Source organism: Mustela erminea, chromosome 2 (assembly GCF_009829155.1).
Source record: "Mustela erminea isolate mMusErm1 chromosome 2, mMusErm1.Pri, whole genome shotgun sequence".
Lineage (NCBI taxonomy): Eukaryota > Metazoa > Chordata > Mammalia > Carnivora > Mustelidae > Mustela > Mustela erminea.
Window position 1 is genome coordinate 12,565,951 of NC_045615.1, and position 125,258 is coordinate 12,691,208.

The window sequence follows — 125,258 nt, forward strand, 5'->3', positions numbered from 1 at the left end:
GAGGATGATCAGGGCAACAGTCCCCCAAACTCTCTTTTGCTATTCCTTTCTCTCTCAGGAGATGGGGCAAAGCAGGAGTGACACTGAGGCTTCGTAACAGTCTGGAGAGCTGGCCGGAATCCAGCCAAGGACTCCAAGTGTCCTAAAAATACCAGTCCCCAGCCCCATGTCCTCTCCCAGCCCCCACGTCCAGAAATGCTGACAGTAACCATATGCCACCACCGAGTCAGTCAAAGCAACCTTGGCAAATGTCAGCCACAGTTGTCTGTAATCTTCAGGGAGGTAAGGCGGTGCCAGAAGTGATCGGTTTCTTTATCCACGTCACCCAGATATAAACAATATCGGGGAATCATGACAGGGAGATCCTTCTAGGCCAGTCTCCCTACACCATTTCTCCCTGAGTGAAGTTACCCTCTAGCTCCGGGCCCTAATGGCCCCTGGGGATTGCAGCTTATTACTCTTATCTGCTGGAGGCAAAAGCACCTCAGTGAAAGACATTTTCGGTGCCCTGTTCTGGATGTCTCGGTAATCCTCTCATTTATGTATGTAGACAAGGAGATCAAAGCCCCCTGGGGATGCATAAAACATGTCAGGGCTGGGAGCCGTACATCCATTAAAGCTGACAAATGCCTTGTCCAGTTGATGGGGAGCCAGATGGTTGCTCTGCGGGACAGGAGTGCCACAAGGAGCGAGGCAGGTGACTGCAGCATGCAGGGGTGGGACAGGGACCCGGAGACACAGGGGCTAAGAAGAGGACTGGAGCCAGGCCACGCCAGGGTGTGCGTGTGGGGGGGGCAGCCTCCCCCAACCTCCACGGGAGTCCCTGGTCTTCGAGGCAACCTTATGAAAAGTGCTGTGCAAAAGAGCCCAGAGACCCTTCTACGTGGACCTTCCAGAATCAACAGGCATGGAATAGGAATGGGGAATCCTGAAACAAGAGAGGGTAGAGAAAATAAATAAGGAAGAAAGACAAGAAGAAAAAAAAAAACAAACCCCAATCTTAATGTCATTGCTATTCTCTTTCACAAATCACAAGAGCGTGGGGTTCGTTCGTGGTCCTGTGTGTCCCTGTGGTAGCTGCTGTCATGTACCCTGGCTTTTCTGCTCCAGGGCAAGAGTGTGGTCTCTGCAGCCCCACTGAGGAGAAGAGCCTTCCAGGAGTTTCCGCACAAGTGAAATTTGTCAGTTTGTTTTGGCTCTCTGGGAGGTCACTCTGCAAAGGCAAGAGCAGAGTGTCCCTGCGGGGGCTGGTGGCTCTTCTGTCCTTTGAAAGAACACAGGCTACTGTTCAGCCCCAAATAAGGAGAGGTCTTAGGTAAGAACGTGCTCAAAGGCATATATGTGTGTGCACGTGCATACACGGATACATACATGTATGTGTGTGTGTGCGTGTGCATGTGAGAGAGAGGCAGACAAGGCAGGGACAGACAGGCAGACACTGGCATCCAGGAGCCATAGCTGCTCCCACTCTCCCAGGACCAGGAGCACAGAAGACATCATTCATAGGTTTAGGAACCAGCAGTTGGAACTGTGGAGCTCTTCTGGTGCCTGCAAATATCATTCTGGCTTCACAACTCGTGTGCATTCTAGGGGAGCCTCCTAGTAACAGTTCAGTCTCTTTTGGCTAGCCAGACCTGGCTTCATGCTGCAAGTCTCACATGGAAGTCCTACCTGTGGACCTGTCAGGGACGCCTTGCCTTTAGTTTGGCAGGTGCTCTGCCCATGATGTGAAGAGCACAGTCACTAGGAGTCATGGGTTTTCAAAATGCTCTGGCTTTGTCCTTGGTGCCTGGCTCCCTCTGTTTCATATAGGTATCCTTAGTATTTCTAGAAAGACAAATGCCATCAGTGAGTTCTCTGTTTTCTTCATGCAAAGCAGGCAGGATCTGCTGTCCCCAGTGTACTTATATCTGTGCCCATAGACCTTGTCTCAATCTTGAAGCTAAGGAACTAATGGCACAGGTAGCTGCTGCTTATGGATGGCTTCATCTGGAAATTGTAACACATTTCCCTGGAAAAACCCAGTAATACTTCCAATCCTCCCAAACCCCTGGATCTGTTAAACCCAGTGCCTCAAATGCCATGGTTTTGTAATGAAAAGTAAATGCTATTGCAAACCCATAATTTAAAGGAACAAAATGAAAAATTTGATAAAGAAGTCTGTTTCCTGCTGGGGCCTAAGGAGACATAGATTTAATCAGAAGTGGAGAGGTAGGTGGAGACCAATTAGTGCTCGCCTGTGAAGATGGATGATATCGTTCTGTCTTATAAAATTATCCTTAATTCAAACCTCATACATTTTCCTTCCACTAATACAGACCCTTTGCTATCTTTTCCCAACTATGATTGGGATCATTTAAGAAAATGTCCTTCTGTCCCAAAGCAAAACGCAGAAAAAGAACAAGAGAAAATAAGATCAGAAACGGGGGAGGGAGATTTCCTCTGAGATAGCTTGGCAAGGGCTCAGGCTGAGATGCAGGGTTAAGAGAGGACAGAGGACGTAAACATGAGCAAGTGTCTGATCTGGAGTGAGCTAAGCTTTGGGTGGAGACTCAAAGAATGTTGCAAAGGGATGAGGGCACAGTGTTCATACTTCCTTCAAAAGAGAAATAGGATAGGTGCCTGGGTGGCTTAGTCAGTTAAGCGTCTACCTTTGGCTTAGGTCCTGATCCCAGGGTTCTGGGATCAAGTCCCAGATCAGGCTCCTTCTCCCTCTGCCCGCTGCTCCCCCTGTTTGTGTTCTCTTTCTTTGACAAATCAGTAAATAATTAAGAGAGAGCGAGAGCGAGAGAGAGAGAGAGAGAGAGAAAGAAAGAGCCGGTCTCCCAGTTTTTACTGTCAGCCACCAGATGGCAGCATAGACCAGAACAGCTTTGTTGCTTTCTTACCAACCTGTGGAGGCCAAGGTGCCGCTCAGATCAGCACCTGCCTGGTCTCCAGCATTGGTGAAGTTCCTCCACCTCTCAGCGAAGTCCGCTTAATCACCCCCTGAACCCCAAGCTTCAAAGTCCATCTTGATCTTAGTTACCAAAGTTTTAAGGAGCTCCGGTTTTCATGTTTACCCACTGATCTTATTACAGTATCACCAAAGCTTTTAATTTTTATCCTTGACACCAAGTTCTCACTTGTTCCCCAGTTTCCACTACCCTCTTTTACCTCCTCACCACTACTTCCTCTTTTTAAAAAAGCTTCCCTAGATTACTGTTGTATCTCCATGTCATCTCTCCTTCCTAGGAGAGGAACTTTCTGACGGTCACTGCCTATGTAGGGAATGGTATCCATCGTGGGACTGTTGACTTCTCTGATAAAAATTGCTTGCCTGGATGCTGCCTTTGCCTGAAATGGTAGGTCTTGTCTCAAGTCCCTCCCATCCCCTATGCAGGATCGTCTCTTCAGCATCTGCTCTTCCCGATCTGCCTCCGTGCAGACAAACATCTTGTGCTGGCAAGATCATGAGGCATGACAATTGCACGCTTAGAACCTCACTGCTGCTACATTACCTTTGGGGTGGAGCCCATGTTTCTTAAGATGGTGGATGCTATGATCTTTCCCCATCTTCTCCTCCAGCCATCCCTCTCCCCATTCCTTTGTGCACACCCTTTTCTCTTGTCATACAGAAACTCTTTTCTGTCTCCTGGGTAGGTTCTTTTTGCTTGTGTTTCCAAGTCCCTCAAAAGCATTTCCTTCTTTCTAGAACATTCTTCTCCCCGTATAAGCCTGGCTGGTTCCCTACAGGAAGCCTTCCCTAATTGCCTACCTGGGGTAGGTGTGTCTCCTGCACCTTATGCTTTCTCTATTCCAACTCCTATTGAGTTGTTTTGTGAAATTACACAGCCCTTGCTAAGCCAGTAGCCCATAGCATGCAGCATGAGTTTCTGGTGGATGGGGACTGCTCTCCTGTGTTTCTGCATTCCTGGTGTCAGGACAGCAGAGTCCATCTTTGTGAATGGACATCAGCTGTTTAAGGAATCATGGGGGAGGTCAAGGGCATTTGAATGACATACTTAAGCATTTTCCTAAATATATTCCAAGAAATTCTATTTCCATAGAATGATAGATAATGATGGACAGAGGCTTTTGTAGAAAATTAGTTTGGAGAAATGTTATATGGCAAAGTGAAACAGACTTCTTTATTAAAGTATTTTTTACATTTTTTAATATGCTAATATGTATTACTCTCTCAAGAAGTCTCTGATTCTATAGGGCTGTAGAGCACATCATTTGGGAATATCTGATATAATTCCTGTATCAATTCTCATACGAAATATACTAACTGTAAGATAAGAGTATGATTACTTTTGTGGGAATAAATTACCTGCTCATAGTGATATACATTCTGCTTATACGTTTAATTAACCATGTACCTACTACACATACTGTCTTCTTATAATGCCAGTTACTCATAATCTTTAAGATCTATGGAAAACTGATTAAATAAGGCAACAGAATACTAGGAGATCAGGCCATTTCAGCATTTGCTTATAGTTTTGACCAAACTATTCCCTCACTCAGGAACCCTCTTCCTTCTGGTTGCCAGAAAGAATTCATTTACTTAATTTGTGAGTTTTGACTATTTGTTCATATTTTCCCATGGTGTCCTTTTGCTGCACAATTATTTCTCTGGGTCTCCAATGAGACTTAGTAGTCACGAATTGTCCTCCCTTTGACTCCTGGAAACACACGCTCATCAGAGAGAGGTTCCAAAATGGCAGCTCACACCGCCCGGAGCCATGTTCATTTGGCCTCACAGACACTGAGAATTCCACGACTTGGAAAGGGGACTTCCTGAGGCCACACAATCCATCTCCAGCCAGGGAAGACCTCATCAATCCTCAGAATATTTTGTCTGGACTGACAGGACTTAAAAGGTGGCCGAGTCCTATTCTTACCCACTCTCTATCCTGAGCCGAGCGTGGCACCCCCCACCTGCTTCTCCCAGCTGCCTCTCACATCTCTCAGGGGAAAAGAATGGGCTGGGTGGGTGTGGGAGGTTTAAATCAGAGCAGACTAAAGTGTGGAAGACTACCCCATCAATCAAAGAGCATTTAAAACGTAACCCTGGGGATTAGCGAGACCTCTTCCTTGGAGGCCTCTAAGAACACAGACACTGATTGTCTGAAACATGTCTTACTACAGGAAGGAGCATGAACAAATGGCTTCTGATGGTCCCTTCCACATGGGTCATCAAGACCAAGGCAGCTGATCTCTGTTCTCTGATGAGGATGGGGAAGAGAAGTTGGTGGGAGGAGTGGGAGGTAGGAAAGAGGGCACATGGGGTTTCCACTGTGTCATTCATTCATTCATTTATACATTCATTCACTCATTCACTATTTGCTGAGGACCTGCCATGTGCCCAGCACTGCTTAAGGCCCAGTGAGCAAAGTGGCTGACTCACTCCAGACCTCTGGAAAGCTGTTCCAAATTCTGAAACAGAGATTAACAGGTCCAACAAAAATTTTTAGGGCTACTACTTACCAACTTAGGTGCCAACTTTAAATTTTCTTTAGTTTTTTTATTGTGGCAAAATATATATAACATAAAACTTGCCCTTTTAACCATTGTTAAGTGCACAGTTCGGTGACATTGACATTGCTATGTAACCTTCACCACCAGCCATGTCCAGAGCTCTTCACCATCCCAAAGTGAAACTCTGTCCCCATTAAATAATAACTCCCCATCCACCCCCCTCCGCAGCCCCTAGAAACCACAGTGTACTTTCTGTCTCTATGAATTGACTACTACAGCTGGAATGATACATTATTTGTCCTTTTGTGATTTGCTTCTTTCACTTAGCATAATGTTAGGATTCATACATCAAAGGTTCAGCCCTATTCCAGCAGAACTGAGAGGCAGGAAATAGGAGGCAAGAGACCCCAAGGCAGATTCTGAACTCCTCTGAAGTGGGTCTTGCAAGTTCTGGGGAAGAGGTAGTCTAATGAAGGAAACAGGAAGTAGGACATGAAATTACCTTGACGCTCACTGTCTCCCCTCAAGGTGGGTGAGGCCAAATGAGCACAATATAGAACAGGAGCCCACGGGCAGGTGCAAGTCCACCCCTAGAGACCACCGAATGTCAGGTCTCACCTGGCTCTAACATTCTCACACAATGCAGTCCGCAAACCTGCTAGGCTAGCTGTCGTGAGCCTGGGAAACTCAGTCCTGATTATCAGATGGGGATTTTCCAGACCTCTCATTTTCCCATCCTAGAGTCTCTTTGCCTCTTCTTTGTTGCTTACTTTAAGACACATAGAGACGAAAAGAAATGAGAGGAAATGCAAACCGTTTCACGGAGATTCTTACGAACGGTTCTGACCAAGGTGAAGAGATTGAAATCAAGGAGATTGAATTAAGTATCTGAAGTTGTTGATTTCTTAATCCATCACGAGGCAATTATTTCCTGACTCCCCACGCTCTCAAAAGGAGGACTCTGGGTCAAAGAGCCTGGGATCCTGGGTCTGGTACAGGGGAAGTTCTGAGGCAGGGAGCAAGGCCAAGGCAGTATGAAGAAGTCCAGGAAAGCAGGCTAGGTGATGGGGAGAGAGGAGAAGACAAAGTTGGAGAAAGTCCTTCAGCCACCGGGCCCCAGAAAAAACATGGTAGAGGGAAACAGGCATAAAGAGCTTCAGATGTATTCATTTAACAAGTATTTGCTGAGAACTTACAATATGCCAAGCCCTGTTCTAGGCCAGGGAGCAAAACCAGCTGCTCTCATGGAGCTTCCATCCACGTAGTTTGCAAATGTGTAGAAAATGTATGGTGATTTCTAGAAGCCAAGATGGGTTCCCTCCGACCTGATGGGTCAGAATCTTTCCTTTCCCCCCTCCTTCTCTTTCTTCTCTTTCATGTATGAATTAAATGTAAACTAATTAATGGTGGGGTTGTTAAGTAGGTAGAGAAGACATTGATTTCTTCCTTGACATCATTGATTTCATGTGGGAATGGGAGGGAGAGGCCAGGAATCGAGAAGACACTGGCCTTGGGGTAGGATGCTCAGTGGGAAGTTGGGGTTGAACCTCTTTGTCACCACCATGACATTGATCTGGGTCGCCTAGGGCCTGGCTGACACCAGAGCTCAGAAGTCAACAGGATCGTTCAGAGGAAAACTGAAGCAGCCTTACCTTGAAAGACTGCTCCATGTTGGTGGTTTACAATAAACAAGGCAGGGTTACACAGGGGGACAAAAAAACAAAAAGAATGGCTCAAAATTTTTAGAATTACAAGAAGCTGGAAGATGTGCATGGAGTGGAGGCTTAATTCACAGGATGAAGGAGATGGGAAGAGTATCTAGAAGAATGGTAAACAGAGGGCAAGAATTCTGATGTCAGAAAGACCCACATTATGGTCCAATCTCAGCTGGTTGATTATTGGTCTAATGAGTCCTCCGTTGTCTCGTCTATGAAATGGGGATAGGAACATTCCCCACTGCAGAAGGGCAGCATTAGGTAAGAGGACCAAGCTTCAAGGGTGTAGTAACCACTCAGGAAGTAGCAGGCACCATCATTTTCATGGTCACGATTATAATTAAGTCATCTCCCCTGGTAGGCCGGGTCGTGTGTGACTGTTTGTCATATGACGTCATATAACACCTAGCATGCGCTGCACACAGGGAGCCTGGAAAAGGAAGTCAGGGCATCTGCCTCGTGTGGATGGTGGAAAGAGGGTTACGAAGCCAAGCACGTGCGGGGTTGAGCATGCAGGATATGGGCCCCGCACGTCAGCTACTAGCACTGAAGGAGGAGCCGGAGGGATGGAGCCTGCCTTCAGCCCCAGGGCTGCACGGGCCCCCATCTGTGGACTTCCCACCTCACCCCTTCTGTGGACCAGGAAAGGGAGGCGGCCCGAAGGTCAGGCTGGGGTGAGTCCCAGCCCAAGCTACTTTGGGGAGACGCTTAGCTGCTTGAACTTCTAAATGCAAATAACTAGTAGGAACCTTAAATTTGTGAAGCTTTTTCTCGTCCCTCACCTCATTTTTATGAGATTGGCGGTGCGGACATTGTCACTGTGCTCCACATGGAGACCAGGACATTGAGGCGTAGAGGCTGAGGGCCTGCTTCAAAGTGCACACGACTCAGAATTACAGATGTGACTAGCCTTTATAAAGTAGGAAAGTATGACTGGGCCACTCGGCCACTCCAGCTCTGCAGGGACCTCTCAGCTCCAAAGTTTTGTAATTCCATCATTTTCTCTTCACTGAGAGATGTCACAGACCAGGCTGCCTCCGTGGCCCAATGCAGGCACCCTAACATCTTGGGAAAGGATGTTTAGGGAGGGCAGAATCCCTCGCAGGATGATATTGACTGGTACTGACTGCTTCTCTGTGCTGGGCACCACACAATCCAGTGCTCACAGTCCTTCCAGGCTAGGTACAGAAGGTGTATTATTCCCTATGTGCAGAGGAGGACCCTGACGGTCACAGTGGTCCTGAAGAACTCAAAGGAATATATCAGAGGCGCAGTATTTTGGGGAAGGAGTCCTCGGAGAACATCCCTTAGCCCACCTTGGACACACCCGGGGGACACTGGGTCCTTGGCACAGGCTCTTCTATGACGGGATGTTACCATTCTCCGCCCGGCTCTCCTCCCCCAGGGACCGAGGCTTCCAGCAGAGGGCGAGGTGCTTCCTGGCTCATCCAGATTTGCTGCGGTTGCTGCCAGTCCATCTCAGTGTTTACACCGCTGTCTCTGAGATGAGAGCCTCAAGCCTCCCGCACAGTCCCTCAGCAGCAGGGAGCGGGGAGAGATGGAAGATGCCTGACCAGCTGCTGGCCCCAGGCTGACCCCCATGACCCCAGAGTTATCAACAGGGAGAAACTCCTGCGGTGGGCCCAGGACCACCAACGATGAGGCCAAGACAAGGCGGTGATGGAGCAAAGGGGGAAGTTAGGGGAGGATCACTCAAACCCATGGACCCAGGCCTGGCTTCACAATGAGCTACTTTCTAAAATGCCCACTGCCTTAAGGCACGCTACCCCAGACACTGGCTACCAACTACTGAGTGCTTGGCAAACATTTCTCCACTTACCCTCTCAACAGCCCTCAACAGTTGGTTGCCTTTATTAGCCAGATTCTGCAGCTGAGGGAACAGGCATGCGCATGCAGCCGAGCGATGGGGAACGCTTGCGTGGGGTCACGCCTGGGAAGTGACAGTGCTAGGATTTTAATCCCAGTGTGTTGGCCTTTACAGTGTTCACCTCACTCTCCTGCCCTGGACTGAAGCCCACACCAATTCCCAACAAGACTTGATTTGTATCAATGTCTGGGGTCAGGAATCCTTGTGGGACACAAGGAACTCAGAGCGAGAGGGGAGGTAAAGATGGAGGGTTTTCAGTGTTGGTGAGTAGACTGCCCACCAGGGGTCCCACTCCAGCCCCACTCCCCAGAGAATCTCACCATCAACACACACCATGTTAGCATTATGGTTCTTCCAGCCACAGAGACTTGCCTGTGGTTCCCTAAGACTGTGCTTTTCCTCCTCTGGGTGATGGCAGGAATTGGGGTTGTAATATCTCTTGAGTCTCAACCTTCATCTTAATAAGACTGATCATAGTTGCGATTAAACTCAAGGGACAAGTCATAGAATCCTTGAGCTGGACAGAGGTCTTTCTTTCTCACCCTTGTTTCCACCCTTTTTTTTTTTTTTTTGGTTGTTGTTGTTGTTGTTTGTTTGTTTGTTTGATTATATTTTAAGATTTTTCCAAATACTATTAGGTTGAGACCCATGAAATTGCTAATATTCAATTACTTTGAATATTAAATGGCAATTTCAAATAGTCCAACCTAAAATTTGAGGAGGTCACGCTGACCCAAAAGAATTTGCTGGGAGGTCCTTGACTGGAGTTCTGAAATCATATTTTCCTCCAAGTCCTTGCTCACCCACTGACTCTGTGTTCGAGCCACAGTGTTCTCTGGAGCCAATTGTGTTGTGAGTACCTGGGGGGGCGGTCCCACAAAGGGGACTGGACAGGAAGTCTAAAACCATGCTGGACAAGTCACCCAACATTCCTGAACCTCAGTTTCTTCATCTGTGCCTTCTCACAGGGTTTCTAAAGCAGGAAACACAATGATACATGGGAAGTTTCTGGCTCCATGCCAGGCACCCAGTTGTTAAGCGTGTGTTGGGTGAATCTGAGTCACCAAGAACAATGTTCAGCTCAGAAGACGCATACCCCAGAATGGACACTTTGGCGTCAATCTCCCCCACTCCCATTCCACTGCCGGAGGCCCCCTGTAGGTGCCTGAAGCCATTGCTGGCTGCTGCCTCTGTCCACTCTAGCCTCTCTCCAACCATCTCCTTTCCTTGCTTCATCTATTGCAGCAGCCCCCCTGGATGTTGTCTTACCAGAGACCTCACGAACATATCTGACCTGCTGGTGGGGACTCCTGGGTGAGGAGGCTGATGCCCTCTAAGACACACCTCCAGGATCCACCCGTCCTTCCTTAGCCACCCCCAAAACATCCTCACACATGACACCCCCCACCTCCAACACACCGATTCTTCCATGAAACTCCAGTCCCCAAATCCCACGATGCCCAAGACATACCCGCCACTCTTTGACCTTCTTTCTGCACCCTGGGACAGGGTCCCCCAGCACTTTCAGCCTCCCTGGGAAATGATCCTGGAAGAATGGCACACAGTCACCAAAGGCCTCTGGGAGAATGAAGGAGTTGGTGATATTTCCCCAATCAGTTCCTTTAAGACTTGATCATCATCCTCAAGAGCTAGGGGATGCTGGATGAGGGCTTTCTCCAGGCCAGCCCTGTGCTCAGCATTCCCAGTAACCTCAGGAGGTGGGGCTGCTACAAATTGCCCAAGAGAAAACTGAGGCACAGAGACTCTAGGTCACTTGCCAGCAATTGCTTGGGGGTTGGGGCCAGGCAGAAGAGATTAGGGGAACTCCATGCCTTTCCTGCTCTGATGGCATAAGGATCCCTTCTGTGCTGAGGCCTCTAACAACTTTCTGCATGCCCAAATGGCGTCTCAACTTGGGAGAAAGCTGTGGTTTCACAAGTAGGGATGGGCCTAGAACAGGTGACCAGTTTCTGAAAATCCAGCTATCTTCTCCAAAGACCAGAAATTGCTGCTCCCTAAATTTATGAAGGGATTCTGTCCGGAATTTTCTAGAACTTTCCCAAAGCTCCCCAGATCCTAGACTCCCGCACACTTCCCTGAGATCCCACACAACGGGGTCCTTTTCCCATCCCATTGTACTAACCCTTTCCAATGAAGGGAAGGTGAGCCTGACTCACAGAAGCACTGTGGTGGAAAGGTGAAGAGTTTGAAAGTAAGATTGTCCTGATACATTCAGGGATATAAAGTTACTTGAGGTGGGCAGGCTGATGGAGTTGCCAGGGAATTGCTTTCAGGGTAGAAGATCTGTGGTGAGTGTGTTTGGTAGGTTTCCAGAGGTTCTTGGAAGCCTTATGCAAGTTGTTTCCTCAACTCAGAAGTATTTCCTCCGTAGTCTCACTTACTCTGGTTTGGCCAATCCTATTTTCTCATAGACGGTACCAAGAAAACTTCACCTTGGTCAGTCATGATTATAAATAGAGTTGGGAGAAACCTCAAAGATCATCTAACCTTTCCTCTTGACACCTATTTACTTGACACCCAAGGGCGTGATGTACATTAATGCCTCCTTTACCACCCCCGAGGTACTTTTATTATACCCATTTTACAGATGGGAAAACTGAAGCTGGCAAATGGCATGGCTGAGGTTCTGGGAGGCCTGCCAGGTGTCTGATCTTGTGAAGTGCTCTTTTACTCCGCTCCTTCAAAATGCCAGAAGACAAATTCTTAATTAGCTGGGCTAAGTTTAATGACATTTGTGTGTGCTACCCCTAGTGGAGAGGGTCCCTTACCAACTACGAAAGATAAGAAGGCAGGATGAGTCCCTGCTGGGATGAGGGGCACCTGGTGGTGACCAAGATCTAGAATAGATAAGGTCCACTGGAACCTCCTGCTTTCTGGGCAGAAGTCCATACAGTGGCCTGGGTCGAAATTCTGGTTCTGTCCTATGTTCGGTGGTGGCTTTGGTCGCTTAGTATGTCTGAGAGTTTCCCCATCTGTGATGTGGACACCCTAGTACCTATCTGTTAGTATGATGTCTATATTAAGAAGAAAAAAGCACGCTCACAGCCCTAACACAGGGCTGGTACCTAGTAGACATACAATCCACGTTAACTGCTGTAATAGGAAGAGACGCTGTCTGAGACTATCACAGGGATGCCCCAGTGGTAGAGAGAGGAGATGCTGCTGGTAGGGAGTTAATCCCTACCCCCCCACGGCATTAGCTGCTGACCTGGGCCAAGAGGTGGGGGATTCCCACCATCTAGCAGCGCCAGTCTACTTCGGGTGAGGCACAGTCTTGGACCTCCCACCCGCCCTGCTTTGGGCCAGGGACGATAAGCCGATAAGCCACGTGATGGCACATTAAAGGCGTGGTGCAGGGCTCAGAGCCGGATGATAACCTGGTGGAGGGCGCTATCTGGAGAGGAAATAGGCTGGAACTGGGTGTGGGGGAGTGGGTAGGTAAGGGAGGCCCAACCCCAGGAGGCTGCTTACAGCCCCAGGGCTGGACCCAGCCCCAGGGGTCATGTCATCCATTCTCTGCCACCAGGCACAATTGCACTGACCAATCCATCACTGACCTCTGCCTGTCTTTTTTGTTTGTCCCAATGCATTAATGCATTCTCATACTAAAAGTCTGGAGCAATTCGGAAGAACAGCATAAAACGTGAGTGCCCTCCCTTATCCGCTTTTGTCCCATTAGTCGCGCCCCACCCCCCGGAGGTCACTCAGGGCTCTCCTGGGTGGGTATCACTTGGATCCCTTTGGGGCATATTTATAGACACATAAATGTGCACGTGTGATAAATATAAAATTGTGTGTATGTAGAGTCATGCCATATGTGAAGTTTTCCTCCACCTTGCTCCTCTCCTTGACATGTCTTGGCCATGTTTCTGTATCAGTAACTAGAGAAGTGCCCCATTCATTTTAATGCCAAAACAGTAGTTCATGAAATGAGTGTGTCCTCCTTGACTTATACCTTCCCCACTGCTGTGCCTTTAAGTTGTTCTCAGTGTTTGCTGTTTGGTATGGCAAACATGTTGCTGTGAAGGGTATGGTACATGCATCTTTGGGGCACGTTTTAGGGTAGGATAAACTTCTAAAAGGACAACTGCTTTATCACTGAGTATATACATCTCCAATTTGGGGTGGTGCTGTCAAAAACGCCCTCCCAAAAGACTTTATCCAATTGCGCTTCCAACAACACTTGATGAGGAGGGGAACCATTCTCCCACATCATCCCCAATATGATTGAATATTAGCAGTATTGCCATTTTGCCATTTGGATGGCAAAAAAATATTGCATTGCTGTTTAATTTGCATTTTTCCATTTATTGCTGTGGTTGGGCACATTTTCCTATGTTTATTAGGTGTTTGAAGTTCTCTTTCCTGTGTCTTATCATTTGTCTATTTGTTTTAGGTTGTTGAGACCAGGAAGAGCTCCTTGTGTTTTCTTTGCAGAAATGCTTTTGATATAAGCATCACAAATATTTTCTCCTGTCTAATGCTTATTTTTCACTTGTTCCTATGTCCTTCATGAGGGTCTCCTCTGCATCCTATGTTTCTGGATGTTTAACCCACATTTCTCTGGGGGAAATCTGGTAAAAATATTAATGGTTACCCTTATGTTGACTGTCCATCATGTAGAGGGCTAGAGAGGCACCGTCTCATCCACTTTGGGCAGGGGCCCTGACTGGTGGATGCACCTGATGGGTGAGGAACCAGTCACTCAGCTGAGCAGAATTTGAGCCTCTGGAGCCTTGACCACTGTGCTCTTTTCTTCCCAGTCTCAGCCTCCTTGGCTAATGTGGCTCAAACCATCCTTGCCTGACTCTCATGGAGCATGTTTTGGCTTGTATGTTACTATCTAGGGGCATGTGGGCAAAGAGCAAAATTTCAACTTGTTCCCAATCATTCATATGTTTGACAAATATCCACTGTGCCCTTCCCATGTTCCCTATGCGTTTTCTTGTGCCAGGAGCTGGGGACATGGTGGGAAATGACACAGCTCAGCCTAACAGAGGGGACTGTCTAGCCAAACCATTCTTTGTTTTTCTTTGTCATTTGCTCCCTCACTTAATAAGTATCTGTGAATCTCCTGGGGTTCAGGTGTGGTGCATGTAGGTGGACTGGGCCTATTGTTGAAAGCTAGAACTATGCAGGAGTGAGATGATGTCACCAGATGTCACATGGGAGTCTTGGAAGTAAGAAATAAACAGCACAATCAAAGAATGATGCCAGTGGTGCCTGGGGGGCTCAGGTGGTTAAGCAGCTGACTCTTGATTTCAGCTCAGGTCATGATCTCAGGGTCCTGGGATGGAGCCCCATGTTGTGTTCTGCACTCAGTGGGGAATCTGCTTGAGGATTCTCTCTCTCCCTCTCCTTCTACTCCCCATCCTCCACTCACTTTATCTCAGAAAAAAAAAAAAAAAAAGAATGATGCCAACGATGAGAAGCTTGCATGACTCTAGGGTTCAGACTTCTTCCTGGGTCCCCTGGTTTGGTTGGTTATATACGCCTGCAAACATGTGTAAACACTCTCATGCACACACCCCACCTCCTGTCCAGTCTCCTGAATGGAAACAGGTGCCCTGTTTGCTCTCTGGAAAATAGAGGGCACGGCCCAGCCCCTATCTGTACAAGGCCAAGTCCTGGTGGTTCATGGGAAAAGGCCATTCAGTCCAGAGTAATGAGCAGGAAGCTAATTTTAACCAAGAGATGCAGTGATCTTGGCACAGAAGGAAAGGTTCCAGCGGCGATGTCCCCAGATGGTACCCTTGTCCTTCCAGAAGACATCAGGTGAGATTAGGGAACCCCCTTACCCTCTTGCCTTCCCATCTTCCCAGGCAACTCTGTCAGCTCATGGCAGTGATCCCTCTTCACCTCATCAGTCCTCAGTAATCTGCCTTCAGACCCCTTGGGACTGGCTCCCATCAGGCCCTGTCAGTCTCTGCTAGCCACAGAGATGTGGTAGCCTTGGGGCCCAACTGCTGATTGGAGATGGAGGCAGAGGGGTGGGGGTGGGGAGGCAGGGCTCCCACACTGGCTCCCAGGTGACCCAGGGAAGACGCTGTCTGGCCTGAGCTCTAACAGGGGGATGGGAGCATGCATGTGCTGCTATCCTACTGTGGGCACAACCCTGTACCCACAGGTTCATGTACATTACTCAGTTCATCCCGGCTTCCCTTTGAGGTATGTTTGTGTCCACTTTAAAGATGATGAAACTGAGTTTCAGAGAGTTTAAATAATTTGTCAGGGAATTCCATAGCCAGTAAGAGGCAGAGCCAAGAGTTAAAGTGAACACACTGCCCAATTCTTCCAAAACCTCTCCGTCCACATGATTGGTGACTGGCATGAGAGAGAGGCCAAAGGGGTGTGGGCAAAGCCCCACCAGTGGATTCTGGGGCCAGCTCCAGCTCTGCCTCCAGCTTGCTGTGCAGTGGGCAGCCTCAAAGCCTCAGCTCGCGCCCTCTCCTAGGGAATTCTAGCTGGGAGAGGCTCTGCTCAGAGGCTTGAGTCTTACTTAGTTGGGTGTTCTTGGGCTCAAGTCTTAGTTGCTTGTTCTTGACAGATGACCTCGCCCCCGAGAGCCTGAGAGCCTTGGTTTTCTCATTTATAAAAGGGGACTAGTATCAGAACCTGCTCTGATGGTTGTCTTGTGGCTAAATGAGTTTGTGCGTATAAAGCTTAAGGAGAGCTTAAGCCTGACATGTAACGTTGGTAAATGGCATTGCTACCAGCATCCTCAATCATGAGCACGAGTGGGTATGAGACTTAAACTCCCATGGATGAGGGCAGACTTAAAGGTTCTTTGGGTGTAGCTTCTCATCTTCCCCATTGCTGTATCCCTTCAGGGTCAAGAAAGGACCTGAAAGGTCGCTAGTTCTCTGCAGGTGCCAGTGAGACATTTTCCATGTGCAGCCACTGTTCTGCCCACAAATTTTGACTTTCTCCCATTATCTTCTGGACATTCTCTGGTGGCTATTTTTAGGTCTCTGGCTGATGTCAGGCAGAGTTGTTACTCTATGAATCACCAGCACAGTTCCTGACCTCATGCCTGGGGGCTGTAGCCACCTCACCTCTCCAGGGGCCACGTTGCTGTCTCAAGGATGAGAATCCATTAAGCCTGGTGGCCTCATCGGTGCCAGATGTTTCTTTCCCCTGCTTCTTTTCCACCAGGCATTCACAAAACTTCCCTGTCATCCTCTTGGAACGGTTTGCTTAACCTTATTAAAAGGATTGCCCCTCAAGGGCCACTCAGCGGGCCCTGCGCAGGCTGTGTCTGCCCTGTTCCTCACTTCTCAAGTGCACGTTTAATCTCAGTGCACTTGCTGGGTCCCTCAAGTGCTGGGCATGGAGCCAGGAGCCCGGGATTTGCGTTCCAGCCCCTCCACTCTCTCTGATGTGATGGCGGGGAATGTGCCAGCATCACTGCCTTCCTCCTGGCCTGAAGGAAGAGGAACCGGGGAAAACATGCCAGGCAACAAACACAAAGCGAGTACACCCTTTTGTAAATGGCAAGTGCTGCATCCATTCTGAGGGTCACTGTGTTTAAGGCTCTATGATCTGTTCCAAGAAATAAAGAGCTCTTCTGGCATGGCTATGGAATGGGGATTTCTAGGGAATCAACTAACCTGATTTGGAGAGTGCTCAGATATGAGGATTTCTATTTTCAGAAAAACCCGGCGTCAACGAACATCTGTCCACCAGGAATCCGAGTGTGTTGGGTGGACAGGGAAATAACCCTTGTAGGGCAGCTGAACATGTGAAATAGATAGGAAGAGGGACCTTGGTGCCTGAAGTGGGTGAGTGGGGCCTTCTCAACTCCTACTTCCATCCTACTGGGAGCTTCCTACTCCCAAGACCCACCATAGATCCCCAAGGCTCCCAGGAACCCAGCTTGGAACATCTTGACAAGAGTCTTTCTGGAAGAATGGTTAAGTAGTGAGTCCTCATGCCACCACTTACCGGCTGTGTATTCTTGGGCCAGTTATGAGGATCATAGGATCTACTTTTCCAGGTTGTGATGGTACTTCAGACTCAATAAATGTTGACCGATCAGGAAAGTTTTGTTCAGCTCTCTAAGATTCTGAACATGGTATCAAGGTTGGATGTCCATTCCAGAAAACTTGAAGAGCCCAGTTTGGCTACAGGATTCACCACAAGCCCGTTGGAGGTCCAGGTGTCTCTTGTCTTCCCTGATCTGCCTGGTGGCCGATGCCTTCTGCTCTCTCTCCTACGGCCGAGTGTCCCAAGCTGGACATGGTTCATTCCAGTGAGGATGGAGATGCTGCGTGTCCTGCAAACCCTTGTGAACACCTGCACATGTGTCCACCATGGTGAAGGCCCACCTGGGGATGGCTGGTGAGAGCCTTGGGCAAGTCCAGGTCACCCTGAGGTGGTACTGGGGTGGACTCCCCTGGAAAAAAAGCTGAGAGGTTTTTTCCTCAAAATAGAGTGTTATTCCCTACCTCAGGACATCCACTCACCTGGGACCATCTCAGCCAAGCCTACAAAGGCCCCTGAGCCACTATGTCCTGTGGGAGACAGCAGAGGCACCATCCCGGAGTGGTTGTCAAGCACACGCAGGGAATAACGCACCCCTAGAAACCCAGAGTCACCTGAGGGCCTGTCAGAAGGACCTGAGGTTCTGTGGGGCCCAGAGTCGAACGATATTGGGTGATTGCTGTTAAATGACAGCGTCCACCTCACACCCAGTAAGAGGGCTGGGTCAAAACAAGCAGAAGACATCAGTGGGGAGGAGTTGGAAGCCTTGTGCAGGCTGCTGGGAACGCAGAACGGATCAGCTGCTGTGATAACATTACAGCAGTTCTGTAAAAAATTAAAAATAGGGCGCCTGGGTGGCTCAGTCCGTTAAGCATCTGACTCTAGGTTTTGGCTCAGGTTATGATGTCAGGGTCCTTGGCGGAGCTCCACCCTTGGCAGAGAGTCTGCTTAAGACCCTCTTTCTCCCTCTGCCCCACCCCCTACTCATGCACATGGGCTCTCTCTCTCCAAAAAAAAAAAAAAGAAAGAAAGAAAGGAAGGAAGGAAGAAAGAAAAATAGAACTACTCTATGGTCCTGACTTAGATCTGTTTTTTTTCTTTTTAATATTTTATTCATTTACTTGAGAAAGAGTAAGAGAGAGAGAGCACACAAGATGGGGGAGGGTCAGCGGGAGAAGCAGACTCCACACTGAGCGAGGAGCCCGATGTGGGACTCAAACCCAAGACTCCGGTATCATGATCTGAGCCGAAGGCCGACACTGACTGAGCCACCCAGGCACCCCCAGGCTTGAATCTTGAAGAGATATTTGTACCCCATGTTCGTAACAGCATTATTCACAACAGCCAAGAGGTAGAAACAACCCAAGTACCCCTCAACAGATGAATGGATAAACAAAATGCAAGACAGACAACACACAGTGGAATCTCATTCAGTCTCAGAGGAGGGAATTCTGACACAGGCCACGGTACAGATGAACCTGAAGGCCACCACGCCGAATGAAATAAGTGGACACCAAAGGACACATGCTATAGGATTCAAATTTCTATTTACATGAGAACTTAGAACAGCCAAATCCCCAGAGACAGGAAGTAGAGTAGAATGCGAGCTTGGGGGGCGGGAGGGACTGGGGAAGGGAAGGGGGGAGCTGGCATTCAGTGGAGACAGAGTTTCAGTTTGGGAAGATGAAGTTCTGGAGGTGGAGGGTGCTGGTGGCTGCAAGGCAATGTGAGGGAACGGGATACCGCGGACCAGCACACTTGGAAAGTGCCTGGGCTGGTAGGGACATTTTATGTGAGGGGTGTTTGACCACAGCCAAAACCAAAACTGAGGACGACAGGAGGCTTGAGGAACCTCAAAGACTGCTTTTTAAAGTACCTGAAGGAATATGTGGTGGACCCTTCTATAAAATAAATCATTTCATTTTAAAGACAAATTTGTCTTCTGTGTAAATCTAGACCGTCCTACAGGAAGCCGGTGCTCTGCGGGGGCTCCTGGCTGGCTCAGTCGGTAGAGCAAGAAACTCTCGAACTCGGCTTGGAGTTCAAGTTGAGTGGAGAGATTACTTAAAAGCAAAACCTTAAAAAAAAAAAAAAAAAAAAAAAAAGGAGCTGGTCCGTTGGTGTTCCAGCTTCTCTGTGGATGTTACTTATTTGTAGATGAGAATTTTACCCACACCAAATAGGCTTGTTTCTGAAACAAGCATCCAAAGCTATGAGAAAAGACATTTCTGTGGCTGACGTGCCCCACTCTGTGGTACTTGTTCCGGCAGCCCAATCTACCATTCCATTTTTAAACTACTCTTTAAATCCTTAAAACAACCTTGCAAGGGAGTCATTGTTCTCACCTGTTCACAGACAAGGAAGTGGAGGCTCCGAGAACTTGAGTTATTTACCCAAGGTTGCACAGCCGGAAAGTGCTGCTAAACCTAGGTCCTTGACTTCAAATCCCACGTGTTCTTTTTGAAGTCCTTCTTCGAAGGTGGGAGGGGTGTGAGAGACGACAAAGAAAAATCACGGCAATGAGTGGAGAACAGAATACTGGTGGTGTTAGAAGCCCAAGTCTGGAGACAGATCACAGAGGACAGGGAAACCCAGGTAAGGTGTTGGAGGTTGTGACTCAGTGTCTTTAAAGGCCTTTCTCTGGGGGCTATCCTAAGAATAATAATAAGAGCTAACATTTCTGGGGCGTCTGGGTGGCTCAGTGGGTAAAAGCCTCTGCCTTCTGCTCGGGTCATGATCTCAGGGTCCTGGGATGGAGCCCCACATCAGGCTCTCTGCTCTGCAGGGGGGCCTGCTTCCTTCCTCTCTCTGCCTGCCTCTCTGCCTACTTGTGATCTCTGTCTGTCAAATAAATAAATAAAAAATCTTTAAAAAAAAAAAAAAGAGCTAACATTTCTGAGCATTTGCAGAAGACAGGCACAATGATAAATGCCTCGTATGTACTATTTTGTCTAAACCTCGAAACAAGCCTATATTTTAGGTGTTTTTAAAAAAGATTATTCATCCATCCATCCATCCACTCATTTATTTAGAGTGTGACTGGATGCCGGGAGAAGGAAAGGGAAGGAGAATCTCAAGCAGATTCTGTGTTAAACTTGTGAAGCCCAATGCCAGGCTGCTCAATGCCATGACACCAAGGTCATGACCTGAGCCAAAATCAAGAGTTGGAAGCTCAACCCACGGAGCCACCTAGGTGCCCCTCTTTGGGGTATTTTTATTTTATGTCCATTTTATAGATGAAGAAACTGAGGCTCAGAGAAATCAAGCCCAGAGTCCAAGGTCACACATCCTGGGAAAGGAAGTGCTTGTATTTGAACCCAGGTCTATGTAACCCCAAGGATCTTGCCGTTCTTCATTTTCAAATGCTGCAGCAATTCCATTGCTGCACATGTGTCCTGCCTCGGTGGAGGAAGAGGGAAAGGAAGGCAGGGTTTCCATCACAGGCCAGGAGACGTCTGGGTCCAAGGCCGGGTGTGCTCCTCGCCAGAGCTCTGGGAGACGGGCAGCGATCAAATATCTCAGGCCCGGGTTCTCCCTGCGATTTCCTTCCACTCGCAGATCCTGGCGGGAGAATATGACCTCCACAGCCCTGAGTGAGCAGCCCTCCCACTCGGAAGACGAATTCCCAGAGCAGGAAATGTCGCCTCTGCCCATTCAGGCTCTCTATGTGTCTCTGTTTCTCTCCGTATTGTCTCTCTCTGTATCTATCTCTGTCATGCTGCATCTCTCTCCACATCCTCTCACACTTCACTTTCTGGCTGGGAATTGAAAAGCTTCTGGGTCTTTATAAATTGGACGATTGTCCTAACAAAACCTCCTGGGGCACTCAGGCTCAGTTCTGGGCACCGCTAAGGCAAGGGTGCCTCCTGGTGGTGAAAAGTCTCTCTGGTCCCTCAAGGTTGGGCTCCAGCCTCACCTCCAGAAAACCTCTGTGAGCCTGACAAGGTGTGTCTGAGAAAACATTGGGCTCATGGGTTTCTTTTCTAGTTTCTGCAGGTTAGGACTTGCATAGAGAACTAGGAAAAGCAACAGACATGAACTGGTCTTGCAATTCCACGGCCTGAGCATCAAACTAGGAACCCCTGGTGCCTTGCAGCTTGCCCTCCTGGGAAGGGTCCTTCCCAACCCCATGCAGCCTAGCCCCATGGTTCCCAATCCTGGCTGAACTCTAGTATCAGCTGCAGACATCTAAAATGTGCCAATGGTCAGGCCCCTCCTGGAATCCTGGCACTGGTATTTTTAGATGTTCCTTCCCCTGTGTCATGGTCTAACCTTCACCGCACCATCATCTGAACTGCAGCCAGGGTTGAGGGCTCTAGGAAAGATGAGGTTTCCAGATCCCACCTTAGACCCACTGGATCAGAATCTCAGAGAGCGACTAGAAGCCTGTCTTTTATTTATTATGTTCTCCCGAAGCTTTATTTATTTGAGAGAGGGAGAGAGAGAGAGAGCACCTTGGGAAGGGTGCAGAGGGAGAAAATCTCAGACACCCTGCTGAGCACAGAGCCTAGTGCTGGGCTCGATCCCACAACCCACGAGATCATGACCTGAGCTGAGACCAAGAGTCACTGAACTCACTGAGCTACTCAGGCACCCCAAGAAACCTGTTTTTCAAAACAAGGAGCTGAAGTGATTTTTAGAAGCAGTGCAGTTACAAAGCACCGAGAGAACCCACTTCATCTTTATGGGGAAGGTGGTGGGGTCCAGCGAGGTGACGAGCCAGCCCCAGGCCTTGCAGCTCTGGACAGCTGGAGCCCAAGTTGCTGGAAACTACTTCAGAGGGGCCATGAGAGGCAGGGTGGTGGTGCCCAGGCTGTAGGTCTAAGCAGGAAGGAGGGATTCATTTTCTATCTGACTGATAAGACTCCTTCCAGTACTCCCTCCAGAGTCACTCTTAGGTCCTCTCAGACCCTGCTCATTTGTAAGCCTTACGGGCTCAGATCTGTCTGTCTGGTGCCCTCCCCAACCCTCTACAGGTTACCCTGAATTCCAGCTTAGTTCCCTCCAGCCATGTTCCCTCATCTTGGGGTCTGGCCCTGACAGCCCCAATTCCCAGATATTCTGAGGAGATGGGGCGTGGGCACTAGGCCTCCTCCAGAGTGGGGGAGGCTGAGCTGTGAATTTTTTTTCTGAAAGACTCCGCAGTACTCTTGCCCAAAGTGCCCATGGTTCCTGGGGGAGCTCAGAGGCAATTCTCTGCCCCTCCCTCTCCCCACTGCCCTGAGGACAAGGTTTCTTGTCCCTAGAGCCCTCTACCTCCCAAATCCTGGATGGCCTAGAGGAGATCTGTCCAAGCCCCAATCTGACCATGTTGCCTGCTTCACACACACTCACTAGGCTCCATGTAAGCCTGCCTCACCTCCGCGTACCAGCATCGCCTGCTCCTGGGACTGTCGTGTTCACCTACGTAGTAGTTTGTGGAGAGGGGCTGGGGGCAAAGAATGGGTTCAAATCTGGGGTCCAGCACTGGCCAGCTAAGAGCCTCTGAATAAGCTTCGTGGTGTGGAGCCTCTGTCATTTATTTCTTGTATGGAAAGGAGTATAGGCTTGATAACAATGGTGATGCCTCCCCAGAGCTGTTTGAGAATCCATAGACAGTATGGGAACACATACTAGAAATCCCAAGGACCTTACAGGAATGCATACTGGAAATCCCAAGGATGCAAACATACAGATGTTTGTTCTTCTTTGCCCAGTCATCTCTGTTCCCCTACAGGGGCAGCTCCTGCGGTGAGGTTCTTCCAGCCCAGCAGCTCCCGCCAAGACTCTGCTGCCATAGTCCAGCAGCTGTGCTCGCCTCAACCCCCTCCCACCACTAATAAGCAGTGTGACCTGGGAATACCACCCAATCTCTTTGTGCCTGCCTTTCTTCCTCTGTACACAACATCGTAATATTCCTTGGGTTACCAGGATCAGAGGGGTCAAAACATGGCAAGTTGCTGGCCAGGGGTTTAAAGGGAGGGAGGGATGAATAGAAGCATAAGGGATTTTTAGGGCATTGAAACTATTTTATATGATAGTGTAATGCTGGAGGCAAGTCATTATACATTTGTCCAAAACGCATACAATATAACACAAAGAGCGAATCCTAATGTAAACTAGGGGCTTTAGCTAGTAATGATGTGTTAATTTGGCCTGTTAGTTGTAACAAATGAACCACACTATGGCAAGATGTTAATAATAGAGGAAATAGAGGGGCGGGGGTGAGGGGTAAATGGACATTCTTTGTTCTTTCCACTTATTTTTCATAAACCTAAATTCTCAAAAAAATCTATCATAATAAATCTATTTAATAATAATCTATTATAATAAATCTATTATAAATAAAAACAACAACAACAAAAAACCATGACAAATAGCGAGCCTCCTGAACAGTGTGAAGCCTTGAATGTTTCCTGGTGTTACCATCCCATCACCGTCCGCACCTCGTTGCTGCACCTGGTCGCAGGACTCAGAGCCCAGGGCGCTCGCTCCCCGTGCACGCACCCCCAACAAGTGCAGCTGGCACTCTCCCACTGCCAGGCCTCAGCAACGGGTCCTGGACTCAGACCAGAAGCCCAGGGATTTCTGAGGTGAGGGCGCCACCTGCCGGCCCCGCTCAAGCCTCCCCTAAAAGGCCATGACCCCTGGGTCTGCGGTGTTGTCCTTGAGGCCGGGCTCGGTTTCCACGAATCCGCGAGTCCCTTGCCGCGTCACTCATGCAAACCACCTGTGTCACGTAGCGAGGTCCAGGCTTGTCCCCAGTAACGACACGGCGAAAGTCAAATCTCGTGACTTTATTACGGAAAAGTCCCCAAAGCGCTGGACGCTTCTCTGAATGGACATCTCAGAGGACCCAGTCCTGCTTCTGGGGTAGCAGAGAGCGAGCAGGACAGGGGCGCGGACCGCGCAGGTGGGAGCAGCCGGACTCCCCAGTCACCTGTAGTCGACTTCTTGCTTTTGGCGCCAGCTCAGGGTTGTCACACGAATTCAAACGTTTAACGGTGTGCCAGGCGTTTGCCTGACACTATTCTGAACATCTTACTGGGGTTAACGAATGTAATCCTCCCGAGGAACATACGAGGTAGGTACTATCATGGTTCTTCCCTCATTGTACAAGTAAGACAGCGGAGGAACAGAGAGGCTGAATGGCTCACCAAGGTCACACAGCCAGAGAAGGGGGGGGGAGCTGCCATTGAATGTCCAGAGTCTGTGCTGTGTGATCCACCCGTCAGGCTGCCTCTACCTCTACTTTCCTCATCTGAGAAATGGGCATACCAATTCATCCCTGCCTTTCCTGGCTGGCTGTGGCTAGAATATAAGCTGCGAGGTGAACATGCCTGGTCAGTTCTACAGGATGGGTCGCAGGTGTGAGCCAACCCCGGGCCTCGCGCGCCCCGGACGCGTGTCCCTGCGTCAGGGCCTAGGGCTGCAGCTCGTACTGCTGCTCGGTGGCTGTGTGGAAGTCCTCGAGCACTGACTGCAGGAACTCAAAGGTGGGCCGCTCCTCTGGCCGGCTCCTCCAGCACTCAGCAATGACACCGCGGTACAGCTCCGGCGGGCACGAGTCCGGCCGCGGCATGCGGTAGCCGCGCTCCAGGCTGCGGATGACCTCGGGGTTGCTCATTCCTGCAGGCGGAGGGGACGCAGAGCGCGGCTGAGGGGCGGCGGGAGCCCGTGAGGCCCAGACCACCGCATCCTCCCTCGCAGGTCACTGGGCTGCCCAGCTGGTGCCCCTGAGAAACAACCCTTTATTTACATGTCATTCCTCCGAGAACAGCTGGAGGGGAGGCTTGGGTTGTCTCCTTAGTGCAGGCAGTTCCTCTGTGTGTGGGACCCTGGCTTGCTTACCTGCCATGGGCACACAGCCCAAGCCCGTCCCTTGCTGGCCAGGTGCTCCGTGAAGATGCACCAGCCCGCGGAGGGAGACCGCTTGGCTGAGTTGGCCAAGCCCTTTAGCGGCCCAGTGGGGTGGGGGGAGGGCTGGGAAGTTGTACAGTCAGAACACGGCTTCCGGAACTACACCCAAGGTGCAAGGCCAGAGGAGAGACAAGCTGTCCTCAAGTGAGAACCAGTTTGGAGTGAACTTGAGTTCAGACACTGACCTTCACTTAATTCCTGGTTTGGGGGTTTACTGACCTCTCCTGAATGAAGGGGCACAGCCCTGTTGCCAAAGCAATGTTGAGGAAGGGGCACAGAGCCTCTGTCTCCAGAGTGACATGCATGAGTCTCTGTTCCAACTGCGGGACCCCATTCTGACATAGATGTGGGCAGCTCCAGGCACCAAGGATGGGATATCTGTCATTGCAGTCATTTCTGAAAGGTAGGGAACCCATCTAATCACTGCGGGACCAAGCCGCCTACCTGGATAGGGTACACGCCCATAAGTGACGATTTCCATCAGGAGGATTCCAAACGACCACACATCTGCTTTGATGGTGAACACCCCAAAATGGATGGCCTCTGGGGCAGTCCACTTGATGGGGAACTTGGCGCCTATGAGAAAAGCCACAGGCAGCTTTGTGAGGCCATGACAGACTGTCCCTATGCACCTTCCCTCCCCCTTTTTAGCAGGCCTTGGACCACCATCTCTGGTTGTGCTTCCAGAGAACCACTAAGACCCACTAGAACACATGAGTAGGCATGTTGAAGACTCTAGGGGTGCACAGCCCTAGAGTGCTTCCAGAGATGCTTCCAGAGAACCACTAAGACCCACTAGAACACATGAGTAGGCATGTTGAAGACTCTAGGGGTGCACAGCCCAAGAGACAACCTCTGTCACCCTGTTTGGGTCTTGGTTCCATGGGCTTCACAAGGCAACCCATATGTGTTTCCACCTGGGACAGAAGAGTTATTTCCACCTCACGTGTTTAATAACAGAAATCCATAGTTTGGGCAAGTCATCTTAACTGGTCCCTGCCTTTTAATCCCTACCTGCAAAATGGAACTGATGACAAGGGACTTGTGTGCTACCTAGGGTCACGGTGAGGAGGGCATTCCAATCACGCTGTCCCGTGAAGCCCCCTGGGAAGCTGCAGCCTGGTCAGCATGTAGAGTAGACAGCATACAGCTCAGCATGGGATTACCTCCTTCCTTGCCCTGCTTTCTCGGTTTCCCCAGCCAGCCTGAAGCTTCCTCAGGGAACAAGCCCTATTGATCCTTCTCCTGTGCCAACTGATTAATATGCTCAGCTAATATTGCTTGTTAGCTTACTTGATACATGTATTTGACCATTTTAAATCTTCTCATGAAGATTTTTTCTTTTTCTTTTTTTTTTGTCTTATGAAGAAAAGCAGAATGCTCTGTGGAAACCCTAATTCAGGTATAAGCATTTACTGCCTGCTCATGCTTCAAAAAAATGTTTTCCATAGTGTGTTCTGAGAAACCCTACATCTGTGGGAGGCTTATAGAAGCCAAGTGAAAAAAGTACCTTGGGCTCAAATTAGTTTTGGAGAGACAGGTGAAGCAAATATATGCTGTTTCTTTGCTGCAGGACTTGTCAGTGCCTTTCATATGTTGGTGTGCACCAGGAATCTCCAAAGAGGGTCAGAACAACCTATGCAGCATCTCCAAACCTACTTCATCACAAAACCATTCCTCATCAGACACTAGTGAAGCCCCTTTACAGAAACGCTGATCTACCTGGGAGTGAGGCCAGAATTGGGAAAAAACAGAAAGCTCTTCTCTGAAGTGTCAAGGAGAAGCACAAGGGGGTTTAGGGAGTTGGGGAAGGTAAGGCCCAAGGTCTCCCTTGTAGATGGGGGCTCCGCCCACCTTCTTGAGCGGTGTATTCACTGTCAATGATGCGGGCCAAGCCGAAGTCCGCGATCTTGCAGCACAGGGTCTCAGACACCAGGATGTTGGCTGCTCTCAGGTCACGGTGGATCGAATTCATTTGCTCGATGTACGCCATTCCTTCGGCAATCTGAGGGAACAAGCCACACAGTGAAGGACAGCGCAGGGACCTCCAGGCAAGGATGGAGCCAACCAGCATGCCCTGCAGAGCCGCTATCAGGAGAGGAAGGACCTGCCCACCTATCTGGAGGGCCGGTCCTCACCCCCTCTTAGCCTGGAAGGGGCAGGAACACTTGGAGGTCTGTGTTTGTGTTTGTTAGCAGATGCATAGGGGACGAGGAGTGCTGCTGGAGAAGGAGAAGGAGCAGATTCCTGAGTGGAGGAAACTGGCTTCCACCACTCTTCAGCTGAATAAGCCATAGACCGCAGCCCTCGAAAAGCCCAGAAAAGCAGAGACATGGATATCAGAGCCAGAGCTGCCTGAACCCCTCACCCACTTCTCTGTCCTTCCAAGTGTTTGCAGGGAAGGAAGACAGCAGAATGAAAGCAGAAGAAGGTCTTTGAAGGGGTCGGGGAAGAAAAGGTCAGGGAAGGAGGGAAGTCAGCAGCACTGTTCAAGAGCAGGGAGCCTTGGACTGGGGCTGCGTAAGCTCTCTGAGGGGTCTCGGTCCTGACCTGCAACATGAGGAAAGGGGTCTCCAGGGTGCGGAGTTGAGGTGGGCATTACACAAGACATGTGGCCAGGTGGCTAACGAGGCCCTCAGAGGGCATGCGCAGAATTCCAGTGGACCAGAGGCCGTTTCTGTCCCCCATCACCACCACTGGGCCAGGAATAGCTGCTCATGTGGCACTTGTGTCTTGTAGTCGAGGAAACCCATGGAGGCTTTATTCTTCTCAGTCCCGCTTGATGGATGAAGGAACCGGGGCAGAGCATAAAATGCCAGTGTACCCCCAGACCAGCGATGGCAAGAAGGCAGCACTGGACTTCATCCTACTTCTCCGTAAGCGTCCATCTGCCCTGGTTTATTCATGAATCCATTCACTTCGTCATTCATTTATTCCTTTGCTAAATCATACATTTATTGGGATGTTACTGTGGGGGCTAGAAAGCTGAATACCAAATATCTTGGATCTGGATAACATTTACCAGCACTCCTCCCATTAACAAATGCGTGCTGAGAAGTACTAGAAATCATACCAAAGGTGGGGGGGTTTGCGGGGGAACCAGATGGGCTTTCAAGACGACTACACCACACGCGGTGCTAACTGAAACTCATGCAGAAAGTGTTCTCTGCCCCTTTCCCATCCAGGGAAATCTGAATTGAATTTAACTTGGGTCTTGAATGTCGGTTAGGATTTTGCCCAGGCATTCTGGGTGAAAGGGGCAGCCTGAGTGAGGGCTCAGGGGTGTGACAGGACATGGGGGGGTGCTGTGGGGCTGCAAAGTAGGGCACATAGATGACGGTTATAGGCGGGATTTGCATTTCATCCTGCAAAGCAGGAAAAGGAGTGCCCAGAAGGGTCGTGTGTGTGTGTGTGTGTGTGTGTGTGTCCACACACGTGTTTGCTGAGACGCAAGCATGACTAGAATGGGGTGTAGAAGCTGTTCACTTGGAAGGTTCTGATTTTCTGGTTTCCTAACCCTTAGATTCTTGGCCACCCCTAGGTATAAATGCAGGTGGCTTTTCATATCCTTTGCCCCTGGGAAGACCCAAGATTTCCCCAGGAACTGAGAAAGAGACAGGGGAGAGTGAGAAAGGCGAAGAAAGAAAGAAAAAAGGGGTGGCCACTCTTATCACTGTTTTGTGGTTTGAGGCTGGTTACCAGTGTTAATTTTCCGAGACCACTCAGCACCCTACCCAAACCCAGGTGCGCTAACCTTAGTGGAAAAAGGGCATGGTGGCATCAGTTCCTGCACTGATACTAATAACAGATAATACCAGACAAGGTGGGGATGGGGTGGTGGTGTGGGGTGAGGGGGAGGTTTCCTCTCTGGAGGCGGATGTGTGTGTGTTTCTGGGTCTCACCGGCTGACCACAGACCAGAGCTCTTCTGCTGAGAGTTCCAGTTTTAGCAGACACACACACTCACGGCCATCAGGTGTGTTTCCCTGCCAGTTAGAACCCTCAGCTAACATCCCCGGGGAGGAACGACCCCTTCTCTCCCTTTTGCTCTTCACCTCATGAAGCCTGGACTGTGATTCACCTGCTGGAGGAGGCATTTGTGGGCATAATCTGAGGAAGAAAGGAGGTCATGACACGCCTGCCTACACTGTCACATGGAATTCAGGTGAACTCTCCGGGTTCCCCACACCATCCGTTCTCCTTCTCTTCAGGAATAATTGGACTCACCTCACTTCATCCCAACGGCCCAGAATAAAGACTGCATTTCCCAACCTCCTTCGCAGCCTGGGTGTGGCCAGGTGACATGATTGGGGGCAAGGAAAGAAATGTCAAAGTAAGGATAGTAGGTGACTTCAGGGACATGTCTCTAGAAGGAGGAAGGTGGGAAGCCTGAGTGGCTCAGCTGTTAGAAGGGAGAAGGTGGGCTTAAATGACATGCTAAGTGCCGAGCAGATGGAAGAAATGTGGGTCCCTGTGTCTTTGGGGGAAAGACCCACTTACTTGCCCCCACACAGAACACTTCTGGATATTTACAAATTTAAACCGTTATTACTCTGTGTTTTCTGCCCTTCCCAGCCCAGCCTAAATTGAGTGGCTACAACCTCTGAATAGTCAGTTTCATGAAGCCACAAGGCACAGAGGAGAGGGTGGGGTTCTGAGTCCACTTGGTCATAACTACTCTTGGGCTTTGCTATAGTTGATAGCTCACAAACCTGGGCTGACATGTCGATCAGTCTGGGGAGGGACAATCTGCTACCTTCATCTGTCTTCAGGAAATCCAGCAAGCATCCTAAGGAAAGAGAAGTTGCAACCGCTCTTGTGCAAAATGAGCCAACCCCGGCTGTGCCGGTCCCTCCCATGTGAGCACTGCCCCCAACCTGGTGTCAGGAAACATGGGGCACCCTGTCAGATCTCCGGTACACAGAGAACAAAACCACCCACAGCTGCAGAGTAGAGTGCTTTCTGCTTTACAGAAATTCTAGTCTCGGTCATCAGAGCATCCCAGGAGGCAGCCAGTGTGCTCCCAGCTGCTCAGAGGAAGTTCAGTTTCTGCAAGGGTCAGAGCCACCCAGCTGGAGATCCAGGAGCAGAACCTGATCTCCCGACTCTGTATCAGTGCCTGTTCCTGGCATGATGTCCCACAGTGTCTTCCTGTCCCCTTCACCCTTTGTTGGCAGAGATTCTGTCTCTGAGGACCAAGGGTGCAAAAAATGCCAGCACGGAGACCCCTGCCTCCTAGGGTTTGGTGCGGGGGACAAATGCATCTCCACTGTGACATCTAAGAACTGGGAGGGATGGTCACCTGAGGGGGCATTGAGTTCCCAGCTCAATGTGGGGCCCCCTTGAGGATGATTTCTAAGGAGTTAGGTTAACATGGCAGGTTAGGATCCTACAGAAGTGTTGGGCAATCAGGGTCACAGGAAGAGTGGGAAGGAGCTCACAGGCTGACCCCCACCCACTGCCCCATGAGATCTTGGCTTCACTGTGGACTTCCATGGCCAGCTGGCCTGATCTCTCTTTTCACCCATGATGTCATTTATGGTTTTCAGAAGTCCATGGCTAGTGAGTGGCAGAACTGGGACCAGAACCATCTCTGGATGCCCAGTCGAGCACTCTTGGCAGTGCTCTGCCCTCCCTGGTGAGCATCAGACAGTGCTGGGCATAGAAGGTGCCCTCCAAAAATGTTGCCTGAAGTGTGTCTGAATGGGGACACAGCTCTGAAAGAACCACTGACCCATATTTTCCCCACCATCCTTCCTTCCTGCCCCTCAGTCCCATGGAAAACCTTAGATCTGTAGGATATTGGCTAATTGGTGGGGCCCATGACCCAGGGATACCCCACGGAGGTCCGCTCACTGGCAGACCCACTGCAGCAGATCAGCCTCAGCCTTCTGGGCTCCTCATGCCTTGACCCTGCCCCTCCCCACCCCTGACTGACGATGCAGCCCCATGCAGGGCACCACCTCTGGCCATGTACTCGGTCACGATGTAAATGGGCTCCTTGGTGACCACGGCATAGAGACGAACTAGCCTCTCATGCTGGAGAGTTTTCATCATGTTGGCCTCTGCCAGGAAGGCCTCCGGAGACATGGTTCCCTCCTTTAAGGTCTTGATGGCCACTTTCACATTGTTCTTGTAATAACCTGAGCCGGGTCAGGGAGAGAATAAAGAAACCATTTAGAAGACCTGGACACTGTGGGAGGTGATCACTTCACTAAAATATCTATAAGCTCCCAGGAGCCACCCTTATTCTATAGGTGGAGGACTGAGGTCAGAACTGCCCGCCTAGGATGGAGCCCTGGGCTCGGATGTTCAGGTCCTATAGGTGACAGATGAGCTGGCTTTTCCTGTAGGACGCCAGCCTATCTCAGCCTCTTGTGCCCGACTGGAGCCTCAGGGAGTTGAGAAACTTCCCTGCCTGGAGGGAGGCTGTTTTACCTCCTCGCCCCTGCGCCAGGTCTGTCCTGGTGTGTCGCGTCCCTTCTGCCCTTCCTATAGCCTGCTCCTCTCCCGACGTGAGTCTCTTCTACCACACGATACCTTCGGCCTGGAAATGGGCATCACAGCCCATGGCAGCACTGCCGAGGAGGCAGAGGTGGCTTGTAGACCTCTTTCCCTCCTTTCTGTGCCCTGCAAGTTTCCTTCCCCTGTACCTCCATCCCCCACCCACATTTTCCTCCAACCACGTTCTCCTCCATCAAGCTCCCCCATCCACCCTGAAAGGTAAAAGATAAAAAATAATTGACACACCCTTCTCAGGAGATCTTTGCAAGGACCTATGTAGGGCTCCGCACATAGGTGTTTCAGGCATCAGTCCCGGTTGCTGGAGGAGGGTTTGGGGACACAGGTGGATCTCATCTGGGGATCATGCCCCAGAGCTATGGACTGGTCCAGGAATAAAATAAAGCACTGCCTTTCATAGTCTGCTAGTGCTCTTGGTGAGTACAAGAGTGGTCGTCCGCTACACGTACAGGGACTGGGGCGCTCAGTGACCTCGCTTGTCACCCAGCTACAAGCAGTGGCTTGGTCTATTATTAGACTTCTGGAGCTCCTGGGTCACCATTGACCATGTTGAACAGGTCATTTCCATCTGGCAAACCAAAGCTAAGAGGATTTAGCCAGATGTTCAAGTTCACAGACCAGTCCATCCATGGCAGACTAGCCCCGGGCAGTGAAGAGTGAGGGAAGGAACCAACCAAGGTGTTGGGAGAGCTGGAGTCTGTTCCTACTGCACCACCATGGTGTCCTGACAGTGGAGGCCAAGTCACTGCAGTGTCTTAGGCTTGCCTTCATTACCTCATCTGTGAAATGGGTACCATCGCCTCTGGCCCTTCTCCCAAACAAGCTTTCTGGGGAAGCACAATACAGTGTGCATATCCCGAGCCTTCTGTGCTTCAGGACACAGGGCAGGGAGAGAGAGGCTTCTGGCCACATACTCACCCATCCAGACATCGCCAAACTGCCCAGACCCGAGTTTCCTGACCAGCTTGAGAGACTGCCGGGGGATTTCCCATTCATCCTGGGCCCAGGGGTTTTGGGGAGCCAGACTCACACAGGGTTGGGTCAGCCTCTGGCATAAACCATCCCCTTTCTCTGCATTAGGGAAGAAGAGATGGAGCTGGAGATTACCAGAGTAGCCTAATCACAGGTCTCCCTCGGGAACCATATCCTTCCCAGCTGTGTCCCTTTCTTGTTTTTGCCAACCACACTCCCATGTCCAAGTACACATATGCCTGTGTTCACATTTGCTGTACACACTCTCTGCTATTTGCATTCATTTTGCGTAAAGCAAGGCATGCTGTCATTGACCTCCTCTAAGACTGAAAATCCTCGTTATGCTCCAAGTGGTCACACGCTGAGTGAGCCAGTAGAAGGGATTAGGGAAATCGACTTTGAATCACTGTGCCGATACTTGCCCAGCTTTGGGATAGCCCCCTCCCCTAAGATGGCACCAGTGATTCACATGATCTTGAGATCTAGTGATAGATCGAAGGGCTCCTCTGCACCCCGGTCACATCCTCCCCTCTTACGAGAATAATGCTGCACCAAAGCCTGGAGTGTAGGGAAGGTGATGCGGGGGGAGATGTAATAGCCCCCTTCATCCAGGGAGCGGATCTTGTAGTGTTTGATCATCTCCCCCTGGGTGGTCACATCCTTCACAGTCAAGGAAAAGGCACCTAGAGGAGTAATAAAGATACAAGGCATACAGAGGGGAAAATCAGGGTTGATATTTGGGCTTCATTTCAAAACCACCCAAATTCTGCCCTCCACTTTAACTCTTCCCACCATAAGTTACCTTTCTGTCATCTCAACCTCAGCCCTCCAGAAAGCCTTCCCTATCCTCGCCACCCAACTCAGACCTTGATGTTTCCCTCCAAGCCAGGGAATCCCAGAACTCTGAAGCAAACATGCTGCCCCCTACTTGGACATCTGGTCATCCAGGGACCCCCCTTTGCCATGGACTATTTATTGAGAAATGTAGAGTTATTGAAGGAACTAGAGGATTGATTGATTCCTGGATTCATTCAACTCACTCATTCTAGCTGAAAAGGCTGGCGCTGCCCCCACAAGGAATAGCAAACACCAAACTTAAGCACTCATGTCCGTGGAAGAGAATATAATAACCTATTTCCCAGGAATTCTGTTCAAATTCATAAACATCTCTGTACCTTGTCATGTATATTACTGTCTGCCTGCAGACAAGGATAGCAGAAGCTAAAGGTTAAGAGCAATTTAGGAGGCAAGAGTTTCCACTGGAGAAACGTCTTTCCACGACTTGATGTTCTCATAAAATGTCTCTGTCCAGCTCTCTGGGTAACACGCCCGCTACTCTTAATGGGAAGATGAGGAAACTGAGGTCAGGAAGGGGAATGCTAGTGGCCGGCTGAGGGTTCCCCGCTCCTAGAGGAAGCTTTTACAAAGCTCCACCGCTAGGTGTCAGGCTCGGACGCCTCTTCTTCTGGGTGTGCTCGCCTGGTTTTTCCGCGGTGCTGTTTGTCTCCCTCGCAAACCACCTTTCCCTCTCCCCTCCCTTAGCTATTGCGCCTCTCATCACCTACTTACAGACCATGCAAGATGTGTGTGTGCATTTTGCTGTCTCCAGGCCCATCCCACGTCCGCGACCGCAGCTCCACCCTGCTCGCTGCAAACTGTCTCCCCTGCCTTGCCCAGGTAAGTGCAACCGGAGAGTGGCTCTAATGAGTTCATCGAACCTTGCACCACCCCGGTAGTGAGGAAGAGGGCCTTTCTTCCCCCCTCCTCTTTTTTTTTTTTTTTTTCTTTTCAGCTGGACATCGTGTAGGCTGCATCATAAGAAGCCTAGGAGACCCTGCTCTCTTCCCCACGATGTTGCTACCGTTGCTCATGATTTAGGGCTTCCAGCTTGCTTGGGGTTCATCCAAGGGCCTGTCCCCCATTTCTTTTCACAGTTTAATATTCTTCTTATTGTTATTCCTCCAAATACTTTCAACTGCTGGTTCAGGGCTCCCAGAGATTGAGATTTAATGCCCGCAGAACTGTCTGCCTTCAGACTGGAAACTAGCTGATCCTCACCCAGGTACCCATAAACAGAGGTTTGAGAGGCTAAGAGACAACAGAGGCAATACGGAGTGAGAATTCATTTCCCCAGCTTCTGTGGGCAGCGTTCCTTCCCTGTCTTCCATCCGCTGGCTGCAGTTTTCAGATGCAGAGGGAGGGCACTTGCTTCGGAGTTCTGAGGAGCATGTGTGCAAATGTGTCTGTGTCAGTCTGTGTGTGTGGGCTTGATGATGCTGGGGCAGTCCTGCAGCCCTGCCTCCAACTGGCCAATTTCCAGCTTGGACTAGCTTCCCCATGGTGGGCAAGGACAAGAGGGGTACCCCCACCTTTAGAGAACCCCTTCCTCCATCCTGAGGTTGGGGGGGGTCCCTCTTCCAGAGGGCACCTTAGCAATAGACAATGACTAAGACATCATGTCCAGGGCGAAATCACATGATTCTGGGACTTGTGTCAACATAGGAGGGGTGGATGGGAATATACAGAAAATAGGATTGACTGAGAGATCACTGTCCAAGCAGAATGTGGGCACAAGGGGTTCCATTATACTATTCTCTCTACTTCTGTACATGTTTGAAATATTTTCTAAAAACAAAACAGGTATGTCATCTCCAGTGATTCCCATATCGCTTCTTGGCCAAAGGTGCTTTGCCATTAAAATGGAATAGTGGCAATATGGCAATATCCATATATAGATATATATGGATTTAATTCATCCACTGGTACAGTTCCGGATATTTTATATAGAACACCCAACTGACCAATGCACCCCCCACCTCCTCAACCTGGCCCTGACCCTTTGAAGGGCGGGGAGGCTTCGGGATCTCCCCTGAGCTTCCCAGGGTATAATGAGCAGCTCTCTTTGTCCCTTGTTTGCTGCTCTGGGGCTTCCGCTCGCTGTGGTTCTCAAGCTGTGTTGGAGCTGGAGGACGAGGCTGGCGGGGTGCTCCCACTAAGCAGAACCTCTCTCTCCTCTCATTGCCCCAGCCACAGGGAACCAGCTTGCAGCCCAGCCATCATCTCTTCCCTTCCTCCTCTGATGTCACTGTCACCACCTCTCCTCCAGTTAAAAATTGGCCACAAGGACGTAAGAGGTCCTTATGTGCCATGTCATGATGAACAAAGGCTTCCTTCATCTTACTCAGGGATATTCGCCTCCATCAGCTCACGACAGGCCAGCCGGACACACTGTAGACCTTGTAAAGTCTCTTAGATGACTTGGGCTCTGATCCTCTGATCTCTGTTCACTGTTGGCCTCATGGGAGTCATTTCTTCCCTTAGGGACTCAGTTTCCTCATCTTTCAAATGGGGCTATTGGCTCAGCATCCCAAAGATGGCAAATATGTACCAGGAAGCATATATAATAAGGTCCAGAGCAGTCCGTTCATAATAGCTGCAAGCTGGAAACAGCGTATGTCTCCCAACATCAGAAAGGAGGAACAGCTTACAGAATATTCATATGCTGGGTTCTGTAGAGCAGTGAATGTGAACGGACCACTGTCCTCAACAACATGAGGGTACCTGTTACGAGCTGAATTGTGTCCCTCCCAAATTCCTATATTGAAGTCCACCAGTAGCTCAGAATGTGACTCTATTTGGAGATGGGAGCTTTAAAGAGGTAACTACTGAAGTCATTGGTGGGGAGACAGGTTGACTAATCCAACATGACTGGTGCCCTTATTAGAAAAGGAGATTAGGACACAGACTGAGGACAGACCAGGTCAGGAGGTCTGTCAGGTAGAAGGTGGCTATCTACAAGCCAAGGAGAGAAGCCTCAGAAGAAACCAATCCTGCCGCCAACTCTATCTAGAACTGCCAGCCTCCAGCACCATGACACAGTTTCTTTCTGTGAAGCCGTCCACCCCGGTTTCTGGTACTTTATGACAGCAGGCCTAGTAAATTAATATAACAAACAATGTCAAGTGGAAGGGACAAGACATATAAAAATAAAAATAGTATGGTTCCACTTGCATCAAGTTGAAGAATACAGGAACCATGGGTGGTGAAGCCATAAGGAAAAGCAAGAAAGGATTTCCCTAAGAGTTGGGGCACCTGGGTGGCTCAGTTGGTTAAACATCTGCCTTCAGCTCAGGTCACAATCCCAAGGTCCTGGGATAGAACTGGCATTGGGCTCCCTGCTCAGTGGGGAGTCTGCTTCTCCTTCTGTCCTTCCCTTTGTTTGTGAGGGCTCTCGCTCTCGAATAAATAAATAAAATCTTTAAAAAAATAAGAAAAAGAAAAGAGAATTTCTTTAAGAGTTGAGATAGCCATGATTTCTCTTGGGGGAGGGGTGGGTAGGTTGAGTCACACAAGTGGAGTGGTGAGAAGGGCTGTGGATGTCTGGAGTGTTCGCTCTCCTGTGGCTGCACAGGTGTTTCCTGTAATTATACCCTCACTTATAATTTATGCAAGTTTTGTATGCTTTATATGTTGTAACAAAGGGAACTTTAAGAAGGAAAGAAGAAGAGAAAAACAAATGAAAGAGAAAGAGAAAGCCCGGTGGCCTGCGGGCGGTGGCAGAAATGTTTTGGTCAGTCGGGGGGTTTGAATCCATGCGTGCTCCCCATTCTCCACAATGGCCACCCCAGTCTTTCATACCCAGCCACGGGCCTTTCTCCAAACTCTGTCACCTTCCAGGTGCCTGTAAGTGCCTTGGCTGAGATGATTTCTAAGGGGTCTATGGGCTCCCAAATCCTTTGGTTCCAAAACGTGGCTCTGGGTCTCTCCCTCTCTTCAGACCTCATCAGCCTCAGTGTCCCCACTGAGCCAGAGACGATGCACAGTGGCCTGGGCGGGAGCAGCTCTCTAGCTGCCTCTCCTACCTGCACCCTGTTCATGTCCAGCCCAGCACATAGAGACCTGTTGGCACCAGGTTGGCACTCAGCTTCTGGACACTAGATGGGCTGGCTAGGCAGGGCCTGAACTGAAAGGGAGACAGGAGGCCCGGAAGCCTCTAGGTTCCCCCTGGCTGGCATTCCCAGAAGCATCCTCAGGGGTGGGGGGGCTTCCTGGGGACTGCACAGGAAGGGTACACTGGGCACCATGCTTACCTTTGTTGGTTTCACTCTCTCTGATAAGAAAGGAGCCCGCCTTATTGATTGGAGCCAGAAGCTGCCTCTCAGCATCTTTCCGGCTAATTGATCTAAAGAACCATCTGGGAAAGAGAAAAGGCAGGCAGACCTCAGAGGCCGAACATACTCCTTGGAATACTCTTATCCATGCCCCCCTTCTAAGCTGTACACTCCCCTGCCCCCCAAAATAGCGTTTTCCTGTTTTCAGGTTAACCCTGAAATCACAACACTCCTCACATCTTGATTCATGAAATGCCCTTTGGCCCCTGGGCCCCCTCTTCTTTTTACTTCCCATCAGCGGATGGACTTACTGCTTTCTTGAACTGAGAACATTTCTGGGTGCTCTTTGTTAATTCTACTCTGGGAAAATGTACCCAACCACCTTCCCTCAAAGCAGCCCCTCCTTGAGGTCAAGTCTGAATTCCTGAATTCCACAAAGTGCTGAGACCCTCAGAGCACAGATTCCCGCCATGTTCCTCTCAAGCAGGGACCAATCAGTGTGGAAGTTAGTGTCCATGACCCCACACACTCTTCCAGGGAGAGGTGCAGGCCTGGCAGTGCCAGACAGAGAATCCTCCCAAGGGCGACCATCGCTGGATGAGGGATACCAGGTAAGGCCACTAACCCAGTTCCAGCACTTTGCTCACGAGTTTAACAGACTCTCAGCTCTTTCAGGGAAAAAGCCCCATCCTACTCATTTCTACAGCTTTCTCCACATGTGGACAGAGTCAGAGTCTGGGTTCTGTTTGTTCAGTGCATGTTGTAGGAGGGAATGAGTGACTGGTTCTGTGCAGAAGTGGGTTATGAGGGTTCTGAGGAGTACTGCTTTCTGGAGGCCAATTCTGAGCGAGGCCACCACGCTGTGAGTACCCGAGTCCTGCCCGTCGGAGGCCCTGGAGGAGATGGAGCTAATCATCGTGCCTCAAGGTTAGCTTGCAAGGTCATGGGCCTGTAGGGACATTTACATCCAAATAAATCAGGGGAGGAGCAGTTCCATTTCACAGATGGGAAGAGTGAGGTGAGCACAGAGAAGTAGTTCCCTGAGCACCAGGCTGTCTGGGTCTGTGGATAATACTTCCCCAGCAGCCCCAGTTATGCCCCTTTCTAGCTCCCTCCATGCTATGCTCCCAGAGGCTCAGCTTTCAGTCCCTTTCCGACCCCTCCCTGCCCAGCAGCCCCCAGGGCAGAAGCAAAAAGTGGGCCTCGGCTTTGAAGGGCCCTCCGTGTGTCCACCTACTTTTCCACTTCCAAGGTCTCCACTCGGGCCACAAAGTTGCTGGGCACATAGCCTTCTCTTCCAGTGATGAGAGACCTGGCCAACCACCAGTCTCCAACTCTACAGAGAAGGGAAAACCAAAATGGCATAGTGACTCCTGTGGGTATCTCTGGGGGGAGCTCACAGCCCTTCCCTAACTCCGATCTCATCCCTGAGGCAGAGGATGCAGAGGGCAGATGAGAAGGAACTGGTATGAGTTGCTCAGTGGGGAGGTGCTAACTTGTTAAGCATCTCACAGACTGGTCCAGGGAGGAAGGGGTTGGTGAAGACTCCAGAGGAAGAGTTTGTCCAGACAGCCTGACCACGCCAGAGGGCCCCTGTCTTCCGTGAGTAGCCTTCCTCTTGGTTACTGGGACAGATTGAGAGTTTAGTGAGTGCGTCGGAACCAGACAGGAAAGACAATAGCAGGAGGAGAGATGCTGCCCAAAGGAGGAGCCGGGCTGCCCACGTGTGCCCAGAAGGTTCAGGCTTTTGTGCTTTGGGCTCAAGGCCATCGCGGAACTTCAAGAACAAAAGCAGAACCTCCAGGCTCCACAGAACAAGCCCGACGTTAGAGAGAGAGCAGACTTTGGAGGAGTTTCTGAGAGGGAGCCCTAGAAATTAAGTAAAGATGATTTCATGAGCAGAATCCTGTGCGAGGTTCTGGCTGGCAAGGGAGACACACAAACCTGTGGCAGAGCAGCCAGGCAAGCGCTGTGCCCATCAGGAGGGCTTCATGGAGGAGGTGATGTTGGAGGTAGTTTTGAAGGAGAAGTATGATTTTGACAGTGAAGTGGGAGATAGTGAGTGGAAGCCACCTTGTGAGAAAGACTGTGGAATGGTAGATAGAAGGAGAAAACTGGGTCAAGGTAAAAAGAAATGGTGGGTGACTGGACTGGACGGCTGGGTGGCTGTCCCACTGTGATAGGGAGCCTTAGAGTTCCCTGACCACAGGACCGCATTCCAGGAACTTACTCCTTCAGAATCTGCAGCTTCTCCCCCTTCAGCATCTGCAGGTCCCTGTCATTCACCGAGCTGTAGTCATACAGGGCCACCACGAAGCGCTCCTCTAGAGGGAACAAGGAAGAGATGTGCACCGCTTGGGCCCAGCAGAGTGAGGGCAGGGGCTGGGTGAGTCTGTGCTGTGGGCCATCTCTGGCTGTCATGAGGTCAGGAGGACACAGGGACAGAGGGGAAGCTGTGGTGTGCTTTCTCCCTCACCGAGGCAGCAGGGGAATCTCCTGTCTACCAGACTGACCTTCTAACTTTTCTGCCGGGAATAAGGACAGGCTGTCCCTAGAGTCCATCCTGTCATCCCTTCTGGTCTCCACATGAAAGCCCTAAGGCCCAGAGCTACCCTCTCAGGGACTGGCTAGCCCAAAGATTTAGGGAGATTGGCTGCACTGGGCTGAAGGCTGCCATCCCAAGTTTGGGAATGAGCGTTGGCTGATTCCTTATTGCTTCAAAGTCACATCAGCTTCCCTTCTCTTCCTCTTTGCCAGCTGCCCCTCCCCACCTCTATTCCAAAGAGGGTAGTGGTCTTGGGAATGTGGCTGCTATAACCTTGACCTGTAACTGTGGCCTTGTGCTCCTGGCAGGTGGTACCCTGACTTGCTGCTAGTCCCAGGAATGGACATCCGAATGGCCACTGCGAGTAAGGAGGTCTTTCCTGCTAGCTCTGGGGAGCCAAGAGCCACTGGAAAAGGTCACTTGGAGACCACCTCGCTCACCTGGGAGCGGATGACTCAACTTTGTCACCGATGTGTGGTGTGATGGCTAGTCACTTCCCCATGGGGGGAAGAGGGGATTGGAATAGATGACGATGCCCCCCACCTCCAGTTCTAAGATTCAAGTCTTTGCATCAAAGGTTGTTAGTTTATTGCTTTGTCCAGGGCTTCCTTGCTGGGGCCGTGAACCGCCAACCACCCCCCCGCCCCAAGTAGGAAATGAAGGATGAGCCTTGTGGTAATCAGTCGTGAGTCCCAGCAGGATGAGAAACACCAAGATGAGAAACATCTGGTTTCAGAATTTTGTTTGGGAGCTTGACAGACTCTGAGCTCTCTCAGGTTGAGGAGCCACGTCTTACTCAATTTTATAGCCTCCCCAGTATTTGGACAGAGTGGGTACTGTTTGCTCAGTGCATGCCGGGTGAGACAATGAGGGACCCAGGCTGTCAGAGCTCCTCATGCTCCTGCAAGCCAGTTCTGAAGGAAGCGACCATCCTGTGAGTCACACCCGCCCCCCCAGGCTCCAAACCCCTGACCCAGGAGGGCCATGGTCACTCATTACACAATCCCCACTGTCCTACCCACCAGAGTGGCAGTAGAGACAGGGTGAGGGAGGGTGGCGTCAGTGGTCAGAAGGCCAGCAGCAGCTTTGGAAAGTGGGGAAGTTGCGGAGAAAGATAATGCTTTCTATCTTTCTCGGAACAAACTCAGGGCAGGAGGGAATACGCAGACCCATCGGCCCTCACCCTTTGAGGGTGGGGCTTTAGAATCTTTGAAAACTTGGTTTTGGGGGCACCTGGGTGGCTCAGTGGGTTAAAGCCTCTGCCTTTGGCTCAGGTCATGATCCCAGGGCCCTGGGATCGAGTCCCGCATCAGGCTTTCTGCTCAGCAGGGAGCCTGCTTCCCCCTCTTTTTCTCTGCCTGCCTCTCTGCCCACTTGTGATCTCTGTCTGCCAAATAAATAAATAAAATCTTCAAAAAAAAAAAAAAGAAAGCTTAGTTTTGTTTTTTATGCTGTTTGTATTTATTGTAACATTTTTCTTTTTGTCTCATTTATAGTTTGTAGTTCTTTTTTGAAAAACAAAACACAAAAAAACACCCAGGCTCAGATACAGGAACTGGGTCTTGGTTCCTGGAGCCCCCCCCCCCCCCCCCCCCCCCCCGTGGGTAGCTGAAGCCTGGGGCAGAGTTGGGCCACACCCCTCGCTACGCCTGGTTTAGTTGCCTCTCCCCATAGCCTCTGCCTCTCTGACCCTGGAAGGCCTCCCATGTCCTCTCCAGGAAGCTGCTCCCAGCTGAGCCCCTGTTCTGCCTGCACAGAGCCTGGGCCCAGAGCAGATGGCCTGGAGAGCCTCGGCTTTAAAAGCAGCCCCTTCTTACCTTGGTCTGGACACGTGTCCGGAGGTGCAGGAGTCAGGTGGTTAAACAGCACCTGCAGCAGAAACACACACACACACACACACACACACACACACACACACACGCTGCAGTAGTTCCACACCCCCCAAACCCAAGGCCTGGGCTGGGAGGCTGTTGCACCTGTCACCCAGGGGCTCTGTAGGGCGTATTTCCCTAAAACTCAACAAATACATCCCTAGGTATATACCCTGTAGAGAAACTTCTGTAGTGTATCAGGAACCATGCACAAGAATGTTCCCAGCAAAACTACAATAATACATAAGAATTGTAAAAGGTGGAAATTGTCCTTAGGACTAATGACAGAAAAATAGGCAAACTGGGGCACAGTCATGCAAGGAAATGCTACGCCGCTGTGGCAACTTCTGAGCCCAGATATGCGCATCAACGTGGATGAAGGTCACAGATGTAATGGGAGATCTGACAACCACGTCTCAGAAGAATACAGGCTGTTTGATTCGATCAAAAGTTCACAACCGGCAGAAGAAACTAAACAGTCTTTGGGAGTATATGCACATGTGATGATACAAAACGGTAAGCTAAGGAATGATGGACACATTCAGGGTAGGGGCCTGGGGTGAGGGATGGACTTGGGTGGGGACAATGGTCACTGCTCCTGAAGACCATAGGGGCTGTGCTGGGTATTCATTTCATTATCCTTTTAATCTGATGGACATGTTATGAGTATTTTTTGTTTGTCTTCCATATTTATTGAACACAATTTTGAAGCAGCATTTTGCCACATGGTACATACAGTATGGCTCCATTGAAAATATAAACATGTAATATAAATAACATCAACAATAGGGTCTGGGAACAGGGGTTCTGTAGTGCTAACTCTGGGTATCGCTGGCTAGTGGGATAATGAGTGTTTATAATTTTTCTCCACAGTTAGAATATATCATATGATTTTTTTTTTTTAGAGTTAAAAACTCTGGGGCACCTGGGTGGCTCAGTCAGTTGAACATCTGCCATCGACTGGGGTCGTGATCCTGGGGTCCTGGGATCGAGTCCCATGTCAGGCTCCCTGCTCAACGGGGAGTCTGCTTCTTCCTCTCCCTCTGACCCTTGCCCCTGCTCATGCTTGCTCTCTCTCTCTCTCAAATAAATAAATAGTCTTTTAAAAAACAAAGTTTAAAACATTCCAGCCTCTATAACTTATTAGCATGTAACTTTGGCGATATTACTCAGTCTAAGTCATCGAGCCATCATTCACTCATTCAACAAGCATCTCAGTGTTCTGTGTTAAGTTGAGACACAGATAAAATGCCTTGTTTGTCTAAGAAGTGGGATTAGCAATCCTACGTCCCATCAGGTTACCGTTGGACTAAATTGATGGGCAGTTGAATGTGCCCCCCGAGGCAGAGAGCAAGAGAGCAGGTTCCAGGCATGACTCCCAACTGCCCCCAACCAAAAAGGGATAGGTGGCCAGGTGGGGGAGGGGAGTGTCACAAATAGACATCTAAAAATGCCTCTTTGGAATGTAGTAGCCTCTGTGGAAGGGTTCTAAGTGTTCTGCAAACAAGCCAGAACAGCATCTCAGGCTCCACGGGAAGCTGAGGGTTTGCTGGAGAGATGTAGCTAGTCTTAGGGTTCCTCATTCCTGGAGAGTAACTCCTTGGAAGGTGGGTAGCAGTGCTAGGAAGGGGACTGTTGTCCAGGAGCTTCTGGGTAGGGGTGGGGGAGCAGACGTTGCTAAGAGCCTCAGACCCATTCCCACCACACCCTCTTCTCGATCTTTTTGATTTCTTTTTCTCTTCAAGGCTGCCCTTGTGAAATAAGAACCGGCTAAGAATTACTGGGGACTACACATGCCCGGTTCTGTTCGAAGGGTAGTATGTTACGGAATTGCATGGTTGTATATACATCACATATTGTTACCTCCCTATCAGAAAGGCACTTCCACTATACCCATTTTACAGATGCGGAAACTGAGGCATAGGGGGGTTAAGTAACCTGCTTCAAAGCACACAGCTATTCAGGGTAAACATGGCACTCTGGCTGTTAAACATCTTCTACTATATTGCCACACCAGCATGAGGTGGCTGCCACTTTTGGTGGCAGGGGCAAGGGGCAGATTTGTCAGAGCCCTGAATTATTTAGAGATGGCCCTGGTGCTGGCTGGAGACAAGCATGTGCTCTCTGCTCTTCTTCCTCCCCCTCCCTTTCCGGCTGGGAACAGCCATCACTCACCAAGGGCGGCAGTGGTGGGGGATCTTTGCTCTGGGTGTTGACCTTCACAGGACTCCATCGGGCCTTACTCTTCTCCTTCACCTGCTTTTTGCTGCTCACCACTCCCATCCTGTCGGAGAACACACAGCAGACTGGCGACGTGAGTAGGCCTTCAGAGCCTCGGTACAGAAGAGCTCCCCCAGCCCCTTCGGGATGGCCAATTAGAGAGAAGAGGAGGAGGGATGGAAGTGGGAGGGCAATGAAAGTCAAAATCAGAACATGGAATCCGTTTAGGGGATCTGGCAGGCTAAGCTTGCATTGTCTTTTTCCCCCCAGAGCAGGAAGAAGTGGTCCAGAGAGAAGGAATGACTGGATTTAGGACACAGAGATCATCTGCCTGAGCAAACTGCCAGAAACTGCTGGGGTGGACCCCAGTGCCCTCGGGACAGGAGCCCTGGCATCCGGAAAGTGTCCGATGATGATTCTGGTGGTCTGGGTTCTAGTCTTCATTTTGCCACAGTCTGCATTACATGGGAAGGTCACGTCCCTCTCCCAGCCCGTGTAAGAACATGGCTGAGGTTCTTTCCATCTCAGATTTTCAGGTGAAAGGCTATAAATTCAGGCCCCAGGGATGGTTCAGGCATCTGAGGCCAACTGCCTCTTCTCAGGAATCTCAGAGAAACTTCCTTAGAGGTGAGAGAAATACAGCCAAGATTCTTCTTGAGTAAAGGATCATAGAGCGACAGAAGTGGGAAAGATGCTAGAGACCACAGGCAGCGTCACCAGGACATCAGCACTGCCTCCGTTCCAGGGCTGGTTCTTTAAGAGGAGCTTACACTTGACCGGGAACGTCACAAACCCTGTCTCCGTCATCCTTTCCACTTTAAAGTAAGCGTAAATAGGCGTTATCACCGTCCCAGACTGAGGTTTGACATGTTTTGTAGCTGGTTCATGGTCACTTAACCTTTGAAGAGCCAACTCTGGAGTCCTGGCTGACCACTGGCTACTCCACTCCACCTCACACCTGGCCCATCCCCAACAGGCAGACATTTAGAGGAAAGGACCTTGCCTTCCTGCTCTTGTCTGAAGGGCCGTGCAGTTGGTGGAGCATTCCTGACTGCTTTCGGAGGTGTTCACAGCATTTCTTTGATTCCAAGATGCACCCCAACCTTTTTTTTTTTCACATTTCAGTATCTCTGAAACCATGATGTGTTTTATAACTAGTGATGGTTCATAAAGTAGTTAGCAGCATCTTTTTTCCCTATGTCAGTCATACATAAAATAAATGCTAGCCTTCCAAACAGTGGTGTCTTAGATTTAATGAAATGCAGTGGTGCTTTTCTTCCAGAAAGGTGAAAGCACATGTCTCATATTACTTTTCCTCAAACTCTCCTTGAAGATAAGGAAGACTATAATAATCTTAAATACAGGACAGAGAGCCACAATAAATTATCCATGAATACTTAGTTGAGGTATGCCTTGGGTACAGGGCTTGCAATACTTCATATTTCTAAAGAATGGGACTTTTTAAATGAAATTTGTACCAAAGTTATGGGCCAACATTTCAGTTTTCAGAGATTTTTTTTTTTGGTATCAGAATTTTGCACAAGGGATTATGGGTTTTTATTAAGAATTGATACTGAGCCTCATGTCACATCAGGCTCTCTGCTCAGCAGATGGTCTGCTTCTCCCTCTCACTCTTCTTCTGTACTCTCCCTATCTCTCTCTCAAATAAGTAAATAAAATCTTTAAAGAGAAAAAAAAGAGTTGATATTAAATTTTATCAGGTACTTATTGAGTATCTTTTAATATGATAATTTAATATGTTGATGTGATGAATTCTGTTGATAAATTTTCTGCTACTGAAACTTCTCTTCATTCTGAAATAAAAGCTGTTTGGTTACAGTTCACTAGTCTTTTTGATACATGCATGGATCTTATTTGCCAATATTTTATTTCAAATGAGAATCAATATTCCTGAACGGGTTCTGTGTATGAGGAGTTAACACCAAGATAATGCTGGCTTTATAACATACAAGGGAGCTGTCCACCTTTTTCCTATGGTCTTGAACTGTTTAATAACCTTGGGACTCTCTTTTTTAAAGGCTATTTAGAACTCCAAGGGGTCCTTTTATTTTATTTATTTATTTATTTATTTATTTAAAGATTTTATTTATTTATTTGACATAGAGAAATCACAAGTAGATGGAGAGGCAGGCAGAGAGAGAGAGAGGGAAGCAGGCTCCCTGCTGAGCAGAGAGCCGGATGCCGGGCTGGATCCTAGGACCCTGAGATCATGACCTGAGCGGAAGGCAGCGGCTTAACCCACTGAGCCACCCAAGCGCCCCCAAGGGGTCCTTTTATAAAAAGTAGGTCCTTAAGTAGATTTCCAATTTCTTCTACAAGAATTTGTCAGTTCCCATTTTTCCTCTCCCTTGCACCATTTTTATGATTTATATGATTTACAGATTTTTGATTTCCTCCACATTTTCCAGTTTGTTGCCATAAAGTTTTATGTAGTATTGTCCTGTAATTATTTCAACATCTTCTCTTTCTTATGTCCTCTTTCTTTTTCCTAATATAATTAAATTAACTTTTAAAAAAAGATTTATTTATTTATTTATTTGACAGATAGAGATCACAAGTGGGCAGAGAGGCAGGCAGAGAGTGAGGAGGAAGCAGGCTCCCTGCTGAGCAGAGAGCCAGCCGAGGGGCTCTATCCCAGGACCCTGGGATCATGACCTGAGCCGAAAGCAGAGGCTTTAACCCACTAAGCCACCCAGGTGCCCCAACAATTACAATTTTTAATTGGATAAAGTTATGTGAAATTTTCTTTGACCAAATAAAGTTTTAATCTAGCTTTAAAATAATGATAAAGTAGACTGTAATCAAAACAGCATAAAATTGGAATAAGAACAGACATATTATCAATGGAGCAGAATAATAAGCATGCAAACAGATTATAGAGCATTTGGAATTGCATATATGAAAAAGATACATTTTACTTCAAAGGAGCACTGATGGTTGATTTTAATAAGTGACATTTAACAAGTGGCTGTCTACCTAGAAGAAAAAGCAATCGAACCCCTACCTCACACCATATTAAAAAATAAATTCCACATGTACTGAAAAAATATTAAAAAGTTAAAAAAAATTTAATTGAAAGAAAATTTAGGAGACTATATATATGACCCAGAGTTTGGAAATAACAATGAACAATGAAGGGTAGTCAGAAGCTGAAAGGACAAAAAGACATACTGATAGCAAAAATACAAATTTATAAAAGAGAAAGGTATTCTATAGCTAAAGAAATTATTATGAAGTCAGTACCTGAGCAATAGATTGGGAAAATGACTTGCAAGGCATACTGCAGATAAATGTGTATTTATAATATACACAGAGCTCATGTAATTAAACAAGAATATGGTCTAGCATACGACACACTCAATAAAAAAAAGGAATAAAGATTGTGAATGTCAGTTCATCCAACACAAATCCCACTAGATAAACAAACATGAAAAATGTTAAATTAAATGCAAATTAAGAAATGCAAATTAAGATAAAACATTCACATTACATCAATAAGATTGGGGAAAAAATAAAAGGAATGATAATACCAATTGTTGATGGGAAAGCAAGGGAGAATTACGTTTTCATACATTCCTGGTACAAAAGTATTTAATATAATTACTGTTCTTTCATTCATCTCTTCTTACCCATTGCATTTCTAGGATCAACCTTCAGTGAAGGCTGGGATCTTTATCTTAACTCATTTTTTAATCCAAATTGCCTGGCAAGGAGTAAGGACTTAATAGATATTTATCAGACTAATAAAATATGAAATATTACTGACTGTGTAGAAATTTTTCCAGTTTTATTAAAATTAAAGAATACATATATCTTTAAATTTACAATCCCACTTCTGGGAATCTCAGAGACTAATCAAACATCACTATGTAGGAATATATGCAATATAAAAATGTTTATTGCAGCAATACTGGTAGCTACAAAAAGCAAAACAAAAAAACTCTGCAACTGCTCACCATTTGGGGAATTGTTGAATAAATATGCACTCTAAAATCTCTAATATATTATACAACTCTTAAAAAGAATGTAATACATCTTTACAAGTGAAGCTAAGAGGACTTTTCTAGAACATGCTGTTACATGAGAAAAGCAAGATGCACAGAGGTGCATAAAATTATTCAATATTTGGAAATACCAAAGAATGAAAAAAGAAACCTCTATGCAGACACGCACACATTTTTATGTTACATGAAGAGAGGTTTAGGAGGATGAACGCAAAGTTGTTTACTTTCATTATTGGTGAGGGAGGTAGAGACAGACAAGGGAGGTGGAAAATGAAAAAAACAAAACAAAAGCAAATTACAAAAATTCTGTGTGTGTGTGTGTGTGTGTGCGCGCGCACACACGCGCGCACATATTGTGGCCCCAAAAGATATTTCTTAAAATGTTAATGTTGTTTATTTCAAGTGATAGGACTTCATGTAACTTATTACCTTCTTTCATATAATTTTACATGTTCCTTGAATTCTTTAATAGGAAGCATATATTATTCGTACCAGCAGAAAAAGAGAATACCAGTGCCTGGTCCAGCAACAGAGAGGCATAAGGCCTGGAGCCAGGGTCATCCCCAGTTCTTAAGAACAGCCACTGAGTAGCCATGAGGGCTGCCTGAGCCTCACGCCTTTCCTGACTTCTCCCGACCTCCTGGCTCAATGAAGGGTCAGCAGGCAGCAGCTTCTAGAATTTTTCCAACTTGGACTTCTGCTTCTGCCACGGCCCAAATGATCAGCCATATCTGGTCAGCCATATTGCCACCAATTTTAAACTTCCTGACAAACATTTTCGTCCACTTAAACAACATAATTGAATGTTTAAACAACTTGACAGAAAGTAAAATTCCTGAAATCAAATTACCCACTACTCGTACTTCTTTGTCCTTCACCTCCTTAGCGGTGTATATACAGATGACTTTCCACGGTTTCTGTGCATACATAGGTTCTCTATGGGTCCCTCTACCCCAGTGACTCTGACTGGGGACTAGAGCTACTCAGGAGGCCTTGTGACGACTAGAGCTGTGTCTGGGGGCTGGGGCTGCCCCCCTGCTGTGATATTTTAACAGTTTCAGGCTGGGCGGAGCCAGGAAATGCAGAAGTCCATGCAAAACCAAAGTGTAACACATGCGTGTCCTGGGTAGCTCCAGGTGGTTTTCTTGCACTGAGAAGACTGGGTGGAAGAAATGTGTGAGTCTGTGTGTCTGTGTGGGTGTGAGAGAGAGACACAGAGAGGGAGAGAAGGTGAGAGGGTGTACACATGTGCACCGGTGCATGTATCAATGTCGCGAGTGTGCCCATATGTGTGTGTTGTGTATGTGTGTGTAGTGGGGGACGGCTAGCAAGAGGAGGGGAAGGTGAGGCAAGGAACTTCTGTTTGTTTATTTGGAATGGATTCAAGCCCCCCGTGCAGAATTTGACCAGAGCAGGGAGGTCAGTGTTTGCCCCAGGGGAGATGCTCAAAGCCTGACAGGCCTACAGCCTCACCCTGACAGGGGCTGTGGTGGAGGGAGCAACTAAAAATAGAGAAATTAGAAACCCTGTATTTACAGTTGCCCAGCAGTCCACAGGTGGAAAAACACTTGGTGTATATGATTTATTTGATATTCATGAAAACATCGATAGGTTGGTTACAAATATCCTTATTTTATGGCTGAAGAGAAGAGTGGTGAGGTGGCTTGCTAAGGTCACACTGAGGAGGAAGGGCCAGGAGCTGGAGGCTGTTCTCTGCCTGGTACTGTCTGGAACTCACTGCTCAAAGCAGGTGCACAAGTGGCCCTGCCTGAAGCTCCCTCACCCTTAACCCACAGTTCAGGTTCAGGTTCAGATACCCTGCCGTTTTCTCCAGGGGGGCTGCCAGGTGCCTCAGAAGCCCTTCATCCAGAGGAGAAACCTCTGCGGTTGCTACTGGAGTGGAGAGGTCTGGGGGCTGTGTGCCCCTCTGGAGTTTGGGCACACTCAGGCAGATTTCTCCCAACTCCCTGGTGCAGTGCAGGTAGCTGGGGGTTCGAGGAACCTGGGCTCAAAACTACCTATATATGGCCGTGTGAACTCGGGGAAACCCCTTTATCTCTCTGAGTCTCAGTCTCCTTATCTATAAGGGGAGGTATGAAACTTTTCCTTGTTTCATAAATAAAGGTTTCCTGAAAAAGCATACTCAATGGTGAATGCTGAAAAAAGAAATCAAACAATTGACTTTGTTGTTTTGTGGGTAAAGAGCAGTTGTCTGCAGAATTAAGCCATGTTATGAAATTCTCAATTATGTCTTGTCTATTTGGCATATCTTCACCATCTATTTTCAGCCTCTCACAGATGTTTTTAAATTAGGAGCTCACCCATCATTATGGATGCAATTTCTATGACTATTTGTGTTAAATTAGAGAAAAATGCACCGAAGTATTAAACCAATTGTGCAAACACTACTATCCAGGCAAAAATGGTTGCTCTGCCAAGACTGAGCTTTTAGTAGGCGGTCACCAGCCCCTGTGATGCTGAGAACGTTCTTTCAACCAGCTGACGTGCTCAAGCTTCAATGCAACATATGGAAAATGTTTTGGGATAGCGAAACACAAATATGTAGGTTTTCTAAAGGTCAAGACTAACAGCTTGCACATAACTTTCATGGTTGTCATGCAAACCAACAAGATGAGAGCAGGAAAAGAACAGAGGATAGAGAGTGCTAAATAAATATTAACTAGAAGACGCCTAGAGCAACTTGGGTGACACTTTCACTCTCCAGAGCCTTATGATGCCCAAAGATGGCCCTGGGATGCACTGGGATTACCACCTCTTTTTAGGAGGGGTTTCTGAGGCCCTGGTGTTGGAAGCCAAGGTGTTTGTTGGTGGTGGTGGGCAGGGGCACAAAGCCAATGTAGATGGTGGCTGTTGTGTGGTCCAGAAGAGTGTTGATGGCTCTGAGTCCCTCCACCTACACTTGTTGCTCCAGAAGCCCAGACATGTTATTTTAGATGCAGGGGGATGATTTGGTTGAAAAAAAAAAAAAAAGTCTCATGCATGAAGTTGTCAGGTTGACTCTGGTTTACATTTTTAAATAGCAAATACTATAACGTCTTAAGTATTTCCCGGGTGCCAGACACTAAGCCAGACATGCTACATTTGCTGTCAAGTTTGAGGGAGACCACATAGCACAGGGGACAAGAATACTGAGCTCTGAATCCTGATTTTTCTATCTCCTACTTGTGTATCCTTGGGCAAGTTGCTCAACTTTTCTGTCTCTTAGTTTTGTGAGAATAACTACTTACAACAGAGTGTTGCAAGGATTAAATTAGTTATTACAGGCTCTTAGGCCATCTCAGAAAGTGTCTGGTCTGAAGTCAGTGTCTGATAAATGATTTACTATTTTTCCACATATACAATTTATCAATAATAATCTCTTCAGTAACAGTGTGGGATAGGCACTGCTACTTTCCTTCTACAGAGAGATGAACTTGGGACATGAAAGTGTCTGTCCAGGTCAAGCAGTGCGGTGGGCCTTACATGCAGTTCTGACTGGCTCCTAAGTCTGCAGTCTGGAAACCTTGCCTTGTTATTTGCTAAAAACTTTACCTTTCTGACTTGACCTGTCAGGCATGGGTGGGCAGCATCAAGGGGGAACAGGTGAGCCTATCTGCAAAGCCAGGGCTCAGCCCAGGTGTTCGCCGCCATGACGAGATATTGGCTTCCCTTCAGTGAGTTCTCTCTTCCTTTACGTCTTTTCCAACATGTAGGAATTCCAAGTCCTGCCCCCATGAAGTCATTAGTGCTTCATCCCTTTCCTAGTTGAGAAAAGTATAGTAATGGCCCTGTGACTCTGAATCAGTAAAGGAGCCAAAGAACTTGAATTGAAACCCATTTTCCGAGTCTCAACTTCAAGATAACTCAGCTTGAATGAGGCTGCCTCATATTTCCCTCCACATGTGAACGTGAAATAGCAGTAGTGCTGGCTCTTAGAGCTCTATATTCTTGTGTTCATTCAGTTGCTGTCAACCATGTACTGTGTCAGGCAAAGACGGAGAGAAGAAATAATGACAGAGTCCGTCCTTGTGGCAGGATAGAGGTGAGACATATACCCAAGTTACAACAATTCAATGTAGACAGACAGAATTACATACTGAAAAGATGTTTTTTGAGCTCAGCAAGAAGAAATCACTTCCACGTGGAAGGAAACACAAGCTAGATCTTTTTTTTTTTTTTTTAAGATTTTATTTATTTATTTGACAGATAGAGACCACAAGCAGGCAGAGAGGCAGGCAGAGAGAGAGGAGGAAGCAGGCTCCCTGCCGAGCAGAGAGCCCAATGCGGGGCTTGATCCCAAGACCCTGGGATCATGACCTGAGCTGAAAGCAGAGGCTTTAACCCACTGAGCCACCCAGGTGCCCCCACAAGCTAGATCTTAAAGGACAATTCAAATGTAATTTTTTAAGATCAAAATGATTTTTTAAAGATTTTATTTTATTTATTATTTTGACAAATAGAGATCAGAAGCAGACAGAGAGGCAGGCAGAGAGAGAGAGAGGAAGCAGGCTCCCTGCTGAGCAGAGAGCCCGACGCAGGACTCCATCCCAGGTCCCTGAGATCATGACCTGAGCCAAAGGCAGAAGCTTAACCCACTGAGCCACCCAGGTGCCCCAAGATTAAAATGATTTTTAATGAAAATTCTCAAAGTATAAAAAAATATGGAGAATAATGAACACCCACATACTCATCACCCAATTCCATAATTGTACATTACTTTCTTGACATTAAGACAAATCATTTTATAAATAAAGGATTGAAACTTTCTGAAATGAAATGAAACGAATGGCTTGAAACATGCCATGTCACTTTCACATACTTTGCATGCATCACTAAAATGTGGAGACATCTCTCACATAATCACATGTCATTATCAACCTAACGAAGCTGGCAATAATTCCATGGTATTATCTAACAGCCTATCTGTATTCATATTTCCCCAATTGTCTCAAAAATGGCTTCTTGCTGTTGGTTTGTCCTATTTGGGATTCAAACAAACTTCATACATAACATATGATTGTTCTGTCTCTCTCTCTACTAGAGTAGCCCACACCCCCCATTTTAGTTAGTTTCATGCCATCATTTGTAAAAACCAGGTTGGTGGTCCTATAGAATATTCTGGATTTTGGATTTTGCTCCCTTATAATGACTTGTTTCTCTATCTCCCTATTCCTTGTACATAGAGTTAACTCAGTGGGTTCCATTAGATCCAGGTTCATCTTTTTCTCGTAGGGATGCCTTATGGAAGGACTATGTGCTCCACATCACATACTGTGATAGCTAGCCTCATATGTGATTTCACATACTCCTCCTGATAGGAGGCTTACACTGTCTGGCTATGCCACTTTAATGATGCTAGCGTAGATCTGGGTTCAAGTGATGTTGGTCTGATCTCTCCATTGCCAAGTTCCTCATCGACACTTCAACTAATGTTTCCATTAAGGGCTACTAAATATTACTAAATACTGATGCTCTAATTCCAAATTCCTTCCACATTTGTTAGTAGGGAGTCGAGAAATTAAAGGATCAGAAAGAAAAAAATGCCATGTAGAGTTCTACCAGGGTTGGGTTGTATTTGGATATAAAGAAATAGTGCTTTTCCAGAGACATAGAGATAGAAACCTTGCTCAGGAAAGAGTATTTTCCACTGGCTGGATTGTAGAGGGTATGATGGAATTATTCAAGAAACCGCAGTTACCACCTTGGGTGATACCTTTAAATACTAGTAGCATATTTATCCAGTACTGGTATAGGACCAGATACAGAGCTGTGACACCTGGCTGAGCACGTAGAGCCCCTGCAGCGCTTACGAACCCCTGCCAGGGGGCAAGCTAGAAGTGATTAAACTTGCAACATAGTTGTGCTCTTGGTCAAACTGACTGCCAATTCAGGCACATTGAGGAGACACACATGTGGCTATTTCAACTTTGTAGAGTAAAAATGTTTCCACAGTGGAAATTTACTCCCCACTGTGGTAGGGTTAATAGAAAAGATTTTTGAGTGGTAAAATGTTTGAGGGTGCTGAGCAAGCTTCAGGAAGGAAGACGGCATTCTTGTGAATCTGTGTTAAGTAAAATATAGACACATGTTGACTGAGTCACCCACATCTGATTCTGCTGACATGGAGAAGCTTGAAATTTGGTAGACATTTATGAGGAAAAATGGCATCGTGTTGATATCTAAGTTCTTGTTATAATTCCTAGCCTGTGAATAAAATTCCCTTATTTGGAGACAGCATGCAAATTTATATTTTTAAAAAACCCACAGTAATGATAATTAAAACATGTCTCTGTTATCCCAAAACATAAATACAACTACTGTTGCACTTTGTATTGATGGGACTATGGGTCTTAATCTACTTTTTAATTTCTAAAATTTTTGGCATTGTTTTCTTTAAAAAAATTGAACAAGAGATCAAATCATGAGTTCACTACTGCCTGATGGAGTCAATCATGCTTCCTTAGCACAACTGTACTCAACCTTGGTTTGCAGTATAACCAACTGGGAGTTTGCAAATTCCCGAGGCCTAGCCCTAGCTAGCAGTTCTGATATTTGGGCCAGGGTGGGGTGCCAGGGTCTCCATTTTTTTTTTTTAAGATTTTATTTATTTATTTGAAAGAGATCACAAGTAGGCAGAGAAGCAGGCAGAGAGAGAGGAGGAAACAGGTTCCCCACTGAGCAGAGAGCCTGATGTGGGGCTCGATCCCAGGACCAAGGGATCATGACCTGAGCCGAAGGCAGAGGCTTTAACCCACTGAGCCACCCAGACGCCCCGGGGGTCTCCATTTTTAACAAGTATCCCCAGTGATACTGATGCAGACAGGTTCACCAACCCCACTTCACAAAGACCCTTTCTTTATTTGGCTGCACTTTTGTAGTATTACTTGTAAAAAAGATTAAAAAGATGGCCTGCTTGGGTATTTCTTCATATGAACCCTTCATAAATAATGCTTGTAGTTTTCCTGCTGGTGATCTTGTTTTTAAATGAAATGAATTTTTTTCTATCTTCCCTACAGATATTGTTTATGTATTATCATATTTTTGCAAGTTTTTGACATGGGGAAATAATTCCTTTTCTGTAATAACAGCTAGCCTCCCTATGGTACTTGCCAGTTTGTAAAAGCATTTTCACACTCTGTACCTTAGAAACTTGAAAATGATCCTGTGAGCTAAACAGAATCACCATCATCCTCCTCGTCCTCAGACAGGACACTGAAGGCAGAGGGGTAAAGAAACTGAGGTGCAGAACAAGGATTTGAGTCTCATCTCTGTCTTCAAAGATTTGTTCTCTCTTACTGAGTTCACAGGTATTTTCCCAGGTCTGTCTATTCATGACTTGGACTGCTTCTTTTTTTTTTTTTTTTTTTTTAGATTTTATTTATTTATTTGACAGACAGAGATCACAAGTAGGCAGAGAAGCAGGCAGAGAGAGAGGAGGAAGCAGGCTTCTCGCTGAGCAGAGAGCCTGATGCGGGGCTCAATCCCATGACCCAGGGATCATGACCTGAGCCGAAGGCAGAGGCTTTAACCCCCTGAGCCACGAAGGCACCCCTTTGACTTGGACTTCTTTAAAAAGACACTATCTGGGGCCTCCTGGGTGGCTCAGTTGGTTAAGCGTTCGACTCCTTGATTTGGGCTCAGGTCATGATCTGAGGGTTGTATGATCTAGCCCTGCATTGGGCTCTGTGCTCAGTGTGGAGTCTGCATAAGATTCTCTCCCTCTCCCTCTGCCCTTCCGAACCTCCCCATCCCATTCCCACTTGTGCATGCACATACACACACACTCTCTCTCTAAAAAAAAAAAAAAAAAAAAAAAGACACTATCCATCATTCAGTCTTTTTGAGCCATCTTTCCAACATTTATTAAACACAACCCAGAGATGGAATGTGTAAACAGAAGGGAAGGTTGTGCAGAGAAGCACCTTTATCTACCAGGTTTTAGGGGGCAAGGAGCACATACTTGAACTGGAAAAAATTGGCTTTATTTTATGCTTTCAAAGATGAAGCTGGAAAAGATTAAAGACAGAAAAAGAAACGAAGAAAAAAGTCTCAGATCCCTGATGTTTTGGGGTCAATTGTGATTATTGAATGGGTTTAGAGACACAGATGTCCAGAGACACAGAGATTTAAAATTAATATATAAAACTCTTTGTTGTAGGATTTGCCTATTACATGAACATATGTACTAGCATAGTGCCTAGTACTCCTTCTTCCTCAAGGTTGGAGGCTATGCCATGTGCTTTATATGTAGTATGTCTATGCCTGACAGCAGACATATTTCCTCCCATTTTACATACAGAGCAACTGAGGTTCAGTGAGGTTTAAGGACTTGCCCAAGACCATACAGGGAACCACATATTTAAAGATTTTATTTACTTATTTGTCAGAAATCACAAGTAGGCAGAGAAGCAGGCAGAGAGCGAGAGGAAGAAGCAGGCTCCCTGCTGAGCAGAGAGCCTGATGCAGGGCTCAATCCCAGGACCCTAAGATCATGACCTGAGCCGAAGGTAGAGGCTTGACCCTCTGAGCCACCCAGGTGCCCCATTGGAGCCACATATTTAAAAACCAATTCTACCTGGCTTTGAAGTCTGACTGATCCCATTCTGTTCCAAAGCATGGGAAGTAATAAAAATAAGACACTTGTGATGAGATTTTTCAAGTTATTCATTTATTTATAATTCCTGTTGTAAGTCTCATTCTGGGCAAGGTTTGTTATTCCAGGGCCAGGCAAATTTGTCTAAGTAAGTTACCTTACTGAGTAGTGCTAAATAATAGATAAATCTCACATCGAGGAAGGACTATAGTGGCATGCTTCAGGGTTCTAACTTCAGCATTTCTTAGTCAATATTTTCTCAGCAATATGCAGACTCAAAAATTTTGTTCATTAGATAATCAGAACATATAAAATGAGGGGGAAAACTAACAGAGTCATATTAAAAAAAAAAATCCCTCAGGAATGAAAGCCTGAAACAAGTTGAATTAAAATAAGAGGAAAAAAGCATGCAATTAAGGCTCAAAAAATCAACCAGTGAGGCATCATAGCAGAAAGGCCAGACTCAGTAATAGTGTGTGAGGGACAACACAGTGGTGTGGTGGAGAGAGCACTTTCTGACTTTGGGGACTCACAGAAATGTGTGGAATTCTGGCTTTGCTGCTTAATAGCTGTTTGAAAGGCAATGTGATTTATTTACTCCAAACCTGTTTTCCCATCTGCATAGTGGAAATAGTATGCTTACCTTGAATAATTACTGTAAAGAATAAAGATAGTATATATACGAGGTTGGCATGTAGATTGGGCTACATAAAAATAGTAATTTTTGCCTGGAAAAGATTTAGATGTTCTAGCAGGTATGAAGTTCACAAATCTAGATACAACCACCATCACTTCCACCATGGCCAATAATAGCAACTAATATGATTATTGGTCCCAGGCAGTACAATTAGCTTTACAAACCTTGTATCACTTTTTAAGGAAGCCAGTCTTATTACCTTCTTACTTATTTCTTGCACCTTCAGAAGACCCCACACAACTTAATCAAAATGCACAGTCTGTCATTCTATTCAGGGAACCGGTCAATGGAGAAACAGTCTCACATAGCTACAGAGGAAAGCTATATCAACTATCAATACAGAACAATGTCCTTTATGCATAAATATAAACAGTCAACCAAGTATCAAAAGAATCAGAAGACATTGAGCAATATTGAAGAGAGGGTTAATAATAAACAAATGGAATAATTCAGGAGAAAGCAGAGATAGAGTGCAGAAAATATCTTTTAAGAAAACCTATAATTAGTGTCCTCAGAGAGATTATACATGATATTGTATAAATTTAAAAGGAATATGTTGATGTGAAAAATGAAAAATCAGAAAAAAGGAGTTCTTATGAATTAAAAATGTGATTGAAAAATATTAAGATGGATACAGTGGGAGTTCCAAGTTAATGATCTAGATTATAACGTCAAGCAGCATCCTAGAAAACAGCAAACAGTCAAGAATGTTCACTGCCACCATTCCCATTCAACACCATAGTGTAAGTCTATGCTAATGCAGTAAGACAAGAAAAGAAAATAAAAGGCTAACAGGTTGAGAAGGAAGAAAGACAACTGTTCACAGATGACATGACTGTCTATGTAGAAAATCCAAAAGAATCAACAACAAAAAACACCCCCTTGGAACTAATAAGTGATTATAGCAAGATTGCAGAATAAAGATTAATAAAGAAAAGACATTTGCTCTTTTTTTTTTTTAAAGATTTATTTATTTATTTGACAGACAGAGATTACAAGTAGGCAGAGAGGCAGGCAGAAAGGGGAAGCAGCTCCTCCCTGAGCAGACAGCCTGATGTGGGGCTTGATCCCAGGACCCTGGGATCATGACTTGAGCCAAAGGCAGAGGCTTTAACCCACTGAGCCACCCAGGCAACCTGTCATTTCCTTTCTTATATAACAGCAATAAAGCATTGAAATTTGAAATTAAAAACACAATACCATTTACCTCAAACAAATGAAAGAATAAAGTATAAATTGAGCAAAATATGAACAAGATGTATATGAAGAAAGCTAAAAAATTCTGATGAAAGAAATAAAAAAAGATCTAAATAATAAATAAATAAATATATGTTTCATTTACAATGACAGGAAGACTAATATTATTATCATCTCAGTTCTTTCCAACATGATTTACAGATTTAAAGCAATCCCAATTAACAGAACAGGGTACCAAGAAACAGTGAAATAGACGACCACAAATATAGCTAACTAGTCATTGACAAAGGTGCCCAGGCAATTCAGTGAAGAAACTATATTCTCTTCAATAAACAATGCTGGAACAAATGGCCATCCACACGACAAAAAATAAATAAATAAATAAATTATACATAGACCTATACCTTTCACTATAATTAGCTAAAAATGGATCATGACCTAAGCATAAAACATGAAATTATAAACTCCTAGAAGATAATGTAGAAGAAAATCCAGTTGACCTCGGTTTGGTGATGACTCTTTTTTTTTTGGTTCAAAATGATGATTTTATTTCTATCTTTAATGCTAGCAGAGGAGTCCAAAACAGACTGATGTACATTGATATGATTTCTAAGAATCAAAAAAGCAAGCCTTGAAATGATCAGTTTGATCCGTAAGAGACTTAATAGTGTGCCATAATGAGGAATAACACTCTCTAAAGGAACAACAATATTCAACTTCATTATAAAAATCAGTATCTGGGGCGCCTGGGTGGCTCAGTGGGTTAAGCCGCTGCCTTCGGCTCAGGTCATGATCTCAGGGTCCTGGGATCGAGTCCCGCATCGGGCTCTCTGCTCAGCAGGGAGCCTGCTTCCCTCTCTCTCTCTCTGCCTGCCTCTCTGTCTACTTGTGATCTCTCTCTGTCAAGTAAATAAATAAAATCTTTAAAAAAAAATCAGTATCTGGCACCCAATAAAAATTAGTAGGCACACCATCTGCAACAACATAGAGGGATCTAGCGGGTATAATGCTTTGTGAAATAAGTCAGTTAGGAAAAGATAAATACCATTTGATTTCACTCATATGTGGAATTTAAGAAACAAAACAAATGAACCAAGGGAAAAAACAGACTCTCAAATACAAAGAACAAACTGGTGGTTACCAGAGGGGAGGTCGGTGGGGGATGGGTGAAATAGGTGATGGGGATTAAGAGCACACTTATTTTGATGAGCACTGGGTAATGTATAGAATTGTTGAATCATTAGTTGTACACTTGAAACTAATATAACCCTGTATTTTAATTATACAATTTCAAAAAAGAAAAAATTACTAAGCCTGCAAGGAAATAGAAAAACATAACTTGTAACCAGGAGAAACACAAATCAACAGGAATAGAACCAGAAAGCAAGTCTATATAATTAGTTGACAAGAACCTTAATACAGCCATTACAAATTATATAGATAGACTGGGATGTATAATTGAAAATCATGATATATGGGGCTCCTGGGTGGCTCACTTGGTTAAGTCTCTGACTTCAACTCAGGTCATGATCTCAGGGTTCTGGAATTGAGCCCCACATCGGGCTCCCTGCTCAGTGCGAAGCCTGCTACCCCCTCTCTCTCTGCCTGCCTTTCTGCCTACTTGTGATCTCTCTCTCTGTCAAATAAATAAATAAAATCTTTTAAAAAATAAAATCATGAAATAGAATAGGAAGAGAAAAAAAAAGATAAAAAGGACACAAATCAACCGTCTAGAGATGAAAAATGTGATCTGTAAAACAGACCAAAAAACACCTCTAGTAGGTAACAATAGCACATTATATCCTGTAGAAGAAAGACCAGTGAGCTTGTGGGCACAACAATAGAAACTATCCGCAGTGAAGCACAGAGAGATACAAAACTGGGAAAAGAGAATTGGGCTCTAGTGAGAAATGAGACAGTATTAAGTGGCCAAAAAATGTAATTGGATTATCAGAAAGGGGCTGGAAGAGAAAAAGAAGTCTTTGAGGATATGAAAGATGGAAATTCCAAGTGTGTGAAAAACATAAACCCAAAGATTCAAGAAAGTCAATCAGCCTCATGTATGGAGAAAACGACATCAAGTTATATCATCATCAAATCGCTAAAACCCAGTCAAAAAGAAAAAAAAATCATAAAAGTTGCTAAAAATGGATATGTTATATTTCTAGAAAAATATCATAGCAGAAAATCTTTGTGATTTTGGCTTAGTTAAAAAAAATATTTTGGAATATAAAACCATACATTATAGGGATGCCTGGGTGGCTCAGTCAGTTAAGCATCTGCCTTCAGCTCAGGTCATGATCTCAGGGTCTGAGTCTTGCATTGGGCTTCTTGCTCAGCAGGGGGTCTACTTCTCTCTCTCTGCCTGCTGCTACCCCTGCTTGTGCTCTCTATCTCACTCCCTGACAAATAAATAAATAATTTTTTTTGGGTAAAGATTTTATTTATTTATTTGACACAGACAGAGAGATCACAAGTAGCCAAAGAGGCAGGGAGAGAGAAAGGGGGAAGCAGGCTCCCCGCCGAGCAGAGAGCCCATGTGGGTCTTTATCCCAGGACCCTGAGTTCATGACCTGAGCCGAAAGCAGAGGCTTTAACCCACTGAGCCACCCAGGCACCAATAAATAAAAATTTCTTAAAAATACACAAAAAACCCCATAAACGGTAAAAGAAAAATTGATGGACTTTTCAAAGTTAAAAGTTTGTACATTTTAAAAGATACTATTATTGGGGCACCTGGGTGACTCAGTCAGTTTAGCATCCAACTCCTGATTTCAGCTCAGGTCATGATCTCATGGTCATGAGATGGAGCCCCATGTTGGGCTCTGTGCTGAGTATGGAACCTGCTTAAGATTCTCTCTCTCCTTCTCCCTGTGGCCCCCCAGCCCCACTTGTGCACACACTCTCTAAAAAAAAAGAAACATACATATGTATACATATATATATGTGTATATATATGTATGTGCATATATATATATATATATATAGAGAGAGAGAGAGAGAGAGAGAGAGGGAGAGAGGACTATTATGGAAATGAATATGTAAACCGCAGACTGGGAAAATATATATCTGATATAAGAATACGTAAATAAATTTTATAACTTCATAAAAGAAGACAAAAATTCAATTGAACAAATACTAGAACAGAGAAGATAGATGAATGGCAAGCAAGCACGTGAAAAGATGCTTAATAGTATTGACTTTTATGAGAATGACATTTAAAAATCACAGTGGGATATCCCTACACACCTGCGAGAATGGCTAATATCAAAAGACTGATCACATCAAGTGTCAGCAAGGCTGTGGAAAAACTGCTACTTTCTTACAATGTTGATGGTAAGGTGAAATGGAATGGACTTTGGAAAACAGTCTGGGAAATTCTTATCTTCTGGCCCAGAGATTTCATTTCTAGTTATTATTCAAAGAGAAATGCAACCCTATGACCGCAGAGACTTGTATGCATCGGTTCTTAGGAGCTTTACTCTTATTAGCTCCCAACTGAAAACAACTGAAACATGCATTAGCTGATGAATGGATTTAAAACATTTAAGGTTGTAACTGACAACTGATACCTATAAGAACCTGTTTGAATCTCAAGAGCATTGTGCTACGACAAAGAAGCCAAACACACATGCAAAAACATGCTGTATGTTTCCATGTATATGAAGCTCTGTATGAGGCAAAACTACAGTAACTGAAAGCTGATCGGTGGTTCTCAGGGACAAGGGGATGGTGTCAAGGGATTGAACAAAATGGGCCTTGGGAAAACTTTTGGGGGTGATGGAAATAGCCCACATTTTGACTGTGGTCTTTACCCAAAGGCATATATTTGTAAACCTCATAATTCTACACTTCAAATAGGCAAATGTCATTTATACCTCATTAAAGCCGATTTTTAAAAAAGAGCATTTGGAGGGCATTGAAGGGTTTTGAGTTGCATATTCCATGGTGTGTTGAGTTCTTAGCATGGTGGAAAAGATTTATTCCTGTTCTGGCATCTTAAGTTAAGCCTTAAGAGCATGAAATCTCCCCTCGTATACATGCACAAGGCACACACACCCACAGGGGAAAATTAATGATGCTATTAGGCATGAAACAAATGACTCTAGAAAAAATGGAGGGAAATATCCAAGAAAGAGGATGGCATGTGAGATAAAAGAAATAGTGACAGACGGGCACCTGGCTGGCTCAGTCCATAGAGCATGTGACTCTTTTTTTTTTTTTAAAGATTATTTATTTATTTATTTGACAGACAGAGATCACAAGTAGGCAGAGAGGCAGGCAGAGAGAGAGAGAGAGAAGAGAAAGTAGGCTCCTGCTGAGTAGAGAGCCTGATGCAGGGCTCGATCCCAAGACCCTGGGATCATGACCTGAGCCGAAGGCAGAGGCTTTAACCCACTGAGCCATCCAGGCGCCCCAAGCATGTGACTCTTGATCCCAGGGTCATGAGTTTGAGTCCTACATTCGGTGTAAAGATTATTAAAAAAATTAATAAATAAACTTAAAAAAAAAAAAAGAGAGAGAGAAATAGTAGCAACTGAGTGTGACTCCAAATACATAAGGGAAAATAAAAAAGGCTTCTGGCTGGGGCACCTGAGTGGCTCAGTGGGTTAAGGCCTCTGCCTTTGGCTCAGGTCATGGTCTCAGGGTCCTGGGATCAAGCCCCGCATCGGGCTCTCTGCTCAGCAGGGAACCTGCTTCCCTTCCTCTCTCTCTGCCTGCCTCTCTGCCTACTTGTGACTTCTGTCAAATAAATAAATAAAATCTTAAACAAACAACAAGAAAAAGGTTTCTGACAAAGGAAAAGGCCCAGAATACATGCTTGTGAAGTGGAAGAGCAAATTGCAGGAGCTTTGTATAATATGATCTCTGTTGGGTTGATCTTTGTTGGCGGGGGAGGGGTGCAGAGGCAGGCAGTGTATAAATATATCTGCAAATGAAAAGAAAATGTCTGGAAGCCCTTCATATAAACGAAACTGCTAACAGAGCCACTTCTTGGGAATGAAATTCACAAGCCAAAGGATTGGAGGACTTTACTTTTTTTCTTTTTCTTTTTTTAAGGTTTATTTATCTATTCTAGAGAGAGGGAAAGAGAGAGAGAACAAGTGGGAAGAGCAGAGGGAGAGAGAATCTCATGCAGACTCCTCAAGCATGGAGCCCAATGCAGTGCTCAGAGGAGGCTCGATCTCAGGACCCAAAACCAAGAGTCCCGGGCTTAACAGACTGCACCACCCAGGTGCCCCAGACTTTACATTTTTGTTTTACATACCTCAGTGCGATTTGGATTAAACACAAAGCAACATGCTCAAATACATAATACCATTAAATATTATTTTAAAATGTGAAGTTAAAAAAAAAAGAAACTAGGCAATTATCTACAAAAAAATAAAATACATGGGAACATGCGCCCTTGAGCAGTGTCAGAAAGCATGAATGACGTGATAGAATTCTGTCCTTACTGCGCTCCATCCAAGCTTGGAGGACTCGCCCTCCTCTTATGAATCACATTAAATATGCTTTTCTCTTTACACAAGGAATCTGCTTCTGTTAGAGGAAATCCAGAAAGTAGAGAGGAAGACAGAAATTACTTATAACACCGTCATCCAGAGAGAGAACCACTGTGAACATTCTGGTACATAATTTTCCATTGCCATTTGAAAAAAAAAAAAAAGCAGAGCTGGGATCATTATCTACATCCTGTTTTGTGGTGACCTGCTTTTAAAAGAGTGTATCATGTCCATCTGTTCCTGGCATTACCCATTCTGCCCATAGTATACATTACAAGGCTGCAAGGCATCTGATCAGTAAGTTGTACCGTACTTATTTTACCCATTGCTTTTGTACACACCCAAGCTGTTTCCATCTTTTAGTATCAGAAGGAATGCGGCAAGGGTGCCCTTTGCTCGTGTACTTATCCTTGTTCATGTCCCCCGTTAATCTTGGTTGAGGTTAAAAGTTCTGGAAATGAGATTGCTAGGTGCAAAATCGTAACATTTTGAAGTCTTCTGATCTATTTTGCCAAATCGGCCTTCAGGCATTTCATACCACAGTATATGAGTATGTATTTCCCTGTACTTTCTCTGAAAAGTGTTATTATGCTCTTCATACTAAGTTAATTTATTTTTTAAAAATAGTCCTTTACTTTTTAACCTAATTTTTCATAAGCAGGTAATACATACCTGTTGAAAGTCAGAAAAATTCAGATCCATGCAAAGAACAAAATAAAAATCACCTGTAATCCTACCACATATGGAGAATCACTATGAACACTTTCGTGAGGAATTTCTGGAGTTTTTATAGAGTTTTTTATAGATGTATCTACACTTTTTAAAAACCGGGGCCCAAGGCACCTGAGTGGCTCGGTTGGTTAAGCATCTGACTCTTGGTTTCTCCTCAGGTTATGATTTTGCTGGGTCGTGAGATTGAGCCCCTCATGGGGCTCCGTGCTCAGTGGGGAGTCTGTTAAAGATTCTCTCCCTCTTGCTCTTCAAAACAAATATTTAAATCTTAAAAAAATAGGGCCAAACTGTGTATACAGTATTATAATACAGTTATTTCAGTAAAGAGTACGGTAAACTATATATAAATAAATGCAATTTTGGAGCCAATGTTAGTAACTACATGCCATTGTGCAGACTCAACATTAATTTATTTAACCACTATTGGTCAAATAAGTTATTTGCAACCTTTTATCATTACAAATAAACCCATAACAAACATCTTTGTAAAATATGTATTTAGTCGTTGGTCCAATATTTTTAAAGCTGTTTTTCTGTAAGTGGAACTACTAAATCAAGGAAGATACATAGATGTCAGGATATTTGTCTCTGATGCTGGATTGATCTCTACAAAGGTAATGCTCATTTACATTCTCACAGCGATGAAGGAAGCCCATTTGTCTGGCCTTTCGTCAGTGGTTTTTATCAAATTTTAAAGAAATCTTTGTCAAACTGCTCAACTCACAGTTAAAATTTAAAATTTAAATTGAGGGTTTTGGAAGGGAGGGGGGTAGGGGGGATGGGTGAGTCTGGTGGTGGGTATCAAGCAGGGCACATATTGTGTGGAGCACTGGGTGTGATGCACAAATAATGAATCTTGGAACGCTGGAAGAATAAAATAAAATTTAAAAAAAGAGAGAGAAAAGAGGAAAAGCTTTTCATAATTTTTTGACTAAAAACTAAAAAAAACAAACCATAATTTTAATTTCATTTTCTAATAATATTTATCCTGTATTTATCAACCTCACTTTTACACTGAGGTGTTTATCATTTTCTTAATGATATACAGAATCCCTTTCCATGATAAATATATTTAATTCATATATTACTTTGTCATGTATATTGTAAATATTTTTCTCTACTTATCTTCTGCTTTCTTATTTATGGTATTTATTGTACATAGAAGGATAATATCATTATCCAACCCATCTATTCATCTTACCAATTTTTACCTTTGGTGTTCACACTTAGAAATATCTTCCCCACCCCAAGATGAAAGAAATATACAACTAGTTTATATTTTTTCACTATTATTTATGAATATTTCATGTATTTGCAAAGCACACTAATGTAATAGGACTAATATCAAACAGATACTTATATGATGTACATCTACATCAGTTCCCTTTCCTTCCTCCCTTCTCTTTTTATGTCACAGATAAAACTAAAGCTTGATCATTATTTTCCTCTTCCTTTGTCTCCAAAAAAAATAATTATCTCGAAGTCAGTGAATGCTATTGCCATGTGCGAGTTTATATGTTTGTGACATATGGATAAACAGCCACAAACATTCTATACTTTTGTTTGGTATGTTTTGCAAAAGTGACTTTATAATGCGTGTCACCATTTTGCATTTTTTTTACCCCAAACTGTGTTTTTAAGGTTTGTTCATTTTGCTACATAGATCTCTAGGTCTTCTATTTTTTTTTAAATCTTATTCCATTAGTGAATAAACCTCATTTTATATAACCACTTATTCATTTTTTAAAAGATTTTATTTATTTATTTGACAGACAGAGATCACAAGTAGGCAGAGAGTCAGGCAGAGAGAGGGGGGGAAGCAGACTCCCTGCCAAGCATAGAGCCCGATGCGGGGCTTAATCCCAGGACCCTGAGATCATGACCTGAGCCGAAGGCAGAGGCTTAACCCACTGAGCCACCCAGGTGCCTCCCATTTATTCATTTTTTACTGAAGAGAGGTTGTCTCCACTTTTTCATGATGACAAATTGCACGATGATGATCGTGATCCCTTGTGCCCATCTGTGAGAATTTCTCTCAACAACAAAGCTTTGATTGATTTTGTGGACTTAGAGGGCAGTAAGGCGAGCTCCTTCCTCTCTACTGTGGATTCCCAAAATGGGCTTCGATCGGGTCCTGATCCCAGTGTCCTAAGATGAATCCCCTCACTGGGCTCCCTGCTCAGCGGAGAGCCTGCTTCTCCTTCTTCCTCTGCTGCTCCCCCTGCTTGTGCTCTCTCTCTCAAATAAATAAATAAATAAATAAATAAATAAATAAATAAATAAAAATGAAATAAAATTTTACCCATGAGCAAAGACCCAAAACAGGAAATATATCCCTGAAGAAAAAGAATAAGGTAAAAGATCCCTATGAGATACAAATGCTTATTAAAAACTGTGGCAATTAAGAGTGGAGGCGTATGAATAGAACAGGGAAGTAGAATAGAGAGACCCAAGCTGACCTTTACCCATTTGGAAAATAGTACATTCCAGAAGAGATATAGATGATTAGCAAGAAAATGATGAGCCATTCAATGCATGATGCCAGGACAAGTGGTTTTCCATACAGAAAAAAACATGAAATTCTATCCTTACTTTACAATTGCTCTCAACTGTTCAGTTCAAATGGACGGAAGAACTAAATGTCAAGGGCAAAAATTAAATTTTTTGAAAAATATATAGAATATTTCAGGAATGAAGAGAAACATTTTTGTTGACAAATCAAATACTATATGATGAATTAAAAGAAAATACATCTTTCTCGGGGCACCTGTGGGTGGCTCAGTCCGTTAAATGCCTGATTCTTGATTTCGGCTCATGTCATGATCTCAGGGTCGTGGGATCAAGGCCGGCATCAGACTCAGTTCGGAGTCTGCTGGGGACTCTTTCCCGACCTCTCCCTCTGCACCCACCCCTGCTTCTGCATTCTCATTCTCTCTCTCTCCAAACAAATTAGTATTTTTAAAAACCCATCTTTCTCAATAATTTGAAATGCTTGCTTGTCCAATATTCAATTTCCACGTATTCGTGGGCTTGTTTCTGGACTCTATTTGTTCCTGTGTAGAACCACACATATTAATTACTTCAGTTTAATAATGCAGTTCAATTTCTTCTTTTAAGACTTTCTTTCTCACTTTTCTGATATAATTTAAGAATAATTTTGACAAGTTAAAAATGGCCATGCTAATTTTTGTTGGTGTTACATTTAAATCCATGCATTAATTTTGGAACATGGGTTTGTTAATGTTATTATTGAAAAAAGAAATCTATTGGTGTTTTTGTATTTGAGTTATTTTATTAATTCTGATAGTTTTTCCATTACTTGTCTTAGATTTCTCAGGAAGACAAATATGTCATCTGTTACATCTTTTCCTTAAATATGTAATTTTACTGCTTTGTCTTGTTACATTATGCAGGGTAAAATTTCCAAAACAAAGCTAACTGATATCAATATTAGGCCCGTCTCATTTATCTTGAATTTGGCTGTTGGCTTTCAATAGATATCTGGAACTTTTCCTTTTCTCTAGGTTACGAGAAGCTTTCACAGGAATGTCACTGAATTCTGTATAATGTCTTTCAAAATATCTATCTGGACAATTATCAACAATTACGTTTCTATTTTGACTTGATGTGACAGATTAATATTTTTCTTAATGTTGAATTCTCTCATGATGGAATGAGCTTCACTTAGTGACAATATATGAAATATCATATTTGACTCGAATCTTTTTTAAAAATATTTTTGCTTCTATATTGATAAGCCAAATTTATGTATAGCTTTATGTGTGACAACTTATTTTTTAATAAAATGATAAACTTTGTATGAAAATAATATGTACTCATTATAGCAACAAATTTAAATATAAGACTTTAAAAAGTAGAAAGTTTCCTATAACCTGTACCCCTGGGGATAAAAATATATGTTTATAAAAAATAAAAAAAATTTAAAAAAAGAAAGTTTCCTATAATCCCAACATGCAGAGACAACCTCTATTAATAATTTGGGGTATTTCATCTTACATCTTTTTTGGGCATGGGGGAGGGCGCTTTTCCAAAGCTGAAACCAGTATGGAGCATGGTTGAAAATGGAATCTTTGAAATGGACTTAAATCCTGACTTCATGATTTATAAACTACACCACATTCATCAGTATCTTTGATTTTTTGAAATCTCATTTTCCCAGGCTGTAAAATAATAACAGCCTCACGGGGAGAGAGGAGAAAGGCAGGAGGTAGAAGCAAAGTGCGCAGTGCCTGGAGCAAATAGTCTCTAAATACATTTTAGCTATGATCCGGCTGTACATACAGTTTTGTATTCCTCTTGTCACTCAACACTACACCAGAGGCTTTTTTCATCATTCAGACTTAAAATAAACACAATTTTATAATTTTGCCCTACCGTCTGTATGTGTGTGCACACATACATACATGGACAGCTTTATCTAATATTTGTGTAAAAATTGCTGCCTACATTTCGGGTTTCTTCCACCTCAGTTTGGTCTCTCAGAAGGAACACTAATTAGGACCAATACTGTGTGCGGCTGTTTCAGGATCCTGATCCAAACTGTCAGATTGCTTTCCAGAAAGAGTGTGACAATGTGGGTTCCCAGCAGCTGTGTGGGACAAGGAGCTCCACCTGACTGCACGCAGGGCAGCCCAGAGCCATCTCTCCTCCACGTGAGGACCTATTCTGTCCCCAGCAAAGACCTTTCTGCACAGACCCTGGGCTGTGCTGCGGGGTGAGTGCCAGACACTCACATGACAGCCCAGGTTCCCCCTCTAGAGCTCACTTTCTAGTTGACCAGTGGCCGGTGAAGGAGAGCAAGTAAGGAAATGACCAACCATTTCCAAAAGAGGTAAGTGCTGCGCAGAAAGTAGAGGACAATGTGATAGAATTATCCCAGATGCACTGGGTTACTCAGACGGTGAGGAAAGACCTTTCCCAGAGGGTGACATTTTTAAACTGAGGCAACAGCTCTGCAGAGGTTGGGAAGGGCAGTGGGAACAGCGGTGGGGAAGGCTCAGAGAACAGCACGCACTTGGCACATTCTAGGAGCAGGAGGGGGTCTGTGTGCTTGGAACAGGGTGAGCAGGAAGGCCGGGTAGGCAAAGGCAAAGAAGGGGGGCAGGCCAAGAAGGAGTTGGGTTTTCTTCCAAAATACCACATTAAAGTATTTTAAACAAGGCTGACTTACCTTTTAGAAAGATCGCTGCAGCCGCTGTGTGGAGGAGACAGTGGGGTGGGAGCCCAGAAGAAGGGTCGCTCAGGAGGAGACAACCCAGGAGGCACAGCGACGAGTGGGGGGACCGGGGTGTTGTCAGGGGAACTGGGGGAAGTGCATAGAAACGGTGAGGTGCCAGTGAAAAGGCGAGGACCTTCAGATGTGGTGGGGAGGGGAGAGGAAAGAGATACCCCTCCAACCTCCTGAAGAGTCAGAACCTTCTGCTGCACCCCCTGCCCCCTGCTGTGGGGCGTCTGCAGAAGTAGAACCCAGTGTCCAGCAGGGATTTGGCAGGTCCATTTTTGAACACTGAGCGCCCTGACTAAACACACGGGAAGATGGGTACTTGATCGGGGAAGACGATCGAGAGCCTTAGCTAGAGCCTGAATTTGGATGGAAGTTGGTATGTGCCTTGTGGACACAGGGCCCCCAGGGACTGTGTGAGGCCACAGGGCTGCTCAGTGGGGGATTGCCATGTCTTCAGCAACTAGGAGAACCAGGTTCTAGACCTGATGACCTTCGAAGGGCTGTGGGCCCTGCGCATTCCCTTGCCCTCTGTTTCCCCTTCTATAATGTGAGCTTTGAGAGCCTGACTGAAGGTCAGTCATCTGAGGATGGTCAGCCATCTGAGGATGCCTGGTTCCCATATACTTCTGATAACTTTTCCTGGGGCTCCCTTACCCCGCCAGCCCCCACTGTGGTCATGGGGCTGAGCTGCTCTTGATGCTTCCTCTATGGAGAAATTCAGGGAAAAGGTACTTCTCTGGCTTTCCAGGAGTCACTCTCAGCTCTGAGAGGGGGCCCCTAACTCAGAGGGGTCCAGTTCTTGGGGCCTTGGGGAATAAGACCCCACCAGGTCAAGGGGCCAAGAGCTATGACTGCAAAACAGGGCTGCACTGGAAAGGGGGTGGGGGTGAGGGGGTTCTTCTGGGCTACTGGCTCGGCCGGGTAAGGAGCATGGTCTCCAGGAGCTGGGTGGTGAGCTTCTATCCCTACAAGGTGCCACTCACTCCCACAGGCCCAAGAGAAACTCTCAAATACACTCTGAAAGCAGGTGAAGCACTGAGGAGCAAGGCATAAGCGGCGACGGCAGGAGGTGCTCCAGATTCTAGAGGTGTCTGGAAGGTCTGGGTGTGCTTGGAGGCTGGGAGGTTCATGACAGTCATGGGTCGCACAACAATGGGAATGTACTTAGTGTCACTGAACTGTGCATTTAACATGGTCAGTGTTGTGTGGTGTATATTTTACTGTGTGCATCACGCGTGCGCACACACACACGCACATGCACGTGCACACTTCCCACCCCCCAAAGTCCCCAGATATCAGACAAAGCCCACGAGCCACACCCTTCTCTTCTCCCTCCTGGTCTCCTTCCGCTCTCCCTGCACACACTCTGCTTCCAGCACACTGACTTCCCTCTTGGGAGTTCAAAAAACCCACACACTCCCACCTTCAAGCACTCATACTCATTCTTCCTCTGCCTGCAGTATCCTTCCCCAGACATTGCTGGCTCCTTTGAGCCTCTTCTGGCTCTGCTCAAATGTCCCCTGAGTAGCAGTGGGACCTTCCCTGCTCTCTGAAGATAACACAGCCTCGTCTATGCCCAACCCAGGCACTTCAGTAGGATTTATTTTGCTCCGTAGCCCTGATTGTCCCTTGATGATGTATATGTGCAGATTTGTTCAGTATCCTCTTCCCCCACCGGAAGGTAAGCTGCATGAGGCTAGGTCTTTTTTTTTCCCATGGACGTAACCCCACTCCCTGCATGTAGCCACCGTGCATGATGTTTCTGAGTGAATGAATGGATGGCCTCTCTCCTAACACGGCACCCATCCTAATATCTACAACGGCAATGGAAGTTGTCATGGGATATGGTCTTTGCAGCAGCCTTGTGAGGCTTTGGAGATGAGGGTGCTGAGGTTGGTGTGATGTGGTGATGTGTCAGGAATCCCACCCCCCGACTCTAAACCTTGGCTTTTCTCTTCACCTCATGGGCCAGACCAGTGTTGTCACTTTCCCTGTCGTAGCAGGAAGAGTGAGACTTGTGAATCACAGTGAATCCATTTCAGCCCCAGCTCTGTGTCTTCTTGGCAGGACTGTTGCTCTTCTCATCTGGGAGCTAGTCAGAGAGCTTCTGGCACCTTCTGTATGCAGCACTCTACAGAAGCTATAGACCACGTTCTGATGGTAGCTCCTTTATTAAACACACACTCCACACTTTCACTTTCAATAGGCGCCCCTCCATAGGTGCTGGAGACAAAAGAATGTCTCCTTTTGGGCATACTGGTAGGGCAGCTGAGCCACTCTTGTTCCCCAAGAAGAGACCTCCTGTGTATGCCTTGAAGGCCGAGCAGCATGGAGTGCTTCTCCCTGTCGCTTCCACAAACCAGACCTGAGATTTCAGGACCCCTGTTCCGCCTTCCTTCTGGGAAGGCTTTCAATGAGCCTCTGAGCTTCCTGAGGGTAGAGAGGGTTTACATAAAACCTGCAAGCCTGGGAAATCTAGGCCAATCCGTCTTTATTGCCCCCCATTTCCTTCCTTCTGTAGTTCCTTCCTCCCATCGCCCCCCCTTCCCTTCACAGTTACTGAGTGTGCTAACTACTCGTCATTTCTTTACCCTTCCACACCCATCGAGCGTTCGGATTTTAGTTCTTGGGGAAAATGGAAGAAGATGAAGAATGTATAAGGCCCACTAGATGATCTTTTTCTCCATAGATATCAATAAGTGTTTCTAGTGCAATCGGGAAGACCTTGGAAAGCAACAGAAGATTAGGAGCAGCTCTTCTTCTGATGGCTCTGAGCTCCGCCACACAGGGAGGGAAGATCTCTCCAAACAGACTGCTGGTGTCCTTCCCACGCTCTGTGGTCTGAGGTTGTCCACAGCAGTGTTTGTCAAAATTCTTTTCCTTGTTCACCGTGACCCTCAGTAAGAAATACTGTACATCTGTAAGCCAGGACATACCCCGCCACGCATGTGCACACACACCCCTGCCACCATGAAGCAAAGGTTCAGGAAACACTTTTTACCCTTACTGCAAGCAATGAGAGTGGATCTTTTCTAGTCTGTTCTACTACATTTCTTTTTAAAGATTTAACTGTGGTAAAATAGGCATAACATAAAATTTACCATCTTAAGTTTTAAGTGTGACGTTCAGTGATGTTAAATAGATTCACATTGTTGTGGAACCAGTTCCAGAACTTTTTCTTCTTGCAGTATTGAAACTCTGTATCTGTTAAAGAGCAACTCCCCATTCCCCTCTACCAGCCCCAACCACCACTCTGCTTTCTGTCTTGATGAATTTCACTACTGTAGGTACTTCACGTAAGTAGAACCATTCAGAATTTGTCCTTTTCTGATGGGCTCATTTCATTTAGCAAAGGTTCTCCAGGTTAATCCAGGTTGTGGCATGTGTTTGAATTTCCTTCCTTTGAAGGTTAAATAATATTCCATTGCACGAATATGCAACAATTTGCTTGCCCATTGTTTATCCCTTCAAATATGGCAACTAGGAACAAGCCACTCTGAAAATGAAGATGCAGACATTTCTTTGAGACACTTTCAATGGGGGGCATATACCTAGATGTGCAATTGCAGCATCATGGGGTCATTCTATTTTTAATTTTTGAGGAAGTGCCACACCATTCTCCAGAGTGGCTGCACCACTTTACATTCCCACCAACAGTGCACATGTGTCACCCTTCTCCGCATCCTCGCCAACACGTGTTTTCTATTTTTTTGTTAGTGGCCATCCTAAGTAGTGGGAGGTGATAACTCATTGGCCATTGACTTGTACTTCTCCCAGTAATTAGTAATGCTGAGCATCTTTTATATGCTGGCTGATTTGTCTATCTCCTTTGGGAAAATGTCCATTTAAGTTCTTTGCCCATTTTTAAATTAGGTTGTTTTTTTTAGTTCTTTAGTTGTAGGAGTTCTTTATATACTCTGGATATTAATCCTTTATCAGATAGATGATTTGTAAATATTTTCTCCTATTCTCTGGTTTTTTTTTCATTTTTTAAAGGCTGTGACAATCCACTGAATAGATTTTATGAACAACTAAAGGGCCATGATTTCTCATTTGAAACCACTGCTCTAAAGAAAAGAGGTGAACGAAGCAGCTCAGGAAGTTGATGTCCCACCAGCTCCCTGCCTCTTACAACATGACTGTGTAGAGTACAAGGTAGAAAGGATTGTCCTTCTAAGGAAAAATTATATTTTAAATGCATATACTATTATTTGGAAAGACAAGAACCTGCGAACAAAAGAGGTAAGAAGGAAAAGAATGAAGTTAAAGAAAATGGAAGGGTAGAAGAAACAAAATACACAGATTAGGGCAATAGGAAACAAAGAAGCAACAGAGAGGAAAGTTATGTTGTGAGAAATATGTCAAGTTAGAAGGACCAAGGGGAGAACCTATGGGTCCCAGGACCTACTTGCTCTGGGCACTCTGCCAGGCCCTGGGGACGTGGTGTTAAGCCACTGACAAGCTCCCTGGGTTCACACTATGTTCCAGCTTCTATTTAATCCTCACCCACAACCCCCTTTGCCTCCGCATAGGGAGGCACTGATGACCCCACTTTACAAAGTTAAAAAAAAAATGGGGATGACAGAGGCAAGATTTGCCTGTGATCCCTCAGCCAGGTGTGGAGTTCAGTAGGGCTACAAACCGGGCTTATCCGCTTTCATTCCTCTGCTATGGCCGCTTCCTAAATATTTCCCTCAGAAAACACCAATGAGTTAAATACTCTGGGAGGCATAGGCTTTTCCATTTTGGTAAACTCTGAGACCCAGCCTGGCTGGCTGGTGGACTGTGCTGGTTACCCCAAGTTTTGCTATCACACAGCCTCCACATACAATATAAGATACATGGTCTGCCAACTGACCAAGTTTAAATAACGTGGAATTTAACAAGTGTTCCCAACCTGTTGCAAGCATGTCCTACCTCTTTCTGAGTATTCAGAAGGCACTTTAACATCCCATCATGCCTTCAGGGAGTCCCTGGGTCATTCCATATCCCATATAGTAACCCATGGCGCAGTCTCCAGCCAGTCAGTCACCTCACCTCTTTGCTTCCACCTCCTCATCAGTGAGATGAGGGCTTTAGAAGGATGATCACCAAAACAAACAAACAAACAAATAAATAAACAAATATGATTACCACATGGCCCTCAACCTTCACATCAGTGGGCCGTAATTCCACTGAAGATTTCTGGAGGTGCAGAGGAACAGAGGGATCTGGGGGGAACCCAGGCTTTGCTGACGGCTCCCAAAATGAGGATGGAATACAGAGATGGTCCAGCCCCCGCATTCTCACTGCCCAGTGGAGCCCAAGGTGGTGACTCAGAGATCTCACAGGAAATGTTTCTCTGGTTTCTCTCCCACTCTCAACTCCCACAGCCCTCATCATGATCCAGGAATCACAGGGTCTTTTTTCAGCTGCCCTCTGGCTCTCTCCCCTGCCTTGGGCAGCTTCACCTCCCAACTTCTTAATACTCACTCTAAGATTCGGAGTCCTGGTTCCTGAAACAACCACTCAATGATCAGCAGCCTCAGCCAGGCCCAGGGTGTGGACATCAGGGCTTAATCCAGGCAGTGGGTATGGAGGGAAAGGATGAGGTAGATTGTGATAAAACGTAAAAAGAAATACTCTTATCGAGGGCCAAAAAATTTTGAAAGAACCTTACTTGTCTTCCTTGAATAAGTAAGTTTTGAGAAAGGCAATCATGTTATGTTGCCCAGAAAACTTTGTTAAGTGAATCATCTAGATTCATCTGTAAGATGAGGCAAAGGCCAAAAATGCTTTTATGCAGGGAAGTTCCTGAATGACTTTATACTAAGATGAAATATGTAAAGTACTTAGAATAATACCTTACCACACAGTAAGTGTTAAATAAATGTCAGTTGTCGTTATTGTTATTATTATTATTACACGGCACAAGAGTAGTAGTGACTCCAAACCATCAAGAAACCATAATATTTATTTATTTAGAAGTCTGTGTGATTTGGGGCAAGAATTTTTTTTTTTTTTTAATTTTAGAGAGAGAGCATGTGTGGGGGAGAGGGAAGGACAGAGAGAGAGAGAGAATCTTAAGCAGGCTCCATACCCAACACAGCCCCATGTGAGGCTCAATCTCACAACCCCGAGATCATGACATCAAGAGTAGGGCACTTAACCAAGCCAACCAGGCACCCCTGGGAAGAGATTTTTAAATCTCTCCTGGCCTCAGAGATCACTTTATCTGTACAATGGGGCTAGGACTAGGGTTCCCCACTTGCCTTAAAGGAACAAATGAAATCATTAAGTAATTTGTAAACTATAAAGTACCATGGAAAAATGTCTGTTGAGACCACAGTTACAAAGCCTAAAAGTTCAGAACCATCAGTCTTCAGACTATCTGAAGATAGTCTGATAACGGAGTGTCGGCAGGTTGATTTCAGCGCAGTGTTGAGAATGAGGATTTCAGGCTAATGATCTTGACTAGAACATGTCAAGAAATGATAGCAGGTTCTGGGAAAGAGCTGAAGAACACCCAAGCATGACTTTCATGCATGTCATTCCCTGGGTCTGATTGAAGGACGAGTCTTCATTTAAGACTTAGTCGAGGCATCACCAGGCTTTCCTGGCACTCTGTCCCATCACCTGTCTCCTGTGCCCACAGTGCTCCCTACAGCACCAAGCACAGTATATCTGGCCCCAAGTTTAATGCCCGTTTTCTAAACCAGACCCCTTGTGAGTGCCTCAAGGGAAGGGAGGGTTTTTGTTTGTTTGTTTGTTTGGTTGTTTGTTTTTAATCTTTGTATCTTCAGGACCATTCTCAGCATTTGGAACATATGAGATATGCAATAAATCTTTCTTATTTTGAATGGGAGTGAATTAATTAGAGAAACCCAAACATCAGAAAATGCCTTTTTATCCATCCTGCACCCGTGAAGAATAAACAGTTCAATTCACCAGGACAACGGTAGGAAAGTGTCATTTATACCAAAGCCATTGTTATTCTAAATGCTGATTACTGATCATTAACCAACACTTTGGGACCAAGAAAGCGTGCTGATCTAATGTTTAATGTTGTATTACATCTAAGATGCCCAAATTAAATTATAATTTCCTTTCTTTGACTGCATAATTATTTCCCATATTTCAGGAAGTCTCTCCCTCACCTTTTTTTTTTTTTTTTTTAAATAGAAGTATAGTTGACATACAACGTTACATTAGTTTCAGGTGTACAACACAGTGATCTGACAAGTCTATGCGTTCTGGGCTCATGACAAGTCTAGCTTCTATCTATCACCATGCAATGCTATTACAGTATCATTGAAGAAGTCTTTCCCCTTTAAGGGCTGCCAATTTTCAGTAATAAGAAGTGGCTAACTTAGCAGAGATTTCCAGAGGAAGCCAGGAGAGTGAAATTAAATCACGCCCCACCTTCTTTGCCTCCAGCTAGCCCTGGAGCTTGAGGAGATTTGGCACAGGAATACTAAGAGAAAGAAAACCAAAGTCACTTACTGTGTCCAATAGTTTGTTGTTAATAAAAACATCTCTTTGAAAGGGCCTATGATATTCAGGGAATCACAAGCCGAAATCTCCCACCCTGTTTGTTGGATTAAACAGACAGATCTGGTCTCTTGAATTTCAGTTTCTTCGGCTCCTTAAGCCTTGAGTGAGAACATTTCAGTTTGATCAACACAGTTCACCTCCTGTGGTTAATGCTTGTAGCAGGAAAGAACAATTAACCAACTACAAATATTTCTGTATCAGCCCGACTTCCTGGAGAAAAATGCAAGGTTTTTTTTTGTTTTGTTTTGTTTTTTTTAAAGCCAAAATATTTCTTTTAGCTAAGCACCATGGTTGGCCACAATCACAGCAGAATCTCTCACTAACACATTAGCAATTAGCTTTGGTTAAAGTAATAAAAATAGAAACAATTCTCCTAACCATAAGGCACTTTAGCATAATGGGTATGCATATACAGACTTGCTGGTGAAACAGACATGGGTTCAAATCCAAGGCTCCCCACATGCTAGGTGTATGCTCTTAGAAGAATTTCTGAGCCTCAGTTTTCTCATCCTTAAAATGGGAATAATGTGTTCTCTGTCCCATGACTAGACCTCTGTTTAAAGACACAGATCTTTAGGATCCTTTCATTTTAATCCCACTCTTCCAAAAGGAGCTGTGGGGAGTATGTGGCGGGGTGGGGTGGGGAGAAAGAGAGAGAGAGAGATCATTTGTCTTTTGAAACAGTTTTGGAGTCACAGCCTTCTTTGAGAACCTGGTGAAAGTATAGCTTTTCCCCAGAAAATACACTTTCATACAAACATGTGCCCTTTCCCCTAAAAAACCCCACAGCAATTAACGGACCTCTGATTAAGACCTTTGGGACAGATGAGACCAAACTCTTGGGTTTTGCTTCTTCATTTTTTTTTTTTTTAAGATTTATTTATTTGAGAGGGAGAGAGAGAGTGAGGAGATATGGGGGGGAGGGCCAGAGGGAGAAGCAGACTCCCCACTGAGCACAGAGCCCTGTAGGAGGATCGCTTCACAACACTGGGATCATGACCTGAGTCGAAATCAAGAGTCCAACATTTAAGCAACTGAGCCATCCAGGCGCTCTGGTTTTGTTTCTTCATGAGTCATTTCATTTCACAGAGAGGGAAGCCTGTTCTCTAGCCAAAGACCACATGGGTCGCCCTCCCTGGCAAACACGATTGCCGACCACAAGAAGCTGGATGGGAGAGGATGAAGTGCTCGGCCACTATCGCCACGACGGAAAACGCAGTTCAAAGTCCACCTGACTCCACCCTCAAAATGAGCAATTTGGCTCCCTGGATAATTGGCATTTCTTGGAGAGATTAGGAAAGAATAGCCTTCAGGGGCATCATGGGGCTCAGCATAGCTTTGCAAACTACATGTTATTTTGTTTTTAATCATAACCCTCTGTAATGTAAAAAAAGAAGGAGCCGCAGCAGCAGCAGCAGCCAACCAAATGTCCAGGAGAAATGGTGAAGCAGAGTTAACACAATGAAACGTTATACAGCCACAAAAATGACCATCGTGAAAGCTTATGTTGTGATGAAAAAAAGGAAGGAAGGAAGAAAAGTGGAACCCCTTATAATTCTAGCCATTAAAAGCTGTACCATATGAACAAGATAAGTAGTTCTTGGGAAAAAATGTGAGGTTAGTAGAATTATTGATGGTTTGTATCTGCTTTTAAATTTGGGGGGTATTATGTAATGTTTACAGTTGTCAAGTAAGGAGATAAATGATAAATCTGTACAAAATCAGCCTGTTCTTCCACTTGGCTGCAGCCCTGTCCTGCCTCCAAGTAGTGGCTCCTTCCGGGGCTTCCCGCCTGAGTAGGCGGAGAAGGCAGACAGGGTGGGCAGACCCGATCAGAGTTTCCCCAGACTTCCCCTGACCCCCAAAACCAAGCCTGCCATTGAGAGCAGTGGGAACACATTCATTGTCCCTACCCTCCATCACCCTGGCGGACCCTTTACTGTTTAGGTCAGCATCCGAGTCTAGCCAACGAGGAGACAGGTTCATGCAAGCAGCCTGAGGCCATTCGTGTCTAAATCCAGGTGAGCCTGTGGTGTTCCCATGTGCCATGCACAGGTGGGCTGACCCAGAGAGTCAGAGGTAAATGACTTGTCTGACGCTTGCTGGTGCTGGAAACAGACATGGGGGTTACCATGGGTTTCCCATGGGTGCTGGGAGGTTGGCTGCTCTCACAACAGTCATGAAGAGACAATTACAGTAAAGCTTTCTGGGGATGCCTGGGTGGCTCAGTTGGTTAAGTGTCTGCCTTTGGTTCTGGTCATAATCCTAGCGTCCTGGGATCCAGCCCTGCATCGGGCTCCCTGCTCAGTGGGGAGTCTGTTTCTCCCTCTCCCTCTGTCCTTTTACTCCCTTCCTGCTTGTGCTCTTGCTTTCTCAAATAAATAAATAAATAAAATCGTTAAAAAAAGAGAGAGAGAGAAGAAGGAGGAGGAGGAGGAGGAGAAAGGAAGGAAGAAAGGAAGAAAGACAGACAGAAAGAAAAAGCTTCCCGCAGTGCAGCTTGCCGGAGGGAAGGCAGCAGCTCCAGCCATCAGGAGGCCAGTGGATCTTAAAGGTCATGGTCAGCACACTGCTCATTAGGACCGAGCCTCCCAAGGAAAAGCAGCTCGTGCTCTGGCTCCCTTCTCCCAGGCTAAGCGTCTAGCTGCCTCCCTGTCCCAGAGATGCCTGCGGCTGGGGGGACGGCTGCGGTAAGCGAGCAGTCAGCGCAGCAACCCTCCCACAACAACCCTCCCACAGCAACCTGCCTCCCTCCCCAGCCCTCCGCCCTCCACCCTCCACCCTTTGCCCGCTAGCTGCAGCACTGCACATCCAGCGTTTCCTTCTCAAACCCTCTGCGGGGGCCTGATCTCTTGGGCCTGGTGAGACCAGCTTCTTCCTGAAGCTCCTCCATTGAGGCTCTTCCGGCCCCTGGATCAATGAGTGGCTCCCTCATCGGATGGCCCCAAAGCTCATGGCAGGACCTCAGGAACAGATGAGTGTGGGGAGGATGGTGGCACATGCTTGACTTCAGCAACTCTCACGTTGTGTCCTCTGTGCCTAGCATGGGTCTGGCTGAGTAGTGCATGTCACAATAAGTAACAATGAGCAACTGACAGTTCCAGGGCGGGGAGACCATGGGGTGGGGGAAATTTCAGGAGACGATGGATCCCCAAGGGTGGATGGATGTCAGAGCAACAGAGAAATGAACGGCAATGTCAAGGAGGTTTGAGCTACTGAGTAGACAAGGGGTGATGCTACCCAGGTGAGAAAAGCCAAGCTGGCAGGTGCTGACCTGGCCTGCAGGACAAGATAGGCATTGTCCGGAGGGCCATTTCTTCAGGCGAGCTGGTGCTGGATGCCGCCTCTGGCGGGGGTTTCTCGGAGGCTGAGTGAGCGCCACCCTGCACTCCTCCACCCTCCGCTGTCCATTTCTGCTCAGCTGCCGTGTGTGGTTCTGCAAGCTGCAATTTCACAGCATGTGTTTAGCCTTTGCCTTGACCTGGGTGCCAAGCTCTCCAATCCATACTGTAGGCCTGGCTCAGGGCTCTGCTCACAGCGGGCAGCTGACAGACCAAATAATGAGGAGCTAAGAGCCCTGGTTTTGGAGTCCCACAGACCTGAGTCTGCATCTGGGCTCTGGCCTTCTAGCCCCCCGGTGCCGTTGTGAGTTCCTGATGATGTCACAGGGCTTTTTGTGGGAATTGAGATCGTGGCAGAAGGCACCTGACACGCTTCTTAGCACCCCATGAGTGATATGTACCACATCTAACTGATATGCATAATGTGCCAAGTAGACAAGCAAAGGGTTGACTGGAAGGAAGGCTCAGAGCCCACTTAGCCTAACCCCTCAATTGGCAGAGTCAGAACCTGAAGCCCAGAGAGAGAAGTCCCCCAGCCAAGATGGCGAGACAAGCACCCAGTTATAGAAACGCAGTCTCGGGGACAGAACTAGCTTGGTACAGCCTGGCCCTCTTGGCCAGCCATTCTCTTCTCATCTCTCCTGATTTCTTCCCCCTCTTGATCTCAGGCTCCTCCTCCAGTGCTAATTTGAGGTCACCATCCTGTCTTACTAAAGTCCTCTGTACCCCTAATGCCTGGTTGAGCTTTGGCACCCTTTCAGCTTTGTCTTCACATGAACCCTTGTATCCCTTCCCCAAACTCTCAAGTCTGCCTCCTGGAATTCCCTGATTGGATCTTTCTGGATTCCAAGTACTGGCTGGCCCCCTGACCTGGATCTTTTATTTCTACTGGAGTCACCAACCAGGCTTCTGTCCTTTTAAAGTATCTTTAGAACGTTGATTTCCCTTCCTCTGAGACATAGGTGCTGTCTTCCCCTCCAACCAGGGAAATCTGCCCTCCTCAGAGGCAGTGACAGGCCCCACATCTGCAGGATCCATCAGCACCCACTCTCATCTCAACATCCTCCTGGTGATCTAGGCCACACTCAAAGGATCTAGAATCATTCCCGGGGGTGGGGTGGTCTGCCACAGGTAGGAAGCAGGGCTCTCTGCTTCCTTCTTTCTAAGTTCCTGTGTCCATTCTTCCCACAGCTAGAACTGGTTGGCAAGCTGTCCTCCCTTCTTTGGCCTGCCTCAATTCCTTTCCCCTTTGTTTTTCCCTGATCAACGGGAGCTCTCACAGCTCCCCAAGTCTGTAGACACCATTTAGAAATATATTCTATGTTGGTCAAAAAAAAAAAAAAAATCAAAACAAGTCCAGTGTTGCTTAGCCATGGTTTCTGTCAGCAGGTAGAGCATACACGTGTTTTTTGAGATAAGAATGGATTTTTTTTCTTCTTTTATTCACTTAATATTTTTTTCCTCACCCATGTTGAAGCCATCGCCACAGGGAGATAAAGTAGAAATAAGAGAATTCTCTTGGCTCAGATTGAGGGAAATGCGGTGAGCCAATCTGGGCAGACAGGAGCTCAGGGCGTCTCAACGAGAGTCCCTCAGTCCAGAGTGGCACAGAAGTGGTGTCATGATTCCCCCGACCCATCATGTGGCACAGAAATCCTGGAAGAAGGCTAGACCTGGGTCAGAGGCTGGCATGAGACATCCTGGCAGTGGCTGGTGTGAATTTCTGATGAAGACCAGATGGGCTCCCCCAAAGAATTAAGCCCCATGAGCTCCACCCCAGAACTGTGGCCCAACCCTGGAGAAAGGAAGGAGACTGCTGAGCTCACTGGGGTTATTTCCCAACACCCAGCAGAAATCAAGATGCTCAGATTAGATATTCTATTTTTGTACACCAAGTGTGGACTAAAATGCATATTCACACCACACAGATCTACTCTGTTATGACTTCCTTGAGCCCTCCGGATGTTCTTCCACAGGAATAGGACCACCTTCGTAATAAACTCACTCAACCCACTCTTCTACCTTCTGTGAAGCTGATGTCCCTGTCAACAATTTCAAAGATTTCTCCTTAGCCTCTTTGTTTTCCAAACAGCAATTCTCTCTCTTTTTTTAAATGAATGATAAATGAGCCAAATACATATTTCTGTGTGTGACCCTGGGAAGGTACAAGAGAATAAAGTCAAGGGACAAATTCAGCTGTGTGTTGTCTACCCCTTAGGTTTGCAAAAAGGTCATGGGAGAGCGTCAAGGTCATTTCACAGATGCCTTAGAGAGACACCCCATAGTGTGGCCAGGCAGAGTGAGGAGATAGGAGGTCTGACCTGAGGGTCAGGTGGGTCGCTGCTTATCTGTGTGAACACAGAAAAGGGATTCTGCCCTCTGGGTGTGTTACTGGGAATTGGGGATACAACCTGATGGTGCACCTGGAGAACAAAGGCAAGAGCCTAGCATGAAGCTTGAGGCTGTTGCTATGCTAACCCCCTGCTGCGCCCAGTGGCAGAAGTGGTGAGCCATGCCTGTTGGTGCCTGGGTCAGGGTGGGTGGGACATAGGAAGGCTCGCAAAGGCTGAGACCTTGAGATTGGAACTTTAAGGATGCCCGGGAGCTCTCCTCAGGCAGATGGGCATTTGAAACAGAGAAGAGGGCTCAGCACAAGCTCTGAGGTGTGATGGGCAACAGGGAGTTGTTGGAGACAGGACTACTGGGCCCCATGCATCTGAAGAAGGATGACAAGACGGAAACTGGGATGGTAGACCAGATGTCTGGTCCCTCGAGGCCTAGGCTTTGTTCAATGAAGAGTCAATGAAGATTTTTACCCTGGGGGTGATAGGGCCACATTTGAGCTTCAGACACATCTTTCCAGCAACAGAGAGGAAAGACTTCAATGTGGGTCACTGTAGGCAGAGGCAGGAGCTCTAATGATACGGCAGTCATCCAGTCTAAAGGCAAGAGGGTCTGAACTAAAGCAGTGGAGATCTGGGGACAAATCTGAGAAAGGAGGGGACAAATGTTACCACAGCATTGCCCTCACTCAGGGAAACTGGTGTGTGTGCTCGCTCACCCTCTGGCCTTTGCTAAGACTCCCACTTTGGCCATGTTTTAGTTTTTTTCTGCGGGGAACAGAGCCTCCTCCTAGAGATGCCAGGGGACTTAGTCACCCTTAGCAGGGCAGTGAAAGACCAGGCAGGGATCCTGAGGATTTTAGGCAGACCTGGAGTCTCCTTCATCTCTTTCCTCTACTGCTCCATGGCCCCTCTTGTGACACCCGGACGTCCCCCAACCCTGTGGTCCTGTCAACCTGCTGGCCACCAACACACCAGTCTGAGCCCTGAGGTGAGGGGAGTAGGAAGGGGATGTTCCCTCCCTTCTCAGCACCTGCTTGGACTAGAAGACAGACATTGCCATCTGACAGCAGAAAACTCTGTTCAATGACAAGAACGGATGAGAAGAACTTTAGGGAAGATGGTGCTTTAGCAACTGGATTTCTACCACATGGATAAAACCTGGGAACCTCTTTATGGGGCAGATTTATTCCTTCACTTTGTTGCAACAGCATTTGTGATGGTGGGTTTTGTGATGTTTTGTTGTTGATGATAGGTATGCGGGTGTGTTGTCTCTGTGTGTGTGCCTGCATACATCCGTGCTTGTGTGTGTGAGTCTGTGTGTGTCTGTGTTCATGTGTGTGCATGGACCTGTGAGTCTGTGTGTCTGTGTGTGTCTGTGTATATGAGAGACAGACAGAGAAAATAACCTATATCTCCTTTCCTTAAGAGATTTTCTTTTTGCCTCTCTAGTTATAAAATCCTTAAAATAAAATCCAAAATGGATGGCTTCCCCCGAACTCCACATGCCAGAAAGCTCTAGGATATCCAAGGCTAAAACCACAAACACTCCCTTCTCAGGCTGAATCTCACAGAGTTGGGAGATGCAGGACACCCTCAGTCACTCGGGCTGACCTCCAACAGCAAACCACCACACTGGAGAGTTTTGGGCACGTGTTTGGTGGAGACCAGCTAGCAGCCACTCCCACCTGCAAGGAGTTAAAAGCATATAACTCAAAGACAATCTTAACTATCAAAAGCTTATGATAATAGCATATATGGGCAAAATCAGCTCCCAAGGGCCCGTGGTTCTTCCCCACTCTGCTCATGCCTTTACTTCATTCAGTTGTCAAGGGGCTTTCCAATCAATAGGAAAAGAAGGACCAAACACGGAGGCATGGGTTTGCTTACATGTAGTCTGTCTCTCCATGGCAGGTTTGACAACACACAAATGAATTGGAGGAGGGAAAGGAACCAGGAGGAGGGTGGAGGTCACATCCTAATAGTGGCTTTATGTGCAAGCAGCCATTAGAGGAAGGTGATTTGAAAGCAGAAGGTTCCAAACCCACCTACATGAATGTTACACTGTCATTTGGCAGCAGTGAAGTGAAGGTGGCATTGCCCTCACTGTGTGCCTCGCTCTCCCTCACTGAGGGGCCTCCTGCAGGAAGCTTTTAAACCCTTCTCCTATGCCACACAAAGTGTTTCCTCCTTTCTGCGAGGAAACTATCATACAAGTCAATGAGATCTTTCTAGAGGCCAGGGTTCTAGCTTGGAGGAAGACATCACTCACAGGGCCTGTCCCCTGTGATGTCTGAGCTAGGAGTCCCTCTGGGGTATTATTTTCACTTCCCATTTGCTGGTTCTCAGAGGCCACTTGACTTGTTTGACAGGGTGGAGCAAAGGAGCCTGGGAAGATTTATTTGACCAGGAAGACAGAGTAAGAACTGGCTCTTTTCTCTGACAGCCCAGGAGGCAAGCAGCTTCAGCTAAGATAAGGCTCTGGCAGAAATCAAGGTACAAGGGACACCCCACTTTACCTCACCCACACCTGTGATAGAGCCACCAGGCCTGGTTGTCAAGACAGTTGGAAGGAGGTGTTGTCCCACCAATCTCAGCCTCTGACAATTGCCAACAACGAGCCCTCTGTACTTCACTGAGCCCTGATCCACTTGAAGAAATACCTCTGCTTTGTACATCTAGCTGGCACTGGTGGTGAAGTCTTCCCAGGAGTCATTCTTGGAGCGGAAAGATCATCCCATGTTGACCCATGTTCTCATGACATGGGAAAGCTGCATTCACCCCTTGGCAGCTCACGAGAAGTCAATCTTTTTGGTGCCAGAAGTCCCAACCCCTCTTGAGTTGATGAAATCTGATGAAAGATCTTTGCAGAAATGATCTTTGCAGAGGGTTGCTCATGTCCTCCACAACAGCTTGCATGCAAGTTTTTTGTTCTTTGTTTTAAGATTTTATTTGCTGGAGAGCACACGTGAGCACAGGCAGAGAGAGCAGCAGAGGGAGAAGCAGATTCCCTGCTGAGCAGGGAGCCTATGTGAAGCTCAATCCCAGGACCCTGGCATCCTGATCTGAGCTGAAGGCAGAGGCTTAAACAACAGAGCCACCCAGATGTCCTGCTTGCATGCAAGTTTAAGAAGCTCATAAGCTCCAGGAAACTCATCAAGGGTCTATGGTCTCCAAAAGTTAGGTCACCAGCAGCCGGAACTGGTGCAGGGACATGACCCTTGTAGGGAAAACCTCTCTATCCAGCACCATGCACACCCCTCCTGCCACCAAGCACACAGCAGGATTCCCTGGGTATCTAGACCTACTTTGAAAGGCTCAAGACTCAGGAAATCCCAGGAGGCAGGCTCTTCTCCATTTGTCCCTGCTTTGCAAAGCCAGATGCAGACAGGATGCTGATCTGTGGTTTGAAACTGATATAGTCAGCTTCTTATCAGCAGTGTGCTGGGGCCAACTTGTGTAGGTTTGTGGGAGTTAACTGCTGAATTTGGGGGAATTTTGTGAGCCATTTGCTAAGCGCATCACTATTCAAAATTAAACCATACAAAATTAAAATTATATAAAATGGCAAATTATATAAAATATAATTAAGTGAATTATTCTAGAAATGAAGGTAATAAACACTCAAATGTCACCATTCCCTGGTTATTTCACTACATTTCACTATTATCTCTGCTCTTGAGGTTGTTTACATCAGTCACATCTGTGGGATGGAAATGCTGTCTGACTGTGTGACTATTGGGTGTCTCTTCCCAGCCCCTTGTGCGGCCAGGTCATGTGAGCAGCTTGAAGTTGGCTCTCTAGGAGTGTTTACACCACAGGAATAGGCAGGAGCTTTAAACCTGCGGCTGATATGTTTTTGTTGTTGCTGTTGTTGATTTTCTGGACTTAATACGGTGACAGAAAAAATGCCCATAATGTAGGTTCAACTTTAAAATGTGTCCTGTTCATAGCTGTTAACAGCACAAAAAATTGAGAAAATTCTTTTGAGTAATTAAAAACTATTATCCAGTTTAGCAAAGAAGCCAGTGACGTTGCTACCTATGCCCAGCATGCGTGGCTGATATGTCTCTGTCACTTTGGTCTTCTTAACATAAATGAAACTATCAAGGACATCCATGCCACCCCTCTACTGTGTGTCAACTGGAACTACAGCTTGACCATGGACACAAGAATTTGGCGAAAGTCAGCAAAAGCACTCTATGGTGAATCGATGTCTCTATGGTATCCATAATAAAGAATACTGCATATTTTGTTATTATTTGTGAATTATGTGTTACATATTCTTTATACCAGTACAGTTTATAATTAACTTACATGTGTATATGTGTGTATATTTGTTTCCCAGAAAGCTGGTTGTTGAACGTTTACCAGCATTACCAGAATACCACTGCTCTCAGTCTATAAGATACCTATCTTAACCTAATCTCTCTCATCTCCCCTACCCAACACTGCACTGACAGATGCCAGGGAACCCATCAGACAGACAGATACCACAACATGGAAATGATTCCTTTCCACGTGAATGCATAGGGAAAAGAGATTTGAGTCTTTCCCATAGAGCCGCCCAAACAGAATCATGAAATGGATTATCACTTCTAATCCCATCTCCAAATGCAGTCTTTAAAAAAAAAAACAAAAAAACAATTTTCTTTGGGGGCACCTGGGTGGCTCAGTGGCTTTAATGCCTGACTCTTGATTTCAACTCAGGTCGTGATCTCTGGGTCTTGAGGTCAAGCCCCGCGTCAGCCCCATGCTGCGCATGGAGGTTCCTTAAGAATCTCTCTCCCTCCCCCTTTGCCCCTTCCCCACTCCAACCCTTCCAACTCATGTTCCTCCTCAACCTGAGCACATGTTCTATAAGTAAGTAAGTAAGTAAATAAATAAATAAATAAATTTCTTTGAAAAAACTGATTGTACTATAGAAATGGCAGGAATAAAAGGAATTGTTTTTTTAATTACATAACTTTTATTACTTTTACTAACTTATTGATTATAAATTATTAACAGAAACAGTATTTTTGTAGATGTTTATTTACACCTTCTAGGTTCCCTCTGAAAGAGTTACAATAGTACAAAGGTACAAACAAATTTGTACAAAGTATTTTACAGACCTTAGAAAACTTTGCTTAGGAATAATGGGAATATATATATTTTTTAACATATAATGTATTATTTGCCCAGGGGTACAGGTCTGTGAATCATCAGGTTTACACAATTCACAGCACTCGCCATAGCACATACCCTCCCCAATGTTCATAATCCAGCCACCCTCTCCCTCCCCACCCACCCCCTCAGTTTGTTTCCAGAGATTAATAGTCTCTTATGGTTTGTCTCCCTCCTGATCCCATCTTGTTCCATTTTTTTCCCACCCTGCCTCTCAAATTCCTCATATCAGAGAGATCATGTGATAATTGTCTTTCTCTGATTGGCTTATTCTGCTCAGCATAATACACTTCAGTTCCATCCATATCATTGCAAATGGTAAGATTTCGTTTTTGTTTTTGTTTTTGTTTTTGTTTTGATGGCTGTATAGTAAGGAATAAAAGGAAAACTTAACATGAAATAACTATGCATAATATTTGCTACAGTTCAAGGTGGAACATGTAAAAATAGGTAGTGTAACAAGCTGTTTATGCACATATAATAGATTCACAGCTGAGCATTTCACCATAGGTTGACCCCTTTGGCAAAACAAACAAAGAATTGGTTTCTGTTTTGTACACAGAAAGGGAACTAATTCTTACTGAGCACCCACACTAGGCACCAAGCGCTTTCAAAAATGCTATTCTGATTTTGTTTATTTATTCATTTTCTGGGGCTTCCAAAAAGATTTGAAGCCACTTATGAAAGCAAACATGAAACAATAGGAGAGAAAAAGAGATGAATAAATCAAGACCAAAGGGTAAATTAGGGTAGAGAAACAAATTTGAGGGTAAAGTTGGTTACAAAGAACCAACATGAGATGGGGCTACCCAATCGCTAGTGGTTAGATGCAAATTAGGCTCTAAGTGTGCTGTAGTCCAAAGCACAGAATGGGTAATCATTTGTTGGAGGAAAAAGTGTCTTTAGGATTTCCATTGCTCCAGAGAAGCATGGATTTCCCAAGTCTGGAGCCTGACAGAAATTCTCCTGCAACTCTTAGGGTGGTCCTGAGAGGAATGGTGAACAGCGGTCTTAGTGGCATCACAGTTACAATGACACAGTTCCCTACCTTACTTCTTACAGCAACCTTCGGCTCAAGCCTAGGACGACATGCCCTCACCAGGAAAGTGTGCCCGAGCCTGATTCTGGAATGCAATCCCTTGAACACCCCATGCATCTTGGGCTGACTAGCTTGATGGTGGGGAAGGTAGGGGAGGGGGCACACCCAAAATATCTGGATTCATTTCTCAGTCATATTAAATGCATTTCCTCTTTGAGAAACATAACAAAACTAGGTTATCTCTTCTGAAATTTCAAAATAAATATTGTACATAAAAACTAATTTAAAAAGTTACAATGTGCAAAGTGCTCTTTGCAAGCTATAGGGACTCTTCTGGTGATCCTCACATGGAGAACTGGATAGAATCTAGATGGAAATATTGTATACTTTTCAGTTTCAACTGTTACTAACTAATGAAGAAGTAAGACTCCAGGGTAAAATTAACCTACCTGAGTTATGTCAGTATGGACTGAGGATGAACTACTGTTTTTCACAAGGACACTTGGTGACTTGTCCAAGTCACGGTCAGAAAGCTGCAGGGCAACACCTTGAACTGAAGCGCTCTGGTCCACAGGCTGGCCATCCAACCTCTATCCTAGAGAACCTTTCAGCCGTAGCTGCCTTGTTGTACCCCTATGCCCACGTTTTTTCTAATTCCTGGGATCCACAACACACTGAGAGGTAAAATTAAATTATTATTACTAAATATTGGACATGGTGATTCCAAATATTTGGAGCTGGTGGATCCTTTTGGGAATGTGATAGAAGCCGGGCGGGCATGGTGTGGGAGTGCACATGTGCGTAAAACCTTGCAGACAAGTTCAGAGAGCTCTTAGACCCCATGAAACTCATCAAGGGTCTGTGGTCTTGGAGGTCTGAACTCCTGACTTCATCCATTAAGCGCAGACCACCTTGCATCATTTTAGACACTACAGAAACCTGCACAAACATTTCCTGAGCCCGAGCAACCCTGAAACTGAGGACTTTCTTAAACTCTCTACCCCAGGTGACTCGCTCGCCTCACCCTGGTCCTGACCTAGCAGTTCAGATACCAAGGTATGTGAAGAAGCCTGCAGAAAGAGGTAAGGACAAGGCACCCAAGAGAACCTCTTTATATGACATAGTTTTGAGCATCAGCCCTCTGGTGAGAAAGCACACAGTGGCCTGAGGTGAGCCGAGGTCCTGCAGGGTCAGCAGAGACCAATGCAGAGCCTCTTCTTTGCTCTAATCATCCTGCTCTATCTAGTTCTCATATCTGGGCTTAAAGCAGAGTGCACCTGCTCCCAACTTACAGAGACTTGGGTCCTTTGCTCATGCTCATCTAGCTGGAAGTGGCAGAACCAGGTTCTAGAGAAAAACTGGCTGGCCCCAAGGCCTATCGTCTTCCTCTGGATGGTACTGCACCTTGCAGCTAGTGGAACACACCAGAGACCTAGTGACAACCACCTTCTTCCACAAGGGCCCCCATTAAAACCCTGGGTGTGGTGATGGCACCGAAGCTCACTGTGCCTAAGGGTGGTCACTGCACCTAAGGGTGGTCACTGCGCCTAAGGGTGGTCGTTAAGTCTTATGTGCATTTCTGCCTTCAAGCTTTCTTCCTCCTGTCTTAATCTTGGCTGGCACTCCAGAACTTGCCCTTGTTGTTTCCCTCAAGAACCATTTCACAGGGCATCCACCCTGCTCCAGATACTTTCCTGTGTTCTGGGACCCAGGGGAGGATGTAAGAGGCCCACCTCCCTATTCTGAGGGAGCACAGATCCAGAATTCCTGCAAACAAGGAACCCTCAGCATCTGTTGGAAGTTCACGGGGACACAGGGATGGATTTGGGCACTGGGAACGAAGAGAAGGCAGTGGCTTTGGTCCCAGGAGTTAGAACAGGAGAGGCTTGCCCTGATGAGAAGGTAGGGAGGGGGCCCCAGGCTGAGGGAACAGTAGGAGCATGGTCTGGACCTTTCCAGAGCAGCACAGGGCTGACTTAAACAAAGCAGATGGGCTGGTAGTAGAGGAACAGGAACTGTGACAGGAAAAGGACCCGAGACCCAGTGGTAATCACTGCTCTCCCTTCTGATCTTCATCTAACTGTTGTGATTTTCATCTAAGTGCTGTCTTCCTACAGCTTCATGATTCTTTCTTCTTTCTCTAATCTGGCTGGGACATCACCCGTGAACCAGAGCACACCTGCTCTGCTGGGCCTGTCGGGTGGGTGGGGGTGGGTAAGGGATGGGTTGCGGGGGGTGGAGTTGCTCTGGCTCCCCTGCTACCCCCCACACACGTGACCCTTACAAGCAAGGATGCTGGCCTCTGGCGGCTCTGTTGGGCTGCTGCAGACTTGAGGAATTAGTTCCCAGCTGGGCTCACAGCTTCTTGGCTGGTCACAGGTTCTGTGGGGATGACTGGGCCCAGAGGATGGCAGATTCCATCCTGGTATTCCACACAGGGTCAGAGCCCTCACTTGCTTCCGTTCTGGCCTTCTGCTTCATCACCAAGTAGGAGGTCAGGTTTGGGTATACTTAAGGACTGTGAGCCTGAACCAGCACAGTGAGCACTGCTGGACGGACAGAGCAGGGAGCACTTGGCCCTAAAGCCCCTGACATGCAGTAAGGGCTCAAAAACTGTTCTGAATAAAAGAATACATGAATGATGAGAAATGCCACAAAGAGAGAGAAATATAAGGGCACCTGAGTGGCTCAGCTGGCTAGGCCTCTGCTTTCGGCTCACGTCATGATCTTAGGGTCCCAGGATTGAACCATGCATTGAACTCTCTGCTCAATGGGGAGTCTGCTTCTTCCTCTCCCTCTGTGTGCTCTCTCTCTCTTAAATAAATAAATAAAATCTTTTAAAAAGAGAGAGAGAGAGAAATATAGAACTTTCTAGGACTAAGGTGGGGGTTGGGGGAGACAATGGTAAAAAATGCAAAAGTCCTGTTGTGTTCCAGAAAGTTCAAAGAGAGGGCAGGAACCACCATGTCATGGATTCCAGTTTTCCCAAAGCAGGCTCACCTTTTGACCACATCTGCTCTGAGGCAGGATGAGTATAATCTTTTTTAGCTTTTTATTTTGGAATAATTTTAGGTTTACAGAAAAGTTACAAAGATAGCCTGGAGACTTCATATATACCCTGCACTCAGTTCCCCCTAATATTACCATCTTACTTAACCATGGTACATTTGCCAGAACGAGGAAACCCACTTTGACACAATGGTATTAAACTCCAGACTTTATTTAGATTTTACCTATTTTTTCTTTAATAACTTTTTCCCCCTAGGACCCACTCCAATCCCAGATGTGAGTTTTGAATTTAGTTGTCATGTCTCCTTACTCTCCTCTGACGTGTAACAGTCTCTCCATATTTCCTCCTTCTCCATAACCTTGACAATGGCAAAGGTCAAGTATTCTGTAGATTTTCCCTCACTTTGGGTTTGTTTGGTGTTTTTTCGTTATGAGATCAGGGCTAAGGGTTTTGGGGAAGAACAGCACAGAGGGGAAGTACTTTCTCTTTGCACCATAACCAAAGTTATATAATACAACACGATTTATCCCTCGAGACGTTAACCTTGATTCACCTGATTCAGGTGGTGTCTGCCAGCATTCTCCAATATGGAGTTCCTATTCTTCCATTTCCATATTTTATTCTAACTCTCTTCGGCACCAAAGGTGAGGGGAATCAAACTCCATCCAGGAAGGAGAAGTATCTACATATATCATGCACAATTTTCCTCTCTAACTGTGGCAGCACGATGATAACCATTCTATAGTCCTTTGATTGTGTGGACAGTTGATGGTGAAAGCAGTGGCCAATTAGCAAATGACTGGAACAGTTGTTAAAACCCTAGAATTTGAAAAGCCCTCCCAAAATGTGTTGTCAACTGTTCATTCCTTCTCAAAAACTGATCGCTTAGCCCAAAAAGTAATCATTAAACCTATTCTATCACGCTACCCCTGACGTCTGAAAAATGGAAAACCATGGAAATCATTTGCCTTGAGGCAGACACTCCCCATACATCCCTGCTAGCCTCTGCCACGTCTGCCTCTTAGGTACCATTACCCTTGTTTATAGAGATGCTGAATAACTTGTCAGGAGCCCCACAGCCTGTATGCATGTGCCCACCCCCTTTCCTACCCCACAGTCTTCTCCTGTCTTTCCTCTGTGGCACATTCACTGGCTTTTCCAGCTTAGAAAGCCCAAGAAACAAGATCTCCCTGGATGGATGAGCTTTTATAAATCAAAAACAAAACAAAACAAAGATGCAGTCTTACCTTGGTAAGGCTCAGTAGCTTGTCACCATAGCTTTTTCAATCCCAGCACCCTCATGATGCCGCAGCCTGCTAGTGATAACCAGCAACTCCTGATACAATCCCAAAGAAAAAGCCCATCGTGGTTATCTCAATCAGCTCCCATAGCTTGTGGCTTCCTGCTGGTGGCAAGCACCAGCAGAGGTGGCGGGCTCCCCGGTCTGTGGTCAGAGCTTCACCAGCTTCCTCCAAGGAGCCCCGCCCCTCCCATGGAACACTCTGAAGGCGTCTGTGGCCTCACTGGGTCCAGTGGGCACCGCTGACCCAGAAAAGCTTGGGAGGAAGGACCACAAGCAGCTGGTCTTTCTCAGGCCCTGGGCCACACTGGTTCCAATGACCCTCTGCTACTAGAAAGTTTTCTCATGGGGGTTTGGTTTAATGACATGGATGGTGCTTTCCCGCACCAGACTTGGCAAAGTTAGTAAACCTCCAAGCTAACTCTACAAGGTATTTCTCTCTGCCTTGCAGCATTTATCTGCAAGACAAGAAAGAGGTTGGTCTCTGCTGTCTTGTGCCATCTGTGTGAGCCTGGGCAGCTGTTCTCTCAGCCTTGTTGGTTTTTGTCTTGTTTTCCAAATAGTGCTGATAATACCTAGCCCAGAGATACCATGGGTACAAATGACAGAATGGGTGTGACGGGCACAGAATTGCCTCTCAACAAATGCTAATTCTCATTTTTTTAAAAAAAATAGCAGTCTAACCAGTCATTGATTCTGATCACAGAGCCTCTTCCATTGTCCCACTGCACTTGGCTCTGAAAACTCAAAGGTGCAGAGAATGATAGAAGTGATTGGGAAAGGACCCTATCATCTGGAGTGGTGAGGTGCTGTCCCGTACTACACCAGCTGAGGAAACAACAGGACCAAGAAGATTGCTGAGACAACCTTAGGAGAACTGCTGGTCCAGCCAGACATGGTAAGCCACTGGTCACTTGCTTTCTGATCGAGGGACCAAAGGGAGCCCATGGACTTGATCCTTTCCTGTCTTTATGTCTGGGAACATTGGCAGGGATGGAGTGCAGACAGGCTTGCTTCTACTCCTGGCCTGGAACCAAAGTCCAGAATCTCAGTTTCCTCATGGATTTTAGGACTAAGACAGTAATTTGCTGAGAGTTTTGGGTAAGAAAGAGCTTTTTGCAGATGTTCATAGCAACAGCAGCAGCAACACGGAGTTTTTGGGTTCCACAGCTCCTTGAAAACAACCTACCTGATTTCCCCAAAAGTTTTTTGCACAGTAAATGGATTAATGCATAAAAATTTGTATTACAGTGTTTAGTACATAATAAATTCTACATAACTTGTAGCTGATGTGAATATGTCTAATCTAAGTCCCAAACTTAATTCTTAACACTGCTTTGTCTTCTTCTGTCCTTGGTAGTGAAGAGCCTGGAACAGTGTCCCGAACGAGTTGTGCTCAGTGAATCATAGCTCTTATTAATTTATTATTATATTCATCTCCTGACACCTGAGAGTCGGATCTAAGCATTAAATACAACTTGAAAGAATCCCAAACTCCTTAAACTCTTGATCTAAAGACTTGCTGACTTGAGATGAGATTATTTAGCTTTGTTATTTCAATTCAATTAACACAACAAACTTTTGTGAACGTTTGCTCTGTGTTAAGCACATGCCAGAGGTTTGGGGTTGAGGTATAAATAAGCATGATCTTCCCTTGAGGGAGTCATCCTAGGGAGACTGGAAAGGATGTCTGGTAGATAGACATAATAATGCGGGGTGGGAAACGGGGCCACAGAATCCCAACAAGGCACAGTTTTAGAACAGGGGCAGAAGCAATAGGAACATCAGGGATTATTAGAAGAAGTTACCAAGCAGATGGCTTTGAACATGGTTTGTGACTAAGAATCTTTCAAACTCTCAGAGGCAGGTACTTAGGTTGAATCTTTTACTGAACAAGCATCCAAATGATGCTGCCTGAGTTATGTACCATTATGTCTAATTAAATAAATGACTAAATAAGTGACTTTTGGACAAATTATATACTTGCACCTGAGCATATTAAAAGTGTAGGGGGGAGCAGGAAATCTACCTTCCTAAGGAGAAAATCTATTTTCCTCTGACTCTGGCTCATCTGCTCAAAATTGGAGCTCAAGGGGAGGTGAATGTCTGCAGGAAAGGGAGGGTAAGCTAGCCTTTGTGTGGTCTGGAAAAAAAGTGTCACCTTTCTATCTATGTCCAATAGACAGAGGTCGGAAAAAAACAAAAATGGATTCTAGCAGCCACTCAGAAAAGAACGAGGAAATGACCTTGCTCTTGGGTTTCACTTGTCTGAGCAGAAGTGAAAGTTAATTTCAGCCATTTTCACCCTCCCAGAGTCATAAAATCCATGAGAAAGGCAGAGAGGAGGCGGGGGCAGGACCCAAGGGAGAAGATAGGAAGCTGTGAAATGTGTAAGGTGAGGCTAGGAGTATCCTTTTTAGACACGTTTGTTAAAGAACCTTAGAGAGGGCTCTTATGGCTACACCGAGATCGGACTCTGAAACCCCAGTTTAATGTTCAGCCTCATTGGCTCTCCCATTTATTTTTGCACTTTTGAGGTGACTTATGCAAAATTTGGAGCTCTCCTTCCATGTTGGTTGAGCCAACCTCTTGACACCAGTACATTTCTGATCAAAATCAAAACCAAGGGTAGTAAAATATTTGAGTAGAAGAAACATTAAAGTAATCTAGTTGAAAATTCACTGGAGGAGTGATGGTGTGAGAAGCAATCACCCTTTGAAGAAAACAAGCAAAAAACTAGACAAAGATGTCAAAACCAACCATTTCAAGGCACTAGAAAATGACCAAAGCCAAACAACAAATGAAGAAATGTTTAGTATTGAAAAACTGCTACTGCATTAGAATGGCCATGAGTTTGTGGCCTTCTTGCTTACAGGTTCAAACCCCTCCTCCCATCCCTTAGCCTGAGTGGTGAGAATCACAGCTTTTCCAATGGGAATGAACAGTGGGCTTGGTTTGAGAGCTGTTAGTTAGTGAAAACCAGTTGGCTTACCAGCTAGTGGTGACAGCTATGTCTGTGATGGGAAGATGAAAATCTGCAGTTTTATGGGTTAAAGGTCATGGAATCAGTTCTAGATAGGAAGTGAAAATCTGCTTTACTTGCTTGAGGTTATAGCCTCTGTTCAGAGTAGGCAGAAAATCACCCAGAAAGATAACGGGGGAGATCCTGAAAGTAAGAGAGTCATGAAAGGGCTGAGCTAATAAACACTCTGTACCTCTTTTACTGACTGATATAATATGCATGAGTTGGGAAGAACCAAGAGAGAGAAGCAGAAAGTGAAAACTAAGGGAAACCTAAGGGCTAACTGTAGATTTGAATTTGTTCCTCCAACCACATAAAGTTGAGGCAGCAGAAGATGGAAGGTTTGCTTTTTCAAAGTGTCTGAGCATAACTTACATTCAAATAACTGCCTGACTATTAAACAATGCAGAACCAGGGGATACCCTTAGAAAGCCAGAGTAAAAAACAAAGTAGAAGACTAAGAGATAAAAACTGCACAGTGATATTAGGTGCTGCACACCATAGAGGAAAACAATTGAGGTATAGATAAATTAGTAAAACAAAACAAAACAAAAATCAACAACTTTCAGGAAAATAACAGAATTCAGAGTCACTACAATATCTAATTTTCAACTAAAAATTATCATACATGCCAAGAAACAGGAAACTGTGACCAGATAAAAAAAAAAGTCACTAGTTCTTATTCCAAATGGGCCCAGATGTTCAATTTAGCCGACGGACCTCAAAGCAAATGTTACAGTTATGTTCAAGGAATTAAAGGACAATATGCTCAAAAAATGAAAGGAAATTACATTAAAGAGCCAACAAAAATAGAATCTCAACGGAGAAGTGGAAATTCTAAAAAAAAAAGAATCGATTGATTTTCTAGAGCTGAAAACTACAAAACTAACATTGAAAATTCACTAGATAGGTTCAACAGCAGATCTGAGATGACAGAAGAAAGAGTTTGAATTTGAAGATAGAGCAATCAATAGTAATCCAATCTAAAAGATACCAAAAAAAATTAAGAAAAATGAACAGAGTTTTAGAAACCTGCCAGATAATATAAAGTGTTCTAGTATAAATAAAATAGGAGCCCCAAAGGAGAGGGGAAAAAAAAGGCAAAGAAAAATAATGTGAAGAAAACATAGTTGAAATTTCTCCACCCATAGTAAATAACCTTTGCTTAAAGATTCAATGTTACCATCTGAGTGGTAACACTCAGGTAAAACTCACGTCTCAAAGTGTTTGTGTCTCCCCAATTTTCATTCGGTGAAACCTAATGCCCAGAATGATGGTATAAAGAGGTGGGGCTTTTGGGGGGCGATTAGGTCAAGAGAGTGGAGCCTCATGTAAATTGGATAGAATAAAATTGTCTCAGTAGTATTTATCTGGAAAAGAATGAAAATTAGTGCCCAAGAATAAAACAGGCCCCAAAGAGCCCCTCTCCTCCCCTCTACCATGTGAGGTTACAGCGAAAACATAACCATCTATGAAGAGGGTTCTCACTAGACACCAAACCTGCTGGCACCTTAATCTTGGACTTTATAGCCCCTAGAAGAATGGGAAATAAATTTATGTTGTTATAAGCCACCGAGTCTATGGTAACATAAATACAAACAAAGAGAACCACACCTTGATATCATGGTCAAAATACAGAAAACCAAAGAAAAGAGATAATTTTGCAAGCAGCAAGAGGAAAAATAATGCATCATATGTATGGCAACAACAAAACAACTCAAGATTGACTTCTAATTGGGAAAACTAGATGCTGGAGGGCAGTGGAATGCATATTTGAAGTCTTAAAAGAAAAAAAAAAACTGAAGAATTGTCACCTAAGAATTTACTATCTAATAAAACTATCTTTAAAAATGGAGGTAAAAAAAAATGGAGGTAAAATGAATCCTTTTCCATGTTAAAAAACCTGAAAGAATTTGTTTTTATCTGACTTAAGCTACGGAAGAAATAAGGAAAAGGAAAGGAAGAAAGAAAGAAAGAAAGAAAGAAAGAAAGACAGACAAAAGAAATTCTTTTAGCTGAAAGGAAATAGCATCAGATGGTAACCAGTTTACAAAAGGGAATGAAAATCTCTGGGAATGGCAAGCATGAAAATAAAAAATACATATATAAAAATATAAACATATAGTACCCTTTCTCCTCATGATTTGAATAAAACATATAGGATTGTTTAAAGCAAGAATGATAACATCACACTGGGGGTTTATAACATATATAAATGTATATGAAAATAATAATGTGGGAGGAGAGAGGAAATGGAACTATACCAGTGCAAAGTTTCCTTTTCACCAAAAAAAAATCATTTTTAATTTGAAGTAAATTGTGATAAATTGAAGGTGCATATTGTAATGCCCAAGACAGTAACTAAAGAAAACAAATTCAAAGGAACTTAGTTTTAATTTAATTTATTTAAGAGACACACAGAGAGAAAGGATGAGTGGGGGGACGGGCAGGCAGAGGAAGAGGGGGAAGCAGTTTCCTCACTGAGCAAGGAGCTGGTTGCGGGGCTTCATCTCAGGACCCTGGAACCATGACCTGAGTTGAGGTCAGATGCTTAACCAATTGAGCCACCCAGGCATCCCTCAAAGGAACTTAGTTAAAAGGTAAAGATGAAAAGTGATCTTCACAAGTTAGCAGATTAGGCAATCCTAGTACTTCTCCCTCCCATTAAAAAAAAGTAATGAATAAAAGACTATGAACAGATGAAAAAAGCACTGAGACCTTTAAATATAATTAAGAACTTGCAGCAACTCAGTAGAACACAAAACCAAGAATGGCTGCATAGAAAAGCATATAAAGTATCTTATCTAGACCATCATATGCCCCACTCTGATATAACTTGGTACCAAGAGAGTCCCTCAGCATGACCTCCTCACCTGGGGAAAAAGGAGATCCAGAGGACTGCAGTAGCCCTTACCACTCAGACACCCAAAAGTTTTCATCACCAAAGTCTCCCACAGTATTTTATTGGTGCTAACTTCAGATGATGAAGCTCCCTGGAGTTGATACTGCTGTGCCCTCCACCCAAAAAAGAAGCCGCTGTTATGCCTTTCTCCTGCCCCCAAAACCCTACTGTATTGCCCTGGGGGATACACCCCCTGGAGCATCCCTGCCCCCCCATCTCCCCCTCCCCAACAACTGCACATATGCCTCATACCCTAGCTCAGCAGCTCCTCCACGTAAATCATGCCCCAGACAATGGCAGGACCACAACAAGTCCACCTGTGTTGTTGATTCCAGAGCCATGGTCACTTGACATTTGCCTACATCTTAGACACCAGTGCTCCTGCTGCACCAAGCCTGTCTGTACCCCAGACTCTGGAGCTACATTTGCTCTACACATGCTTGTGCACCAGACCTGGCACTATGACCACTCGTTGTGCTCAGACACCAGTGCTACCTCTACAGTGAGCACAACTGCATGCCAAATCCAGTACCAAGAAAGATCTTGGCCACAACATTCCCCTGTGGGGAATGAAGGGAACAGGAGGATCCCAACAGCCTTTGCCAACAGAGAACACCAACGCATAAGGATCCATCACCATCACTAGGGACACCTGCAAGCTTGGCTGCTAAGGACTTTGCTAATGCTGACCTCAGCTGCTGGAGCTGTACAGAGACTATATCATTGTGTCTTGTCCAGATCTAGAGCTAAAGCTACACCCCCCCACCAAGATCTGGATCCACAGCCCCTCACCCAGTCAATGCCCTAGAACGCCCCCAACAGGTGAAGCTCTTTCTTCACCAAAGCCAGTTTGTAAAGTCTGGAAGAGGTTGTGGATTTCTTAAATGTGCAGACATCAACACAAGGCTATAAGGAAAATGAAATATCAAGAAAACATGACATTATGAAAGGAACACAAAAATTTCTCAATAACCAACCACAAAAAAATGGAAATCTATGAATCTATGATAATGCAATGATTGTTTTGAGGAAGCTTAGCAAGTCATAGAAAATAGAGATAGATAACTCAGTAAAATCGGGAAAGCAGCACATGAATAAAATGAGAAGTTTAACAAAGAGAAAGAAATCATTAAAAAGAACTGAACAGCTGAAGAATATAATTAATAAAATGAAAAATGCAATAGGCAGCTTCAGCAGCAGACTTGACCAAGAAGAAAAATTTTCAAACTCAAAGACTCAACTATTTGTAATTATCTAGTTAGAGAAGAAAAAGGAAAGAGAAAGAGTGAAGAAAGCTTACATGATTTATGGGAAATTAACAAATTAATCAATTTATGCATTATGGGATTTCTGGAAAGAGAAGTGAGAGAACTTATTTTAAAACGCAATGGCTAGAAAATTCCCAAATCTTGGGAGGAAAAAGGACATCCAGATTTATGAAGTTCAAAAGTCCCTAAATAGGATTAGCCTAAAAATGACTACATCAAGACATAATATACTCAAACTATCAAAAGTCAAGGTCAAAGAGAACTCTGAAAGCAGCAAGAGAAAAAAAAACTCATTACATACAAGGAAATCCCCATAAGACTATCAGTGGATTTCTCACCAGAAATCTTGCACTCCTGTAAATCTGGAATAGTGCTCTCTGCTCCAGAGAGACTGGAATAATATATTTAAAGTATTGAAAGAAAAATCTACCAACCAAGGATACTATAACCAACAAAATTATCCATTAATATTGAAGGAAAGGTAGTTTTCCCCAGACAAACAAGAACTAAGAGAGTTTATCACCACTACACATGATTTACAGTAATGCTCCAACTCTTCAGAATGAAAGAAAAGATGCTAAATAGGATGGCATCAAATGAAAAAAGCATCTGTGCAGAAAAGGATAAAATCAGTGAAATGAAAAGGTAACCTATGGAATGGATAAAAATATTCACAGACTGTGTCTGATAAGTAGATAGTATCCAAAATATATAAGGAACTCATACAACTCATCAACAAAACAAAACAAGAAAGCAAAAAACAAAACCACCATGAAGTATTATTTCACATCTGTTAAAATGATTATCAGAGAGACTAAAAATAACAAGTTGGCAAGGATGTGGAGGAAAAGGAATCTTTTTTAAAGATTTATTTATTTAGAGGCACCTGGGTGGCTCAGTCATTAAGCATCTGTCTTCAGCTCAGGTCATGATTCATGATCCCAGGGTCCTGGGATTGAGCCCCACATGAGGCTCCCTGCTCAGCGGGAAGCCTGCTTCTCCCTCTCCCACTCTCTCTGCTTGTGTTCTCTCTCTCATTGTGTCTCACTCTGTCAAATAAAATATTTAAAAAGGAGATGTATTTATTTATTTTTAGAGAGAGAGTGAGTGGGAGAGGAAAGGGAGAGGGAAAAAGTCCTCAAGCAAGCTACTCACTGAGCACAGAGTCCAACTCAGAACTGGATCCCAGGACCCTTAGATCATGTCTGAGCCAAAATCAAGAGTTGGCTACTCAACTGACTATGAAGCACCCAGGCACCCAGAAAAGGAATCTTTCTACACTGTTGGTGAGACAGTAAATTAGTACAGGCATTATGTAAAAAAGTGTGGAGGTTTCTTAAAGAATAAAAAAATCAAATTGCATTATGATCCCACTTCTGGGCATATATCTCCAGGAAATGAAATTGGTTTCTCAAAGAGGTCTTCGCTCCCATGTTGAGTTCAGCATTATTCACTATAGCTAGGATATGGAAACAATATGTCTGTAGAATTGAATGGATAAATATAAACTTATATATATATATATATATATATATATACCTTTATATATATTTATAAAGTATATATATGAAAACTTATATATATATATATATATATATAATATTCAGTCTTTAAAAAGAAGGAAATCCTGCCATTTGTGACAACATGGTAATAAATAAATAAATAGCTAAATAAAGCTGATGGAAAAAGTAAAGAGGAATTAAAATGGTATACCAAAAAATATTTTTTAATAAAAAGGTAATAAAGGATGAACAGAAGAACAAAATAGAGATGAGACATGTAAAAAACAAATGGTAACGTCATAGATCTAAATATAAACATAAATAATTACATCAAATATAAATGGATTAAACACTTCAATCAAAAGGCAAAGATGGTCTCAGACTGAAAAAAAAAAAAGCAAGATCCAGCCTCATTCTGGGTACAAAGCGTACACTCTAAATTCAGAGCAACATTAAGCGTTCTTAGGTTGCTCAGTGGCTTGAGCATCTGACTTCTTATTTTAGCTCAAGTCATGATCTCAGGGTCATGACATTGAGCCCTGCATTGGGCTCCAGGCTCCATGCTCAGTGTAGAGTCTGCTTGAGATTCTTTCCTTCTCCCTTTGCCCCTCCCAACTCCCCCCTAAAATAAATACACAAAATCTTTAAAAATAAATAAATACATGTGTTGAAGGGGATGTGGAGAAAGGGGAACCCTCTTCCACTGTTGGTGGGAATGCAAGTTGGTGCAGCCTCTTTGGAGAACAGTGTGGAGATTCCTCAAGAAATTAAAAATAGAACTTCCCTATGACCCTGCAATTGCACTACTGGGTATTTACCCCAAAGATACAGATGTAGTGAAAAGATGTAGTGAAAAGAAGATGTAGTGAAAAACATCTGTACCCCAATGTTTATAGCAGCAATGGCCATGGTCGCCAAACTGTGGAAAGAACCAAGATGCCCTTCAACAGACGAATGGATAAGGAAGATGTGGTCCATATACACTATGGAGTATTATGCCTCCATCAGAAAGGATGAATACCCAACTTTTGTAGCAACATGGACGGGACTGGAAGAGATTATGCTGAGTGAAGTAGGTCAAGCACAGAGAGTCAATTATCATATGGTTTCACTTATTTGTGGAGCATAAAAAATAGCATGGAGGACAAGGGGAGATAGAGAGGAGAAGGGAGTTGGGGGAAATTGGAAGGGGAGGTGAACCATGAGAGACTATGGACTCTGAAAAACAATCTGAGGGTTTTGAAGGGGTGGGGGGTGGGAGGTTGAGGTACCAGGTGGTGGGTAATATAGAAGGCATGGATTACATGGAGCACTGGGTGTGGTACAAAAACAATGAATACTGTTATGCTGAAAATAAATTTTAAAAATTAACAAACAAACAAATAAATAAATAAATTCAAACCAACTTTGAAGCTAGATCAACAAATAAAGTAAAAGATAGAAAATCTATATGATGCTAACAATAAATATAAATGGATGGAGTGTCTATATGAATATCAGACAAAATAGACTTTAAGATGAGCTATCACTGAGAAAAGGGAATTATTTCATAATAACAAAAGATCAATAAAACTATATATATATATATATATATATATATATTTACTATATATCATAAAAAACTATAAATGTTCATGGCCTTAAACAACAACAAAATCCCTAAAGTAAAAACTGACAGAATTAAAAAGTGTAGTTTAGGGGCACCTGGCTAACTCAATTAGTTCGTGATTTCTGCTTGGGTCATGATCTCAGGGTCCTGGGATCTAGCTCTGCATCAGACTGCGTGCTCAGTGGAGAGTCTGTTTGAGGATTCTCTCTCTCCCTCTCTTCCCACCCCTCCCCTCACTCACATGTTCTCTCTCTCTGTCTCTCAAATAAATAAATAAATTTTAAAGAAGATGTAGTTTATAATCCAAAAATTATTGTTAGGATTTTGATAGTCTCCTATCAGAAACTGATAGTATAAGTAAAAAGAAAATCAGTAAGTTTGAAGATCTGAGAAATGTTAACAACAAACTCAATTTATCTGACATATAAACACTCCACCCAGCAACATCAGAATACCCATTCTTTTCAAGTCTATATGGGGCATTTACCAGGATAGACCCTATGCTAGGCCTTAAAAGAAGCCCCCAAAACTGTGAAAAGAATGAAATTATTCAAGTACATTCTCCAACTGCAAAGGATATTACACTAGAAATCAATAATAGAAATAAATCTGATAAATCTCTAAATATGTGGAAATAGAACAGCACATTTCTAAATAACCTCAAAAAAGAGAAATTAAAGATATGTTTTCTTGAAGTTTATTAATTTTTTTTTTTAATTTGTCAGAGAGAGAGAGCGCGTGAACACAGGCAGACAGAATGGCAGGCAGAGGCAGAGGGAGAAGCAGACTCCCTGCCGAGCAAGGAGCCGGATGTGGGACTCGATCCCAGGACGCTGGGATCATGACCTGAGCCGAAGGCAGCTGCTTAGATGGGATTGGGAGGGAGACAAACTATAAGTGACTCTTAATCTCACAAAACAAACTGAGGGTTGCTGGGGGGAGGGGGTTTGGGAGAAGGGGGTGGGATTATGGACATTGGGGAGGGTATGTGCTTTGGTGAGTGCTGTGAAGTGTGTAAACCTGGTGATTCACAGACCTGTACCCCTGGGGATAAAAATATATGTTTATAAAAAATAAAAAATTTAAAAAAAAAAGAGAAATTAGAAGGGAAATTAGGAAATATCTTAACCTGAATCAAAATTTTTTAGAAAGCACATCAAAATTTATGGCAGCAAAAAAAATAGTACTTCGAGAGTAATTTATAGCTTTAAATGTCAGCATAAGAAAATAACAAAAGAAATGCCTAAAATCAATGAGTAAGAAGAGCAAATCAAATGTGATGTAAGTGGAAGAAAGGAAATAATAGAGTAGGGATCAAAGAAATAGAAGGCAAACAAACCAGCAAAAAGAGAAAATCAATGAGACCAAAAAACAGTTTTGATAAACCTTTAGCTAAACCAACCCATAAAGAAAAAAGAAGACCCCATTTTCAACATAGAATCTCCAGAAGATTCAGGAATTTAAAAGGAGGATAAAAGGAAGCTAAAAACAGACTAATTGATGAAAGTTTATTTAAAAAGCAGTTAGAGTCCACCCCATTGCTTTTTGACTCCTACTCAGCACACACTGGCATTTGCCCCCTCCTCATCCCAGCAGAAGCCTGGAGGTTTATTCCTGGTCAAAGTTACAACAGAGGAACTCTGTACTGGGAGACTCCAGGCACAACTGAAGACATAGCTATATACTAATCTCAGAGGGAGTAAGTGAAATTTGTTTACTAAAGATTGAGAACTGCCAACCTCAGTTTTCTTTCCAACTCTGTATCCAAAGCACAGGCATCCAGTCCTGTGCTTCCAAGTTGGAGAGTAGAAAGGTCTTCTTTGAGCACTCTGACTAGCCCAGAGTCTAAAGATGCTAGCATGGGAGTTTCTATGGGAGCAGCTCACATGGTATCACTCTCTAAGAAGAACAGTTGACAGTCCCAACCCGTGGGCTCAAAGTTTCCAAAAAGAATTTTGAGTACACCAGTCTGTAATATGAGCAACCAGTCAAGAATAAGTATTTTTTTTAAAAAGCCTTTACTACTTCGGGCAGAGGCAAAGCAAACAGGAGGGGGAAAAAACAACTCGGAGAAAACAGAACCTATACAGGAAAGGACAACTTCAAAAAGACTATTACTGATATTCTTAGAGAGTCAGCAAATTATATTGAACCACAAAACAAGAAAAACAGGATGTTTAAGAAAGAAGAAACAGAGACTTTAAAAATAAAAAGAGTCTTAGGGATCAACAAGAAATGGAAGGACTAAAAAATAAAGCTGAAGAAATCTCAAAGAAATAGAGAAAAAGAGAGATAAAGAAAAGAAATGCAAATTAACTGACAAGAAGGTCCAAACTTTAAATAAAATGAGAACAAAAACCTTACAGAGATAGAAAAATAAAAGAGAAAGGAGGAAATTAACCAAGAACTAGTTAAAGGAAAATGTCTGAGTTGAAAGATGTTAAATTTCCAGATTGAAAAGCCCCACTGCATGGTCAGCACAATGGATAAAGATTAACCTACACTAATGCACTACAGCATAAAATCTCAGATCAATGAAGTAAAAGGAATATCTATGCATTTCCAGAGTGAACAGAGGATCAATGGCCAAAACAGCTTCAGACTCTTTAAAGAAACTAGAAAGTGCTGTAATGTGTCTTCAAAGTTCCAAAGGAAACTTATTTCCAACTTAGAATTCTGTCTTAAGCCAAACTATTAATTATGGTGAGAGTAGAATAAAGACATTTAAGGGTCATGCAACATTTTAAAATATTGATTTTTAAGAGAGGTACAGTTTCCTATTCAACCCATACACACTTTGGAGCAGGTCCGAGTCTCTGGGGGATGTCTTCAGTAAGGCAGTATTACCACATTGCTTGTTGTATCTGAATGCTTTGAGAAGAGATTTACACAACCAGAAACAACTGGTTTGGGGCAAAGGGTTGAATTAGCGATAAACACATAGATAATTAAGCAAATGAAAAATCAAGTCAATTATATCAAGGGAAAACTTAATTTGTAAATAAACATAGTATATGGTATCTTTCAGCTGTATTAGATTGTATAATCATAATACAAACAATGAACATTTATCTAATAAAAATTATTATATACCTATATAGGAAAGATAAGTAGGGTGTCTCAAAGAGACTGAAAAAGAGCTAAATTTATTTTACAGTAAGAAATAAAAAGATCTTGTCTAAAGCTGAAAAATCAAGAAGTAGCAATCTAAGTGTGTTATTTGGCAAAATGGAGGTAAATGTCACAAGTATCAGTTGGAAAAGCTAAGGCTCTGGGAAGCAGAAAAGGGCAGGCAGTTGGCAAAGGCAAAAAAAGCCCTTTGTTTTCATAGCAAGCCTCTTTGAGTCTTTAAATCACATGCATGTATGACCTTGGTAGACCCTAACATTAGATCTTTTAAAAAGAATAAGAATCAAAAGAGAGAACCTCTTCTCTCTAGGATATGGGAAGGAAACGTTCTCTACCCACAGGTGGAATAGTACCCAGATACAAAGGAGATTCTGGGACTGTGGCTCTGAGAAAAACCTCAGAGTGCTGGATGGAAGAGACACAAAGGAAATGTGGTTTGTTTGTTTGTTTGTTTGCTGGTTTGTTGGTTTAAAGATTTATTTATTTGAGATAGAGAGTATGGGCACATGTGCTTGCACGAGTTGGGGGAGGCGCAGAGGGAGAAGGAGAGAAATCCTCAAGCAGACTCCTCCCCTCACTTAGTGGGGACCCCAAAGCAGGGACTGGTCCATGACCCTGAGATCATGACCTGAACCTAAATCAAGAGTCCAAAGCTCAATGAACGGAGCCACCCAGGTGTCCTGTAAATGTGTTTTTTTAGCAGCCATCCCAAAGTTGACCAAAATTGTCCCTAATCCTTGGGAACTCCAACAGGAAATGGACTTGTTTTTTCAGAAATAGCTCAGTTCAAAACTGGAGCAGGTACAGGGCCTATCATAAATATCATCACCCCCTGGGCCCTAGAGGAGATGCCTGTGAACAAAGGGTCAGGAGAGCACAGACCAATATGTTTTTTATTCTGACCCAGAGTTTACGTTACAGCTCAGTATACACGTGAATTACTAAATGCCGAGTTTCAGCAAAAAATACTTGTTATTTTTGATATTTTCTATTCTATTTTATCTTACTGTATGCTATTTTTATCTCTTCTCCTTTCTTCTGCGTGCTTTATTCTTTTTCTGTTCTATTTCCGTTCTTTATTTTTATTTTTTTTAAAGAGTTAAAAAATTTATTTGACAGAGAAAAAGTGAGAGAGAGTACAAGCAAGGAGAGCGGCAGGCAGAGGGAACGGCAGGCTCCCCGCTGAGCAGGGAGCCTGATGCAGGGCTTGATCCCAGGACCCCAGAAACATGACCTGAAGGCAGATGCTTAACCAGCTGAGCCACCCAGGGGTCCCTATTTCACTTTTTTAAATGCTGGTTTTGATGTACTAAATTGATTTTGACCACCATTCAGGCAACAAGCCCCCAGAGTCAAAAACTTGACATAAAGCCCCTCAAAGGGACTTTTGGGAGCCTAGGAAGCAACTGGATCAAGAGTGCAAGCACAGGCTTGACCAATGCACAGCTTGAAGGTGAAATCTCCAGTTTTATAGACTCACCATCTGGGAGAATCTAGCGTGTCACCTAATTGCCCCCAGCATCAACTTTGCCATCTCTAAAACTAAAAGAACAAAACCCAACCCTGAGGGTTCTTGAGTACCAGATATGCAAAATGCCTAGCCCTGACAAGGCACTCAGAAAATGTTCATTATCTTTTCTTTTAATCAAAGGCACAATGCCTCAAGAATGTGGGTCCTTACAGGTGAGTCTCATGGATCTCTAAAATAGCTTAGTGGCTAAGATCTTGGAGTCTGGAACCAGGCTATCCGGGTCTAATCTTGCCATAGATACTTAAGAGCCCGGAGAACTTGGGCAAATGTCTAACCTAGCGGAGGAGGGGAATTGGTTTCTTTGCCTTAAAATGCCTTAGGGTCTCTTAGGGTTTTGTGAGGATTCAGTGAGCTGACAGTACAAAGCATTTAGAAAGATTCATGACATGCAGATCCCGTACAGACATTGACCATCATCACTGTAATGAGACATGAATCCCGTGTAGACATTTATCATCTCCATGGTAGCAATACTTGAAGGCTGTGTAGAATCTTACCATCATCGCAGTAATTGTGCCGGTGGATTCATGAAACAAGTGACATTGAGGGAGGATCCAAGTTTCCCCAGGGAGGGCAGGGAGCACTCAACGTCTGGCACGTCCATGTTGGCATAGCTGCACTGACGGTTTGCAGCCAAACTCTATATTGACTTGTCGGTGTTAAATCTTTTAAAAGCAGTGTACTTGTACTATTTGCTCAGAATGGCCTCTTAACACCCTCAGCCTGCCTCTCCCTGCTACAGAGGAGAGAGCTGCACATGAGGCAATACCTAATTTGGAGTAAATACAAAAACAAGGCTGGGCAGAGCCTGGATGTGGTTGTTTAGGATTTTCAGGGTGCTCAGAATGTCCTAGGATCTGAACTATAGTTTGAATTTGTGCAGTTGGCCCACTCATGCATCAGAACCAGGCAAGAAATGAGTGGCAGGTGTAGAGTACATACAAGACATTCATCAAAGCTTTCTGCTAGGGAGAACTGAGAAGGGTTTGGAGAAAAATTTGCACTTATATGTTTCTCACACCCGAAAGAGAGGGGTGAGGACTCCCATCGTTGCCGGACTGCCAGGATTGGGCAGCTGAGAGAGTTGGAAAATGTTGTAAGATTTGCTTCCCCCTTTTCATAAAACTCAGATTTTCAGGGATCCTCTCCTCTCCCTTTCAAGTCCAATTGATCTGAGGAAATCTGGCCTCAAACTTCCCAGGTACAGATCAATACATCCCATCCCTGAGGCCGTAGCTGCAAATCATTCTAAGTGGTTCCAACCAGGGTGAGTAACAGAGCTCATGTCTGGAATTATAAGACAGGACAGCATGATTTGAACTTCCTACTTTCTCTAGTTACAACTCTCTATGCAGTGTGGTCTGGGAGCTCCTGGTAGCTACTCTAGGATCATAGAGAAGCAGGAGTAAGGCAAAGGCAACACTGCAAGTGGAAGAACAGAAAAGTGTGAAGGAGCCAGTCCTTTGCAATGTTGTTGGCTTGTTGGGTTAAATGAAGCCTGGAGTCTGTCCTACTTGTAGACTTTCCAGTTTTGTGAGATTGTAAATTTCCGCCAGTTGAGTTTTCAGTTATTTTCTGCAGGAAGTCTTGACTAAAAAACAAAACTAACTGAACAAGGATTTCTGGGGGGACCGGGGTGGATGCAGGATAAAGATGACTGGCAAATGTTCAAGTCTTCATGTGATATTGTGAAATATATATTTATTTGGTCTTCATCCCAGTTTTTGTCACAAGGCTCCTAAAATCCTTAAACTTTCTTAAGCTGGGCCGTGACAAAGTTGTCTTTTGTTATGTTAATAAGGTGGCTTTTAGAAAGCCCCTAGATAACCTAAGGGTGGGGTCCGGTTGCAGAGGAAACCAACCACCTGATTACAGGGTTGGAACTTCCAGCCACACCACCCAAACTATGGGACATGGAGAGGGAATGAAGATGGAATTCAGTCACCAATGGCCAGCAATGTAATCAATCATGCCTGTGTAAAGATGCCTCCTTTAAAAAACAAAAGGACGTGCTTCTGAATTCTTCTCCCATAAATGAACACATGGAGATTTGAGTAGAGTATGGCATTAGGGACGGTATGGAAGCTCCAACCCCTTTCTCCATACTTGACCCTGTGCATCTCTTCCATCTGGCTATTCCTGAGTTCCTGCTGGTGATTTCTGAAAACTTCCTCAAGTATGTGTATTCTATATATCTCAGAAGTCTGTGGATGGAGTTAGTTCTAGGCTGAATTATGCCCACCTCTAAGTTCATATGTTGAAACCCAAATATCTAGCACCTCAGAATGTGAGTGTGTTTGGGGATAGGGCCTTTAAAGAAGTGATTAAGATGAGGCCATTGAGGTGGGCCCTAATCCAATCTGACTGGCATCCTTACAAGAAATGGAAATTGGAACACACAGGTGTACCTGGGTGGCTCAGCTGGATGCCTGTCTGACTGTTGATTTTGGCTCAGGTCGTGATCTCAGGGTTCTGGGATTGAGCCCCCACTGGGCTCCATGTCCAACTGGGAATCTATTGGAGATTCTCTCTCTCCCTCTCTGTCTGCTCCTCTCCCCACTTGCACATGCTCGTGCTCTCTCTCTCTCTCTCAAATAAATAAATAAACTTAAAAAAAAAAAGAAATTTGAACACACAAAAGAGACACAGGACATGCAAATGAACAAAGGAAAGATCATGTGAAGACACAGGATAAAGGTGGCCATCTGCAAGCGAAGGAGAGAGGCCTTGAAACCAAAACCTGCTAACACCTTAGGCTTGGACTTCCACCCTCCAGAACTATGAGATAAATGTCTTTTGTATAAACCATCCATCTTGTGGTGTTTTGTTATGGCAGCCCTAGCTAACCAATACAAAGTTCCATAACACTCAACTCTGGATGGACCCCCACAGGCTAAATGCTGCTGAAGTGTTCATTTCAGTTGATTACTACTACTTCCTAAGACAGTAGAAAAAAAATTTTGGGCAATCTATGGAAGATTGTAGAAGTTGTTATTTTTGTTTTGCTTTGGTTTTTGTTTTGTTCTGTTGGATTTTTCTATCTCCCTTTCAAAATTTCCCATCCCTCTATTTCTGGTAGGAGACATGCTCCTTGGTCTCAGAGAAGGGCAACGACCCAGGGCCTGACTAGCAATAATACCCTATTTCTCTGACAACAAGGATTGGTCTTAGACCCCAGCCTGGCCAACAAGAGCCCCTTGATTGCTGTAGAGATGACAGTAATGACAGCTAAGTTTGATTGCTCCTTACTATGTCCACCCCCTGTTTTAAGCTCTTTATGGGTATTATCTCCTTTAGTTCTCAAATAACTCTTAGAATGGTTTCTTTCACTATTCCCTGAAAAGTTAATTGACTTACCCAAAGATACAAGATCAGCAAAAGGATGAACTGAATAGATACCCAGAGTCTGGCTCTAGCACCCATGCTGTCTGCAGGGGTCAGTAAGCTAGAGACACTGGGTGCGTGTTTTCTTCACCGGGCAGGGGACGAAGAAGCTTGGTCATTCAATGTCATCGTGCCCAAAGGATGAGGTGACAGAGACACTGTACTTGAAAATCACCCTGTATGGGGTAACACTGGTGTCCTCTACTCTCCACTGGCCTCCTTTGGCAGCACAGAGATGGCGCTAGCCCCTGAGTCCCATCTCAGTCCTGAGCATGAACTGTTCTCTGCTAGACCCCTGGGCAGATCAGAGCTTACCTTCCCTCTTGCAAAGATCCCAGGCCTTGTCCTGTGGGTGAGGTAAAGATTCCAACTTGGCCAAGAGCCCCAGGTCTCTTCCTAATGAATAGAGACTTGTAGACTCATGTTGTAAGCAGTTGTAAATAGAGATGCCAGTATCTACTGAACAACTGTATTATGGGGTTTAGAAAGAATTAGCAGAGAAGAGGATCTCATATTGGACAAGGAAGAGAAGTTCATTGGGTACCCCTATCACTTTAGTATAATTTGGAAACAGTGGAGATTATTATCTGTAGAGTTGCTAAAATGTTTTCTTATTCCAGAGTTAGCCCAAACCTATAATTTCCATGCCTGATGCAAGGATGAGAGCTGCCACGTGGGGTCTTTGGGGAGCCCCTTTACCAGGAGCCAGCAGCCTTTTTATCTTCTAAAGTTCTCTGAGGGAAAGGGGCCTACCCCTGCTCTGGAAAGCTCCTCGCACAGAGATCCTAAGGCCTCAGAGGGTACTGAACTGCTCAAATCCAGGCCCCAACCTAAAACTTCCTAACAACTTCATCAGTAATGCCTTTGGACTGTGACGTTGTTCCTTTGCTCCTACATGAGCCCCCACCCCCACCCCACCCCCTCAAAAAAAAAGAGAGGGGAAAAAAAATACCTTACCAGAGAAAAGATGCCCAATGTCACTGATCTTCAGCAAAAAAGATTCTGTGGCTGCTTTTCTACTAGTCTGCTAACTGGGCCCATGGGTCCAGGATGTAACAGGTATGGATTTTGTGCTGAGAAGTGAGAACAGCCCCAGAACACCTACAGAAGAAGTCTGGGGCCAGCACAGATGCCCGAGGCACTAGGAGAGGGGACCAGTGAGAGGACATTTGAAAGGGGATGGAATAGGTGGAAAATATGTAAAGAGGCCAGAAACCTGCACCCACACTTCTGCTAGCCCTTCACCATGTGTAAGCCCTCAGAATCTGCTCTGCATCTCTAAACCACACTCTGAAATAGGATACTTGACTGCTTTCATCTTATCCCCACTTGGATATCGACTTAGGATCTTAACATGTCCATGACCAATCTCTCAATTTTCCCTCCCAGACCCACTTCTCCCATTCAATGCATCAATAATGTCATTGACTCTATTACTCAATCTAATACACCTACTAGTCATCTCAGTCCCAATCAGCAAATCCTATGGGTCCTATCTCCAGTGTGATCTAAAATCTGCCCATTTATCTCCACCCTCATGGCTATCACTCCAACACAAGATATCAGTGGCCTTCTCTGGCACTTTTAACTCCTCTCTCCCCAGGGTTTTTTTTTTTTTTTTTTGAGTCACCATTTTATTTTCCTGATGGAACTTATCGATAGCTCACATTGCCTTGTTCTTTGGTTTATTTGGTTGCTACTGCCTGTCTTCGCTCACTAGAGTATAGTGAGGCCCACAGAAGGGGCCTTACCTTCTCATCCATCATTGTATCCATAGCCTTTTGAACAGTCCTTAGCACATTGAAGGTGCTTGATCACAGTTATTGAATAGTTGAAGGAATCCTCATCTGGATCTTACCATCCCCATTTTACAGGATTAAGAGAAGGGAAGAGATCTGCTCAAGGCAGCAAGCTGGCAAGCAGTAACACCAGGACTGGATTCCAGCTCTCCTGACCCATGGTCCAGTCCTCTTTTCTTTCCAACACTTGGCTGCTTAGAAAACTCTACCCAGACTTCCATTCCACAATCCCACTAATGACTGGTTTGAGTTGAGAGCAGATGTTCCAGGAGCTTCAAACCCTGAAGGCTGAGCTGCCACAAATCAGACTTTCTTGGTATTTTAAAGAGAAATCAGCAACATCTACAACTTGGCAACTCTTGGCCCTCCCCAAACCACCCCCCAAGGGACCCCAGGCCTGCTGGGGGCCTGCTGATGGTGAGTCATGGCTGAGTCAGTGGAAGCTGTTTCAGGGATGTGTGCCCAGGAGGGTCCTGGTCTCTCACAGGGCAGTAAGCAGAAGCTGAGACAGAGACAGGCAACTCAGTGGAACACAGACCAAGCCTTAGACAAGCCAGCTCTGAGACTGAGGCTGGGGAGACTCAGTGGCTCCAGAGGTTGGAATCTGGAGAATTCTCCTCATTGAAGTGGAAGAGGCCCCCACACAACTTCGGAAACTTCTTCTAACTCACTGAGATCAGGCCCCAAATAACTCCCACCACTATCTGAAATACTTCAACTTCTCATTTACAGGTAGCCTTACGACTTTGTCCTAGAAGGGGTTGCATTCTAACTAAAAAGATACACATCAACAATACACTAAAACATATTAAAAGTATATGGAGAAAGAATAAGTCAAAGGAGAGAATGAATAGAAAAGTAAGATGGAGCCAGGAATGAGGACAGTAGCCTCAAAGCCTGCTATGAAGTCCTCTCCACTTGCTAAGGAGGGCCACATACTTGGCCTCAAGTTTTCTAGAACCCAGGGTGAATAACATTCCACCACACCTCAAGAATCACAATGTCCAAAAGAGAAAACCAAGCCAGGTGCTCAAAAAACTCAGTTCTTCTGAGGCTGAGGTCACAAAAAAGTACATCCAATGCTCTAGAGTTGTCTGAGCTGTCCGGTGGGTCCTCTTGGGTTGGGGGAGTGGGGCGTTATATCATGTAGCACATAACTCCTTAGGGCTCCTCATAAAAGCTCAGGGATGAAGCTGTTTTCTGTTGTGCGCCATGTTCAGTTCAGGTCACACCAAAGGGTGACAAGGCCTGAGGAAAAGAAAACAGGCCGAGGAATCAACAGAACCCTATCTGAAGCCCATGTCAGCCTTGGGTTCTGGATGAGACAGACTATGGACAAATCATATTAACTCTCTGGACTTCAATTCCTCATTTACAAAAAGAAGGAAAAAATGATCCTGACAGAATTTCTGTGAGGATTAGCAAACTAATATTAGCACTGTTATGGACTAAATGTCTGTGTCCCCACCAATTTGAATTCATATGTTGAAGTCCTAACTGCCAGTGTGACAGTACTAGGAGATGAGGCCTTTGGGAGAGGCTTGGTCATGAGGGTGGAACCCTCTTGAATGGAATTAGTGCCCTTATAAGAAGAAACATGAGAGAGATTATTTCACTCTCCATCATGTAAAGAACACCACGAGAAGGTGATCATCTGCAAACCAGGAAGAGGGCTCTCAACAGATACCAGATCTATCATACTTTGTCCTTGGACTTCCTGTGAGAACCATGAGAAATAAATGTTTACTATTAAACCGTCCAATCTATGGTATTCTGTTACAGCAGCCCAGAATGACTGAGACAGATACCTGTATATAATAAAGCTATAGTTAAAACAGTGTGACATTAATTGATTCAGGAGTAGACAACTTGATCAGGAGAACTGACTAGAATGAGCTATATATATAAGAACATAAAAAATACTAAAATTCTGACATTTTGAACCATTGGGAAAAGGATAAATGATTCAATAAATGGTGTTAGAGTATTTGGACATCCAGGTACAGGGAAAAGTCATATGCTTAATCTCAGCGGTAACCAGAGAAACAAAAACTAACTGCAAGCTAATGTTCTTCCACATCACACAAAAACATCAGACCATAGCAGGTGTTGGCTTGGTTAATGGGTAAATGGGTCCTCGTGGTTGGGGTCTAAGTGGTTACGTCTCTATATAGAGAGGAATCTGTCAGTATCTAGCAAAAAGGAAAAGGCCTAGTCACCCACAATGTCATCTCCAGTGACCTATGTTGGGGCAGCCCATGTAGATGAGGATGATACTGTACTTTTGTCATGGGAAACCATGGGAATATCCATCAGGAAGGGAATGGATCCAAGTAGCGCAGATTCATGTGTATCATCACCAAACCCTATTGGAGAGGTAAAGGGCAAATTGCAGAACAATACATATAGGATGATGCCATTGGGGACAAAACAAACAAAATGAAACTCTGTGTGTGCACTTTGTATGAGTACGAAAGTAAAATCATTAATAAGGAAAATGTACTCCCAACTCATGGCAGTAGTTATTTCTGAGAGGAGGAGAGAGAAATAATCTTGGGGAGGGGCAAGTGGCAGAGGCTAGTCAAAAGGGACTCAGTCTTACCTGTAATGTTCTAATTTTTTCAAAGAATCGATTTACTTACAACCAGTGTACTTGTTAAGATACTATATACTATGAAAATTTAGAAGCAAATATGCTGAAATAGTAATAATAATTATCAGTGGTGGAAATACATATGATTGTTCTTTTCTTTTTGAACGTTTTGATTTCCTTATTTCTAACGTTTCCTACATCTGCAGAGAAATGCGGCCAAAACTAAAACCAAAGTCTCCAAAACTTCTGTCCCTGGACTACCCCAGGAATGGGGGTCTCTGTGGTGACCCCAGCAGGTAGGGGCCTGGCGGGGCTGGGTCCAGAGTCAGCAGCAGGAAGACCCAGGCTGCCTTGGCCTTTGGGCCTCACTTCTTCACCCCTCAGGCCTCTCAAGAAGCCAATCACCACTGTTTTGCCCTTACTACACCGTCCAACCTAGCCTGTTTCTTTCCCACCAACTCTGGCCTGGCCTCAGTCCTAGCCACACTCCAGCCCCAAATAGTCTCCCAAACACATGGGAATGTTTCTGGCCTACACAGGACCTAAAGCCTGAGGGGGCCTAAAGTCCCACTCCCTGGCTCAAAGCCATGAGGAGGGACAACCACCACAGGAGCAAATTCGAGGCCTGAAACATACTGGGGCCGCCTTTCCTAGCTCTGCCCCTGGCTGGCTCACGAACAGTCAGATACCCAGGTGCAAATACCTCAGCTGCTTGGGCCTGGGGGGAAGGTGAGGCAAGCTGTGGAATTTTCCCAGGTGGTGACTCGTGAATGGAAAACACTGCCAGGCGCCTTGCTCGTGAGCTCAAGTCTGGAGGGGAAGGAAGTCCCAGACTAGCTACAGGACTAGAGAAGGGCCAGCTTCCCTTCACTTTGGGAAGTGACCTCTCTTTAGCCTGAGCCTCTGTGTCTGCTGATTTCCTGGAAAAGGAAATGAAGTCATCCACTACTCCCTTGGAGCTCCTTAGGAAGGAGGAACAATTGCACAGGTCCATTAATAACAGGGAAGAGTCCCCAACCTGTCTTCCCCTAAGTCAGAGTGGGTGAGGCCAGTGGTGGCCAGTCCCAGCAAGCTCATTGCTAGGTGGGAGAGGACAAATGGCCTAGTCCTCAAACCACCCATCCCATCGCCAGCTGCCCATCTAGAACATTCCTGGCATCCCTGACATAGCTCATTTCCTTCCTGTTCCTTCTTTAGCAGAGGAGACTAAGCACAAGACTTTATAAGAACACATGTTCATTGATTGATTGATTCATTCATTCACTCATTTGTTCACTTACACGAGCATCACTGAGTGGGTGCCCACCAGAGGCCAGCCTGGTCCCAGGCACTGGGAACAGAAGTAAGACACCATCCTTCACCTCACAGGGTGTGGGATCTATGGGAGACACAAACCTCAGGGAGAAGTGCTAGAGTAGTTGTCTGCCTCAGGTGACAGGGAAGCACAGACGAGGGGCAGCAGTTCTGGTTAGAGGAGCAGATATTGGTGGTAGGGAAGAAAGAAACAGAATTAATACATTTAGAGAGAGACTGGAGAACCTATGTATTTTAGGATCTACCAATAGGTACTCCTGACCAAATTTATTAAACAAACATCTCTATTCCCTTCTAACACTTAAGGTAAATCACACAAGTACAAATAGCCTAGAACCTCATAGTTTGCAAATACGGGATATATTTGTGTGAGTATGTTTGTATGTGAGTGGGTTTTAAAAGTCTAATGGTTCTTCTGATGGCAAGAAGTCTTTTGTAAAGATGTAATTCAGAAGTATGATGATGTTTAAAGTTTGGGTCTTATTTTAAACTTGGCCTCTGACTTCTTCCTTTTGGGTTCCATCTGATTTCTTTTAACCTCTGAGATTGCACAGGCCTGAGTCTTTTGCACAGCTGGACTTCAGGGTAAGAAGGGCCAGTGGGGGAGGGAAGGTTGGGGGGTGGTTGAGAGGATTTTATATAGTAGCTCTAAGCTGCTCTCCTCTCCCTGCTGCCAACAGGTCGTCTGCCCCACCCCACTGGTAAAATTCTGAGAGAACCCAACCTCTTCAGTGCCATGAGCCCAGACATGCAAGGATGCAGAAATGCCCATGGGGGGAATTAGCTCTTGAAATGGAGGTCAGGTTCAAAGAGAACAGAGTGGGTCCTACAGACAGAAGGCATGGTGAGGTTGTCTTGAGGTGGGGATATACTGTGGCTAAGGCTTAGCTATACAACCCTTAGCCCCGAACTGACTCAGCCCTTCCTACAATAGTTAGACCATCTGGGGCCTACATGGAGCAAGACCTTCATCAGAGGGGTAGGAGGAAGAGTCAGGTTTATTAGTTCATTCTGGCTGTGTCGTGTTCACTTGCAGAGGCTCCTGACTCCAAGAGCCCAGGCCACTGAGGAAGAATGTATCCCACCGTCTTAGTTTTTTGGGCTGCTCTAAGAAAATATCACAAGGTGGGTGGCTTCTTAACAACAGAAATACATTTCTCACGGCTTTGGAGGCTGGGAGTCCAAGATCAAGGCAACCATAGATTGGGGGTCCTGGTATGAACCACTTCCTGGTTCGTAGCTGACTGTCTTCTCACTGTGTCCTCACAGGACAGATAGGGAGAGGGAGCTCTCTGGGGTCTCTTTATGACGGCACTAATCTCATTCATGAGGGCTGAACTCTTATGACCTAATTACCTCCCAAGGCCCCACCTTCTAATACCATCACATTGTGGGTCCAGTGCCAATATGTGAATTTTGTGGGGACACATGCAGACCGTATCACCTTTTCTTTTCTTCCTTTCTCCTTCTCTTTCTCCTTCTTCTTCTTCCCCCTTTCCCTCCCTTTCTCCTTCTCCCTCTCTCTCTCTTTTTTCCCCTCTCCCCGACTCTATTTCTCTGTCTCTCTCTTACTCTCTTCTTCCTTCTTGGAGGCTTATGACATCATCACAGACAACCATTTTCAACAAGAGCTAATTCTGCTTGCTAAACATTTTGAGCTGATCTTGAAACATGAGCCTGAAAGTGATTTGTCAGGGGGGTCCTGAAGAAGAAATTTCTCTGTGTTCAGCAATCTGTCAATCGCACCTTTGTTTCTCCCAGCCCGGAGTGCAGTAAGGAAGCCCGTCTCTGTGTGCCTGCCTCTATTCCCTCTCTCTGTGAACCAGGAATAGTCCTGGTCATGAGAGGCTAGTCGGTAGAATGACAGCTGACCCTGCTGAGGTGGCTTGTCTCATCTCCCACCAGAAGGTGTTCTGAGTCTGGGCGTGGCCCAACCACGAGGCATGTTTGTCTGCCTCGTGCTTCGTCCTGTTTTCCTGATGTCAGATTCCAAACAGAGCTACCTCATGTTCAAAGAAGACAAACAAGGCAGCTAAGATATTTGGGAGGACTGCCAGCTTGATTGCTTAACATTTGCTCACGCTGTGCGTTAGACTAGAAAGAGCAACAGGCATGCCTCATTTCAGCTAGTACACGATCGAAGTATCAGTTGGCGCACAGACAACAGAAGAGACATTGTTTCTTGGGTGATTACTCTCTGCCAAACATTATGGCAGGCATTTGATAGGTATTAAGTCTAATCTTTGAGATAACCCACGGTGGAAGATACTGGTACCCTCAATGTTAGAGGAGGAACCGAGCCTCGGAAGGGTTAAATATTGGCCCCAAGCAGCCCAACAACAAGTGACAGAGCCAGGATGAGGACCAGGGTCCCCAAAGCCTGAACCATGCACCACAATATACTTCCTTTCAACCTCACCAGTCAGGATGGGGCACCTGTGGGGGCAGTCGGTTTGAGCTGATGTTAGGAAAGCAGTTACTTATAAGGGGGTTTATGTCCCCAGGTAAGGAGTTCCGCCCTCTGGCTAGAATTCCCAGAAAGGGGCTGAATATGAAGAGCTACAGACCAGCTTCCCCTAGAATCCCTCCCCAGTGCTCTGTGACCAATGACCAGCACTCTGTTTCCTTCTGTGAGCAGCTCTGGATCTGCCTGGAAAGCCCATGCATATGGTCTAGGTTTTGTTTGTGACAGAATGTTTAAGTCCAACCTGTCATCTGAGAGCAACAATGCCTCCTCCTGACACGCATTCCAGGCTGCTGGTGCCATCAGGCACTGGCTGGTGGAAATGAAAAGAATGAAGTCATTAGCAATAGCTGTTGGCTTGGCCACGAGGCGCACCGTTCAGTTTATGAAGCAGCCGGTGTCCCTGTGCTCCCTTCCTGAGGGGACAGAGTTCTATTGTAGGTCCTAAACATCTTCATTCTGCCCGTGGTTCTGTGACCACCTCATCACCCACCCAGTCCCCCAACCAGTTTAAAGCAGGGCAGAGAACAAGCAGGCTCTCCTCTAGGATACGGAGACATGGCTGTTCATGAGTGCCTCACCTGCTAGCTCTTGTCCCGGCCTCTGTCTAGCTGGTTTGGACCCCTTGCTGGCCCAGACATGGGGTATCTGCCAGACCCTCCCACTTTGCAGTTTCTGGCCCTGCCCCCTGTCACTGCCCAGCATGACAGACGGGTGGGGAGTATCATGGAATCATGGGTCAGAAGATGCCAGAGCTTGAAGCCCTCATTTTGGTGAGAAGGAAACTGTCCAAGGCAGGGAGGGGGGGTGAAGTAATTTGACAAGTGTCTACATGGTTACAAATCCAACACTGAAGTCTGAATCTCCTGGTTCCTATCCAGAGTTCTTTCCATCATTCAGAGGAACCAGGCTCGTCGGGGGAGATAATACTTAGAAGAATCTAGAAGGCTTTCCCTTGCCCATCAGGGCTGCTTCACTGGCTTCATTAGAGGAATCATTTCTGGTTTCCTTCAAATGCTATACATGCCCAGGGTGGCTTCCTTCCCTTCATCACTAAGATGTGCCAGTGCTGGGCCTAGAAATATTCTCAGCAGCATCTTCTAGATCATGATTCCTAGGTGTCTCCACAAGACAAAAGGACAAACTCTGCAGAAGACACTGTGACTCCATTATGGGGAAGAGAGTGACCCAGAGAGCAGTCGCTCAGGTTTGCCTGCGGTGGGCAGCATGCCTGGCATCTCAGAGTCAACAAGCCAGCAAGCCGGCCTGTAATCGGGCCCACCACTAACGCTGGAGAGGTCCAAGGCAAATGGATAAATGGAGGCCCACATGTCGTGTGTCTAAATATTTGAGAGTTATAAACCAGGCTAACAAACTGTTGGACAATATTTGTTCTTTCCTCCTGCCTTGACAAATACATCTTTATAACCTCAAAGGCAGATTCTAATTCTGTACCTGTGCATCCCTGGAACAAGGAAGGACAGGAGGAGGAAGGCCTCAGTCCTGCCCACAGCCCTCCCTTTCTGTTTTATTACATGAGGACCCTTATGCCAAAGCAGGGGGACACCCTAACCCTCTCCCACATTCCGTAGACCAGGAAAGAGGGCTGCACAGGCCAAAATGAGGGCAGGAAATTCCTGGGTCCTGGATATATATATATATATATATATATTTTTTTTTTTAATACAAGGTAAGAGCTATCACATGCCCCTTTATTTATTTGTTTATTTTTTTTTCAGTGTAACATTATTCATTATTTTTGCACCACACCCAGTGCTCCAGCAATCCATGCTGGGTCCTGGATATTTACAGCTTGGAGTAGAAGGGAAGGTGTGGACCTTGAGTAGGCATGGCCACCTTACCTGAAGGAGGCCCAGAGCAGAGGTCCGTAAAGAGTGGGATCCAGGATGCCTGGGTAGCTCAGCTGGTTAAGTGTCTGCCTTGGGCTCAGGTCATGATCCTGGAGTCCTGGGGTTGAGTCTCGCAGCGGGGTCCTGCTCAGCAGGAAGGCTGCTTCTCCCTCTCCCTCTGCTCCTCCCCAACTTATGCTCAACTCACTCTCTCTCAAATAAATAAATAAAATCTTTTAAAAATAAATAAATAAATAAATAAATGAAAGTGTGGAATCCAAGGCAGGTCCTCTTTCCCATTATAAGGACAGTATTGTTAAAAGGATTTCCATTTTGTAGATGAAGTAAGTGCAGCTCAGAAAACTCAAGTGACTTTTTACAGGCATACACCAGCAACCAGAAGAGCTAGGACTTGAACCTGAGTCTGCCGGCCTCCAGACACCTGCTGTCCCCCTTTACCATGATACTTCCCCCATCACCCATCCTCACCCGGGAAACGCAGTGAGCTTCTCCCTGCCATGGGTCTGGACTTCTGTGGCCTCTCACCCCCAGTAAAATGGAAACAAGCCCTTTAGTGATCACCCTGCTTCCTGTCTGGCCCCCACATCCATTAGGCCTCTCTGAGATACGAAAGCCATGACACATGCCCTTCTTAACTCCCTGCCTTCTGGACCATGTCCAGGGGCCTAATGTGGGCCCATCATGCCCTCTTGTAGTCTGCTCAAGTGCATTTCAGTCCTGCTCATGCTAGTCCCTCTTCTGTCCTCCACCTCAGGCCTTCCCCAAACCTCTCCTAACCAGCTCCCACTTATCCTCCTCATCTGGGCTTAGAGGGCACCCATTGCCTCCCTCACTCCAGTTCTAAGGTCAGTGATTTGTTAATTAACTCCCTACACTCAGCAGCTGCAGGCATCACGCCCCAATGCCTAGCACCCGGTGACAGAGTGAGCCGCCCACAAATGTTCTTTGAACTAATAAGGTCCCCATAAGAGGGGACGTTACCCCCCACCCCGGTCTCCCTTCTGTGTTCAGACTGAATTAACCCCTTCTGAGAGATAAGAGCAGAAGAGAGCCATTACTGTTGCGAGATCGGTGCCAAATGACCAAAACTTCCTGGATCCTCTTGACACACTGGGCCCCCGGATGGAACAGTCTCCCCTAAAGGCAGCAGGTGGGAGCTAGTGGACTCTGGCCCAGGACCACAAGTCCTAATTGCTCCCTGGGGCAGGAGAGGGGGTCACCACCATACAATCAGGCCAAACAGAAATTTCTTCCTTTCTTCTCTCATTCAGTGAATGGGGACCAAACCTGAATCACCACTGAGGGATACTCAGGAGCCTTGGACAATGGAGTTTGCCCTTGAGTAGCTTAGAAACGCCAGTGGACACAAATGAGATGAATTTTGATAAAGGTTTGCCATGTGGGAGGGTTGAGCTGGGTATCCTGTGCTCACCTTGGGAGGAAGGCGAGGCCTTACCAGAGTCTGCCAGGTCCCTCATCTCCTTTAAATCTTTGCTCTAAAGTTACCTTATTGACGAGGTCATCCCTGCCTGCCGGGAGTGGGGTCGAGCACATTGTGGTCACTGAGGCTGCTCGCAGGGACTGTAGGATCAGCGGGCAGCAACAGGCTGTGCCCTAGACTCTGGGCCCGACAGTTCTGGGAGCCCTGACTCTACCATCTGTGGGACTCAGAGTGAGTCCCCTAACCTCTCCAAGGGTGGCACCCTTAGAGCTAGGAGGGAGAATGTTTCTTGACCCCTACAGAATTTCTGTAGGAACAAGAAAGACATAATCCCACTCCTCTCGGGACTGCTAGAAAGGAACCCACTCTGTCACCTGTCAAGAGCTGAGCTCATGTCAGTGAGGCTGCTGTCTGCTAGCATACGCGCTCACTAACGTGCTCATGATACCCGGGACGGCCATCTCCTAGATCACCACGTCTTGCCCCTGGAAAGTCAAATTGGACAACTGGACCGACCCAAAAGGCAGCCCTAGCACCAGTGTGCTGTCCTACTTAACTCCTGCAGGTTTGGCCCAGCGTTCCCTGGTCCACACGGCCAACTGCAGGGAAGAGCCCCCAGATGGCCTCGCCACTCTGGGCCATGGAGATCCCCACCCATCACCAGACTCCAGCCAGACCTCACAGCACCCCACATAAAAGGCATAGAAGGCCGTAGAAAGTAGGAGACACCTGTACCCCAAACACAAGGCCATTTTTAGTTTGTAGTGGTGTTTCCTGATGTTGCTACTTACAAAAACTAGTCACTGTAGAAAACACAGAAAATTAATGCAAGTCTATAGAAGGTTTTTAAATCTTGTTAGTCTACCACCCAAAGATAAGCGCAGCTCATATATGCAAATACCCTCCTAATCTTTTTTTTTACCACATATAAAAAAATTAGACATTAGATATTAGAATTAAAGCTTTCATAATGTCTTGTTTACGTAGACATTTGGTATCCCTGCCCTATTTACTTGGCATGAAATCAGTAGCATATCCTACATCATCAAATAGTTTTTGAAAATATTTGTATGACTATGTACTGCCCTATGCTAGAGGTCTAAACATAACTCATTTGATCGCTGTGTAGTGTTAGATATTAGGCTGAGACTGTTCCAACAGAAACTTGGTTCCTTCTCCTCTTCTTCACCTTCCTTTCCGACTCTCCCAGTCTTTCATCACCGACTACCCTCCTGCCCAGGCATATGCCAGGCTGAATGGGAGGCTCCAAATAAGACCCGACCCCTGCCCCAGCCTGGCTGCCTGTCCACATGCAGACAGAAGACAGTGCACTCTTCAGAAAGCAGAACAGGAGCCTCATGCCAAGTGAGGGGTTAGGGGGGTGAAGGTCACAGGAGGCGTTTCCAGATGGGGTGGGAAATCTCCAGGAAGAAGACATTGGAGCACTTCCCACACTGGGGCCAGAACACACTGGACGGAAGGAGGGCAAA

The 125,258-nt window shown here is 45.4% G+C and overlaps 1 protein-coding gene across 3 annotated transcripts; it reads right to left on the minus strand.

The window, feature by feature from the left end:
* Positions 1-23,833: 23,833 nt before the first annotated feature.
* BLK (BLK proto-oncogene, Src family tyrosine kinase) lies at positions 23,834-94,244 on the minus strand. 3 transcript variants are annotated; one of them, XM_032332261.1, is made up of 14 exons: positions 93,887-94,244; positions 75,126-75,281; positions 44,168-44,276; positions 41,939-41,990; positions 39,807-39,900; positions 38,814-38,912; positions 37,556-37,659; positions 33,002-33,148; positions 32,412-32,564; positions 30,935-31,114; positions 29,684-29,760; positions 26,827-26,977; positions 25,417-25,548; positions 23,834-24,681 (listed from the first exon to the last, which is right to left on the minus strand). In XM_032332261.1, exons 3-14 carry the CDS (start codon positions 44,273-44,275, stop codon positions 24,476-24,478), a joined length of 1,503 nt encoding a protein of 500 aa, XP_032188152.1. In that variant the 5' UTR covers position 44,276; positions 75,126-75,281; positions 93,887-94,244; the 3' UTR covers positions 23,834-24,475. The 3 variants fall into 3 exon arrangements, with proteins under 3 accessions (XP_032188152.1, XP_032188150.1, XP_032188151.1); XM_032332259.1 differs by lacking the exon at positions 75,126-75,281; XM_032332260.1 differs by lacking the exons at positions 75,126-75,281; positions 93,887-94,244 and adding an exon at positions 70,155-70,286.
* Between the last annotated feature and the right edge of the window lie 31,014 nt (positions 94,245-125,258).

Excerpts from the sequence above, each read along its gene's own strand:
- BLK (XM_032332259.1), bottom strand. The coding sequence starts at position 44,275 with ATGGGAGTGGTGAGCAGCAAAAAGCAGGTGAAGGAGAAGAGTAAGGCC. Across the intron at positions 41,991-44,167 it reads CCCCACCACTGCCGCCCTTG|GTGCTGTTTAACCACCTGAC; the intron begins GTGAGTGATGGC and ends TTTCTGCTGCAG. Across the intron at positions 38,913-39,806 it reads AAGCTGCAGATTCTGAAGGA|AGTTGGAGACTGGTGGTTGG; the intron begins GTAAGTTCCTGG and ends CCTTCTCTGTAG.